The sequence below is a fragment of the Schistocerca serialis genome, chromosome 3, assembly GCF_023864345.2.
Source record: "Schistocerca serialis cubense isolate TAMUIC-IGC-003099 chromosome 3, iqSchSeri2.2, whole genome shotgun sequence".
Taxonomy (NCBI): Eukaryota; Metazoa; Arthropoda; class Insecta; order Orthoptera; family Acrididae; genus Schistocerca; species Schistocerca serialis.
The window spans coordinates 970,101,993-970,246,171 of record NC_064640.1 but is presented as its reverse complement, the minus strand read 5'-3'; positions in this window follow the sequence as shown (position 1 = coordinate 970,246,171).

Sequence of the window (144,179 nt, the reverse complement as noted above, 5' to 3'; positions counted from 1 at the left end):
AACTCGAGAAGCTCACGGCAGGAGTACTGTGAAAGACATTAGGTTGACAGACAATGGCGTATCGCGTCAGGTGAACTGGCTAGAGGAAGCTTGAAAATGTGACTGTGGTAATACGGGGAGCAGCTGACAGGAGTAACTATGACTCTCTTAAGGTAGCCAAATGCCTCGTCAACAGGCGAAATACATCGGATATCTCGAGAAGCTCCCACCAGGAGTACTGTGACAGTCTATAGGTTGACAGAAAATGGCGTATCGCTTCAGGGGAACTGGCTAGTGGAACCTTGAAAATGTGACTGTGGTAAAATGGGGAGCAACTGACAGGAGTACTATGACTCTCTTAAGGTAGCCAAATGCCTCGTCAACAGGCGAAATACATCGGCAAACTCGAGAAGCTCACGGCAGGAGTACTGTGAAAGACATTAGGTTGACAGACAATGGCGTATCGCGTCAGGTGAACTGGCTAGAGGAAGCTTGAAAATGTGACTGTGGTAAAACGGGGAGCAACTGACAGGAGTAACTATGACTCTCTTAAGGTAACCAAATGCCTCGTCAACAGGCGAAATACATCGGCAAACTCGGGAAGCTCACGGCAGGAGTACTGTGAAAGACATTAGGTTGACAGACAATGGCGTATCGCGTCAGGTGAACTGGCTAGAGGAAGCTTGAAAATGTGACTGTGGTAAAACGGGGAGCAACTGACAGGAGTAACTATGACTCTCTTAAGGTAACCAAATGCCTCGTCAACAGGCGAAATACATCGGCAAACTCGGGAAGCTCACGGCAGGAGTACTGTGAAAGACATTAGGTTGACAGACAATGGCGTATCGCGTCAGGTGAACTGGATAGAGGAAGCTTGAAAATGTGACTGTGGTAAAACGGGGAGCAACTGACAGGAATAACTATGACTCTCTTAAGGTAGCCAAATGCCTCGTCAACCGGAGAAATACATCGGCAAACTCGAGAAGCTCCCACCAGGAGTACTGTGAAAGACATTAGGTTGACAGACAATGGCGTATCGCGTCAGGTGAACTGGCTAGAGGAACCTTGAAAATGTGACTGTGGTAAAACGGGGAGCAACTGACAGGAGTAACTATGACTCTCTTAAGGTAGCCAAATGCCTCGTCAACCGGAGAAATACATAGGCAAACTCGAGAAGCTCCCATCAGGAGTGCTGTGAAAGTCTTTAGGTTGACAGATAATGGCGTATCGCTTCAGTGGAACTGGCTAGTGGAACTTTGAAAATGTGACTGTGGTAAAACGGGGAGCAACTGACAGGAGTAACTATGACTCTCTTAAGTTAGCCAAATGCCTCGTCAACAGGCGAAATACATCGGCAATCTCGAGAAGCTCCCACCAGGAGTACTGTGACAGTCTATAGGTTGACAGATAATGGCGTATCGCTTCAGGGGAACTGGCTAGTGAAACCTTGAAAATGTGACTGTGGTAAAACGGGGAGCAACTGACAGGAGTAACTATGACTCTCTTAAGGTAGCCAAATGCCTCGTCAACAGGCGAAATACATCGGCAAACTCGAGAAGCTCACGGCAGGAGTACTGTGAAAGACATTAGGTTGACAGACAATGGCGTATCGCGTCAGGTGAACTGGCTAGAGGAAGCTTGAAAATGTGACTGTGGTAATACGGGGAGCAGCTGACAGGAGTAACTATGACTCTCTTAAGGTAGCCAAATGCCTCGTCAACAGGCGAAATACATCGGCAATCTCGAGAAGCTCCCACCAGGAGTACTGTGACAGTCTATAGGGTGACAGAAAATGGCGTATCGCTTCAGGGGAACTGGCTAGTGGAACCTTGAAAATGTGACTGTGGTAAAATGGGGAGCAACTGACAGGAGTACTATGACTCTCTTAAGGTAGCCAAATGCCTCGTCAACAGGCGAAATACATCGGCAAACTCGAGAAGCTCACGGCAGGAGTACTGTGAAAGACATTAGGTTGACAGACAATGGCGTATCGCGTCAGGTGAACTGGCTAGAGGAAGCTTGAAAATGTGACTGTGGTAAAACGGGGAGCAACTGACAGGAGTAACTATGACTCTCTTAAGGTAACCAAATGCCTCGTCAACAGGCGAAATACATCGGCAAACTCGGGAAGCTCACGGCAGGAGTACTGTGAAAGACATTAGGTTGACAGACAATGGCGTATCGCGTCAGGTGAACTGGCTAGAGGAAGCTTGAAAATGTGACTGTGGTAAAACGGGGAGCAACTGACAGGAGTAACTATGACTCTCTTAAGGTAACCAAATGCCTCGTCAACAGGCGAAATACATCGGCAAAGTCGGGAAGCTCACGGCAGGAGTACTGTGAAAGACATTAGGTTGACAGACAATGGCGTATCGCGGCAGGTGAACTGGATAGAGGAAGCTTGAAAATGTGACTGTGGTAAAACGGGGAGCAACTGACAGGAATAACTATGACTCTCTTAAGGTAGCCAAATGCCTCGTCAACCGGAGAAATACATCGGCAAACTCGAGAAGCTCCCACCAGGAGTACTGTGAAAGACATTAGGTTGACAGACAATGGCGTATCGCGTCAGGTGAACTGGCTAGAGGAACCTTGAAAATGTGACTGTGGTAAAACGGGGAGCAACTGACAGGAGTTACTATGACTCTCTTAAGTTAGCCAAATGCCTCGTCAACAGGCGAAATACATCGGCAATCTCGAGAAGCTCCCACCAGGAGTACTGTGACAGTCTATAGGTTGACAGATAATGGCGTATCGCTTCAGGGGAACTGGCTAGTGAAACCTTGAAAATGTGACTGTGGTAAAACGGGGAGCAACTGACAGGAGTAACTATGACTCTCTTAAGGTAGCCAAATGCCTCGTCAACAGGCGAAATACATCGGCAAACTCGAGAAGCTCACGGCAGGAGTACTGTGAAAGACATTAGGTTGACAGACAATGGCGTATCGCGTCAGGTGAACTGGCTAGAGGAAGCTTGAAAATGTGACTGTGGTAATACGGGGAGCAGCTGACAGGAGTAACTATGACTCTCTTAAGGTAGCCAAATGCCTCGTCAACAGGCGAAATACATCTGCAATCTCGAGAAGCTCCCACCAGGAGTACTGTGACAGTCTATAGGTTGACAGAAAATGGCGTATCGCTTCAGGGGAACTGGCTAGTGGAACCTTGAAAATGTGACTGTGGTAAAATGGGGAGCAACTGACAGGAGTACTATGACTCTCTTAAGGTAGCCAAATGCCTCGTCAACAGGCGAAATACATCGGCAAACTCGAGAAGCTCACGGCAGGAGTACTGTGAAAGACATTAGGTTGACAGACAATGGCGTATCGCGTCAGGTGAACTGGCTAGAGGAAGCTTGAAAATGTGACTGTGGTAAAACGGGGAGCAACTGACAGGAGTAACTATGACTCTCTTAAGGTAACCAAATGCCTCGTCAACAGGCGAAATACATCGGCAAACTCGGGAAGCTCACGGCAGGAGTACTGTGAAAGACATTAGGTTGACAGACAATGGCGTATCGCGTCAGGTGAACTGGCTAGAGGAAGCTTGAAAATGTGACTGTGGTAAAACGGGGAGCAACTGACAGGAGTAACTATGACTCTCTTAAGGTAACCAAATGCCTCGTCAACAGGCGAAATACATCGGCAAACTCGGGAAGCTCACGGCAGGAGTACTGTGAAAGACATTAGGTTGACAGACAATGGCGTATCGCGTCAGGTGAACTGGATAGAGGAAGCTTGAAAATGTGACTGTGGTAAAACGGGGAGCAACTGACAGGAGTAACTATGACTCTCTTAAGGTAGCCAAATGCCTCGTCAACCGGAGAAATACATCGGCAAACTCGAGAAGCTCCCACCAGGAGTACTGTGAAAGACATTAGGTTGACAGACAATGGCGTATCGCGTCAGGTGAACTGGCTAGAGGAAGCTTGAAAATGTGACTGTGGTAATACGGGGAGCAGCTGACAGGAGTAACTATGACTCTCTTAAGGTAGCCAAATGCCTCGTCAACAGGCGAAATACATCGGCAATCTCGAGAAGCTCCCACCAGGAGTACTGTGACAGTCTATAGGTTGACAGAAAATGGCGTATCGCTTCAGGGGAACTGGCTAGTGGAACCTTGAAAATGTGACTGTGGTAAAATGGGGAGCAACTGACAGGAGTACTATGACTCTCTTAAGGTAGCCAAATGCCTCGTCAACAGGCGAAATACATCGGCAAACTCGAGAAGCTCACGGCAGGAGTACTGTGAAAGACATTAGGTTGACAGACAATGGCGTATCGCGTCAGGTGAACTGGCTAGAGGAAGCTTGAAAATGTGACTGTGGTAATACGGGGAGCAGCTGACAGGAGTAACTATGACTCTCTTAAGGTAGCCAAATGCCTCGTCAACAGGCGAAATACATCTGCAATCTCGAGAAGCTCCCACCAGGAGTACTGTGACAGTCTATAGGTTGACAGAAAATGGCGTATCGCTTCAGGGGAACTGGCTAGTGGAACCTTGAAAATGTGACTGTGGTAAAATGGGGAGCAACTGACAGGAGTACTATGACTCTCTTAAGGTAGCCAAATGCCTCGTCAACAGGCGAAATACATCGGCAAACTCGAGAAGCTCACGGCAGGAGTACTGTGAAAGACATTAGGTTGACAGACAATGGCGTATCGCGTCAGGTGAACTGGCTAGAGGAAGCTTGAAAATGTGACTGTGGTAAAACGGGGAGCAACTGACAGGAGTAACTATGACTCTCTTAAGGTAACCAAATGCCTCGTCAACAGGCGAAATACATCGGCAAACTCGGGAAGCTCACGGCAGGAGTACTGTGAAAGACATTAGGTTGACAGACAATGGCGTATCGCGTCAGGTGAACTGGCTAGAGGAAGCTTGAAAATGTGACTGTGGTAAAACGGGGAGCAACTGACAGGAGTAACTATGACTCTCTTAAGGTAACCAAATGCCTCGTCAACAGGCGAAATACATCGGCAAACTCGGGAAGCTCACGGCAGGAGTACTGTGAAAGACATTAGGTTGACAGACAATGGCGTATCGCGTCAGGTGAACTGGATAGAGGAAGCTTGAAAATGTGACTGTGGTAAAACGGGGAGCAACTGACAGGAGTAACTATGACTCTCTTAAGGTAGCCAAATGCCTCGTCAACCGGAGAAATACATCGGCAAACTCGAGAAGCTCCCACCAGGAGTACTGTGAAAGACATTAGGTTGACAGACAATGGCGTATCGCGTCAGGTGAACTGGCTAGAGGAAGCTTGAAAATGTGACTTAGGTAAAACGGGGAGCAACTGATAGGAGTAACTATGACTCTCTTAAGGTAGCCAAATGCCTCGTCAACCGGAGAAATACATCGGCAAACTCGAGAAGCTCCCATCAGGAGTGCTGTGAAAGTCTTTAGGTTGACAGATAATGGCGTATCGCTTCAGTGGAACTGGCTAGTGGAACCTTGAAAATGTGACTGTGGTAAAACGGGGAGCAACTGACAGGAGTAACTATGACTCTCTTAAGGTAGCCAAATGCCTCGTCAACAGGCGAAATACATCGGCAAACTCGAGAAGCTCACGGCAGGAGTACTGTGAAAGACATTAGGTTGACAGACAATGGCGTATCGCGTCAGGTGAACTGGCTAGAGGAAGCTTGAAAATGTGACTGTGGTAATACGGGGAGCAGCTGACAGGAGTAACTATGACTCTCTTAAGGTAGCCAAATGCCTCGTCAACAGGCGAAATACATCTGCAATCTCGAGAAGCTCCCACCAGGAGTACTGTGACAGTCTATAGGTTGACAGAAAATGGCGTATCGCTTCAGGGGAACTGGCTAGTGGAACCTTGAAAATGTGACTGTGGTAAAATGGGGAGCAACTGACAGGAGTACTATGACTCTCTTAAGGTAGCCAAATGCCTCGTCAACAGGCGAAATACATCGGCAAACTCGAGAAGCTCACGGCAGGAGTACTGTGAAAGACATTAGGTTGACAGACAATGGCGTATCGCGTCAGGTGAACTGGCTAGAGGAAGCTTGAAAATGTGACTGTGGTAAAACGGGGAGCAACTGACAGGAGTAACTATGACTCTCTTAAGGTAACCAAATGCCTCGTCAACAGGCGAAATACATCGGCAAACTCGGGAAGCTCACGGCAGGAGTACTGTGAAAGACATTAGGTTGACAGACAATGGCGTATCGCGTCAGGTGAACTGGCTAGAGGAAGCTTGAAAATGTGACTGTGGTAAAACGGGGAGCAACTGACAGGAGTAACTATGACTCTCTTAAGGTAACCAAATGCCTCGTCAACAGGCGAAATACATCGGCAAACTCGGGAAGCTCACGGCAGGAGTACTGTGAAAGACATTAGGTTGACAGACAATGGCGTATCGCGTCAGGTGAACTGGATAGAGGAAGCTTGAAAATGTGACTGTGGTAAAACGGGGAGCAACTGACAGGAGTAACTATGACTCTCTTAAGGTAGCCAAATGCCTCGTCAACCGGAGAAATACATCGGCAAACTCGAGAAGCTCCCACCAGGAGTACTGTGAAAGACATTAGGTTGACAGACAATGGCGTATCGCGTCAGGTGAACTGGCTAGAGGAAGCTTGAAAATGTGACTTAGGTAAAACGGGGAGCAACTGATAGGAGTAACTATGACTCTCTTAAGGTAGCCAAATGCCTCGTCAACCGGAGAAATACATCGGCAAACTCGAGAAGCTCCCACCAGGAGTACTGTGAAAGACATTAGGTTGACAGACAATGGCGTATCGCGTCAGGTGAACTGGCTAGAGGAAGCTTGAAAATGTGACTTAGGTAAAACGGGGAGCAACTGATAGGAGTAACTATGACTCTCTTAAGGTAGCCAAATGCCTCGTCAACCGGAGAAATACATCGGCAAACTCGAGAAGCTCCCACCAGGAGTACTGTGAAAGACATTAGGTTGACAGACAATGGCGTATCGCGTCAGGTGAACTGGATAGAGGAAGCTTGAAAATGTGACTGTAGTAAAACGGGGAGCAACTGACAGGAGTAACTATGACTCTCTTAAGGTAGCCAAATGCCTCGTCAACCGGAGAAATACATCGGCAAACTCGAGAAGCTCCCACCAGGAGTACTGTGAAAGACATTAGGTTGACAGACAATGGCGTATCGCGTCAGGTGAACTGGCTAGAGGAACCTTGAAAATGTGACTGTGGTAAAACGGGGAGCAACTGACAGGAGTAACTATGACTCTCTTAAGGTAGCCAAATGCCTCGTCAACCGGAGAAATACATCGTCAAACTCGAGAAGCTCCCATCAGGAGTGCTGTGAAAGTCTTTAGGTTGACAGATAATGGCGTATCGCTTCAGTGGAACTGGCTAGTGGAACCTTGAAAATGTGACTGTGGTAAAACGGGGAGCAACTGACAGGAGTAACTATGACTCTCTTAAGTTAGCCAAATGCCTCGTCAACAGGCGAAATACATCGGCAATCTCGAGAAGCTCCCACCAGGAGTACTGTGACAGTCTATAGGTTGACAGATAATGGCGTATCGCTTCAGGGGAACTGGCTAGTGAAACCTTGAAAATGTGACTGTGGTAAAACGGGGAGCAACTGACAGAAGTAACTATGACTCTCTTAAGGTAACCAAATGCCTCGTCAACAGGCGAAATACATCGGCAAACTCGGGAAGCTCACGGCAGGAGTACTGTGAAAGACATTAGGTTGACAAACAATGGCGTATCGCGTCAGGTGAACTGGATAGAGGAAGCTTGAAAATGTGACTGTGGTAAAACGGGGAGCATTTGACAGGAGTAACTATGACTCTCTTAAGGTAGCCAAATGCCTCGTCAACCGGAGAAATACATCGGCAAACTCGAGAAGCTCCCACCAGGAGTACTGTGAAAGACATTAGGTTGACAGACAATGGCGTATCGCGTCAGGTGAACTGGCTAGAGGAACCTTGAAAATGTGACTGTGGTAAAACGGGGAGCAACTGACAGGAGTAACTATGACTCTCTTAAGGTAGCCAAATGCCTCGTCAACCGGAGAAATACATCGGCAAACTCGAGAAGCTCCCATCAGGAGTGCCGTGAAAGTCTTTAGGTTGACAGATAATGGCGTATCGCTTCAGTGGAACTGGCTAGTGGAACCTTGAAAATGTGACTGTGGTAAAACGGGGAGCAACTGACAGGAGTAACTATGACTCTCTTAAGTTAGCCAAATGCCTCGTCAACAGGCGAAATACATCGGCAATCTCGAGAAGCTCCCACCAGGAGTACTGTGACAGTCTATAGGTTGACAGATAATGGCGTATCGCTTCAGGGGAACTGGCTAGTGAAACCTTGAAAATGTGACTGTGGTAAAACGGGGAGCAACTGACAGGAGTAACTATGACTCTCTTACGGTAGCCAAATGCCTCGTCAACAGGCGAAATACATCGGCAAACTCGAGAAGCTCACGGCAGGAGTACTGTGAAAGACATTAGGTTGACAGACAATGGCGTATCGCGTCAGGTGAACTGGCTAGAGGAAGCTTGAAAATGTGACTGTGGTAATACGGGGAGCAGCTGACAGGAGTAACTATGACTCTCTTAAGGTAGCCAAATGCCTCGTCAACAGGCGAAATACATCGGATATCTCGAGAAGCTCCCACCAGGAGTACTGTGACAGTCTATAGGTTGACAGAAAATGGCGTATCGCTTCAGGGGAACTGGCTAGTGGAACCTTGAAAATGTGACTGTGGTAAAATGGGGAGCAACTGACAGGAGTACTATGACTCTCTTAAGGTAGCCAAATGCCTCGTCAACAGGCGAAATACATCGGCAAACTCGAGAAGCTCACGGCAGGAGTACTGTGAAAGACATTAGGTTGACAGACAATGGCGTATCGCGTCAGGTGAACTGGCTAGAGGAAGCTTGAAAATGTGACTGTGGTAAAACGGGGAGCAACTGACAGGAGTAACTATGACTCTCTTAAGGTAACCAAATGCCTCGTCAACAGGCGAAATACATCGGCAAACTCGGGAAGCTCACGGCAGGAGTACTGTGAAAGACATTAGGTTGACAGACAATGGCGTATCGCGTCAGGTGAACTGGCTAGAGGAAGCTTGAAAATGTGACTGTGGTAAAACGGGGAGCAACTGACAGGAGTAACTATGACTCTCTTAAGGTAACCAAATGCCTCGTCAACAGGCGAAATACATCGGCAAACTCGGGAAGCTCACGGCAGGAGTACTGTGAAAGACATTAGGTTGACAGACAATGGCGTATCGCGTCAGGTGAACTGGATAGAGGAAGCTTGAAAATGTGACTGTGGTAAAACGGGGAGCAACTGACAGGAATAACTATGACTCTCTTAAGGTAGCCAAATGCCTCGTCAACCGGAGAAATACATCGGCAAACTCGAGAAGCTCCCACCAGGAGTACTGTGAAAGACATTAGGTTGACAGACAATGGCGTATCGCGTCAGGTGAACTGGCTAGAGGAACCTTGAAAATGTGACTGTGGTAAAACGGGGAGCAACTGACAGGAGTAACTATGACTCTCTTAAGGTAGCCAAATGCCTCGTCAACCGGAGAAATACATAGGCAAACTCGAGAAGCTCCCATCAGGAGTGCTGTGAAAGTCTTTAGGTTGACAGATAATGGCGTATCGCTTCAGTGGAACTGGCTAGTGGAACTTTGAAAATGTGACTGTGGTAAAACGGGGAGCAACTGACAGGAGTAACTATGACTCTCTTAAGTTAGCCAAATGCCTCGTCAACAGGCGAAATACATCGGCAATCTCGAGAAGCTCCCACCAGGAGTACTGTGACAGTCTATAGGTTGACAGATAATGGCGTATCGCTTCAGGGGAACTGGCTAGTGAAACCTTGAAAATGTGACTGTGGTAAAACGGGGAGCAACTGACAGGAGTAACTATGACTCTCTTAAGGTAGCCAAATGCCTCGTCAACAGGCGAAATACATCGGCAAACTCGAGAAGCTCACGGCAGGAGTACTGTGAAAGACATTAGGTTGACAGACAATGGCGTATCGCGTCAGGTGAACTGGCTAGAGGAAGCTTGAAAATGTGACTGTGGTAATACGGGGAGCAGCTGACAGGAGTAACTATGACTCTCTTAAGGTAGCCAAATGCCTCGTCAACAGGCGAAATACATCGGCAATCTCGAGAAGCTCCCACCAGGAGTACTGTGACAGTCTATAGGGTGACAGAAAATGGCGTATCGCTTCAGGGGAACTGGCTAGTGGAACCTTGAAAATGTGACTGTGGTAAAATGGGGAGCAACTGACAGGAGTACTATGACTCTCTTAAGGTAGCCAAATGCCTCGTCAACAGGCGAAATACATCGGCAAACTCGAGAAGCTCACGGCAGGAGTACTGTGAAAGACATTAGGTTGACAGACAATGGCGTATCGCGTCAGGTGAACTGGCTAGAGGAAGCTTGAAAATGTGACTGTGGTAAAACGGGGAGCAACTGACAGGAGTAACTATGACTCTCTTAAGGTAACCAAATGCCTCGTCAACAGGCGAAATACATCGGCAAACTCGGGAAGCTCACGGCAGGAGTACTGTGAAAGACATTAGGTTGACAGACAATGGCGTATCGCGTCAGGTGAACTGGCTAGAGGAAGCTTGAAAATGTGACTGTGGTAAAACGGGGAGCAACTGACAGGAGTAACTATGACTCTCTTAAGGTAACCAAATGCCTCGTCAACAGGCGAAATACATCGGCAAAGTCGGGAAGCTCACGGCAGGAGTACTGTGAAAGACATTAGGTTGACAGACAATGGCGTATCGCGGCAGGTGAACTGGATAGAGGAAGCTTGAAAATGTGACTGTGGTAAAACGGGGAGCAACTGACAGGAATAACTATGACTCTCTTAAGGTAGCCAAATGCCTCGTCAACCGGAGAAATACATCGGCAAACTCGAGAAGCTCCCACCAGGAGTACTGTGAAAGACATTAGGTTGACAGACAATGGCGTATCGCGTCAGGTGAACTGGCTAGAGGAACCTTGAAAATGTGACTGTGGTAAAACGGGGAGCAACTGACAGGAGTTACTATGACTCTCTTAAGTTAGCCAAATGCCTCGTCAACAGGCGAAATACATCGGCAATCTCGAGAAGCTCCCACCAGGAGTACTGTGACAGTCTATAGGTTGACAGATAATGGCGTATCGCTTCAGGGGAACTGGCTAGTGAAACCTTGAAAATGTGACTGTGGTAAAACGGGGAGCAACTGACAGGAGTAACTATGACTCTCTTAAGGTAGCCAAATGCCTCGTCAACAGGCGAAATACATCGGCAAACTCGAGAAGCTCACGGCAGGAGTACTGTGAAAGACATTAGGTTGACAGACAATGGCGTATCGCGTCAGGTGAACTGGCTAGAGGAAGCTTGAAAATGTGACTGTGGTAATACGGGGAGCAGCTGACAGGAGTAACTATGACTCTCTTAAGGTAGCCAAATGCCTCGTCAACAGGCGAAATACATCTGCAATCTCGAGAAGCTCCCACCAGGAGTACTGTGACAGTCTATAGGTTGACAGAAAATGGCGTATCGCTTCAGGGGAACTGGCTAGTGGAACCTTGAAAATGTGACTGTGGTAAAATGGGGAGCAACTGACAGGAGTACTATGACTCTCTTAAGGTAGCCAAATGCCTCGTCAACAGGCGAAATACATCGGCAAACTCGAGAAGCTCACGGCAGGAGTACTGTGAAAGACATTAGGTTGACAGACAATGGCGTATCGCGTCAGGTGAACTGGCTAGAGGAAGCTTGAAAATGTGACTGTGGTAAAACGGGGAGCAACTGACAGGAGTAACTATGACTCTCTTAAGGTAACCAAATGCCTCGTCAACAGGCGAAATACATCGGCAAACTCGGGAAGCTCACGGCAGGAGTACTGTGAAAGACATTAGGTTGACAGACAATGGCGTATCGCGTCAGGTGAACTGGCTAGAGGAAGCTTGAAAATGTGACTGTGGTAAAACGGGGAGCAACTGACAGGAGTAACTATGACTCTCTTAAGGTAACCAAATGCCTCGTCAACAGGCGAAATACATCGGCAAACTCGGGAAGCTCACGGCAGGAGTACTGTGAAAGACATTAGGTTGACAGACAATGGCGTATCGCGTCAGGTGAACTGGATAGAGGAAGCTTGAAAATGTGACTGTGGTAAAACGGGGAGCAACTGACAGGAGTAACTATGACTCTCTTAAGGTAGCCAAATGCCTCGTCAACCGGAGAAATACATCGGCAAACTCGAGAAGCTCCCACCAGGAGTACTGTGAAAGACATTAGGTTGACAGACAATGGCGTATCGCGTCAGGTGAACTGGCTAGAGGAAGCTTGAAAATGTGACTGTGGTAATACGGGGAGCAGCTGACAGGAGTAACTATGACTCTCTTAAGGTAGCCAAATGCCTCGTCAACAGGCGAAATACATCGGCAATCTCGAGAAGCTCCCACCAGGAGTACTGTGACAGTCTATAGGTTGACAGAAAATGGCGTATCGCTTCAGGGGAACTGGCTAGTGGAACCTTGAAAATGTGACTGTGGTAAAATGGGGAGCAACTGACAGGAGTACTATGACTCTCTTAAGGTAGCCAAATGCCTCGTCAACAGGCGAAATACATCGGCAAACTCGAGAAGCTCACGGCAGGAGTACTGTGAAAGACATTAGGTTGACAGACAATGGCGTATCGCGTCAGGTGAACTGGCTAGAGGAAGCTTGAAAATGTGACTGTGGTAATACGGGGAGCAGCTGACAGGAGTAACTATGACTCTCTTAAGGTAGCCAAATGCCTCGTCAACAGGCGAAATACATCTGCAATCTCGAGAAGCTCCCACCAGGAGTACTGTGACAGTCTATAGGTTGACAGAAAATGGCGTATCGCTTCAGGGGAACTGGCTAGTGGAACCTTGAAAATGTGACTGTGGTAAAATGGGGAGCAACTGACAGGAGTACTATGACTCTCTTAAGGTAGCCAAATGCCTCGTCAACAGGCGAAATACATCGGCAAACTCGAGAAGCTCACGGCAGGAGTACTGTGAAAGACATTAGGTTGACAGACAATGGCGTATCGCGTCAGGTGAACTGGCTAGAGGAAGCTTGAAAATGTGACTGTGGTAAAACGGGGAGCAACTGACAGGAGTAACTATGACTCTCTTAAGGTAACCAAATGCCTCGTCAACAGGCGAAATACATCGGCAAACTCGGGAAGCTCACGGCAGGAGTACTGTGAAAGACATTAGGTTGACAGACAATGGCGTATCGCGTCAGGTGAACTGGCTAGAGGAAGCTTGAAAATGTGACTGTGGTAAAACGGGGAGCAACTGACAGGAGTAACTATGACTCTCTTAAGGTAACCAAATGCCTCGTCAACAGGCGAAATACATCGGCAAACTCGGGAAGCTCACGGCAGGAGTACTGTGAAAGACATTAGGTTGACAGACAATGGCGTATCGCGTCAGGTGAACTGGATAGAGGAAGCTTGAAAATGTGACTGTGGTAAAACGGGGAGCAACTGACAGGAGTAACTATGACTCTCTTAAGGTAGCCAAATGCCTCGTCAACCGGAGAAATACATCGGCAAACTCGAGAAGCTCCCACCAGGAGTACTGTGAAAGACATTAGGTTGACAGACAATGGCGTATCGCGTCAGGTGAACTGGCTAGAGGAAGCTTGAAAATGTGACTTAGGTAAAACGGGGAGCAACTGATAGGAGTAACTATGACTCTCTTAAGGTAGCCAAATGCCTCGTCAACCGGAGAAATACATCGGCAAACTCGAGAAGCTCCCATCAGGAGTGCTGTGAAAGTCTTTAGGTTGACAGATAATGGCGTATCGCTTCAGTGGAACTGGCTAGTGGAACCTTGAAAATGTGACTGTGGTAAAACGGGGAGCAACTGACAGGAGTAACTATGACTCTCTTAAGGTAGCCAAATGCCTCGTCAACAGGCGAAATACATCGGCAAACTCGAGAAGCTCACGGCAGGAGTACTGTGAAAGACATTAGGTTGACAGACAATGGCGTATCGCGTCAGGTGAACTGGCTAGAGGAAGCTTGAAAATGTGACTGTGGTAATACGGGGAGCAGCTGACAGGAGTAACTATGACTCTCTTAAGGTAGCCAAATGCCTCGTCAACAGGCGAAATACATCTGCAATCTCGAGAAGCTCCCACCAGGAGTACTGTGACAGTCTATAGGTTGACAGAAAATGGCGTATCGCTTCAGGGGAACTGGCTAGTGGAACCTTGAAAATGTGACTGTGGTAAAATGGGGAGCAACTGACAGGAGTACTATGACTCTCTTAAGGTAGCCAAATGCCTCGTCAACAGGCGAAATACATCGGCAAACTCGAGAAGCTCACGGCAGGAGTACTGTGAAAGACATTAGGTTGACAGACAATGGCGTATCGCGTCAGGTGAACTGGCTAGAGGAAGCTTGAAAATGTGACTGTGGTAAAACGGGGAGCAACTGACAGGAGTAACTATGACTCTCTTAAGGTAACCAAATGCCTCGTCAACAGGCGAAATACATCGGCAAACTCGGGAAGCTCACGGCAGGAGTACTGTGAAAGACATTAGGTTGACAGACAATGGCGTATCGCGTCAGGTGAACTGGCTAGAGGAAGCTTGAAAATGTGACTGTGGTAAAACGGGGAGCAACTGACAGGAGTAACTATGACTCTCTTAAGGTAACCAAATGCCTCGTCAACAGGCGAAATACATCGGCAAACTCGGGAAGCTCACGGCAGGAGTACTGTGAAAGACATTAGGTTGACAGACAATGGCGTATCGCGTCAGGTGAACTGGATAGAGGAAGCTTGAAAATGTGACTGTGGTAAAACGGGGAGCAACTGACAGGAGTAACTATGACTCTCTTAAGGTAGCCAAATGCCTCGTCAACCGGAGAAATACATCGGCAAACTCGAGAAGCTCCCACCAGGAGTACTGTGAAAGACATTAGGTTGACAGACAATGGCGTATCGCGTCAGGTGAACTGGCTAGAGGAAGCTTGAAAATGTGACTTAGGTAAAACGGGGAGCAACTGATAGGAGTAACTATGACTCTCTTAAGGTAGCCAAATGCCTCGTCAACCGGAGAAATACATCGGCAAACTCGAGAAGCTCCCATCAGGAGTGCTGTGAAAGTCTTTAGGTTGACAGATAATGGCGTATCGCTTCAGTGGAACTGGCTAGTGGAACCTTGAAAATGTGACTGTGGTAAAACGGGGAGCAACTGACAGGAGTAACTATGACTCTCTTAAGGTAGCCAAATGCCTCGTCAACAGGCGAAATACATCGGCAAACTCGAGAAGCTCACGGCAGGAGTACTGTGAAAGACATTAGGTTGACAGACAATGGCGTATCGCGTCAGGTGAACTGGCTAGAGGAAGCTTGAAAATGTGACTGTGGTAATACGGGGAGCAGCTGACAGGAGTAACTATGACTCTCTTAAGGTAGCCAAATGCCTCGTCAACAGGCGAAATACATCTGCAATCTCGAGAAGCTCCCACCAGGAGTACTGTGACAGTCTATAGGTTGACAGAAAATGGCGTATCGCTTCAGGGGAACTGGCTAGTGGAACCTTGAAAATGTGACTGTGGTAAAATGGGGAGCAACTGACAGGAGTACTATGACTCTCTTAAGGTAGCCAAATGCCTCGTCAACAGGCGAAATACATCGGCAAACTCGAGAAGCTCACGGCAGGAGTACTGTGAAAGACATTAGGTTGACAGACAATGGCGTATCGCGTCAGGTGAACTGGCTAGAGGAAGCTTGAAAATGTGACTGTGGTAAAACGGGGAGCAACTGACAGGAGTAACTATGACTCTCTTAAGGTAACCAAATGCCTCGTCAACAGGCGAAATACATCGGCAAACTCGGGAAGCTCACGGCAGGAGTACTGTGAAAGACATTAGGTTGACAGACAATGGCGTATCGCGTCAGGTGAACTGGCTAGAGGAAGCTTGAAAATGTGACTGTGGTAAAACGGGGAGCAACTGACAGGAGTAACTATGACTCTCTTAAGGTAACCAAATGCCTCGTCAACAGGCGAAATACATCGGCAAACTCGGGAAGCTCACGGCAGGAGTACTGTGAAAGACATTAGGTTGACAGACAATGGCGTATCGCGTCAGGTGAACTGGATAGAGGAAGCTTGAAAATGTGACTGTGGTAAAACGGGGAGCAACTGACAGGAGTAACTATGACTCTCTTAAGGTAGCCAAATGCCTCGTCAACCGGAGAAATACATCGGCAAACTCGAGAAGCTCCCACCAGGAGTACTGTGAAAGACATTAGGTTGACAGACAATGGCGTATCGCGTCAGGTGAACTGGCTAGAGGAAGCTTGAAAATGTGACTTAGGTAAAACGGGGAGCAACTGATAGGAGTAACTATGACTCTCTTAAGGTAGCCAAATGCCTCGTCAACCGGAGAAATACATCGGCAAACTCGAGAAGCTCCCATCAGGAGTGCTGTGAAAGTCTTTAGGTTGACAGATAATGGCGTATCGCTTCAGTGGAACTGGCTAGTGGAACCTTGAAAATGTGACTGTGGTAAAACGGGGAGCAACTGACAGGAGTAACTATGACTCTCTTAAGGTAGCCAAATGCCTCGTCAACAGGCGAAATACATCGGCAAACTCGAGAAGCTCACGGCAGGAGTACTGTGAAAGACATTAGGTTGACAGACAATGGCGTATCGCGTCAGGTGAACTGGCTAGAGGAAGCTTGAAAATGTGACTGTGGTAATACGGGGAGCAGCTGACAGGAGTAACTATGACTCTCTTAAGGTAGCCAAATGCCTCGTCAACAGGCGAAATACATCGGCAATCTCGAGAAGCTCCCACCAGGAGTACTGTGACAGTCTATAGGTTGACAGAAAATGGCGTATCGCTTCAGGGGAACTGGCTAGTGGAACCTTGAAAATGTGACTGTGGTAAAATGGGGAGCAACTGACAGGAGTACTATGACTCTCTTAAGGTAGCCAAATGCCTCGTCAACAGGCGAAATACATCGGCAAACTCGAGAAGCTCACGGCAGGAGTACTGTGAAAGACATTAGGTTGACAGACAATGGCGTATCGCGTCAGGTGAACTGGCTAGAGGAAGCTTGAAAATGTGACTGTGGTAAAACGGGGAGCAACTGACAGGAGTAACTATGACTCTCTTAAGGTAACCAAATGCCTCGTCAACAGGCGAAATACATCGGCAAACTCGGGAAGCTCACGGCAGGAGTACTGTGAAAGACATTAGGTTGACAGACAATGGCGTATCGCGTCAGGTGAACTGGCTAGAGGAAGCTTGAAAATGTGACTGTGGTAAAACGGGGAGCAACTGACAGGAGTAACTATGACTCTCTTAAGGTAACCAAATGCCTCGTCAACAGGCGAAATACATCGGCAAAGTCGGGAAGCTCACGGCAGGAGTACTGTGAAAGACATTAGGTTGACAGACAATGGCGTATCGCGGCAGGTGAACTGGATAGAGGAAGCTTGAAAATGTGACTGTGGTAAAACGGGGAGCAACTGACAGGAATAACTATGACTCTCTTAAGGTAGCCAAATGCCTCGTCAACCGGAGAAATACATCGGCAAACTCGAGAAGCTCCCACCAGGAGTACTGTGAAAGACATTAGGTTGACAGACAATGGCGTATCGCGTCAGGTGAACTGGCTAGAGGAACCTTGAAAATGTGACTGTGGTAAAACGGGGAGCAACTGACAGGAGTTACTATGACTCTCTTAAGTTAGCCAAATGCCTCGTCAACAGGCGAAATACATCGGCAATCTCGAGAAGCTCCCACCAGGAGTACTGTGACAGTCTATAGGTTGACAGATAATGGCGTATCGCTTCAGGGGAACTGGCTAGTGAAACCTTGAAAATGTGACTGTGGTAAAACGGGGAGCAACTGACAGGAGTAACTATGACTCTCTTAAGGTAGCCAAATGCCTCGTCAACAGGCGAAATACATCGGCAAACTCGAGAAGCTCACGGCAGGAGTACTGTGAAAGACATTAGGTTGACAGACAATGGCGTATCGCGTCAGGTGAACTGGCTAGAGGAAGCTTGAAAATGTGACTGTGGTAATACGGGGAGCAGCTGACAGGAGTAACTATGACTCTCTTAAGGTAGCCAAATGCCTCGTCAACAGGCGAAATACATCTGCAATCTCGAGAAGCTCCCACCAGGAGTACTGTGACAGTCTATAGGTTGACAGAAAATGGCGTATCGCTTCAGTGGAACTGGCTAGTGGAACCTTGAAAATGTGACTGTGGTAAAACGGGGAGCAACTGACAGGAGTAACTATGACTCTCTTAAGGTAGCCAAATGCCTCGTCAACAGGCGAAATACATCGGCAAACTCGAGAAGCTCACGGCAGGAGTACTGTGAAAGACATTAGGTTGACAGACAATGGCGTATCGCGTCAGGTGAACTGGCTAGAGGAAGCTTGAAAATGTGACTGTGGTAATACGGGGAGCAGCTGACAGGAGTAACTATGACTCTCTTAAGGTAGCCAAATGCCTCGTCAACAGGCGAAATACATCGGCAATCTCGAGAAGCTCCCACCAGGAGTACTGTGACAGTCTATAGGTTGACAGAAAATGGCGTATCGCTTCAGGGGAACTGGCTAGTGGAACCTTGAAAATGTGACTGTGGTAAAATGGGGAGCAACTGACAGGAGTACTATGACTCTCTTAAGGTAGCCAAATGCCTCGTCAACAGGCGAAATACATCGGCAAACTCGAGAAGCTCACGGCAGGAGTACTGTGAAAGACATTAGGTTGACAGACAATGGCGTATCGCGTCAGGTGAACTGGCTAGAGGAAGCTTGAAAATGTGACTGTGGTAAAACGGGGAGCAACTGACAGGAGTAACTATGACTCTCTTAAGGTAACCAAATGCCTCGTCAACAGGCGAAATACATCGGCAAACTCGGGAAGCTCACGGCAGGAGTACTGTGAAAGACATTAGGTTGACAGACAATGGCGTATCGCGTCAGGTGAACTGGCTAGAGGAAGCTTGAAAATGTGACTGTGGTAAAACGGGGAGCAACTGACAGGAGTAACTATGACTCTCTTAAGGTAACCAAATGCCTCGTCAACAGGCGAAATACATCGGCAAAGTCGGGAAGCTCACGGCAGGAGTACTGTGAAAGACATTAGGTTGACAGACAATGGCGTATCGCGGCAGGTGAACTGGATAGAGGAAGCTTGAAAATGTGACTGTGGTAAAACGGGGAGCAACTGACAGGAATAACTATGACTCTCTTAAGGTAGCCAAATGCCTCGTCAACCGGAGAAATACATCGGCAAACTCGAGAAGCTCCCACCAGGAGTACTGTGAAAGACATTAGGTTGACAGACAATGGCGTATCGCGTCAGGTGAACTGGCTAGAGGAACCTTGAAAATGTGACTGTGGTAAAACGGGGAGCAACTGACAGGAGTTACTATGACTCTCTTAAGTTAGCCAAATGCCTCGTCAACAGGCGAAATACATCGGCAATCTCGAGAAGCTCCCACCAGGAGTACTGTGACAGTCTATAGGTTGACAGATAATGGCGTATCGCTTCAGGGGAACTGGCTAGTGAAACCTTGAAAATGTGACTGTGGTAAAACGGGGAGCAACTGACAGGAGTAACTATGACTCTCTTAAGGTAGCCAAATGCCTCGTCAACAGGCGAAATACATCGGCAAACTCGAGAAGCTCACGGCAGGAGTACTGTGAAAGACATTAGGTTGACAGACAATGGCGTATCGCGTCAGGTGAACTGGCTAGAGGAAGCTTGAAAATGTGACTGTGGTAATACGGGGAGCAGCTGACAGGAGTAACTATGACTCTCTTAAGGTAGCCAAATGCCTCGTCAACAGGCGAAATACATCTGCAATCTCGAGAAGCTCCCACCAGGAGTACTGTGACAGTCTATAGGTTGACAGAAAATGGCGTATCGCTTCAGGGGAACTGGCTAGTGGAACCTTGAAAATGTGACTGTGGTAAAATGGGGAGCAACTGACAGGAGTACTATGACTCTCTTAAGGTAGCCAAATGCCTCGTCAACAGGCGAAATACATCGGCAAACTCGAGAAGCTCACGGCAGGAGTACTGTGAAAGACATTAGGTTGACAGACAATGGCGTATCGCGTCAGGTGAACTGGCTAGAGGAAGCTTGAAAATGTGACTGTGGTAAAACGGGGAGCAACTGACAGGAGTAACTATGACTCTCTTAAGGTAACCAAATGCCTCGTCAACAGGCGAAATACATCGGCAAACTCGGGAAGCTCACGGCAGGAGTACTGTGAAAGACATTAGGTTGACAGACAATGGCGTATCGCGTCAGGTGAACTGGCTAGAGGAAGCTTGAAAATGTGACTGTGGTAAAACGGGGAGCAACTGACAGGAGTAACTATGACTCTCTTAAGGTAACCAAATGCCTCGTCAACAGGCGAAATACATCGGCAAACTCGGGAAGCTCACGGCAGGAGAACTGTGAAAGACATTAGGTTGACAGACAATGGCGTATCGCGTCAGGTGAACTGGATAGAGGAAGCTTGAAAATGTGACTGTGGTAAAACGGGGAGCAACTGACAGGAGTAACTATGACTCTCTTAAGGTAGCCAAATGCCTCGTCAACCGGAGAAATACATCGGCAAACTCGAGAAGCTCCCACCAGGAGTACTGTGAAAGACATTAGGTTGACAGACAATGGCGTATCGCGTCAGGTGAACTGGCTAGAGGAAGCTTGAAAATGTGACTTAGGTAAAACGGGGAGCAACTGATAGGAGTAACTATGACTCTCTTAAGGTAGCCAAATGCCTCGTCAACCGGAGAAATACATCGGCAAACTCGAGAAGCTCCCATCAGGAGTGCTGTGAAAGTCTTTAGGTTGACAGATAATGGCGTATCGCTTCAGTGGAACTGGCTAGTGGAACCTTGAAAATGTGACTGTGGTAAAACGGGGAGCAACTGACAGGAGTAACTATGACTCTCTTAAGGTAGCCAAATGCCTCGTCAACAGGCGAAATACATCGGCAAACTCGAGAAGCTCCCACCAGGAGTACTGTTACAGTCTATAGGTTGACAGATAATGGCGTATCGCTTCAGGGGAACTGGCTAGCGGAACCTTGAAAATGTGACTGTGGTAAAACGGGGAGCAACTGACAGGAGTAACTATGACTCTCTTAAGGTAGCCAAATGCCTCGTCAACAGGCGAAATACATCGGCAAACTCGAAGAAGCTCCCACCAGGAGTACTGTGACAGTCTATAGGTTGACAGATAATGGCGTATCGCTTCAGGGGAACTGGCTAGTGGAACGTTGAAAATGTGACAGTGGTAAAACGGGGAGCAACTGACAGGAGTAACTATGACTCTCTTAAGGTAGCCAAATGCCTCGTCAACAGGCGAAAATCATCGGCAAACTCGAGAAGCTCCTGGCAAGAGTACTGTGAAAGACATTAGGCTGACAGACAATGGCGTATCGCGTCAGGTGAACTGGCTAGAGGAAGCTTGAAAATGTGACTTAGGTAAAACGGGGAGCAACTGACAGGAGTAACTATGACTCTCTTAAGGTAGCCAAATGCCTCGTCAACCGGAGAAATACATCAGCAAACTCGAGAAGCTCCCATCAGGAGTGCTGTGAAAGTCTTTAGGTTGACAGATAATAGCGTATCGCTTCAGGGGAACTGGCTAGCGGAACCTTGAAAATGTGACTGTGGTAAAACGGGGAGCAACTAACAGGGATAACTATGACTCTCTTAAGGTAGCCAAATGCCTCGTCAACCGGAGAAATACATCGGCAAACTCGAGAAGCTCCCATCAGGAGTGCTGTGAAAGTCTTTAGGTTGACAGATAATGGCGTATCGCTTCAGTGGAACTGGCTAGTGGAACCTTGAAAATGTGACTGTGGTAAAACGGGGAGCAACTGACAGGAGTAACTATGACTCTCTTAAGTTAGCCAAATGCCTCGTCAACAGGCGAAATACATCGGCAATCTCGAGAAGCTCCCACCAGGAGTACTGTGACAGTCTATAGGTTGACAGATAATGGCGTATCGCTTCAGGGGAACTGGCTAGTGAAACCTTGAAAATGTGACTGTGGTAAAACGGGGAGCAACTGACAGGAGTAACTATGACTCTCTTAAGGTAGCCAAATGCCTCGTCAACAGGCGAAATACATCGGCAAACTCGAGAAGCTCACGGCAGGAGTACTGTGAAAGACATTAGGTTGACAGACAATGGCGTATCGCGTCAGGTGAACTGGCTAGAGGAAGCTTGAAAATGTGACTGTGGTAATACGGGGAGCAGCTGACAGGAGTAACTATGACTCTCTTAAGGTAGCCAAATGCCTCGTCAACAGGCGAAATACATCGGATATCTCGAGAAGCTCCCACCAGGAGTACTGTGACAGTCTATAGGTTGACAGAAAATGGCGTATCGCTTCAGGGGAACTGGCTAGTGGAACCTTGAAAATGTGACTGTGGTAAAATGGGGAGCAACTGACAGGAGTACTATGACTCTCTTAAGGTAGCCAAATGCCTCGTCAACAGGCGAAATACATCGGCAAACTCGAGAAGCTCACGGCAGGAGTACTGTGAAAGACATTAGGTTGACAGACAATGGCGTATCGCGTCAGGTGAACTGGCTAGAGGAAGCTTGAAAATGTGACTGTGGTAAAACGGGGAGCAACTGACAGGAGTAACTATGACTCTCTTAAGGTAACCAAATGCCTCGTCAACAGGCGAAATACATCGGCAAACTCGGGAAGCTCACGGCAGGAGTACTGTGAAAGACATTAGGTTGACAGACAATGGCGTATCGCGTCAGGTGAACTGGCTAGAGGAAGCTTGAAAATGTGACTGTGGTAAAACGGGGAGCAACTGACAGGAGTAACTATGACTCTCTTAAGGTAACCAAATGCCTCGTCAACAGGCGAAATACATCGGCAAACTCGGGAAGCTCACGGCAGGAGTACTGTGAAAGACATTAGGTTGACAGACAATGGCGTATCGCGTCAGGTGAACTGGATAGAGGAAGCTTGAAAATGTGACTGTGGTAAAACGGGGAGCAACTGACAGGAATAACTATGACTCTCTTAAGGTAGCCAAATGCCTCGTCAACCGGAGAAATACATCGGCAAACTCGAGAAGCTCCCACCAGGAGTACTGTGAAAGACATTAGGTTGACAGACAATGGCGTATCGCGTCAGGTGAACTGGCTAGAGGAACCTTGAAAATGTGACTGTGGTAAAACGGGGAGCAACTGACAGGAGTAACTATGACTCTCTTAAGGTAGCCAAATGCCTCGTCAACCGGAGAAATACATAGGCAAACTCGAGAAGCTCCCATCAGGAGTGCTGTGAAAGTCTTTAGGTTGACAGATAATGGCGTATCGCTTCAGTGGAACTGGCTAGTGGAACTTTGAAAATGTGACTGTGGTAAAACGGGGAGCAACTGACAGGAGTAACTATGACTCTCTTAAGTTAGCCAAATGCCTCGTCAACAGGCGAAATACATCGGCAATCTCGAGAAGCTCCCACCAGGAGTACTGTGACAGTCTATAGGTTGACAGATAATGGCGTATCGCTTCAGGGGAACTGGCTAGTGAAACCTTGAAAATGTGACTGTGGTAAAACGGGGAGCAACTGACAGGAGTAACTATGACTCTCTTAAGGTAGCCAAATGCCTCGTCAACAGGCGAAATACATCGGCAAACTCGAGAAGCTCACGGCAGGAGTACTGTGAAAGACATTAGGTTGACAGACAATGGCGTATCGCGTCAGGTGAACTGGCTAGAGGAAGCTTGAAAATGTGACTGTGGTAATACGGGGAGCAGCTGACAGGAGTAACTATGACTCTCTTAAGGTAGCCAAATGCCTCGTCAACAGGCGAAATACATCGGCAATCTCGAGAAGCTCCCACCAGGAGTACTGTGACAGTCTATAGGTTGACAGAAAATGGCGTATCGCTTCAGGGGAACTGGCTAGTGGAACCTTGAAAATGTGACTGTGGTAAAATGGGGAGCAACTGACAGGAGTACTATGACTCTCTTAAGGTAGCCAAATGCCTCGTCAACAGGCGAAATACATCGGCAAACTCGAGAAGCTCACGGCAGGAGTACTGTGAAAGACATTAGGTTGACAGACAATGGCGTATCGCGTCAGGTGAACTGGCTAGAGGAAGCTTGAAAATGTGACTGTGGTAAAACGGGGAGCAACTGACAGGAGTAACTATGACTCTCTTAAGGTAACCAAATGCCTCGTCAACAGGCGAAATACATCGGCAAACTCGGGAAGCTCACGGCAGGAGTACTGTGAAAGACATTAGGTTGACAGACAATGGCGTATCGCGTCAGGTGAACTGGCTAGAGGAAGCTTGAAAATGTGACTGTGGTAAAACGGGGAGCAACTGACAGGAGTAACTATGACTCTCTTAAGGTAACCAAATGCCTCGTCAACAGGCGAAATACATCGGCAAACTCGGGAAGCTCACGGCAGGAGTACTGTGAAAGACATTAGGTTGACAGACAATGGCGTATCGCGTCAGGTGAACTGGATAGAGGAAGCTTGAAAATGTGACTGTGGTAAAACGGGGAGCAACTGACAGGAGTAACTATGACTCTCTTAAGGTAGCCAAATGCCTCGTCAACCGGAGAAATACATCGGCAAACTCGAGAAGCTCCCACCAGGAGTACTGTGAAAGACATTAGGTTGACAGACAATGGCGTATCGCGTCAGGTGAACTGGCTAGAGGAAGCTTGAAAATGTGACTTAGGTAAAACGGGGAGCAACTGATAGGAGTAACTATGACTCTCTTAAGGTAGCCAAATGCCTCGTCAACCGGAGAAATACATCGGCAAACTCGAGAAGCTCCCATCAGGAGTGCTGTGAAAGTCTTTAGGTTGACAGATAATGGCGTATCGCTTCAGTGGAACTGGCTAGTGGAACCTTGAAAATGTGACTGTGGTAAAACGGGGAGCAACTGACAGGAGTAACTATGACTCTCTTAAGGTAGCCAAATGCCTCGTCAACAGGCGAAATACATCGGCAAACTCGAGAAGCTCCCACCAGGAGTACTGTTACAGTCTATAGGTTGACAGATAATGGCGTATCGCTTCAGGGGAACTGGCTAGCGGAACCTTGAAAATGTGACTGTGGTAAAACGGGGAGCAACTGACAGGAGTAACTATGACTCTCTTAAGGTAGCCAAATGCCTCGTCAACAGGCGAAATACATCGGCAAACTCGAAGAAGCTCCCACCAGGAGTACTGTGACAGTCTATAGGTTGACAGATAATGGCGTATCGCTTCAGGGGAACTGGCTAGTGGAACGTTGAAAATGTGACAGTGGTAAAACGGGGAGCAACTGACAGGAGTAACTATGACTCTCTTAAGGTAGCCAAATGCCTCGTCAACAGGCGAAAATCATCGGCAAACTCGAGAAGCTCCTGGCAAGAGTACTGTGAAAGACATTAGGCTGACAGACAATGGCGTATCGCGTCAGGTGAACTGGCTAGAGGAAGCTTGAAAATGTGACTTAGGTAAAACGGGGAGCAACTGACAGGAGTAACTATGACTCTCTTAAGGTAGCCAAATGCCTCGTCAACCGGAGAAATACATCAGCAAACTCGAGAAGCTCCCATCAGGAGTGCTGTGAAAGTCTTTAGGTTGACAGATAATAGCGTATCGCTTCAGGGGAACTGGCTAGCGGAACCTTGAAAATGTGACTGTGGTAAAACGGGGAGCAACTAACAGGGATAACTATGACTCTCTTAAGGTAGCCAAATGCCTCGTCAACCGGAGAAATACATCGGCAAACTCGAGAAGCTCCCATCAGGAGTGCTGTGAAAGTCTTTAGGTTGACAGATAATGGCGTATCGCTTCAGTGGAACTGGCTAGTGGAACCTTGAAAATGTGACTGTGGTAAAACGGGGAGCAACTGACAGGAGTAACTATGACTCTCTTAAGTTAGCCAAATGCCTCGTCAACAGGCGAAATACATCGGCAATCTCGAGAAGCTCCCACCAGGAGTACTGTGACAGTCTATAGGTTGACAGATAATGGCGTATCGCTTCAGGGGAACTGGCTAGTGAAACCTTGAAAATGTGACTGTGGTAAAACGGGGAGCAACTGACAGGAGTAACTATGACTCTCTTAAGGTAGCCAAATGCCTCGTCAACAGGCGAAATACATCGGCAAACTCGAGAAGCTCACGGCAGGAGTACTGTGAAAGACATTAGGTTGACAGACAATGGCGTATCGCGTCAGGTGAACTGGCTAGAGGAAGCTTGAAAATGTGACTGTGGTAATACGGGGAGCAGCTGACAGGAGTAACTATGACTCTCTTAAGGTAGCCAAATGCCTCGTCAACAGGCGAAATACATCGGATATCTCGAGAAGCTCCCACCAGGAGTACTGTGACAGTCTATAGGTTGACAGAAAATGGCGTATCGCTTCAGGGGAACTGGCTAGTGGAACCTTGAAAATGTGACTGTGGTAAAATGGGGAGCAACTGACAGGAGTACTATGACTCTCTTAAGGTAGCCAAATGCCTCGTCAACAGGCGAAGTACATCGGCAAACTCGAGAAGCTCACGGCAGGAGTACTGTGAAAGACATTAGGTTGACAGACAATGGCGTATCGCGTCAGGTGAACTGGCTAGAGGAAGCTTGAAAATGTGACTGTGGTAAAACGGGGAGCAACTGACAGGAGTAACTATGACTCTCTTAAGGTAACCAAATGCCTCGTCAACAGGCGAAATACATCGGCAAACTCGGGAAGCTCACGGCAGGAGTACTGTGAAAGACATTAGGTTGACAGACAATGGCGTATCGCGTCAGGTGAACTGGCTAGAGGAAGCTTGAAAATGTGACTGTGGTAAAACGGGGAGCAACTGACAGGAGTAACTATGACTCTCTTAAGGTAACCAAATGCCTCGTCAACAGGCGAAATACATCGGCAAACTCGGGAAGCTCACGGCAGGAGTACTGTGAAAGACATTAGGTTGACAGACAATGGCGTATCGCGTCAGGTGAACTGGATAGAGGAAGCTTGAAAATGTGACTGTGGTAAAACGGGGAGCAACTGACAGGAATAACTATGACTCTCTTAAGGTAGCCAAATGCCTCGTCAACCGGAGAAATACATCGGCAAACTCGAGAAGCTCCCACCAGGAGTACTGTGAAAGACATTAGGTTGACAGACAATGGCGTATCGCGTCAGGTGAACTGGCTAGAGGAACCTTGAAAATGTGACTGTGGTAAAACGGGGAGCAACTGACAGGAGTAACTATGACTCTCTTAAGGTAGCCAAATGCCTCGTCAACCGGAGAAATACATAGGCAAACTCGAGAAGCTCCCATCAGGAGTGCTGTGAAAGTCTTTAGGTTGACAGATAATGGCGTATCGCTTCAGTGGAACTGGCTAGTGGAACTTTGAAAATGTGACTGTGGTAAAACGGGGAGCAACTGACAGGAGTAACTATGACTCTCTTAAGTTAGCCAAATGCCTCGTCAACAGGCGAAATACATCGGCAATCTCGAGAAGCTCCCACCAGGAGTACTGTGACAGTCTATAGGTTGACAGATAATGGCGTATCGCTTCAGGGGAACTGGCTAGTGAAACCTTGAAAATGTGACTGTGGTAAAACGGGGAGCAACTGACAGGAGTAACTATGACTCTCTTAAGGTAGCCAAATGCCTCGTCAACAGGCGAAATACATCGGCAAACTCGAGAAGCTCACGGCAGGAGTACTGTGAAAGACATTAGGTTGACAGACAATGGCGTATCGCGTCAGGTGAACTGGCTAGAGGAAGCTTGAAAATGTGACTGTGGTAATACGGGGAGCAGCTGACAGGAGTAACTATGACTCTCTTAAGGTAGCCAAATGCCTCGTCAACAGGCGAAATACATCGGCAATCTCGAGAAGCTCCCACCAGGAGTACTGTGACAGTCTATAGGTTGACAGAAAATGGCGTATCGCTTCAGGGGAACTGGCTAGTGGAACCTTGAAAATGTGACTGTGGTAAAATGGGGAGCAACTGACAGGAGTACTATGACTCTCTTAAGGTAGCCAAATGCCTCGTCAACAGGCGAAATACATCGGCAAACTCGAGAAGCTCACGGCAGGAGTACTGTGAAAGACATTAGGTTGACAGACAATGGCGTATCGCGTCAGGTGAACTGGCTAGAGGAAGCTTGAAAATGTGACTGTGGTAAAACGGGGAGCAACTGACAGGAGTAACTATGACTCTCTTAAGGTAACCAAATGCCTCGTCAACAGGCGAAATACATCGGCAAACTCGGGAAGCTCACGGCAGGAGTACTGTGAAAGACATTAGGTTGACAGACAATGGCGTATCGCGTCAGGTGAACTGGCTAGAGGAAGCTTGAAAATGTGACTGTGGTAAAACGGGGAGCAACTGACAGGAGTAACTATGACTCTCTTAAGGTAACCAAATGCCTCGTCAACAGGCGAAATACATCGGCAAAGTCGGGAAGCTCACGGCAGGAGTACTGTGAAAGACATTAGGTTGACAGACAATGGCGTATCGCGTCAGGTGAACTGGATAGAGGAAGCTTGAAAATGTGACTGTGGTAAAACGGGGAGCAACTGACAGGAATAACTATGACTCTCTTAAGGTAGCCAAATGCCTCGTCAACCGGAGAAATACATCGGCAAACTCGAGAAGCTCCCACCAGGAGTACTGTGAAAGACATTAGGTTGACAGACAATGGCGTATCGCGTCAGGTGAACTGGCTAGAGGAACCTTGAAAATGTGACTGTGGTAAAACGGGGAGCAACTGACAGGAGTTACTATGACTCTCTTAAGTTAGCCAAATGCCTCGTCAACAGGCGAAATACATCGGCAATCTCGAGAAGCTCCCACCAGGAGTACTGTGACAGTCTATAGGTTGACAGATAATGGCGTATCGCTTCAGGGGAACTGGCTAGTGAAACCTTGAAAATGTGACTGTGGTAAAACGGGGAGCAACTGACAGGAGTAACTATGACTCTCTTAAGGTAGCCAAATGCCTCGTCAACAGGCGAAATACATCGGCAAACTCGAGAAGCTCACGGCAGGAGTACTGTGAAAGACATTAGGTTGACAGACAATGGCGTATCGCGTCAGGTGAACTGGCTAGAGGAAGCTTGAAAATGTGACTGTGGTAATACGGGGAGCAGCTGACAGGAGTAACTATGACTCTCTTAAGGTAGCCAAATGCCTCGTCAACAGGCGAAATACATCTGCAATCTCGAGAAGCTCCCACCAGGAGTACTGTGACAGTCTATAGGTTGACAGAAAATGGCGTATCGCTTCAGGGGAACTGGCTAGTGGAACCTTGAAAATGTGACTGTGGTAAAATGGGGAGCAACTGACAGGAGTACTATGACTCTCTTAAGGTAGCCAAATGCCTCGTCAACAGGCGAAATACATCGGCAAACTCGAGAAGCTCACGGCAGGAGTACTGTGAAAGACATTAGGTTGACAGACAATGGCGTATCGCGTCAGGTGAACTGGCTAGAGGAAGCTTGAAAATGTGACTGTGGTAAAACGGGGAGCAACTGACAGGAGTAACTATGACTCTCTTAAGGTAACCAAATGCCTCGTCAACAGGCGAAATACATCGGCAAACTCGGGAAGCTCACGGCAGGAGTACTGTGAAAGACATTAGGTTGACAGACAATGGCGTATCGCGTCAGGTGAACTGGCTAGAGGAAGCTTGAAAATGTGACTGTGGTAAAACGGGGAGCAACTGACAGGAGTAACTATGACTCTCTTAAGGTAACCAAATGCCTCGTCAACAGGCGAAATACATCGGCAAACTCGGGAAGCTCACGGCAGGAGTACTGTGAAAGACATTAGGTTGACAGACAATGGCGTATCGCGTCAGGTGAACTGGATAGAGGAAGCTTGAAAATGTGACTGTGGTAAAACGGGGAGCAACTGACAGGAGTAACTATGACTCTCTTAAGGTAGCCAAATGCCTCGTCAACCGGAGAAATACATCGGCAAACTCGAGAAGCTCCCACCAGGAGTACTGTGAAAGACATTAGGTTGACAGACAATGGCGTATCGCGTCAGGTGAACTGGCTAGAGGAAGCTTGAAAATGTGACTTAGGTAAAACGGGGAGCAACTGATAGGAGTAACTATGACTCTCTTAAGGTAGCCAAATGCCTCGTCAACCGGAGAAATACATCGGCAAACTCGAGAAGCTCCCATCAGGAGTGCTGTGAAAGTCTTTAGGTTGACAGATAATGGCGTATCGCTTCAGTGGAACTGGCTAGTGGAACCTTGAAAATGTGACTGTGGTAAAACGGGGAGCAACTGACAGGAGTAACTATGACTCTCTTAAGGTAGCCAAATGCCTCGTCAACAGGCGAAATACATCGGCAAACTCGAGAAGCTCCCACCAGGAGTACTGTTACAGTCTATCGGTTGACAGATAATGGCGTATCGCTTCAGGGGAACTGGATAGAGGAAGCTTGAAAATGTGACTGTGGTAAAACGGGGAGCAACTGACAGGAATAACTATGACTCTCTTAAGGTAGCCAAATGCCTCGTCAACCGGAGAAATACATCGGCAAACTCGAGAAGCTCCCACCAGGAGTACTGTGAAAGACATTAGGTTGACAGACAATGGCGTATCGCGTCAGGTGAACTGGCTAGAGGAACCTTGAAAATGTGACTGTGGTAAAACGGGGAGCAACTGACAGGAGTAACTATGACTCTCTTAAGGTAGCCAAATGCCTCGTCAACAGGCGAAATACATCGGCAAACTCGGGAAGCTCACGGCAGGAGTACTGTGAAAGACATTAGGTTGACAGACAATGGCGTATCGCGTCAGGTGAACTGGATAGAGGAAGCTTGAAAATGTGACTGTGGTAAAACGGGGAGCAACTGACAGGAATAACTATGACTCTCTTAAGGTAGCCAAATGCCTCGTCAACCGGAGAAATACATCGGCAAACTCGAGAAGCTCCCACCAGGAGTACTGTGAAAGACATTAGGTTGACAGACAATGGCGTATCGCGTCAGGTGAACTGGCTAGAGGAACCTTGAAAATGTGACTGTGGTAAAACGGGGAGCAACTGACAGGAGTAACTATGACTCTCTTAAGGTAGCCAAATGCCTCGTCAACCGGAGAAATACATAGGCAAACTCGAGAAGCTCCCATCAGGAGTGCTGTGAAAGTCTTTAGGTTGACAGATAATGGCGTATCGCTTCAGTGGAACTGGCTAGTGGAACTTTGAAAATGTGACTGTGGTAAAACGGGGAGCAACTGACAGGAGTAACTATGACTCTCTTAAGTTAGCCAAATGCCTCGTCAACAGGCGAAATACATCGGCAATCTCGAGAAGCTCCCACCAGGAGTACTGTGACAGTCTATAGGTTGACAGATAATGGCGTATCGCTTCAGGGGAACTGGCTAGTGAAACCTTGAAAATGTGACTGTGGTAAAACGGGGAGCAACTGACAGGAGTAACTATGACTCTCTTAAGGTAGCCAAATGCCTCGTCAACCGGAGAAATACATAGGCAAACTCGAGAAGCTCCCATCAGGAGTGCTGTGAAAGTCTTTAGGTTGACAGATAATGGCGTATCGCTTCAGTGGAACTGGCTAGTGGAACTTTGAAAATGTGACTGTGGTAAAACGGGGAGCAACTGACAGGAGTAACTATGACTCTCTTAAGTTAGCCAAATGCCTCGTCAACAGGCGAAATACATCGGCAATCTCGAGAAGCTCCCACCAGGAGTACTGTGACAGTCTATAGGTTGACAGATAATGGCGTATCGCTTCAGGGGAACTGGCTAGTGAAACCTTGAAAATGTGACTGTGGTAAAACGGGGAGCAACTGACAGGAGTAACTATGACTCTCTTAAGGTAGCCAAATGCCTCGTCAACAGGCGAAATACATCGGCAAACTCGAGAAGCTCACGGCAGGAGTACTGTGAAAGACATTAGGTTGACAGACAATGGCGTATCGCGTCAGGTGAACTGGCTAGAGGAAGCTTGAAAATGTGACTGTGGTAATACGGGGAGCAGCTGACAGGAGTAACTATGACTCTCTTAAGGTAGCCAAATGCCTCGTCAACAGGCGAAATACATCGGCAATCTCGAGAAGCTCCCACCAGGAGTACTGTGACAGTCTATAGGTTGACAGAAAATGGCGTATCGCTTCAGGGGAACTGGCTAGTGGAACCTTGAAAATGTGACTGTGGTAAAATGGGGAGCAACTGACAGGAGTACTATGACTCTCTTAAGGTAGCCAAATGCCTCGTCAACAGGCGAAATACATCGGCAAACTCGAGAAGCTCACGGCAGGAGTACTGTGAAAGACATTAGGTTGACAGACAATGGCGTATCGCGTCAGGTGAACTGGCTAGAGGAAGCTTGAAAATGTGACTGTGGTAAAACGGGGAGCAACTGACAGGAGTAACTATGACTCTCTTAAGGTAACCAAATGCCTCGTCAACAGGCGAAATACATCGGCAAACTCGGGAAGCTCACGGCAGGAGTACTGTGAAAGACATTAGGTTGACAGACAATGGCGTATCGCGTCAGGTGAACTGGCTAGAGGAAGCTTGAAAATGTGACTGTGGTAAAACGGGGAGCAACTGACAGGAGTAACTATGACTCTCTTAAGGTAACCAAATGCCTCGTCAACAGGCGAAATACATCGGCAAAGTCGGGAAGCTCACGGCAGGAGTACTGTGAAAGACATTAGGTTGACAGACAATGGCGTATCGCGTCAGGTGAACTGGATAGAGGAAGCTTGAAAATGTGACTGTGGTAAAACGGGGAGCAACTGACAGGAATAACTATGACTCTCTTAAGGTAGCCAAATGCCTCGTCAACCGGAGAAATACATCGGCAAACTCGAGAAGCTCCCACCAGGAGTACTGTGAAAGACATTAGGTTGACAGACAATGGCGTATCGCGTCAGGTGAACTGGCTAGAGGAACCTTGAAAATGTGACTGTGGTAAAACGGGGAGCAACTGACAGGAGTTACTATGACTCTCTTAAGTTAGCCAAATGCCTCGTCAACAGGCGAAATACATCGGCAATCTCGAGAAGCTCCCACCAGGAGTACTGTGACAGTCTATAGGTTGACAGATAATGGCGTATCGCTTCAGGGGAACTGGCTAGTGAAACCTTGAAAATGTGACTGTGGTAAAACGGGGAGCAACTGACAGGAGTAACTATGACTCTCTTAAGGTAGCCAAATGCCTCGTCAACAGGCGAAATACATCGGCAAACTCGAGAAGCTCACGGCAGGAGTACTGTGAAAGACATTAGGTTGACAGACAATGGCGTATCGCGTCAGGTGAACTGGCTAGAGGAAGCTTGAAAATGTGACTGTGGTAATACGGGGAGCAGCTGACAGGAGTAACTATGACTCTCTTAAGGTAGCCAAATGCCTCGTCAACAGGCGAAATACATCTGCAATCTCGAGAAGCTCCCACCAGGAGTACTGTGACAGTCTATAGGTTGACAGAAAATGGCGTATCGCTTCAGGGGAACTGGCTAGTGGAACCTTGAAAATGTGACTGTGGTAAAATGGGGAGCAACTGACAGGAGTACTATGACTCTCTTAAGGTAGCCAAATGCCTCGTCAACAGGCGAAATACATCGGCAAACTCGAGAAGCTCACGGCAGGAGTACTGTGAAAGACATTAGGTTGACAGACAATGGCGTATCGCGTCAGGTGAACTGGCTAGAGGAAGCTTGAAAATGTGACTGTGGTAAAACGGGGAGCAACTGACAGGAGTAACTATGACTCTCTTAAGGTAACCAAATGCCTCGTCAACAGGCGAAATACATCGGCAAACTCGGGAAGCTCACGGCAGGAGTACTGTGAAAGACATTAGGTTGACAGACAATGGCGTATCGCGTCAGGTGAACTGGCTAGAGGAAGCTTGAAAATGTGACTGTGGTAAAACGGGGAGCAACTGACAGGAGTAACTATGACTCTCTTAAGGTAACCAAATGCCTCGTCAACAGGCGAAATACATCGGCAAACTCGGGAAGCTCACGGCAGGAGTACTGTGAAAGACATTAGGTTGACAGACAATGGCGTATCGCGTCAGGTGAACTGGATAGAGGAAGCTTGAAAATGTGACTGTGGTAAAACGGGGAGCAACTGACAGGAGTAACTATGACTCTCTTAAGGTAGCCAAATGCCTCGTCAACCGGAGAAATACATCGGCAAACTCGAGAAGCTCCCACCAGGAGTACTGTGAAAGACATTAGGTTGACAGACAATGGCGTATCGCGTCAGGTGAACTGGCTAGAGGAAGCTTGAAAATGTGACTTAGGTAAAACGGGGAGCAACTGATAGGAGTAACTATGACTCTCTTAAGGTAGCCAAATGCCTCGTCAACCGGAGAAATACATCGGCAAACTCGAGAAGCTCCCATCAGGAGTGCTGTGAAAGTCTTTAGGTTGACAGATAATGGCGTATCGCTTCAGTGGAACTGGCTAGTGGAACCTTGAAAATGTGACTGTGGTAAAACGGGGAGCAACTGACAGGAGTAACTATGACTCTCTTAAGGTAGCCAAATGCCTCGTCAACAGGCGAAATACATCGGCAAACTCGAGAAGCTCCCACCAGGAGTACTGTTACAGTCTATCGGTTGACAGATAATGGCGTATCGCTTCAGGGGAACTGGCTAGCGGAACCTTGAAAATGTGACTGTGGTAAAACGGGGAGCAACTGACAGGAGTAACTATGACTCTCTTAAGGTAGCCAAATGCCTCGTCAACAGGCGAAATACATCGGCAAACTCGAAGAAGCTCCCACCAGGAGTACTGTGACAGTCTATAGGTTGACAGATAATGGCGTATCGCTTCAGGGGAACTGGCTAGTGGAACGTTGAAAATGTGACAGTGGTAAAACGGGGAGCAACTGACAGGAGTAACTATGACTCTCTTAAGGTAGCCAAATGCCTCGTCAACAGGCGAAAATCATCGGCAAACTCGAGAAGCTCCTGGCAAGAGTACTGTGAAAGACATTAGGCTGACAGACAATGGCGTATCGCGTCAGGTGAACTGGCTTGAGGAAGCTTGAAAATGTGACTTAGGTAAAACGGGGAGCAACTGACAGGAGTAACTATGACTCTCTTAAGGTAGCCAAATGCCTCGTCAACCGGAGAAATACATCAGCAAACTCGAGAAGCTCCCATCAGGAGTGCTGTGAAAGTCTTTAGGTTGACAGATAATAGCGTATCGCTTCAGGGGAACTGGCTAGCGGAACCTTGAAAATGTGACTGTGGTAAAACGGGGAGCAACTAACAGGGATAACTATGACTCTCTTAAGGTAGCCAAATGCCTCGTCAACCGGAGAAATACATCGGCAAACTCGAGAAGCTCCCATCAGGAGTGCTGTGAAAGTCTTTAGGTTGACAGATAATGGCGTATCGCTTCAGTGGAACTGGCTAGTGGAACCTTGAAAATGTGACTGTGGTAAAACGGGGAGCAACTGACAGGAGTAACTATGACTCTCTTAAGTTAGCCAAATGCCTCGTCAACAGGCGAAATACATCGGCAATCTCGAGAAGCTCCCACCAGGAGTACTGTGACAGTCTATAGGTTGACAGATAATGGCGTATCGCTTCAGGGGAACTGGCTAGTGAAACCTTGAAAATGTGACTGTGGTAAAACGGGGAGCAACTGACAGGAGTAACTATGACTCTCTTAAGGTAGCCAAATGCCTCGTCAACAGGCGAAATACATCGGCAAACTCGAGAAGCTCACGGCAGGAGTACTGTGAAAGACATTAGGTTGACAGACAATGGCGTATCGCGTCAGGTGAACTGGCTAGAGGAAGCTTGAAAATGTGACTGTGGTAATACGGGGAGCAACTGACAGGAGTAACTATGACTCTCTTAAGGTAGCCAAATGCCTCGTCAACAGGCGAAATACATCGGCAATCTCGAGAAGCTCCCACCAGGAGTACTGTGACAGTCTATAGGTTGACAGAAAATGGCGTATCGCTTCAGGGGAACTGGCTAGTGGAACCTTGAAAATGTGACTGTGGTAAAATGGGGAGCAACTGACAGGAGTACTATGACTCTCTTAAGGTAGCCAAATGCCTCGTCAACAGGCGAAATACATCGGCAAACTCGAGAAGCTCACGGCAGGAGTACTGTGAAAGACATTAGGTTGACAGACAATGGCGTATCGCGTCAGGTGAACTGGCTAGAGGAAGCTTGAAAATGTGACTGTGGTAAAACGGGGAGCAACTGACAGGAGTAACTATGACTCTCTTAAGGTAACCAAATGCCTCGTCAACAGGCGAAATACATCGGCAAACTCGGGAAGCTCACGGCAGGAGTACTGTGAAAGACATTAGGTTGACAGACAATGGCGTATCGCGTCAGGTGAACTGGCTAGAGGAAGCTTGAAAATGTGACTGTGGTAAAACGGGGAGCAACTGACAGGAGTAACTATGACTCTCTTAAGGTAACCAAATGCCTCGTCAACAGGCGAAATACATCGGCAAACTCGGGAAGCTCACGGCAGGAGTACTGTGAAAGACATTAGGTTGACAGACAATGGCGTATCGCGTCAGGTGAACTGGATAGAGGAAGCTTGAAAATGTGACTGTGGTAAAACGGGGAGCAACTGACAGGAGTAACTATGACTCTCTTAAGGTAGCCAAATGCCTCGTCAACCGGAGAAATACATCGGCAAACTCGAGAAGCTCCCACCAGGAGTACTGTGAAAGACATTAGGTTGACAGACAATGGCGTATCGCGTCAGGTGAACTGGCTAGAGGAACCTTGAAAATGTGACTGTGGTAAAACGGGGAGCAACTGACAGGAGTAACTATGACTCTCTTAAGGTAGCCAAATGCCTCGTCAACCGGAGAAATACATCGGCAAACTCGAGAAGCTCCCATCAGGAGTGCCGTGAAAGTCTTTAGGTTGACAGATAATGGCGTATCGCTTCAGTGGAACTGGCTAGTGGAACCTTGAAAATGTGACTGTGGTAAAACGGGGAGCAACTGACAGGAGTAACTATGACTCTCTTAAGTTAGCCAAATGCCTCGTCAACCGGAGAAATACATCGGCAATCTCGAGAAGCTCCCACCAGGAGTACTGTGACAGTCTATAGGTTGACAGATAATGGCGTATCGCTTCAGGGGAACTGGCTAGTGAAACCTTGAAAATGTGACTGTGGTAAAACGGGGAGCAACTGACAGGAGTAACTATGACTCTCTTACGGTAGCCAAATGCCTCGTCAACAGGCGAAATACATCGGCAAACTCGAGAAGCTCACGGCAGGAGTACTGTGAAAGACATTAGGTTGACAGACAATGGCGTATCGCGTCAGGTGAACTGGCTAGAGGAAGCTTGAAAATGTGACTGTGGTAATACGGGGAGCAGCTGACAGGAGTAACTATGACTCTCTTAAGGTAGCCAAATGCCTCGTCAACAGGCGAAATACATCTGCAATCTCGAGAAGCTCCCACCAGGAGTACTGTGACAGTCTATAGGTTGACAGAAAATGGCGTATCGCTTCAGGGGAACTGGCTAGTGGAACCTTGAAAATGTGACTGTGGTAAAATGGGGAGCAACTGACAGGAGTACTATGACTCTCTTAAGGTAGCCAAATGCCTCGTCAACAGGCGAAATACATCGGCAAACTCGAGAAGCTCACGGCAGGAGTACTGTGAAAGACATTAGGTTGACAGACAATGGCGTATCGCGTCAGGTGAACTGGCTAGAGGAAGCTTGAAAATGTGACTGTGGTAAAACGGGGAGCAACTGACAGGAGTAACTATGACTCTCTTAAGGTAACCAAATGCCTCGTCAACAGGCGAAATACATCGGCAAACTCGGGAAGCTCACGGCAGGAGTACTGTGAAAGACATTAGGTTGACAGACAATGGCGTATCGCGTCAGGTGAACTGGCTAGAGGAAGCTTGAAAATGTGACTGTGGTAAAACGGGGAGCAACTGACAGGAGTAACTATGACTCTCTTAAGGTAACCAAATGCCTCGTCAACAGGCGAAATACATCGGCAAACTCGGGAAGCTCACGGCAGGAGTACTGTGAAAGACATTAGGTTGACAGACAATGGCGTATCGCGTCAGGTGAACTGGATAGAGGAAGCTTGAAAATGTGACTGTGGTAAAACGGGGAGCAACTGACAGGAACAACTATGACTCTCTTAAGGTAGCCAAATGCCTCGTCAACCGGAGAAATACATCGGCAAACTCGAGAAGCTCCCACCAGGAGTACTGTGAAAGACATTAGGTTGACAGACAATGGCGTATCGCGTCAGGTGAACTGGCTAGAGGAACCTTGAAAATGTGACTGTGGTAAAACGGGGAGCAACTGACAGGAGTAACTATGACTCTCTTAAGGTAGCCAAATGCCTCGTCAACCGGAGAAATACATAGGCAAACTCGAGAAGCTCCCATCAGGAGTGCTGTGAAAGTCTTTAGGTTGACAGATAATGGCGTATCGCCTCAGTGGAACTGGCTAGTGGAACTTTGAAAATGTGACTGTGGTAAAACGGGGAGCAACTGACAGGAGTAACTATGACTCTCTTAAGTTAGCCAAATGCCTCGTCAACAGGCGAAATACTTCGGCAATCTCGAGAAGCTCCCACCAGGAGTACTGTGACAGTCTATAGGTTGACAGATAATGGCGTATCGCTTCAGGGGAACTGGCTAGTGAAACCTTGAAAATGTGACTGTGGTAAAACGGGGAGCAACTGACAGGAGTAACTATGACTCTCTTAAGGTAGCCAAATGCCTCGTCAACAGGCGAAATACATCGGCAAACTCGAGAAGCTCACGGCAGGAGTACTGTGAAAGACATTAGGTTGACAGACAATGGCGTATCGCGTCAGGTGAACTGGCTAGAGGAAGCTTGAAAATGTGACTGTGGTAATACGGGGAGCAGCTGACAGGAGTAACTATGACTCTCTTAAGGTAGCCAAATGCCTCGTCAACAGGCGAAATACATCGGCAATCTCGAGAAGCTCCCACCAGGAGTACTGTGACAGTCTATAGGTTGACAGAAAATGGCGTATCGCTTCAGGGGAACTGGCTAGTGGAACCTTGAAAATGTGACTGTGGTAAAATGGGGAGCAACTGACAGGAGTACTATGACTCTCTTAAGGTAGCCAAATGCCTCGTCAACAGGCGAAATACATCGGCAAACTCGAGAAGCTCACGGCAGGAGTACTGTGAAAGACATTAGGTTGACAGACAATGGCGTATCGCGTCAGGTGAACTGGCTAGAGGAAGCTTGAAAATGTGACTGTGGTAAAACGGGGAGCAACTGACAGGAGTAACTATGACTCTCTTAAGGTAACCAAATGCCTCGTCAACAGGCGAAATACATCGGCAAACTCGGGAAGCTCACGGCAGGAGTACTGTGAAAGACATTAGGTTGACAGACAATGGCGTATCGCGTCAGGTGAACTGGCTAGAGGAAGCTTGAAAATGTGACTGTGGTAAAACGGGGAGCAACTGACAGGAGTAACTATGACTCTCTTAAGGTAACCAAATGCCTCGTCAACAGGCGAAATACATCGGCAAAGTCGGGAAGCTCACGGCAGGAGTACTGTGAAAGACATTAGGTTGACAGACAATGGCGTATCGCGTCAGGTGAACTGGATAGAGGAAGCTTGAAAATGTGACTGTGGTAAAACGGGGAGCAACTGACAGGAATAACTATGACTCTCTTAAGGTAGCCAAATGCCTCGTCAACCGGAGAAATACATCGGCAAACTCGAGAAGCTCCCACCAGGAGTACTGTGAAAGACATTAGGTTGACAGACAATGGCGTATCGCGTCAGGTGAACTGGCTAGAGGAACCTTGAAAATGTGACTGTGGTAAAACGGGGAGCAACTGACAGGAGTTACTATGACTCTCTTAAGTTAGCCAAATGCCTCGTCAACAGGCGAAATACATCGGCAATCTCGAGAAGCTCCCACCAGGAGTACTGTGACAGTCTATAGGTTGACAGATAATGGCGTATCGCTTCAGGGGAACTGGCTAGTGAAACCTTGAAAATGTGACTGTGGTAAAACGGGGAGCAACTGACAGGAGTAACTATGACTCTCTTAAGGTAGCCAAATGCCTCGTCAACAGGCGAAATACATCGGCAAACTCGAGAAGCTCACGGCAGGAGTACTGTGAAAGACATTAGGTTGACAGACAATGGCGTATCGCGTCAGGTGAACTGGCTAGAGGAAGCTTGAAAATGTGACTGTGGTAATACGGGGAGCAGCTGACAGGAGTAACTATGACTCTCTTAAGGTAGCCAAATGCCTCGTCAACAGGCGAAATACATCTGCAATCTCGAGAAGCTCCCACCAGGAGTACTGTGACAGTCTATAGGTTGACAGAAAATGGCGTATCGCTTCAGGGGAACTGGCTAGTGGAACCTTGAAAATGTGACTGTGGTAAAATGGGGAGCAACTGACAGGAGTACTATGACTCTCTTAAGGTAGCCAAATGCCTCGTCAACAGGCGAAATACATCGGCAAACTCGAGAAGCTCACGGCAGGAGTACTGTGAAAGACATTAGGTTGACAGACAATGGCGTATCGCGTCAGGTGAACTGGCTAGAGGAAGCTTGAAAATGTGACTGTGGTAAAACGGGGAGCAACTGACAGGAGTAACTATGACTCTCTTAAGGTAACCAAATGCCTCGTCAACAGGCGAAATACATCGGCAAACTCGGGAAGCTCACGGCAGGAGTACTGTGAAAGACATTAGGTTGACAGACAATGGCGTATCGCGTCAGGTGAACTGGCTAGAGGAAGCTTGAAAATGTGACTGTGGTAAAACGGGGAGCAACTGACAGGAGTAACTATGACTCTCTTAAGGTAACCAAATGCCTCGTCAACAGGCGAAATACATCGGCAAACTCGGGAAGCTCACGGCAGGAGTACTGTGAAAGACATTAGGTTGACAGACAATGGCGTATCGCGTGAGGTGAACTGGATAGAGGAAGCTTGAAAATGTGACTGTGGTAAAACGGGGAGCAACTGACAGGAGTAACTATGACTCTCTTAAGGTAGCCAAATGCCTCGTCAACCGGAGAAATACATCGGCAAACTCGAGAAGCTCCCACCAGGAGTACTGTGAAAGACATTAGGTTGACAGACAATGGCGTATCGCGTCAGGTGAACTGGCTAGAGGAAGCTTGAAAATGTGACTTAGGTAAAACGGGGAGCAACTGATAGGAGTAACTATGACTCTCTTAAGGTAGCCAAATGCCTCGTCAACAGGCGAAATACATCGGCAAACTCGAAGAAGCTCCCACCAGGAGTACTGTGACAGTCTATAGGTTGACAGATAATGGCGTATCGCTTCAGGGGAACTGGCTAGCGGAACCTTGAAAATGTGACTGTGGTAAAACGGGGAGCAACTAACAGGAGTAACTATGACTCTCTTAAGGTAGCCAAATGCCTCGTCAACAGGCGAAATATATCGGCAAACTCGAGAAGCTCCCACCAGGAGTACTGTGACTGTCTATAGGTTGACAGATAATGGCGTATCGCTTCAGGGGAACTGGCTTGTGGAACGTTGAAAATGTGACTGTGGTAAAACGGGGAGCAACTGACAGGAGTAACTATGACTCTCTTAAGGTAGCCAAATGCCTCGTCAACAGGCGAAATACATCGGCAAACTCGAGAAGCTCCCACCAGGAGTACTGTTACAGTCTATAGGTTGACAGATAATGGCGTATCGCTTCAGGGGAACTGGCTAGCGGAACCTTGAAAATGTGACTGTGGTAAAACGGGGAGCAACTGACAGGAGTAACTATGACTCTCTTAAGGTAGCCAAATGCCTCGTCAACAGGCGAAATACATCGGCAAACTCGAAGAAGCTCCCACCAGGAGTACTGTGACAGTCTATAGGTTGACAGATAATGGCGTATCGCTTCAGGGGAACTGGCTAGTGGAACGTTGAAAATGTGACAGTGGTAAAACGGGGAGCAACTGACAGGAGTAACTATGACTCTCTTAAGGTAGCCAAATGCCTCGTCAACAGGCGAAATTCATCGGCAAACTCGAGAAGCTCCTGGCAAGAGTACTGTGAAAGACATTAGGCTGACAGACAATGGCGTATCGCGTCAGGTGAACTGGCTAGAGGAAGCTTGAAAATGTGACTTAGGTAAAACGGGGAGCAACTGACAGGAGTAACTATGACTCTCTTAAGGTAGCCAAATGCCTCGTCAACCGGAGAAATACATCAGCAAACTCGAGAAGCTCCCATCAGGAGTGCTGTGAAAGTCTTTAGGTTGACAGATAATAGCGTATCGCTTCAGGGGAACTGGCTAGCGGAACCTTGAAAATGTGACTGTGGTAAAACGGGGAGCAACTAACAGGGATAACTATGACTCTCTTAAGGTAGCCAAATGCCTCGTCAACAGGCGAAATATATCGGCAAACTCGAGAAGCTCCCACCAGGAGTACTGTGACAGTCTATAGGATGACAGATAATGGCGTATCGCTTCAGGGGAACTGGCTAGTGGAACCTTGAAAATGTGACTGTGGTAAAACGGGGAGCAACTGACGGGAGTAACTATGACTCTCTTAAGGTAGCCAAATGCCTCGTCAACATGCGAAATACATCGGCAAACTCGAAGAAGCTCCCACCAGGAGTACTGTGACAGTCTATAGGTTGACAGATAATGGCGTATCGCTTCAGGGGAACTGGCTAGTGGAACCTTGAAAATGTGACTGTGGTAAAACGGGGAGCAACTGACAGGAGTAACTATGACTCTCTTAAGGTAGCCAAATGCCTCGTCAACAGGCGAAATACATCGGCAAAATCGAGAAGCTCACGGCAGGAGTACTGTGAAAGACATTAGGTTGACAGACAATGGCGTATCGCGTCAGGTGAACTGGCTAGAGGAAGCTTGAAAATGTGACTGTGGTAATACGGGGAGCAGCTGACAGGAGTAACTATGACTCTCTTAAGGTAGCCAAATGCCTCGTCAACAGGCGAAATACATCGGCAATCTCGAGAAGCTCCCACCAGGAGTACTGTGACAGTCTATAGGTTGACAGAAAATGGCGTATCGCTTCAGGGGAACTGGCTAGTGGAACCTTGAAAATGTGACTGTGGTAAAATGGGGAGCAACTGACAGGAGTACTATGACTCTCTTAAGGTAGCCAAATGCCTCGTCAACAGGCGAAATACATCGGCAAACTCGAGAAGCTCACGGCAGGAGTACTGTGAAAGACATTAGGTTGACAGACAATGGCGTATCGCGTCAGGTGAACTGGCTAGAGGAAGCTTGAAAATGTGACTGTGGTAAAACGGGGAGCAACTGACAGGAGTAACTATGACTCTCTTAAGGTAACCAAATGCCTCGTCAACAGGCGAAATACATCGGCAAACTCGGGAAGCTCACGGCAGGAGTACTGTGAAAGACATTAGGTTGACAGACAATGGCGTATCGCGTCAGGTGAACTGGCTAGAGGAAGCTTGAAAATGTGACTGTGGTAAAACGGGGAGCAACTGACAGGAGTAACTATGACTCTCTTAAGGTAACCAAATGCCTCGTCAACAGGCGAAATACATCGGCAAACTCGGGAAGCTCACGGCAGGAGTACTGTGAAAGACATTAGGTTGACAGACAATGGCGTATCGCGTCAGGTGAACTGGATAGAGGAAGCTTGAAAATGTGACTGTGGTAAAACGGGGAGCAACTGACAGGAGTAACTATGACTCTCTTAAGGTAGCCAAATGCCTCGTCAACCGGAGAAATACATCGGCAAACTCGAGAAGCTCCCACCAGGAGTACTGTGAAAGACATTAGGTTGACAGACAATGGCGTATCGCGTCAGGTGAACTGGATAGAGGAAGCTTGAAAATGTGACTGTGGTAAAACGGGGAGCAACTGACAGGAGTAACTATGACTCTCTTAAGGTAGCCAAATGCCTCGTCAACCGGAGAAATACATCGGCAAACTCGAGAAGCTCCCATCAGGAGTGCTGTGAAAGTCTTTAGGTTGACAGATAATGGCGTATCGCTTCAGTGGAACTGGCTAGTGGAACCTTGAAAATGTGACTGTGGTAAAACGGGGAGCAACTGACAGGAGTAACTATGACTCTCTTAAGTTAGCCAAATGCCTCGTCAACAGGCGAAATACATCGGCAATCTCGAGAAGCTCCCACCAGGAGTACTGTGACAGTCTATAGGTTGACAGATAATTGCGTATCGCTTCAGGGGAAATGGCTAGTGAAACCTTGAAAATGTGACTGTGGTAAAACGGGGAGCAACTGACAGGAGTAACTATGACTCTCTTAAGGTAGCCAAATGCCTCGTCAACAGGCGAAATACATCGGCAAACTCGAGAAGCTCCCACCAGGAGTACTGTGAAAGACATTAGGTTGACAGACAATGGCGTATCGCGTCAGCTGAACTGGCTAGAGGAAGCTTGAAAATGTGACTGTGGTAATACGGGGAGCAGCTGACAGGAGTAACTATGACTCTCTTAAGGTAGCCAAATGCCTCGTCAACAGGCGAAATACATCGGCAATCTCGAGAAGCTCCCACCAGGAGTACTGTGACAGTCTATAGGTTGACAGAAAATGGCGTATCGCTTCAGGGGAACTGGCTAGTGGAACCTTGAAAATGTGACTGTGGTAAAATGGGGAGCAACTGACAGGAGTACTATGACTCTCTTAAGGTAGCCAAATGCCTCGTCAACAGGCGAAATACATCGGCAAACTCGAGAAGCTCACGGCAGGAGTACTGTGAAAGACATTAGGTTGACAGACAATGGCGTATCGCGTCAGGTGAACTGGCTAGAGGAAGCTTGAAAATGTGACTGTGGTAAAACGAGGAGCAACTGACAGGAGTAACTATGACTCTCTTAAGGTAACCAAATGCCTCGTCAACAGGCGAAATACATCGGCAAACTCGGGAAGCTCACGGCAGGAGTACTGTGAAAGACATTAGGTTGACAGACAATGGCGTATCGCGTCAGGTGAACTGGCTAGAGGAAGCTTGAAAATGTGACTGTGGTAAAACGGGGAGCAACTGACAGGAGTAACTATGACTCTCTTAAGGTAACCAAATGCCTCGTCAACAGGCGAAATACATCGGCAAACTCGGGAAGCTCACGGCAGGAGTACTGTGAAAGACATTAGGTTGACAGACAATGGCGTATCGCGTCAGGTGAACTGGATAGAGGAAGCTTGAAAATGTGACTGTGGTAAAACGGGGAGCAACTGACAGGAGTAACTATGACTCTCTTAAGGTAGCCAAATGCCTCGTCAACCGGAGAAATACATCGGCAAACTCGAGAAGCTCCCACCAGGAGTACTGTGAAAGACATTAGGTTGACAGACAATGGCGTATCGCGTCAGGTGAACTGGCTAGAGGAAGCTTGAAAATGTGACTTAGGTAAAACGGGGAGCAACTGATAGGAGTAACTATGACTCTCTTAAGGTAGCCAAATGCCTCGTCAACAGGCGAAATACATCGGCAAACTCGAAGAAGCTCCCACCAGGAGTACTGTGACAGTCTATAGGTTGACAGATAATGGCGTATCGCTTCAGGGGAACTGGCTAGCGGAACCTTGAAAATGTGACTGTGGTAAAACGGGGAGCAACTAACAGGAGTAACTATGACTCTCTTAAGGTAGCCAAATGCCTCGTCAACAGGCGAAATATATCGGCAAACTCGAGAAGCTCCCACCAGGAGTACTGTGACAGTCTATAGGTTGACAGATAATGGCGTATCGCTTCAGGGGAACTGGCTTGTGGAACGTTGAAAATGTGACTGTGGTAAAACGGGGAGCAACTGACAGGAGTAACTATGACTCTCTTAAGGTAGCCAAATGCCTCGTCAACAGGCGAAATACATCGGCAAACTCGAGAAGCTACCACCAGGAGTACTGTTACAGTCTATAGGTTGACAGATAATGGCGTATCGCTTCAGGGGAACTGGCTAGCGGAACCTTGAAAATGTGACTGTGGTAAAACGGGGAGCAACTGACAGGAGTAACTATGACTCTCTTAAGGTAGCCAAATGCCTCGTCAACAGGCGAAAGACATCGGCAAACTCGAAGAAGCTCCCACCAGGAGTACTGTGACAGTCTATAGGTTGACAGATAATGGCGTATCGCTTCAGGGGAACTGGCTAGTGGAACGTAGAAAATGTGACAGTGGTAAAACGGGGAGCAACTGACAGGAGTAACTATGACTCTCTTAAGGTAGCCAAATGCCTCGTCAACAGGCGAAATTCATCGGCAAACTCGAGAAGCTCCTGGCAAGAGTACTGTGAAAGACATTAGGCTGACAGACAATGGCGTATCGCGTCAGGTGAACTGGCTAGAGGAAGCTTGAAAATATGACTTAGGTAAAACGGAGAGCAACTGACAGGAGTAACTATGACTCTCTTAAGGTAGCCAAATGCCTCGTCAACCGGAGAAATACATCAGCAAACTCGAGAAGCTCCCATCAGGAGTGCTGTGAAAGTCTTTAGGTTGACAGATAATAGCGTATCGCTTCAGGGGAACTGGCTAGCGGAACCTTGAAAATGTGACTGTGGTAAAACGGGGAGCAACTAACAGGGATAACTATGACTCTCTTAAGGTAGCCAAATGCCTCGTCAACAGGCGAAATATATCGGCAAACTCGAGAAGCTCCCACCAGGAGTACTGTGACAGTCTATAGGTTGACAGATAATGGCGTATCGCTTCAGGGGAACTGGCTAGCGGAACCTTGAAAATGTGACTGTGGTAAAACGGGGAGCAACTAACAGGAGTAACTATGACTCTCTTAAGGTAGCCAAATGCCTCGTCAACAGGCGAAATATATCGGCAAACTCGAGAAGCTCCCACCAGGAGTACTGTGACAGTCTATAGGTTGACAGATAATGGCGTATCGCTTCAGGGGAACTGGCTCGTGGAACGTTGAAAATGTGACTGTGGTAAAACGGGGAGCAACTGACAGGAGTAACTATGACTCTCTTAAGGTAGCCAAATGCCTCGTCAACAGGCGAAATACATCGGCAATCTCGAGAAGCTCCCACCAGGAGTACTGTGACAGTCTATAGGTTGACAGATAATGGCGTATCGCTTCAGGGGAACTGGCTAGCGGAACCTTGAAAATGTGACTGTGGTAAAACGGGGAGCAACTGACAGGAGTAACTATGACTCTCTTAAGGTAGCCAAATGCCTCGTCAACAGGCGAAATACATCGGCAAACTCGAAGAAGCTCCCACCAGGAGTACTGTGACAGTCTATAGGTTGACAGATAATGGCGTATCGCTTCAGGGGAACTGGCTAGTGGAACGTAGAAAATGTGACAGTGGTAAAACGGGGAGCAACTGACAGGAGTAACTATGACTCTCTTAAGGTAGCCAAATGCCTCGTCAACAGGCGAAATTCATCGGCAAACTCGAGAAGCTCCTGGCAAGAGTACTGTGAAAGACATTAGGCTGACAGACAATGGCGTATCGCGTCAGGTGAACTGGCTAGAGGAAGCTTGAAAATGTGACTTAGGTAAAACGGGGAGCAACTGACAGGAGTAACTATGACTCTCTTAAGGTAGCCAAATGCCTCGTCAACCGGAGAAATACATCAGCAAACTCGAGAAGCTCCCATCAGGAGTGCTGTGAAAGTCTTTAGGTTGACAGATAATAGCGTATCGCTTCAGGGGAACTGGCTAGCGGAACCTTGAAAATGTGACTGTGGTAAAACGGGGAGCAACTAACAGGGATAACTATGACTCTCTTAAGGTAGCCAAATGCCTCGTCAACAGGCGAAATATATCGGCAAACTCGAGAAGCTCCCACCAGGAGTACTGTGACAGTCTATAGGTTGACAGATAATGGCGTATCGCTTCAGGGGAACTGGCTAGCGGAACCTTGAAAATGTGACTGTGGTAAAACGGGGAGCAACTAACAGGAGTAACTATGACTCTCTTAAGGTAGCCAAATGCCTCGTCAACAGGCGAAATATATCGGCAAACTCGAGAAGCTCCCACCAGGAGTACTGTGACAGTCTATAGGTTGACAGATAATGGCGTATCGCTTCAGGGGAACTGGCTCGTGGAACGTTGAAAATGTGACTGTGGTAAAACGGGGAGCAACTGACAGGAGTAACTATGACTCTCTTAAGGTAGCCAAATGCCTCGTCAACAGGCGAAATACATCGGCAATCTCGAGAAGCTCCCACCAGGAGTACTGTGACAGTCTATAGGTTGACAGATAATGGCGTATCGCTTCAGGGGAACTGGCTAGTGGAACCTTGAAAATGTGACTGTGGTAAAACGGGGAGCAACTGACAGGAGTAACTATGACTCTCTTAAGGTAGCCAAATACCTCGTCAACCGGAGAAATACATCGGCAAACTCGAGAAGCTCCCATCAGGAGTGCTGTGAAAGTCTTTAGGTTGACAGATAATGGCGTATCGCTTCAGTGGAACTGGCTAGTGGAACCTTGAAAATGTGACTGTGGTAAATTGGGGAGCAACTGACAGGAGTAACTATGACTCTCTTAAGTTAGCCAAATGCCTCGTCAACAGGCGAAATACATCGGCAATCTCGAGAAGCTCCCACCAGGAGTACTGTGACAGTCTATAGGTTGACAGAAAATGGCGTATCGCTTCAGGGGAACTGGCTAGTGGAACCTTGAAAATGTGACTGTGGTAAAATGGGGAGCAACTGACAGGAGTACTATGACTCTCTTAAGGTAGCCAAATGCCTCGTCAACAGGCGAAATACATCGGCAAACTCGAGAAGCTCACGGCAGGAGTACTGTGAAAGACATTAGGTTGACAGACAATGGCGTATCGCGTCAGGTGAACTGGCTAGAGGAAGCTTGAAAATGTGACTGTGGTAAAACGGGGAGCAACTGACAGGAGTAACTATGACTCTCTTAAGGTAACCAAATGCCTCGTCAACAGGCGAAATACATCGGCAAACTCGGGAAGCTCACGGCAGGAGTACTGTGAAAGACATTAGGTTGACAGACAATGGCGTATCGCGTCAGGTGAACTGGCTAGAGGAAGCTTGAAAATGTGACTGTGGTAAAACGGGGAGCAACTGACAGGAGTAACTATGACTCTCTTAAGGTAACCAAATGCCTCGTCAACAGGCGAAATACATCGGCAAACTCGGGAAGCTCACGGCAGGAGTACTGTGAAAGACATTAGGTTGACAGACAATGGCGTATCGCGTCAGGTGAACTGGATAGAGGAAGCTTGAAAATGTGACTGTGGTAAAACGGGGAGCAACTGACAGGAGTAACTATGACTCTCTTAAGGTAGCCAAATGCCTCGTCAACCGGAGAAATACATCGGCAAACTCGAGAAGCTCCCACCAGGAGTACTGTGAAAGACATTAGGTTGACAGACAATGGCGTATCGCGTCAGGTGAACTGGATAGAGGAAGCTTGAAAATGTGACTGTGGTAAAACGGGGAGCAACTGACAGGAGTAACTATGACTCTCTTAAGGTAGCCAAATGCCTCGTCAACTGGAGAAATACATCGGCAAACTCGAGAAGCTCCCACCAGGAGTACTGTGAAAGACATTAGGTTGACAGACAATGGCGGATCGCGTCAGGTGAACTGGCTAGAGGAAGCTTGAAAATGTGACTTAGGTAAAACGGGGAGCAACTGATAGGAGTAACTATGACTCTCTTAAGGTAGCCAAATGCCTCGTCAACCGGAGAAATACATCGGCAAACTCGAGAAGCTCCCATCAGGAGTGCTGTGAAAGTCTTTAGGTTGACAGATAATGGCGTATCGCTTCAGTGGAACTGGCTAGTGGAACCTTGAAAATGTGACTGTGGTAAAACGGGGAGCAACTGACAGGAGTAACTATGACTCTCTTAAGTTAGCCAAATGCCTCGTCAACAGGCGAAATACATCGGCAATCTCGAGAAGCTCCCACCAGGAGTACTGTGACAGTCTATAGGTTGACAGAAAATGGCGTATCGCTTCAGGGGAACTGGCTAGTGGAACCTTGAAAATGTGACTGTGGTAAAATGGGGAACAACTGACAGGAGTACTATGACTCTCTTAAGGTAGCCAAATGCCTCGTCAACAGGCGAAATACATCGGCAAACTCGAGAAGCTCACGGCAGGAGTACTGTGAAAGACATTAGGTTGACAGACAATGGCGTATCGCGTCAGGTGAACTGGCTAGAGGAAGCTTGAAAATGTGACTGTGGTAAAACGGGGAGCAACTGACAGGAGTAACTATGACTCTCTTAAGGTAACCAAATGCCTCGTCAACAGGCGAAATACATCGGCAAACTCGGGAAGCTCACGGCAGGAGTACTGTGAAAGACATTAGGTTGACAGACAATGGCGTATCGCGTCAGGTGAACTGGCTAGAGGAAGCTTGAAAATGTGACTGTGGTAAAACGGGGAGCAACTGACAGGAGTAACTATGACTCTCTTAAGGTAACCAAATGCCTCGTCAACAGGCGAAATACATCGGCAAACTCGGGAAGCTCACGGCAGGAGTACTGTGAAAGACATTAGGTTGACAGACAATGGCGTATCGCGTCAGGTGAACTGGATAGAGGAAGCTTGAAAATGTGACTGTGGTAAAACGGGGAGCAACTGACAGGAGTAACTATGACTCTCTTAAGGTAGCCAAATGCCTCGTCAACCGGAGAAATACATCGGCAAACTCGAGAAGCTCCCACCAGGAGTACTGTGAAAGACATTAGGTTGACAGACAATGGCGTATCGCGTCAGGTGAACTGGCTAGAGGAAGCTTGAAAATGTGACTTAGGTAAAACGGGGAGCAACTGATAGGAGTAACTATGACTCTCTTAAGGTAGCCAAATGCCTCGTCAACAGGCGAAATACATCGGCAAACTCGAAGAAGCTCCCACCAGGAGTACTGTGACAGTCTATAGGTTGACAGATAATGGCGTATCGCTTCAGGGGAACTGGCTAGCGGAACCTTGAAAATGTGACTGTGGTAAAACGGGGAGCAACTAACAGGAGTAACTATGACTCTCTTAAGGTAGCCAAATGCCTCGTCAACAGGCGAAATATATCGGCAAACTCGAGAAGCTCCCACCAGGAGTACTGTGACAGTCTATAGGTTGACAGATAATGGCGTATCGCTTCAGGGGAACTGGCTTGTGGAACGTTGAAAATGTGACTGTGGTAAAACGGGGAGCAACTGACAGGAGTAACTATGACTCTCTTAAGGTAGCCAAATGCCTCTTCAACAGGCGAAATACATCGGCAATCTCGAGAAGCTCCCACCAGGAGTACTGTGACAGTCTATAGGTTGACAGATAATGGCGTATCGCTTCAGGGGAACTGGCTAGTGGAACCTTGAAAATGTGACTGTGGTAAAACGGTGAGCAACTGACAGGAGTAACTATGACTCTCTTAAGGTAGCCAAATGCCTCGTCAACAGGCGAAATACATCGGCAAACTCGAGAAGCTCACGGCAGGAGTACTGTGAAAGACATTAGGTTGACAGACAATGGCGTATCGCGTCAGGTGAACTGGCTAGAGGAAGCTTGAAAATGTGACTGTGGTAATACGGGGAGCAACTGACAGGAGTAACTATGACTCTCTTAAGGTAGCCAAATGCCTCGTCAACAGGCGAAATACATCGGCAATCTCGAGAAGCTCCCACCAGGAGTACTGTGACAGTCTATAGGTTGACAGAAAATGGCGTATCGCTTCAGGGGAACTGGCTAGTGGAACCTTGAAAATGTGACTGTGGTAAAATGGGGAGCAACTGACAGGAGTACTATGACTCTCTTAAGGTAGCCAAATGCCTCGTCAACAGGCGAAATACATCGGCAATCTCGAGAAGCTCCCACCAGGAGTACTGTGACAGTCTATAGGTTGACAGATAATGGCGTATCGCTTCAGGGGAACTGGCTAGTGGAACCTTGAAAATGTGACTGTGGTAAAACGGGGAGCAACTGACAGGAGTAACTATGACTCTCTTAAGGTAGCCAAATGCCTCGTCAACAGGCGAAATACATCGGCAAACTCGAGAAGCTCACGGCAGGAGTACTGTGAAAGACATTAGGTTGACAGACAATGGCGTATCGCGTCAGGTGAACTGGCTAGAGGAAGCTTGAAAATGTGACTGTGGTAATACGGGGAGCAACTGACAGGAGTAACTATGACTCTCTTAAGGTAGCCAAATGCCTCGTCAACAGGCGAAATACATCGGCAATCTCGAGAAGCTCCCACCAGGAGTACTGTGACAGTCTATAGGTTGACAGAAAATGGCGTATCGCTTCAGGGGAACTGGCTAGTGGAACCTTGAAAATGTGACTGTGGTAAAATGGGGAGCAACTGACAGGAGTACTATGACTCTCTTAAGGTAGCCAAATGCCTCGTCAACAGGCGAAATACATCGGCAAACTCGAGAAGCTCACGACAGGAGTACTGTGAAAGACATTAGGTTGACAGACAATGGCGTATCGCGTCAGGTGAACTGGCTAGAGGAAGCTTGAAAATGTGACTGTGGTAAAACGGGGAGCAACTGACAGGAGTAACTATGACTCTCTTAAGGTAACCAAATGCCTCGTCAACAGGCGAAATACATCGGCAAACTCGGGAAGCTCACGGCAGGAGTACTGTGAAAGACATTAGGTTGACAGACAATGGCGTATCGCGTCAGGTGAACTGGATAGAGGAAGCTTGAAAATGTGACTGTGGTAAAACGGGGAGCAACTGACAGGAGTAACTATGACTCTCTTAAGGTAGCCAAATGCCTCGTCAACCGGAGAAATACATCGGCAAACTCGAGAAGCTCCCACCAGGAGTACTGTGAAAGACATTGGGTTGACAGACAATGGCGTATCGCGTCAGGTGAACTGGCTAGAGGAAGCTTGAAAATGTGACTTAGGTAAAACGGGGAGCAACTGATAGGAGTAACTATGACTCTCTTAAGGTAGCCAAATGCCTCGTCAACCGGAGAAATACATCGGCAAACTCGAGAAGCTCCCATCAGGAGTGCTGTGAAAGTCTTTAGGTTGACAGATAATGGCGTATCGCTTCAGTGGAACTGGCTAGTGGAACCTTGAAAATGTGACTGTGGTAAAACGGGGAGCAACTGACAGGAGTAACTATGACTCTCTTAAGGTAGCCAAATGCCTCGTCAACAGGCGAAATACATCGGCAAACTCGAGAAGCTCCCACCAGGAGTACTGTTACAGTCTATAGGTAGACAGATAATGGCGTATCGCTTCAGGGGAACTGGCTAGCGGAACCTTGAAAATGTGACTGTGGTAAAACGGGGAGCAACTGACAGGAGTAACTATGACTCTCTTAAGGTAGCCAAATGCCTCGTCAACAGGCGAAATACATCGGCAAACTCGAAGAAGCTCCCACCAGGAGTACTGTGACAGTCTATAGGTTGACAGATAATGGCGTATCGCTTCAGGGGAACTGGCTAGTGGAACGTTGAAAATGTGACAGTGGTAAAACGGGGAGCAACTGACAGGAGTAACTATGACTCTCTTAAGGTAGCCAAATGCCTCGTCAACCGGAGAAATACATCAGCAAACTCGAGAAGCTCCCATCAGGAGTGCTGTGAAAGTCTTTAGGTTGACAGATAATAGCGTATCGCTTCAGGGGAACTGGCTAGCGGAACCTTGAAAATGTGACTGTGGTAAAACGGGGAGCAACTAACAGGGATAACTATGACTCTCTTAAGGTAGCCAAATGCCTCGTCAACAGGCGAAATATATCGGCAAACTCGAGAAGCTCCCACCAGGAGTACTGTGACAGTCTATAGGTTGACAGATAATGGCGTATCGCTTCAGGGGAACTGGCTAGCGGAACCTTGAAAATGTGACTGTGGTAAAACGGGGAGCAACTAACAGGAGTAACTATGACTCTCTTAAGGTAGCCAAATGCCTCGTCAACAGGCGAAATATATCGGCAAACTCGAGAAGCTCCCACCAGGAGTACTGTGACAGTCTATAGGTTGACAGATAATGGCGTATCGCTTCAGGGGAACTGGCTCGTGGAACGTTGAAAATGTGACTGTGGTAAAACGGGGAGCAACTGACAGGAGTAACTATGACTCTCTTAAGGTAGCCAAATGCCTCGTCAACAGGCGAAATACATCGGCAATCTCGAGAAGCTCCCACCAGGAGTACTGTGACAGTCTATAGGTTGACAGATAATGGCGTATCGCTTCAGGGGAACTGGCTAGTGGAACCTTGAAAATGTGACTGTGGTAAAACGGGGAGCAACTGACAGGAGTAACTATGACTCTCTTAAGGTAGCCAAATACCTCGTCAACCGGAGAAATACATCGGCAAACTCGAGAAGCTCCCATCAGGAGTGCTGTGAAAGTCTTTAGGTTGACAGATAATGGCGTATCGCTTCAGTGGAACTGGCTAGTGGAACCTTGAAAATGTGACTGTGGTAAATTGGGGAGCAACTGACAGGAGTAACTATGACTCTCTTAAGTTAGCCAAATGCCTCGTCAACAGGCGAAATACATCGGCAATCTCGAGAAGCTCCCACCAGGAGTACTGTGACAGTCTATAGGTTGACAGAAAATGGCGTATCGCTTCAGGGGAACTGGCTAGTGGAACCTTGAAAATGTGACTGTGGTAAAATGGGGAGCAACTGACAGGAGTACTATGACTCTCTTAAGGTAGCCAAATGCCTCGTCAACAGGCGAAATACATCGGCAAACTCGAGAAGCTCACGGCAGGAGTACTGTGAAAGACATTAGGTTGACAGACAATGGCGTATCGCGTCAGGTGAACTAGCTAGAGTAAGCTTGAAAATGTGACTGTGGTAAAACGGGGAGCAACTGACAGGAGTAACTATGACTCTCTTAAGGTAGCCAAATGCCTCGTCAACAGGCGAAATTCATCGGCAAACTCGAGAAGCTCCTGGCAAGAGTACTGTGAAAGACATTAGGCTGACAGACAATGGCGTATCGCGTCAGGTGAACTGGCTAGAGGAAGCTTGAAAATGTGACTTAGGTAAAACGGGGAGCAACTGACAGGAGTAACTATGACTCTCTTAAGGTAGCCAAATGCCTCGTCAACCGGAGAAATACATCAGCAAACTCGAGAAGCTCCCATCAGGAGTGCTGTGAAAGTCTTTAGGTTGACAGATAATAGCGTATCGCTTCAGGGGAACTGGCTAGCGGAACCTTGAAAATGTGACTGTGGTAAAACGGGGAGCAACTAACAGGGATAACTATGACTCTCTTAAGGTAGCCAAATGCCTCGTCAACAGGCGAAATATATCGGCAAACTCGAGAAGCTCCCACCAGGAGTACTGTGACAGTCTATAGGTTGACAGATAATGGCGTATCGCTTCAGGGGAACTGGCTAGCGGAACCTTGAAAATGTGACTGTGGTAAAACGGGGAGCAACTAACAGGAGTAACTATGACTCTCTTAAGGTAGCCAAATGCCTCGTCAACAGGCGAAATATATCGGCAAACTCGAGAAGCTCCCACCAGGAGTACTGTGACAGTCTATAGGTTGACAGATAATGGCGTATCGCTTCAGGGGAACTGGCTCGTGGAACGTTGAAAATGTGACTGTGGTAAAACGGGGAGCAACTGACAGGAGTAACTATGACTCTCTTAAGGTAGCCAAATGCCTCGTCAACAGGCGAAATACATCGGCAATCTCGAGAAGCTCCCACCAGGAGTACTGTGACAGTCTATAGGTTGACAGATAATGGCGTATCGCTTCAGGGGAACTGGCTAGTGGAACCTTGAAAATGTGACTGTGGTAAAACGGGGAGCAACTGACAGGAGTAACTATGACTCTCTTAAGGTAGCCAAATACCTCGTCAACCGGAGAAATACATCGGCAAACTCGAGAAGCTCCCATCAGGAGTGCTGTGAAAGTCTTTAGGTTGACAGATAATGGCGTATCGCTTCAGTGGAACTGGCTAGTGGAACCTTGAAAATGTGACTGTGGTAAATTGGGGAGCAACTGACAGGAGTAACTATGACTCTCTTAAGTTAGCCAAATGCCTCGTCAACAGGCGAAATACATCGGCAATCTCGAGAAGCTCCCACCAGGAGTACTGTGACAGTCTATAGGTTGACAGAAAATGGCGTATCGCTTCAGGGGAACTGGCTAGTGGAACCTTGAAAATGTGACTGTGGTAAAATGGGGAGCAACTGACAGGAGTACTATGACTCTCTTAAGGTAGCCAAATGCCTCGTCAACAGGCGAAATACATCGGCAAACTCGAGAAGCTCACGGCAGGAGTACTGTGAAAGACATTAGGTTGACAGACAATGGCGTATCGCGTCAGGTGAACTGGCTAGAGGAAGCTTGAAAATGTGACTGTGGTAAAACGGGGAGCAACTGACAGGAGTAACTATGACTCTCTTAAGGTAACCAAATGCCTCGTCAACAGGCGAAATACATCGGCAAACTCGGGAAGCTCACGGCAGGAGTACTGTGAAAGACATTAGGTTGACAGACAATGGCGTATCGCGTCAGGTGAACTGGCTAGAGGAAGCTTGAAAATGTGACTGTGGTAAAACGGGGAGCAACTGACAGGAGTAACTATGACTCTCTTAAGGTAGCCAAATGCCTCGTCAACAGGCGAAATACATCGGCAAACTCGAAGAAGCTCCCACCAGGAGTACTGTGACAGTCTATAGGTTGACAGATAATGGCGTATCGCTTCAGGGGAACTGGCTAGCGGAACCTTGAAAATGTGACTGTGGTAAAACGGGGAGCAACTGACAGGAGTAACTATGACTCTCTTAAGGTAACCAAATGCCTCGTCAACAGGCGAAATACATCGGCAAACCCGGGAAGCTCACGGCAGGAGTACTGTGAAAGACATTAGGTTGACAGACAATGGCGTATCGCGTCAGGTGAACTGGATAGAGGAAGCTTGAAAATGTGACTGTGGTAAAACGGGGAGCAACTGACAGGAGTAACTATGACTCTCTTAAGGTAGCCAAATGCCTCGTCAACTGGAGAAATACATCGGCAAACTCGAGAAGCTCCCACCAGGAGTACTGTGAAAGACATTAGGTTGACAGACAATGGCGGATCGCGTCAGGTGAACTGGCTAGAGGAAGCTTGAAAATGTGACTTAGGTAAAACGGGGAGCAACTGATAGGAGTAACTATGACTCTCTTAAGGTAGCCAAATGCCTCGTCAACCGGAGAAATACATCGGCAAACTCGAGAAGCTCCCATCAGGAGTGCTGTGAAAGTCTTTAGGTTGACAGATAATGGCGTATCGCTTCAGTGGAACTGGCTAGTGGAACCTTGAAAATGTGACTGTGGTAAAACGGGGAGCAACTGACAGGAGTAACTATGACTCTCTTAAGTTAGCCAAATGCCTCGTCAACAGGCGAAATACATCGGCAATCTCGAGAAGCTCCCACCAGGAGTACTGTGACAGTCTATAGGTTGACAGAAAATGGCGTATCGCTTCAGGGGAACTGGCTAGTGGAACCTTGAAAATGTGACTGTGGTAAAATGGGGAACAACTGACAGGAGTACTATGACTCTCTTAAGGTAGCCAAATGCCTCGTCAACAGGCGAAATACATCGGCAAACTCGAGAAGCTCACGGCAGGAGTACTGTGAAAGACATTAGGTTGACAGACAATGGCGTATCGCGTCAGGTGAACTGGCTAGAGGAAGCTTGAAAATGTGACTGTGGTAAAACGGGGAGCAACTGACAGGAGTAACTATGACTCTCTTAAGGTAACCAAATGCCTCGTCAACAGGCGAAATACATCGGCAAACTCGGGAAGCTCACGGCAGGAGTACTGTGAAAGACATTAGGTTGACAGACAATGGCGTATCGCGTCAGGTGAACTGGCTAGAGGAAGCTTGAAAATGTGACTGTGGTAAAACGGGGAGCAACTGACAGGAGTAACTATGACTCTCTTAAGGTAACCAAATGCCTCGTCAACAGGCGAAATACATCGGCAAACTCGGGAAGCTCACGGCAGGAGTACTGTGAAAGACATTAGGTTGACAGACAATGGCGTATCGCGTCAGGTGAACTGGATAGAGGAAGCTTGAAAATGTGACTGTGGTAAAACGGGGAGCAACTGACAGGAGTAACTATGACTCTCTTAAGGTAGCCAAATGCCTCGTCAACCGGAGAAATACATCGGCAAACTCGAGAAGCTCCCACCAGGAGTACTGTGAAAGACATTAGGTTGACAGACAATGGCGTATCGCGTCAGGTGAACTGGCTAGAGGAAGCTTGAAAATGTGACTTAGGTAAAACGGGGAGCAACTGATAGGAGTAACTATGACTCTCTTAAGGTAGCCAAATGCCTCGTCAACAGGCGAAATACATCGGCAAACTCGAAGAAGCTCCCACCAGGAGTACTGTGACAGTCTATAGGTTGACAGATAATGGCGTATCGCTTCAGGGGAACTGGCTAGCGGAACCTTGAAAATGTGACTGTGGTAAAACGGGGAGCAACTAACAGGAGTAACTATGACTCTCTTAAGGTAGCCAAATGCCTCGTCAACAGGCGAAATATATCGGCAAACTCGAGAAGCTCCCACCAGGAGTACTGTGACAGTCTATAGGTTGACAGATAATGGCGTATCGCTTCAGGGGAACTGGCTTGTGGAACGTTGAAAATGTGACTGTGGTAAAACGGGGAGCAACTGACAGGAGTAACTATGACTCTCTTAAGGTAGCCAAATGCCTCTTCAACAGGCGAAATACATCGGCAATCTCGAGAAGCTCCCACCAGGAGTACTGTGACAGTCTATAGGTTGACAGATAATGGCGTATCGCTTCAGGGGAACTGGCTAGTGGAACCTTGAAAATGTGACTGTGGTAAAACGGTGAGCAACTGACAGGAGTAACTATGACTCTCTTAAGGTAGCCAAATGCCTCGTCAACAGGCGAAATACATCGGCAAACTCGAGAAGCTCACGGCAGGAGTACTGTGAAAGACATTAGGTTGACAGACAATGGCGTATCGCGTCAGGTGAACTGGCTAGAGGAAGCTTGAAAATGTGACTGTGGTAATACGGGGAGCAACTGACAGGAGTAACTATGACTCTCTTAAGGTAGCCAAATGCCTCGTCAACAGGCGAAATACATCGGCAATCTCGAGAAGCTCCCACCAGGAGTACTGTGACAGTCTATAGGTTGACAGAAAATGGCGTATCGCTTCAGGGGAACTGGCTAGTGGAACCTTGAAAATGTGACTGTGGTAAAATGGGGAGCAACTGACAGGAGTACTATGACTCTCTTAAGGTAGCCAAATGCCTCGTCAACAGGCGAAATACATCGGCAAACTCGAGAAGCTCACGACAGGAGTACTGTGAAAGACATTAGGTTGACAGACAATGGCGTATCGCGTCAGGTGAACTGGCTAGAGGAAGCTTGAAAATGTGACTGTGGTAAAACGGGGAGCAACTGACAGGAGTAACTATGACTCTCTTAAGGTAACCAAATGCCTCGTCAACAGGCGAAATACATCGGCAAACTCGGGAAGCTCACGGCAGGAGTACTGTGAAAGACATTAGGTTGACAGACAATGGCGTATCGCGTCAGGTGAACTGGATAGAGGAAGCTTGAAAATGTGACTGTGGTAAAACGGGGAGCAACTGACAGGAGTAACTATGACTCTCTTAAGGTAGCCAAATGCCTCGTCAACCGGAGAAATACATCGGCAAACTCGAGAAGCTCCCACCAGGAGTACTGTGAAAGACATTGGGTTGACAGACAATGGCGTATCGCGTCAGGTGAACTGGCTAGAGGAAGCTTGAAAATGTGACTTAGGTAAAACGGGGAGCAACTGATAGGAGTAACTATGACTCTCTTAAGGTAGCCAAATGCCTCGTCAACCGGAGAAATACATCGGCAAACTCGAGAAGCTCCCATCAGGAGTGCTGTGAAAGTCTTTAGGTTGACAGATAATGGCGTATCGCTTCAGTGGAACTGGCTAGTGGAACCTTGAAAATGTGACTGTGGTAAAACGGGGAGCAACTGACAGGAGTAACTATGACTCTCTTAAGGTAGCCAAATGCCTCGTCAACAGGCGAAATACATCGGCAAACTCGAGAAGCTCCCACCAGGAGTACTGTTACAGTCTATAGGTAGACAGATAATGGCGTATCGCTTCAGGGGAAGGCTAGCGGAACCTTGAAAATGTGACTATGGTAAAACGGGGAGCAACTGACAGGAGTAACTATGACTCTCTTAAGGTAGCCAAATGCCTCGTCAACAGGCGAAATACATCGGCAAACTCGAAGAAGCTCCCACCAGGAGTACTGTGACAGTCTATAGGTTGACAGATAATGGCGTATCGCTTCAGGGGAACTGGCTAGTGGAACGTTGAAAATGTGACAGTGGTAAAACGGGGAGCAACTGACAGGAGTAACTATGACTCTCTTAAGGTAGCCAAATGCCTCGTCAACAGGCGAAATTCATCGGCAAACTCGAGAAGCTCCTGGCAAGAGTACTGTGAAAGACATTAGGCTGACAGACAATGGCGTATCGCGTCAGGTGAACTGGCTAGAGGAAGCTTGAAAATGTGACTTAGGTAAAACGGGGAGCAACTGACAGGAGTAACTATGACTTAAGGTAGCCAAATGCCTCGTCAACCGGAGAAATACATCAGCAAACTCGAGAAGCTCCCATCAGGAGTGCTGTGAAAGTCTTTAGGTTGACAGATAATAGCGTATCGCTTCAGGGGAACTGGCTAGCGGAACCTTGAAAATGTGACTGTGGTAAAACGGGGAGCAACTAACAGGGATAACTATGACTCTCTTAAGGTAGGCAAATGCCTCGTCAACAGGCGAAATATATCGGCAAACTCGAGAAGCTCCCACCAGGAGTACTGTGACAGTCTATAGGATGACAGATAATGGCGTATCGCTTCAGGGGAACTGGCTAGTGGAACCTTGAAAATGTGACTGTGGTAAAACGGGGAGCAACTGACGGGAGTAACTATGACTCTCTTAAGGTAGCCAAATGCCTCGTCAACAGGCGAAATACATCGGCAAACTCGAAGAAGCTCCCACCAGGAGTACTGTGACAGTCTATAGGTTGACAGATAATGGCGTATCGCTTCAGGGGAACTGGCTAGCGGAACCTTGAAAATGTGACTGTGGTAAAACGGGGAGCAACTAACAGGAGTAACTATGACTCTCTTAAGGTAGCCAAATGCCTCGTCAACAGGCGAAATATATCGGCAAACTCGAGAAGCTCCCACCAGGAGTACTGTGACAGTCTATAGGTTGACAGATAATGGCGTATCGCTTCAGGGGAACTGGCTCGTGGAACGTTGAAAATGTGACTGTGGTAAAACGGGGAGCAACTGACAGGAGTAACTATGACTCTCTTAAGGTAGCCAAATGCCTCGTCAACAGGCGAAATACATCGGCAATCTCGAGAAGCTCCCACCAGGAGTACTGTGACAGTCTATAGGTTGACAGATAATGGCGTATCGCTTCAGGGGAACTGGCTAGTGGAACCTTGAAAATGTGACTGTGGTAAAACGGGGAGCAACTGACAGGAGTAACTATGACTCTCTTAAGGTAGCCAAATGCCTCGTCAACCGGAGAAATACATCGGCAAACTCGAGAAGCTCCCATCAGGAGTGCTGTGAAAGTCTTTAGGTTGACAGATAATGGCGTATCGCTTCAGTGGAACTGGCTAGTGGAACCTTGAAAATGTGACTGTGGTAAAACGGGGAGCAACTGACAGGAGTAACTATGACTCTCTTAAGTTAGCCAAATGCCTCGTCAACAGGCGAAATACATCGGCAATCTCGAGAAGCTCCCACCAGGAGTACTGTGACAGTCTATAGGTTGACAGATAATGGCGTATCGCTTCAGGGGAACTGGCTAGTGAAACCTTGAAAATGTGACTGTGGTAAAACGGGGAGCAACTGACAGGAGTAACTATGACTCTCTTAAGGTAGCCAAATGCCTCGTCAACAGGCGAAATACATCGGCAAACTCGAGAAGCTCACGGCAGGAGTACTGTGAAAGACATTAGGTTGACAGACAATGGCGTATCGCGTCAGGTGAACTGGCTAGAGGAAGCTTGAAAATGTGACTGTGGTAATACGGGGAGCAACTGACAGGAGTAACTATGACTCTCTTAAGGTAGCCAAATGCCTCGTCAACAGGCAAAATACATCGGCAATCTCGAGAAGCTCCCACCAGGAGTACTGTGACAGTCTATAGGTTGACAGAAAATGGCGTATCGCTTCAGGGGAACTGGCTAGTGGAACCTTGAAAATGTGACTGTGGTAAAATGGGGAGCAACTGACAGGAGTACTATGACTCTCTTAAGGTAGCCAAATGCCTCGTCAACAGGCGAAATACATCGGCAAACTCGAGAAGCTCACGGCAGGAGTACTGTGAAAGACATTAGGTTGACAGACAATGGCGTATCGCGTCAGGTGAACTGGCTAGAGGAAGCTTGAAAATGTGACTGTGGTAAAACGGGGAGCAACTGACAGGAGTAACTATGACTCTCTTAAGGTAACCAAATGCCTCGTCAACAGGCGAAATACATCGGCAAACTCGGGAAGCTCTCGGCAGGAGTACTGTGAAAGACATTAGGTTGACAGACAATGGCGTATCGCGTCAGGTGAACTGGATAGAGGAAGCTTGAAAATGTGACTGTGGTAAAACGGGGAGCAACTGACAGGAGTAACTATGACTCTCTTAAGGTAGCCAAATGCCTCGTCAACAGGCGAAATACATCGGCAATCTCGAGAAGCTCCCACCAGGAGTACTGTGACAGTCTATAGGTTGACAGATAATGGCGTATCGCTTCAGGGGAACTGGCTTGTGGAACGTTGAAAATGTGACTGTGGTAAAACGGGGAGCAACTGACAGGAGTAACTATGACTCTCTTAAGGTAGCCAAATGCCTCGTCAACAGGCGAAATACATCGGCAATCTCGAGAAGCTCCCACCAGGAGTACTGTGACAGTCTATAGGTTGACAGATAATGGCGTATCGCTTCAGGGGAACTGGCTAGTGGAACCTTGAAAATGTGACTGTGGTAAAACGGGGAGCAACTGACAGGAGTAACTATGACTCTCTTAAGGTAGCCAAATGCCTCGTCAACCGGAGAAATACATCGGCAAACTCGAGAAGCTCCCATCAGGAGTGCTGTGAAAGTCTTTAGGTTGACAGATAATGGCGTATCGCTTCAGTGGAACTGGCTAGTGGAACCTTGAAAATGTGACTGTGGTAAAACGGGGAGCAACTGACAGGAGTAACTATGACTCTCTTAAGTTAGCCAAATGCCTCGTCAACAGGCGAAATACATCGGCAATCTCGAGAAGCTCCCACCAGGAGTACTGTGACAGTCTATAGGTTGACAGATAATGGCGTATCGCTTCAGGGGAACTGGCTAGTGAAACCTTGAAAATGTGACTGTGGTAAAACGGGGAGCAACTGACAGGAGTAACTATGACTCTCTTAAGGTAGCCAAATGCCTCGTCAACAGGCGAAATACATCGGCAAACTCGAGAAGCTCACGGCAGGAGTACTGTGAAAGACATTAGGTTGACAGACAATGGCGTATCGCGTCAGGTGAACTGGCTAGAGGAAGCTTGAAAATGTGACTGTGGTAATACGGGGAGCAACTGACAGGAGTAACTATGACTCTCTTAAGGTAGCCAAATGCCTCGTCAACAGGCGAAATACATCGGCAATCTCGAGAAGCTCCCACCAGGAGTACTGTGAAAGTCTATAGGTTGACAGAAAATGGCGTATCGCTTCAGGGGAACTGGCTAGTGGAACCTTGAAAATGTGACTGTGGTAAAATGGGGAGCAACTGACAGGAGTACTATGACTCTCTTAAGGTAGCCAAATGCCTCGTCAACAGGCGAAATACATCGGCAAACTCGAGAAGCTCACGACAGGAGTACTGTGAAAGACATTAGGTTGACAGACAATGGCGTATCGCGTCACGTGAACTGGCTAGAGGAAGCTTGAAAATGTGACTGTGGTAAAACGGGGAGCAACTGACAGGAGTAACTATGACTCTCTTAAGGTAACCAAATGCCTCGTCAACAGGCGAAATACATCGGCAAACTCGGGAAGCTCACGGCAGGAGTACTGTGAAAGACATTAGGTTGACAGACAATGGCGTATCGCGTCAGGTGAACTGGATAGAGGAAGCTTGAAAATGTGACTGTGGTAAAACGGGGAGCAACTGACAGGAGTAACTATGACTCTCTTAAGGTAGCCAAATGCCTCGTCAACCGGAGAAATACATCGGCAAACTCGAGAAGCTCCCACCAGGAGTACTGTGAAAGACATTAGGTTGACAGACAATGGCGTATCGCGTCAGGTGAACTGGCTAGAGGAAGCTTGAAAATGTGACTTAGGTAAAACGGGGAGCAACTGATAGGAGTAACTATGACTCTCTTAAGGTAGCCAAATGCCTCGTCAACCGGAGAAATACATCGGCAAACTCGAGAAGCTCCCATCAGGAGTGCTGTGAAAGTCTTTAGGTTGACAGATAATGGCGTATCGCTTCAGTGGAACTGGCTAGTGGAACCTTGAAAATGTGACTGTGGTAAAACGGGGAGCAACTAACAGGAGTAACTATGACTCTCTTAAGGTAGCCAAATGCCTCGTCAACAGGCGAAATACATCGGCAAACTCGAAGAAGCTCCCACCAGGAGTACTGTGACAGTCTATAGGTTGACAGATAATGGCGTATCGCTTCAGGGGAACTGGCTAGTGGAACGTTGAAAATGTGACAGTGGTAAAACGGGGAGCAACTGACAGGAGTAACTATGACTCTCTTAAGGTAGCCAAATGCCTCGTCAACAGGCGAAATTCATCGGCAAACTCGAGAAGCTCCTGGCAAGAGTACTGTGAAAGACATTAGGCTGACAGACAATGGCGTATCGCGTCAGGTGAACTGGCTAGAGGAAGCTTGAAAATGTGACTTAGGTAAAACGGGGAGCAACTGACAGGAGTAACTATGACTTAAGGTAGCCAAATGCCTCGTCAACCGGAGAAATACATCAGCAAACTCGAGAAGCTCCCATCAGGAGTGCTGTGAAAGTCTTTAGGTTGACAGATAATAGCGTATCGCTTCAGGGGAACTGGCTAGCGGAACCTTGAAAATGTGACTGTGGTAAAACGGGGAGCAACTAACAGGGATAACTATGACTCTCTTAAGGTAGGCAAATGCCTCGTCAACAGGCGAAATATATCGGCAAACTCGAGAAGCTCCCACCAGGAGTACTGTGACAGTCTATAGGTTGACAGATAATGGCGTATCGCTTCAGGGGAACTGGCTAGTGAAACCTTGAAAATGTGACTGTGGTAAAACGGGGAGCAACTGACAGGAGTAACTATGACTCTCTTAAGGTAGCCAAATGCCTCGTCAACAGGCGAAATACATCGGCAAACTCGAGAAGCTCACGGCAGGAGTACTGTGAAAGACATTAGGTTGACAGATAATGGCGTATCGCTTCAGGGGAACTGGCTAGTGAAACCTTGAAAATGTGACTGTGGTAAAACGGGGAGCAACTGACAGGAGTAACTATGACTCTCTTAAAGTAGCCAAATGCCTCGTCAACAGGCGAAATACATCGGCAAACTCGAGAAGCTCACGGCAGGAGTACTGTGAAAGACATTAGGTTGACAGACAATGGCGTATCGCGTCAGGTGAACTGGCTAGAGGAAGCTTGAAAATGTGACTGTGGTAATACGGGGAGCAACTGACAGGAGTAACTATGACTCTCTTAAGGTAGCCAAATGCCTCGTCAACAGGCGAAATACATCGGCAATCTCGAGAAGCTCCCACCAGGAGTACTGTGACAGTCTATAGGTTGACAGAAAATGGCGTATCGCTTCAGGGGAACTGGCTAGTGGAACCTTGAAAATGTGACTGTGGTAAAATGGGGAGCAACTGACAGGAGTACTATGACTCTCTTAAGGTAGCCAAATGCCTCGTCAACAGGCGAAATACATCGGCAAACTCGAGAAGCTCACGACAGGAGTACTGTGAAAGACATTAGGTTGACAGACAATGGCGTATCGCGTCAGGTGAACTGGCTAGAGGAAGCTTGAAAATGTGACTGTGGTAAAACGGGGAGCAACTGACAGGAGTAACTATGACTCTCTTAAGGTAACCAAATGCCTCGTCAACAGGCGAAATACATCGGCAAACTCGGGAAGCTCACGGCAGGAGTACTGTGAAAGACATTAGGTTGACAGACAATGGCGTATCGCGTCAGGTGAACTGGATAGAGGAAGCTTGAAAATGTGACTGTGGTAAAACGGGGAGCAACTAACAGGAGTAACTATGACTCTCTTAAGGTAGCCAAATGCCTCGTCAACAGGCGAAATATATCGGCAAACTCGAGAAGCTCCCACCAGGAGTACTGTGACAGTCTATAGGTTGACAGATAATGGCGTATCGCTTCAGGGGAACTGGCTCGTGGAACGTTGAAAATGTGACTGTGGTAAAACGGGGAGCAACTGACAGGAGTAACTATGACTCTCTTGAGGTAGCCAAATGCCTCGTCAACAGGCGAAATACATCGGCAATCTCGAGAAGCTCCCACCAGGAGTACTGTGACAGTCTATAGGTTGACAGATAATGGCGTATCGCTTCAGGGGAACTGGCTAGTGGAACCTTGAAAATGTGACTGTGGTAAAACGGGGAGCAACTGACAGGAGTAACTATGACTCTCTTAAGGTAGCCAAATGCCTCGTCAACCGGAGAAATACATCGGCAAACTCGAGAAGCTCCCATCAGGAGTGCTGTGAAAGTCTTTAGGTTGACAGATAATGGCGTATCGCTTCAGTGGAACTGGCTAGTGGAACCTTGAAAATGTGACTGTGGTAAAACGGGGAGCAACTGACAGAAGTAACTATGACTCTCTTAAGTTAGCCAAATGCCTCGTCAACAGGCGAAATACATCGGCAATCTCGAGAAGCTCCCACCAGGAGTACTGTGACAGTCTATAGGTTGACAGATAATGGCGTATCGCTTCAGGGGAACTGGCTAGTGAAACCTTGAAAATGTGACTGTGGTAAAACGGGGAGCAACTGACAGGAGTAACTATGACTCTCTTAAGGTAGCCAAATGCCTCGTCAACAGGCGAAATACATCGGCAAACTCGAGAAGCTCACGGCAGGAGTACTGTGAAAGACATTAGGTTGACAGACAATGGCGTATCGCGTCAGGTGAACTGGCTAGAGGAAGCTTGAAAATGTGACTGTGGTAATACGGGGAGCAACTGACAGGAGTAACTATGACTCTCTTAAGGTAGCCAAATGCCTCGTCAACAGGCAAAATACATCGGCAATCTCGACAAGCTCCCACCAGGAGTACTGTGACAGTCTATAGGTTGACAGAAAATGGCGTATCGCTTCAGGGGAACTGGCTAGTGGAACCTTGAAAATGTGACTGTGGTAAAATGGGGAGCAACTGACAGGAGTACTATGACTCTCTTAAGGTAGCCAAATGCCTCGTCAACAGGCGAAATACATCGGCAAACTCGAGAAGCTCACGGCAGGAGTACTGTGAAAGACATTAGGTTGACAGACAATGGCGTATCGCGTCAGGTGAACTGGCTAGAGGAAGCTTGAAAATGTGACTGTGGTAAAACGGGGAGCAACTGACAGGAGTAACTATGACTCTCTTAAGGTAACCAAATGCCAGGTCAACAGGCGAAATACATCGGCAAACTCGGGAAGCTCTCGGCAGGAGTACTGTGAAAGACATTAGGTTGACAGACAATGGCGTATCGCGTCAGGTGAACTGGATAGAGGAAGCTTGAAAATGTGACTGTGGTAAAACGGGGAGCAACTGACAGGAGTAACTATGACTCTCTTAAGGTAGCCAAATGCCTCGTCAACAGGCGAAATACATCGGCAATCTCGAGAAGCTCACGGCAGGAGTACTGTGACAGTCTATAGGTTGACAGATAATGGCGTATCGCTTCAGGGGAACTGGCTTGTGGAACGTTGAAAATGTGACTGTGGTAAAACGGGGAGCAACTGACAGGAGTAACTATGACTCTCTTAAGGTAGCCAAATGCCTCGTCAACAGGCGAAATACATCGGCAATCTCGAGAAGCTCCCACCAGGAGTACTGTGACAGTCTATAGGTTGACAGATAATGGCGTATCGCTTCAGGGGAACTGGCTAGTGGAACCTTGAAAATGTGACTGTGGTAAAACGGGGAGCAACTGACAGGAGTAACTATGACTCTCTTAAGGTAGCCAAATGCCTCGTCAACCGGAGAAATACATCGGCAAACTCGAGAAGCTCCCATCAGGAGTGCTGTGAAAGTCTTTAGGTTGACAGATAATGGCGTATCGCTTCAGTGGAACTGGCTAGTGGAACCTTGAAAATGTGACTGTGGTAAAACGGGGAGCAACTGACAGGAGTAACTATGACTCTCTTAAGTTAGCCAAATGCCTCGTCAACAGGCGAAATACATCGGCAATCTCGAGAAGCTCCCACCAGGAGTACTGTGACAGTCTATAGGTTGACAGATAATGGCGTATCGCTTCAGGGGAACTGGCTAGTGAAACCTTGAAAATGTGACTGTGGTAAAACGGGGAGCAACTGACAGGAGTAACTATGACTCTCTTAAGGTAGCCAAATGCCTCGTCAACAGGCGAAATACATCGGCAAACTCGAGAAGCTCACGGCAGGAGTACTGTGAAAGACATTAGGTTGACAGACAATGGCGTATCGCGTCAGGTGAACTGGCTAGAGGAAGCTTGAAAATGTGACTGTGTTAATACGGGGAGCAACTGACAGGAGTAACTATGACTCTCTTAAGGTAGCCAAATGCCTCGTCAACAGGCGAAATACATCGGCAATCTCGAGAAGCTCCCACCAGGAGTACTGTGACAGTCTATAGGTTGACAGAAAATGGCGTATCGCTTCAGGGGAACTGGCTAGTGGAACCTTGAAAATGTGACTGTGGTAAAATGGGGAGCAACTGACAGGAGTACTATGACTCTCTTAAGGTAGCCAAATGCCTCGTCAACAGGCGAAATACATCGGCAAACTCGAGAAGCTCACGACAGGAGTACTGTGAAAGACATTAGGTTGACAGACAATGGCGTATCGCGTCAGGTGAACTGGCTAGAGGAAGCTTGAAAATGTGACTGTGGTAAAACGGGGAGCAACTGACAGGAGTAACTATGACTCTCTTAAGGTAACCAAATGCCTCGTCAACAGGCGAAATACATCGGCAAACTCGGGAAGCTCACGGCAGGAGTACTGTGAAAGACATTAGGTTGACAGACAATGGCGTATCGCGTCAGGTGAACTGGATAGAGGAAGCTTGAAAATGTGACTGTGGTAAAACGGGGAGCAACTGACAGGAGTAACTATGACTCTCTTAAGGTAGCCAAATGCCTCGTCAACCGGAGAAATACATCGGCAAACTCGAGAAGCTCCCACCAGGAGTACTGTGAAAGACATTAGGTTGACAGACAATGGCGTATCGCGTCAGGTGAACTGGCTAGAGGAAGCTTGAAAATGTGACTTAGGTAAAACGGGGAGCAACTGATAGGAGTAACTATGACTCTCATAAGGTAGCCAAATGCCTCGTCAACCGGAGAAATACATCGGCAAACTCGAGAAGCTCCCATCAGGAGTGCTGTGAAAGTCTTTAGGTTGACAGATAATGGCGTATCGCTTCAGTGGAACTGGCTAGTGGAACCTTGAAAATGTGACTGTGGTAAAACGGGGAGCAACTAACAGGAGTAACTATGACTCTCTTAAGGTAGCCAAATGCCTCGTCAACAGGCGAAATACATCGGCAAACTCGAAGAAGCTCCCACCAGGAGTACTGTGACAGTCTATAGGTTGACAGATAATGGCGTATCGCTTCAGGGGAACTGGCTAGTGGAACGTTGAAAATGTGACAGTGGTAAAACGGGGAGCAACTGACAGGAGTAACTATGACTCTCTTAAGGTAGCCAAATGCCTCGTCAACAGGCGAAATTCATCGGCAAACTCGAGAAGCTCCTGGCAAGAGTACTGTGAAAGACATTAGGCTGACAGACAATGGCGTATCGCGTCAGGTGAACTGGCTAGAGGAAGCTTGAAAATGTGACTTAGGTAAAACGGGGAGCAACTGACAGGAGTAACTATGACTTAAGGTAGCCAAATGCCTCGTCAACCGGAGAAATACATCAGCAAACTCGAGAAGCTCCCATCAGGAGTGCTGTGAAAGTCTTTAGGTTGACAGATAATAGCGTATCGCTTCAGGGGAACTGGATAGCGGAACCTTGAAAATGTGACTGTGGTAAAACGGGGAGCAACTAACAGGGATAACTATGACTCTCTTAAGGTAGGCAAATGCCTCGTCAACAGGCGAAATATATCGGCAAACTCGAGAAGCTCCCACCAGGAGTACTGTGACAGTCTATAGGTTGACAGATAATGGCGTATCGCTTCAGGGGAACTGGCTAGTGAAACCTTGAAAATGTGACTGTGGTAAAACGGGGAGCAACTGACAGGAGTAACTATGACTCTCTTAAGGTAGCCAAATGCCTCGTCAACAGGCGAAATACATCGGCAAACTCGAGAAGCTCACGGCAGGAGTACTGTGAAAGACATTAGGTTGACAGATAATGGCGTATCGCTTCAGGGGAACTGGCTAGTGAAACCTTGAAAATGTGACTGTGGTAAAACGGGGAGCAACTGACAGGAGTAACTATGACTCTCTTAAGGTAGCCAAATGCCTCGTCAACAGGCGAAATACATCGGCAAACTCGAGAAGCTCACGGCAGGAGTACTGTGAAAGACATTAGGTTGACAGACAATGGCGTATCGCGTCAGGTGAACTGGCTAGAGGAAGCTTGAAAATGTGACTGTGGTAATACGGGGAGCAACTGACAGGAGTAACTATGACTCTCTTAAGGTAGCCAAATGCCTCGTCAACAGGCGAAATACATCGGCAATCTCGAGAAGCTCCCACCAGGAGTACTGTGACAGTCTATAGGTTGACAGAAAATGGCGTATCGCTTCAGGGGAACTGGCTAGTGGAACCTTGAAAATGTGACTGTGGTAAAATGGGGAGCAACTGACAGGAGTACTAAGACTCTCTTAAGGTAGCCAAATGCCTCGTCAACAGGCGAAATACATCGGCAAACTCGAGAAGCTCACGACAGGAGTACTGTGAAAGACATTAGGTTGACAGACAATGGCGTATCGCGTCAGGTGAACTGGCTAGAGGAAGCTTGAAAATGTGACTGTGGTAAAACGGGGAGCAACTGACAGGAGTAACTATGACTCTCTTAAGGTAACCAAATGCCTCGTCAACAGGCGAAATACATCGGCAAACTCGGGAAGCTCACGGCAGGAGTACTGTGAAAGACATTAGGTTGACAGACAATGGCGTATCGCGTCAGGTGAACTGGATAGAGGAAGCTTGAAAATGTGACTGTGGTAAAACGGGGAGCAACTGACAGGAGTAACTATGACTCTCTTAAGGTAGCCAAATGCCTCGTCAACCGGAGAAATACATCGGCAAACTCGAGAAGCTCCCACCAGGAGTACTGTGAAAGACATTAGGTTGACAGACAATGGCGTATCGCGTCAGGTGAACTGGCTAGAGGAAGCTTGAAAATGTGACTTAGGTAAAACGGGGAGCAACTGATAGGAGTAACTATGACTCTCTTAAGGTAGCCAAATGCCTCGTCAACCGGAGAAATACATCGGCAAACTCGAGAAGCTCCCATCAGGAGTGCTGTGAAAGTCTTTAGGTTGACAGATAATGGCGTATCGCTTCAGTGGAACTGGCTAGTGGAACCTTGAAAATGTGACTGTGGTAAAACGGGGAGCAACTAACAGGAGTAACTATGACTCTCTTAAGGTAGCCAAATGCCTCGTCAACAGGCGAAATACATCGGCAAACTCGAAGAAGCTCCCACCAGGAGTACTGTGACAGTCTATAGGTTGACAGATAATGGCGTATCGCTTCAGGGGAACTGGCTAGTGGAACGTTGAAAATGTGACAGTGGTAAAACGGGGAGCAACTGACAGGAGTAACTATGACTCTCTTAAGGTAGCCAAATGCCTCGTCAACAGGCGAAATTCATCGGCAAACTCGAGAAGCTCCTGGCAAGAGTACTGTGAAAGACATTAGGCTGACAGACAATGGCGTATCGCGTCAGGTGAACTGGCTAGAGGAAGCTTGAAAATGTGACTTAGGTAAAACGGGGAGCAACTGACAGGAGTAACTATGACTTAAGGTAGCCAAATGCCTCGTCAACCGGAGAAATACATCAGCAAACTCAAGAAGCTCCCATCAGGAGTGCTGTGAAAGTCTTTAGGTTGACAGATAATAGCGTATCGCTTCAGGGGAACTGGCTAGCGGAACCTTGAAAATGTGACTGTGGTAAAACGGGGAGCAACTAACAGGGATAACTATGACTCTCTTAAGGTAGCCAAATGCCTCGTCAACAGGCGAAATACATCGGCAAACTCGAGAAGCTCACGGCAGGAGTACTGTGAAAGATATTAGGTTGACAGATAATGGCGTATCGCTTCAGGGGAACTGGCTAGTGAATCCTTGAAAATGTGACTGTGGTAAAACGGGGAGCAACTGACAGGAGTAACTATGACTCTCTTAAGGTAGCCAAATGCCTCGTCAACAGGCGAAATACATCGGCAAACTCGAGAAGCTCACGGCAGGAGTACTGTGAAAGACATTAGGTTGACAGACAATGGCGTATCGCGTCAGGTGAACTGGCTAGAGGAAGCTTGAAAATGTGACTGTGGTAATACGGGGAGCAACTGACAGGAGTAACTATGACTCTCTTAAGGTAGCCAAATGCCTCGTCAACAGGCGAAATACATCGGCAATCTCGAGAAGCTCCCACCAGGAGTACTGTGACAGTCTATAGGTTGACAGAAAATGGCGTATCGCTTCAGGGGAACTGGCTAGTGGAACCTTGAAAATGTGACTGTGGTAAAATGGGGAGCAACTGACAGGAGTACTATGACTCTCTTAAGGTAGCCAAATGCCTCGTCAACAGGCGAAATACATCGGCAAACTCGAGAAGCTCACGACAGGAGTACTGTGAAAGACATTAGGTTGACAGACAATGGCGTATCGCGTCAGGTGAACTGGCTAGAGGAAGCTTGAAAATGTGACTGTGGTAAAACGGGGAGCAACTGACAGGAGTAACTATGACTCTCTTAAGGTAGCCAAATGCCTCGTCAACCGGAGAAATACATCGGCAAACTCGAGAAGCTCCCACCAGGAGTACTGTGAAAGACATTAGGTTGACAGACAATGGCGTATCGCGTCAGGTGAACTGGCTAGAGGAAGCTTGAAAATGTGACTTAGGTAAAACGGGGAGCAACTGATAGGAGTAACTATGACTCTCTTAAGGTAGCCAAATGCCTCGTCAACCGGAGAAATACAACGGCAAACTCGAGAAGCTCCCATCAGGAGTGCTGTGAAAGTCTTTAGGTTGACAGATAATGGCGTATCGCTTCAGTGGAACTGGCTAGTGGAACCTTGAAAATGTGACTGTGGTAAAACGGGGAGCAACTAACAGGAGTAACTATGACTCTCTTAAGGTAGCCAAATGCCTCGTCAACAGGCGAAATACATCGGCAAACTCGAAGAAGCTCCCACCAGGAGTACTGTGACAGTCTATAGGTTGACAGATAATGGCGTATCGCTTCAGGGGAACTGGCTAGTGGAACGTTGAAAATGTGACAGTGGTAAAACGGGGAGCAACTGACAGGAGTAACTATGACTCTCTTAAGGTAGCCAAATGCCTCGTCAACAGGCGAAATTCATCGGCAAACTCGAGAAGCTCCTGGCAAGAGTACTGTGAAAGACATTAGGCTGACAGACAATGGCGTATCGCGTCAGGTGAACTGGCTAGAGGAAGCTTGAAAATGTGACTTAGGTAAAACGGGGAGCAACTGACAGGAGTAACTATGACTTAAGGTAGCCAAATGCCTCGTCAACAGGCGAAATACATCGGCAAACTCGAAGAAGCTCCCACCAGGAGTACTGTGACAGTCTATAGGTTGACAGATAATGGCGTATCGCTTCAGGGGAACTGGCTAGCGGAACCTTGAAAATGTGACTGTGGTAAAACGGGGAGCAACTAACAGGAGTAACTATGACTCTCTTAAGGTAGCCAAATGCCTCGTCAACAGGCGAAATATATCGGCAAACTCGAGAAGCTCCCACCAGGAGTACTGTGACAGTCTATAGGTTGACAGATAATGGCGTATCGCTTCAGGGGAACTGGCTCGTGGAACGTTGAAAATGTGACTGTGGTAAAACGGGGAGCAACTGACAGGAGTAACTATGACTCTCTTAAGGTAGCCAAATGCCTCGTCAACAGGCGAAATACATCGGCAATCTCGAGAAGCTCCCACCAGGAGTACTGTGACAGTCTATAGGTTGACAGATAATGGCGTATCGCTTCAGGGGAACTGGCTAGTGGAACCTTGAAAATGTGACTGTGGTAAAACGGGGAGCAACTGACAGGAGTAACTATGACTCTCTTAAGGTAGCCAAATGCCTCGTCAACAGGCGAAATACATCGGCAATCTCGAGAAGCTCCCACCAGGAGTACTGTGACAGTCTATAGGTTGACAGAAAATGGCGTATCGCTTCAGGGGAACTGGCTAGTGGAACCTTGAAAATGTGACTGTGGTAAAATGGGGAGCAACTGACAGGAGTACTATGACTCTCTTAAGGTAGCCAAATGCATCGTCAACAGGCGAAATACATCGGCAAACTCGAGAAGCTCACGACAGGAGTACTGTGAAAGACATTAGGTTGACAGACAATGGCGTATCGCGTCAGGTGAACTGGCTAGAGGAAGCTTGAAAATGTGACTGTGGTAAAACGGGGAGCAACTGACAGGAGTAACTATGACTCTCTTAAGGTAGCCAAATGCCTCGTCAACCGGAGAAATACATCGGCAAACTCGAGAAGCTCCCATCAGGAGTGCTGTGAAAGTCTTTAGGTTGACAGATAATGGCGTATCGCTTCAGTGGAACTGGCTAGTGGAACCTTGAAAATGTGACTGTGGTAAAACGGGGAGCAACTAACAGGAGTAACTATGACTCTCTTAAGGTAGCCAAATGCCTCGTCAACAGGCGAAATACATCGGCAAACTCGAAGAAGCTCCCACCAGGAGTACTGTGACAGTCTATAGGTTGACAGATAATGGCGTATCGCTTCAGGGGAACTGGCTAGTGGAACGTTGAAAATGTGACAGTGGTAAAACGGGGAGCAACTGACAGGAGTAACTATGACTCTCTTAAGGTAGCCAAATGCCTCGTCAACAGGCGAAATTCATCGGCAAACTCGAGAAGCTCCTGGCAAGAGTACTGTGAAAGACATTAGGCTGACAGACAATGGCGTATCGCGTCAGGTGAACTGGCTAGAGGAAGCTTGAAAATGTGACTTAGGTAAAACGGGGAGCAACTGACAGGAGTAACTATGACTTAAGGTAGCCAAATGCCTCGTCAACCGGAGAAATACATCAGCAAACTCGAGAAGCTCCCATCAGGAGTGCTGTGAAAGTCTTTAGGTTGACAGATAATAGCGTATCGCTTCAGGGGAACTGGCTAGCGGAACCTTGAAAATGTGACTGTGGTAAAACGGGGAGCAACTAACAGGGATAACTATGACTCTCTTAAGGTAGGCAAATGCCTCGTCAACAGGCGAAATATATCGGCAAACTCGAGAAGCTCCCACCAGGAGTACTGTGACAGTCTATAGGATGACAGATAATGGCGTATCGCTTCAGGGGAACTGGCTAGTGGAACCTTGAAAATGTGACTGTGGTAAAACGGGGAGCAACTGACAGGAGTAACTATGACTCTCTTAAGGTAGCCAAATGCCTCGTCAACAGGCGAAATACATCGGCAATCTCGAGAAGCTCCCACCAGGAGTACTGTGACAGTCTATAGGTTGACAGAAAATGGCGTATCGCTTCAGGGGAACTGGCTAGTGGAACCTTGAAAATGTGACTGTGGTAAAATGGGGAGCAACTGACAGGAGTACTATGACTCTCTTAAGGTAGCCAAATGCCTCGTCAACAGGCGAAATACATCGGCAAACTCGAGAAGCTCACGACAGGAGTACTGTGAAAGACATTAGGTTGACAGACAATGGCGTATCGCGTCAGGTGAACTGGCTAGAGGAAGCTTGAAAATGTGACTGTGGTAAAACGGGGAGCAACTGACAGGAGTAACTATGACTCTCTTAAGGTAGCCAAATGCCTCGTCAACCGGAGAAATACATCGGCAAACTCGAGAAGCTCCCATCAGGAGTGCTGTGAAAGTCTTTAGGTTGACAGATAATGGCGTATCGCTTCAGTGGAACTGGCTAGTGGAACCTTGAAAATGTGACTGTGGTAAAACGGGGAGCAACTAACAGGAGTAACTATGACTCTCTTAAGGTAGCCAAATGCCTCGCCAACAGGCGAAATACATCGGCAAACTCGAAGAAGCTCCCACCAGGAGTACTGTGACAGTCTATAGGTTGACAGATAATGGCGTATCGCTTCAGGGGAACTGGCTAGTGGAACGTTGAAAATGTGACAGTGGTAAAACGGGGAGCAACTGACAGGAGTAACTATGACTCTCTTAAGGTAGCCAAATGCCTCGTCAACAGGCGAAGTTCATCGGCAAACTCGAGAAGCTCCTGGCAAGAGTACTGTGAAAGACATTAGGCTGACAGACAATGGCGTATCGCGTCAGGTGAACTGGCTAGAGGAAGCTTGAAAATGTGACTTAGGTAAAACGGGGAGCAACTGACAGGAGTAACTATGACTTAAGGTAGCCAAATGCCTCGTCAACCGGAGAAATACATCAGCAAACTCGAGAAGCTCCCATCAGGAGTGCTGTGAAAGTCTTTAGGTTGACAGATAATAGCGTATCGCTTCAGGGGAACTGGCTAGCGGAACCTTGAAAATGTGACTGTGGTAAAACGGGGAGCAACTAACAGGGATAACTATGACTCTCTTAAGGTAGGCAAATGCCTCGTCAACAGGCGAAATATATCGGCAAACTCGAGAAGCTCCCACCAGGAGTACTGTGACAGTCTATAGGATGACAGATAATGGCGTATCGCTTCAGGGGAACTGGCTAGTGGAACCTTGAAAATGTGACTGTGGTAAAACGGGGAGCAACTGACGGGAGTAACTATGACTCTCTTAAGGTAGCCAAATGCCTCGTCAACAGGCGAAATACATCGGCAAACTCGAAGAAGCTCCCACCAGGAGTACTGTGACAGTCTATAGGTTGACAGATAATGGCGTATCGCTTCAGGGGAACTGGCTAGCGGAACCTTGAAAATGTGACTGTGGTAAAACGGGGAGCAACTAACAGGAGTAACTATGACTCTCTTAAGGTAGCCAAATGCCTCGTCAACAGGCGAAATATATCGGCAAACTCGAGAAGCTCCCACCAGGAGTACTGTGACAGTCTATAGGTTGACAGATAATGGCGTATCGCTTCAGGGGAACTGGCTCGTGGAACGTTGAAAATGTGACTGTGGTAAAACGGGGAGCAACTGACAGGAGTAACTATGACTCTCTTAAGGTAGCCAAATGCCTCGTCAACAGGCGAAATACATCGGCAATCTCGAGAAGCTCCCACCAGGAGTACTGTGACAGTCTATAGGTTGACAGATAATGGCGTATCGCTTCAGGGGAACTGGCTAGTGGAACCTTGAAAATGTGACTGTGGTAAAACGGGGAACAACTGACAGGAGTAACTATGACTCTCTTAAGGTAGCCAAATGCCTCGTCAACAGGCGAAATACATCGGCAATCTCGAGAAGCTCCCACCAGGAGTACTGTGACAGTCTATAGGTTGACAGAAAATGGCGTATCGCTTCAGGGGAACTGGCTAGTGGAACCTTGAAAATGTGACTGTGGTAAAATGGGGAGCAACTGACAGGAGTACTATGACCCTCTTAAGGTAGCCAAATGCCTCGTCAACAGGCGAAATACATCGGCAAACTCGAGAAGCTCACGACAGGAGTACTGTGAAAGACATTAGGTTGACAGACAATGGCGTATCGCGTCAGGTGAACTGGCTAGAGGAAGCTTGAAAATGTGACTGTGGTAAAACGGGGAGCAACTGACAGGAGTAACTATGACTCTCTTAAGGTAACCAAATGCCTCGTCAACAGGCGAAATACATCGGCAAACTCGGGAAGCTCACGGCAGGAGTACTGTGAAAGACATTAGGTTGACAGACAATGGCGTATCGCGTCAGGTGAACTGGATAGAGGAAGCTTGAAAATGTGACTGTGGTAAAACGGGGAGCAACTGACAGGAGTAACTATGACTCTCTTAAGGTAGCCAAATGCCTCGTCAACCGGAGAAATACATCGGCAAACTCGAGAAGCTCCCACCAGGAGTACTGTGAAAGACATTAGCTTGACAGACAATGGCGTATCGCGTCAGGTGAACCGGCTAGAGGAAGCTTGAAAATGTGACTTAGGTAAAACGGGGAGCAACTGATAGGAGTAACTATGACTCTCTTAAGGTAGCCAAATGCCTCGTCAACCGGAGAAATACATCGGCAAACTCGAGAAGCTCCCATCAGGAGTGCTGTGAAAGTCTTTAGGTTGACAGATAATGGCGTATCGCTTCAGTGGAACTGGCTAGTGGAACCTTGAAAATGTGACTGTGGTAAAACGGGGAGCAACTGACAGGAGTAACTATGACTCTCTTAAGGTAGCCAAATGCCTCGTCAACAGGCGAAATACATCGGCAAACTCGAGAAGCTCCCACCAGGAGTACTGTTACAGTCTATAGGTAGACAGATAATGGCGTATCGCTTCAGGGGAACTGGCTAGCGGAACCTTGAAAATGTGACTGTGGTAAAACGGGGAGCAACTGACAGGAGTAACTATGACTCTCTTAAGGTAGCCAAATGCCTCGTCAACAGGCGAAATACATCGGCAAACTCGAAGAAGCTCCCACCAGGAGTACTGTGACAGTCTATAGGTTGACAGATAATGGCGTATCGCTTCAGGGGAACTGGCTAGTGGAACGTTGAAAATGTGACAGTGGTAAAACGGGGAGCAACTGACAGGAGTAACTATGACTCTCTTAAGGTAGCCAAATGCCTCGTCAACAGGCGAAATTCATCGGCAAACTCGAGAAGCTCCTGGCAAGAGTACTGTGAAAGACATTAGGCTGACAGACAATGGCGTATCGCGTCAGGTGAACTGGCTAGAGGAAGCTTGAAAATGTGACTTAGGTAAAACGGGGAGCAACTGACAGGAGTAACTATGACTTAAGGTAGCCAAATGCCTCGTCAACCGGAGAAATACATCAGCAAACTCGAGAAGCTCCCATCAGGAGTGCTGTGAAAGTCTTTAGGTTGACAGATAATAGCGTATCGCTTCAGGGGAACTGGCTAGCGGAACCATGAAAATGTGACTGTGGTAAAACGGGGAGCAACTAACAGGGATAACTATGACTCTCTTAAGGTAGGCAAATGCCTCGTCAACAGGCGAAATATATCGGCAAACTCGAGAAGCTCCCACCAGGAGTACTGTGACAGTCTATAGGATGACAGATAATGGCGTATCGCTTCAGGGGAACTGGCTAGTGGAACCTTGAAAATGTGACTGTGGTAAAACGGGGAGCAACTGACGGGAGTAACTATGACTCTCTTAAGGTAGCCAAATGCCTCGTCAACAGGCGAAATACATCGGCAAACTCGAAGAAGCTCCCACCAGGAGTACTGTGACAGTCTATAGGTTGACAGATAATGGCGTATCGCTTCAGGGGAACTGGCTAGCGGAACCTTGAAAATGTGACTGTGGTAAAACGGGGAGCAACTAACAGGAGTAACTATGACTCTCTTAAGGTAGCCAAATGCCTCGTCAACAGGCGAAATATATCGGCAAACTCGAGAAGCTCCCACCAGGAGTACTGTGACAGTCTATAGGATGACAGATAATGGCGTATCGCTTCAGGGGAACTGGCTCGTGAAACGTTGAAAATGTGACTGTGGTAAAACGGGGAGCAACTGACAGGAGTAACTATGACTCTCTTAAGGTAGCCAAATGCCTCGTCAACAGGCGAAATACATCGGCAATCTCGAGAAGCTCCCACCAGGAGTACTGTGACAGTCTATAGGTTGACAGATAATGGCGTATCGCTTCAGGGGAACTGGCTAGTGGAACCTTGAAAATGTGACTGTGGTAAAACGGGGAGCAACTGACAGGAGTAACTATGACTCTCTTAAGGTAGCCAAATGACTCGTCAACCGGAGAAATACATCGGCAAACTCGAGAAGCTCCCATCAGGAGTGCTGTGAAAGTCTTTAGGTTGACAGATAATGGCGTATCGCTTCAGTGGAACTGGCTAGTGGAACCTTGAAAATGTGACTGTGGTAAAACGGGGAGCAACTGACAGGAGTAACTATGACTCTCTTAAGTTAGCCAAATGCCTCGTCAACAGGCGAAATACATCGGCAATCTCGAGAAGCTCCCACCAGGAGTACTGTGACAGTCTATAGGTTGACAGATAATGGCGTATCGCTTCAGGGGAACTGGCTAGTGAAACCTTGAAAATGTGACTGTGGTAAAACGGGGAGCAACTGACAGGAGTAACTATGACTCTCTTAAGGTAGCCAAATGCCTCGTCAACAGGCGAAATACATCGGCAATCTCGAGAAGCTCCCACCAGGAGTACTGTGACAGTCTATAGGTTGACAGAAAATGGCGTATCGCTTCAGGGGAACTGGCTAGTGGAACCTTGAAAATGTGACTGTGGTAAAATGGGGAGCAACTGACAGGAGTACTATGACTCTCTTAAGGTAGCCAAATGCCTCGTCAACAGGCGAAATACATCGGCAAACTCGAGAAGCTCACGACAGGAGTACTGTGAAAGACATTAGGTTGACAGACAATGGCGTATCGCGTCAGGTGAACTGGCTAGAGGAAGCTTGAAAATGTGACTGTGGTAAAACGGGGAGCAACTGACAGGAGTAACTATGACTCTCTTAAGGTAACCAAATGCCTCGTCAACAGGCGAAATACATCGGCAAACTCGGGAAGCTCACGGCAGGAGTACTGTGAAAGACATTAGGTTGACAGACAATGGCGTATCGCGTCAGGTGAACTGGATAGAGGAAGCTTGAAAATGTGACTGTGGTAAAACGGGGAGCAACTGACAGGAGTAACTATGACTCTCTTAAGGTAGCCAAATGCCTCGTCAACCGGAGAAATACATCGGCAAACTCGAGAAGCTCCCACCAGGAGTACTGTGAAAGACATTAGGTTGACAGACAATGGCGTATCGCGTCAGGTGAACTGGCTAGAGGAAGCTTGAAAATGTGACTGTGGTAAAACGGGGAGCAACTGACAGGAGTAACTATGACTCTCTTAAGGTAACCAAATGCCTCGTCAACAGGCGAAATACATCGGCAAACTCGGGAAGCTCACGGCAGGAGTACTGTGAAAGACATTAGGTTGACAGACAATGGCGTATCGCGTCAGGTGAACTGGATAGAGGAACCTTGAAAATGTGACTGTGGTAAAACGGGGAGCAACTGACAGGAGTAACTATGACTCTCTTAAGGTAGCCAAATGCCTCGTCAACAGGCGAAATACATCGGCAAACTCGAAGAAGCTCCCACCAGGAGTACTGTGACAGTCTATAGGTTGACAGATAATGGCGTATCGCTTCAGGGGAACTGGCTAGTGGAACGTTGAAAATGTGACAGTGGTAAAACGGGGAGCAACTGACAGGAGTAACTATGACTCTCTTAAGGTAGCCAAATGCCTCGTCAACAGGCGAAATTCATCGGCAAACTCGAGAAGCTCCTGGCAAGAGTACTGTGAAAGACATTAGGCTGACAGACAATGGCGTATCGCGTCAGGTGAACTGGCTAGAGGAAGCTTGAAAATGTGACTTAGGTAAAACGGGGAGCAACTGACAGGAGTAACTATGACTTAAGGTAGCCAAATGCCTCGTCAACCGGAGAAATACATCAGCAAACTCGAGAAGCTCCCATCAGGAGTGCTGTGAAAGTCTTTAGGTTGACAGATAATAGCGTATCGCTTCAGGGGAACTGGCTAGCGGAACCATGAAAATGTGACTGTGGTAAAACGGGGAGCAACTAACAGGGATAACTATGACTCTCTTAAGGTAGGCAAATGCCTCGTCAACAGGCGAAATATATCGGCAAACTCGAGAAGCTCCCACCAGGAGTACTGTGACAGTCTATAGGATGACAGATAATGGCGTATCGCTTCAGGGGAACTGGCTAGTGGAACCTTGAAAATGTGACTGTGGTAAAACGGGGAGCAACTGACGGGAGTAACTATGACTCTCTTAAGGTAGCCAAATGCCTCGTCAACAGGCGAAATACATCGGCAAACTCGAAGAAGCTCCCACCAGGAGTACTGTGACAGTCTATAGGTTGACAGATAATGGCGTATCGCTTCAGGGGAACTGGCTAGCGGAACCTTGAAAATGTGACTGTGGTAAAACGGGGAGCAACTAACAGGAGTAACTATGACTCTCTTAAGGTAGCCAAATGCCTCGTCAACAGGCGAAATATATCGGCAAACTCGAGAAGCTCCCACCAGGAGTACTGTGACAGTCTATAGGATGACAGATAATGGCGTATCGCTTCAGGGGAACTGGCTCGTGAAACGTTGAAAATGTGACTGTGGTAAAACGGGGAGCAACTGACAGGAGTAACTATGACTCTCTTAAGGTAGCCAAATGCCTCGTCAACAGGCGAAATACATCGGCAATCTCGAGAAGCTCCCACCAGGAGTACTGTGACAGTCTATAGGTTGACAGATAATGGCGTATCGCTTCAGGGGAACTGGCTAGTGGAACCTTGAAAATGTGACTGTGGTAAAACGGGGAGCAACTGACAGGAGTAACTATGACTCTCTTAAGGTAGCCAAATGACTCGTCAACCGGAGAAATACATCGGCAAACTCGAGAAGCTCCCATCAGGAGTGCTGTGAAAGTCTTTAGGTTGACAGATAATGGCGTATCGCTTCAGTGGAACTGGCTAGTGGAACCTTGAAAATGTGACTGTGGTAAAACGGGGAGCAACTGACAGGAGTAACTATGACTCTCTTAAGTTAGCCAAATGCCTCGTCAACAGGCGAAATACATCGGCAATCTCGAGAAGCTCCCACCAGGAGTACTGTGACAGTCTATAGGTTGACAGATAATGGCGTATCGCTTCAGGGGAACTGGCTAGTGAAACCTTGAAAATGTGACTGTGGTAAAACGGGGAGCAACTGACAGGAGTAACTATGACTCTCTTAAGGTAGCCAAATGCCTCGTCAACAGGCGAAATACATCGGCAATCTCGAGAAGCTCCCACCAGGAGTACTGTGACAGTCTATAGGTTGACAGAAAATGGCGTATCGCTTCAGGGGAACTGGCTAGTGGAACCTTGAAAATGTGACTGTGGTAAAATGGGGAGCAACTGACAGGAGTACTATGACTCTCTTAAGGTAGCCAAATGCCTCGTCAACAGGCGAAATACATCGGCAAACTCGAGAAGCTCACGACAGGAGTACTGTGAAAGACATTAGGTTGACAGACAATGGCGTATCGCGTCAGGTGAACTGGCTAGAGGAAGCTTGAAAATGTGACTGTGGTAAAACGGGGAGCAACTGACAGGAGTAACTATGACTCTCTTAAGGTAACCAAATGCCTCGTCAACAGGCGAAATACATCGGCAAACTCGGGAAGCTCACGGCAGGAGTACTGTGAAAGACATTAGGTTGACAGACAATGGCGTATCGCGTCAGGTGAACTGGATAGAGGAAGCTTGAAAATGTGACTGTGGTAAAACGGGGAGCAACTGACAGGAGTAACTATGACTCTCTTAAGGTAGCCAAATGCCTCGTCAACCGGAGAAATACATCGGCAAACTCGAGAAGCTCCCACCAGGAGTACTGTGAAAGACATTAGGTTGACAGACAATGGCGTATCGCGTCAGGTGAACTGGCTAGAGGAAGCTTGAAAATGTGACTTAGGTAAAACGGGGAGCAACTGATAGGAGTAACTATGACTCTCTTAAGGTAGCCAAATGCCTCGTCAACCGGAGAAATACATCGGCAAACTCGAGAAGCTCCCATCAGGAGTGCTGTGAAAGTCTTTAGGTTGACAGATAATGGCGTATCGCTTCAGTGGAACTGGCTAGTGGAACCTTGAAAATGTGACTGTGGTAAAACGGGGAGCAACTGACAGGTGTAACTATGACTCTCTTAAGGTAGCCAAATGCCTCGTGAACAGGCGAAATACATCGGCAAACTCGAGAAGCTCCCACCAGGAGTACTGTTACAGTCTATAGGTAGACAGATAATGGCGTATCGCTTCAGGGGAACTGGCTAGCGGAACCTTGAAAATGTGACTGTGGTAAAACGGGGAGCAACTGACAGGAGTAACTATGACTCTCTTAAGGTAGCCAAATGCCTCGTCAACAGGCGAAATACATCGGCAAACTCGAAGAAGCTCCCACCAGGAGTACTGTGACAGTCTATAGGTTGACAGATAATGGCGTATCGCTTCAGGGGAACTGGCTAGTGGAACGTTGAAAATGTGACAGTGGTAAAACGGGGAGCAACTGACAGGAGTAACTATGACTCTCTTAAGGTAGCCAAATGCCTCGTCAACAGGCGAAATTCATCGGCAAACTCGAGAAGCTCCTGGCAAGAGTACTGTGAAAGACATTAGGCTGACAGACAATGGCGTATCGCGTCAGGTGAACTGGCTAGAGGAAGCTTGAAAATGTGACTTAGGTAAAACGGGGAGCAACTGACAGGAGTAACTATGACTTAAGGTAGCCAAATGCCTCGTCAACCGGAGAAATACATCAGCAAACTCGAGAAGCTCCCATCAGGAGTGCTGTGAAAGTCTTTAGGTTGACAGATAATAGCGTATCGCTTCAGGGGAACTGGCTAGCGGAACCATGAAAATGTGACTGTGGTAAAACGGGGAGCAACTAACAGGGATAACTATGACTCTCTTAAGGTAGGCAAATGCCTCGTCAACAGGCGAAATATATCGGCAAACTCGAGAAGCTCCCACCAGGAGTACTGTGACAGTCTATAGGATGACAGATAATGGCGTATCGCTTCAGGGGAACTGGCTAGTGGAACCTTGAAAATGTGACTGTGGTAAAACGGGGAGCAACTGACGGGAGTAACTATGACTCTCTTAAGGTAGCCAAATGCCTCGTCAACAGGCGAAATACATCGGCAAACTCGAAGAAGCTCCCACCAGGAGTACTGTGACAGTCTATAGGTTGACAGATAATGGCGTATCGCTTCAGGGGAACTGGCTAGCGGAACCTTGAAAATGTGACTGTGGTAAAACGGGGAGCAACTAACAGGAGTAACTATGACTCTCTTAAGGTAGCCAAATGCCTCGTCAACAGGCGAAATATATCGGCAAACTCGAGAAGCTCCCACCAGGAGTACTGTGACAGTCTATAGGTTGACAGATAATGGCGTATCGCTTCAGGGGAACTGGCTCGTGAAACGTTGAAAATGTGACTGTGGTAAAACGGGGAGCAACTGACAGGAGTAACTATGACTCTCTTAAGGTAGCCAAATGCCTCGTCAACAGGCGAAATACATCGGCAATCTCGAGAAGCTCCCACCAGGAGTACTGTGACAGTCTATAGGTTGACAGATAATGGCGTATCGCTTCAGGGGAACTGGCTAGTGGAACCTTGAAAATGTGACTGTGGTAAAACGGGGAGCAACTGACAGGAGTAACTATGACTCTCTTAAGGTAGCCAAATGACTCGTCAACCGGAGAAATACATCGGCAAACTCGAGAAGCTCCCATCAGGAGTGCTGTGAAAGTCTTTAGGTTGACAGATAATGGCGTATCGCTTCAGTGGAACTGGCTAGTGGAACCTTGAAAATGTGACTGTGGTAAAACGGGGAGCAACTGACAGGAGTAACTATGACTCTCTTAAGTTAGCCAAATGCCTCGTCAACAGGCGAAATACATCGGCAATCTCGAGAAGCTCCCACCAGGAGTACTGTGACAGTCTATAGGTTGACAGATAATGGCGTATTGCTTCAGGGGAACTGGCTAGTGAAACCTTGAAAATGTGACTGTGGTAAAACGGGGAGCAACTGACAGGAGTAACTATGACTCTCTTAAGGTAGCCAAATGCCTCGTCAACAGGCGAAATACATCGGCAATCTCGAGAAGCTCCCACCAGGAGTACTGTGACAGTCTATAGGTTGACAGAAAATGGCGTATCGCTTCAGGGGAACTGGCTAGTGGAACCTTGAAAATGTGACTGTGGTAAAATGGGGAGCAACTGACAGGAGTACTATGACTCTCTTAAGGTAGCCAAATGCCTCGTCAACAGGCGAAATACATCGGCAAACTCGAGAAGCTCACGACAGGAGTACTGTGAAAGACATTAGGTTGACAGACAATGGCGTATCGCGTCAGGTGAACTGGCTAGAGGAAGCTTGAAAATGTGACTGTGGTAAAACGGGGAGCAACTGACAGGAGTAACTATGACTCTCTTAAGGTAACCAAATGCCTCGTCAACAGGCGAAATACATCGGCAAACTCGGGAAGCTCACGGCAGGAGTACTGTGAAAGACATTAGGTTGACAGACAATGGCGTATCGCGTCAGGTGAACTGGATAGAGGAAGCTTGAAAATGTGACTGTGGTAAAACGGGGAGCAACTGACAGGAGTAACTATGACTCTCTTAAGGTAGCCAAATGCCTCGTCAACCGGAGAAATACATCGGCAAACTCGAGAAGCTCCCACCAGGAGTACTGTGAAAGACATTAGGTTGACAGACAATGGCGTATCGCGTCAGGTGAACTGGCTAGAGGAAGCTTGTAAATGTGACTTAGGTAAAACGGGGAGCAACTGATAGGAGTAACTATGACTCTCTTAAGGTAGCCAAATGCCTCGTCAACCGGAGAAATACATCGGCAAACTCGAGAAGCTCCCATCAGGAGTGCTGTGAAAGTCTTTAGGTTGACAGATAATGGCGTATCGCTTCAGTGGAACTGGCTAGTGGAACCTTGAAAATGTGACTGTGGTAAAACGGGGAGCAACTGACAGGAGTAACTATGACTCTCTTAAGGTAGCCAAATGCCTCGTCAACAGGCGAAATACATCGGCAAACTCGAGAAGCTCCCACCAGGAGTACTGTTACAGTCTATAGGTAGACAGATAATGGCGTATCGCTTCAGGGGAACTGGCTAGCGGAACCTTGAAAATGTGACTGTGGTAAAACGGGGAGCAACTGACAGGAGTAACTATGACTCTCTTAAGGTAGCCAAATGCCTCGTCAACAGGCGAAATACATCGGCAAACTCGAAGAAGCTCCCACCAGGAGTACTGTGACAGTCTATAGGTTGACAGATAATGGCGTATCGCTTCAGGGGAACTGGCTATTGGAACGTTGAAAATGTGACAGTGGTAAAACGGGGAGCAACTGACAGGAGTAACTATGACTCTCTTAAGGTAGCCAAATGCCTCGTCAACAGGCGAAATTCATCGGCAAACTCGAGAAGCTCCTGGCAAGAGTACTGTGAAAGACATTAGGCTGACAGACAATGGCGTATCGCGTCAGGTGAACTGGCTAGAGGAAGCTTGAAAATGTGACTTAGGTAAAACGGGGAGCAACTGACAGGAGTAACTATGACTTAAGGTAGCCAAATGCCTCGTCAACCGGAGAAATACATCAGCAAACTCGAGAAGCTCCCATCAGGAGTGCTGTGAAAGTCTTTAGGTTGACAGATAATAGCGTATCGCTTCAGGGGAACTGGCTAGCGGAACCATGAAAATGTGACTGTGGTAAAACGGGGAGCAACTAACAGGGATAACTATGACTCTCTTAAGGTAGGCAAATGCCTCGTCAACAGGCGAAATATATCGGCAAACTCGAGAAGCTCCCACCAGGAGTACTGTGACAGTCTATAGGATGACAGATAATGGCGTATCGCTTCAGGGGAACTGGCTAGTGGAACCTTGAAAATGTGACTGTGGTAAAACGGGGAGCAACTGACGGGAGTAACTATGACTCTCTTAAGGTAGCCAAATGCCTCGTCAACAGGCGAAATACATCGGCAAACTCGAAGAAGCTCCCACCAGGAGTACTGTGACAGTCTATAGGTTGACAGATAATGGCGTATCGCTTCAGGGGAACTGGCTAGCGGAACCTTGAAAATGTGACTGTGGTAAAACGGGGAGCAACTAACAGGAGTAACTATGACTCTCTTAAGGTAGCCAAATGCCTCGTCAACAGGCGAAATATATCGGCAAACTCGAGAAGCTCCCACCAGGAGTACTGTGACAGTCTATAGGTTGACAGATAATGGCGTATCGCTTCAGGGGAACTGGCTCGTGAAACGTTGAAAATGTGACTGTGGTAAAACGGGGAGCAACTGCCAGGAGTAACTATGACTCTCTTAAGGTAGCCAAATGCCTCGTCAACAGGCGAAATACATCGGCAATCTCGAGAAGCTCCCACCAGGAGTACTGTGACAGTCTATAGGTTGACAGATAATGGCGTATCGCTTCAGGGGAACTGGCTAGTGGAACCTTGAAAATGTGACTGTGGTAAAACGGGGAGCAACTGACAGGAGTAACTATGACTCTCTTAAGGTAGCCAAATGACTCGTCAACCGGAGAAATACATCGGCAAACTCGAGAAGCTCCCATCAGGAGTGCTGTGAAAGTCTTTAGGTTGACAGATAATGGCGTATCGCTTCAGTGGAACTGGCTAGTGGAACCTTGAAAATGTGACTGTGGTAAAACGGGGAGCAACTGACAGGAGTAACTATGACTCTCTTAAGTTAGCCAAATGCCTCGTCAACAGGCGAAATACATCGGCAATCTCGAGAAGCTCCCACCAGGAGTACTGTGACAGTCTATAGGTTGACAGATAATGGCGTATCGCTTCAGGGGAACTGGCTAGTGAAACCTTGAAAATGTGACTGTGGTAAAACGGGGAGCAACTGACAGGAGTAACTATGACTCTCTTAAGGTAGCCAAATGCCTCGTCAACAGGCGAAATACATCGGCAATCTCGAGAAGCTCCCACCAGGAGTACTGTGACAGTCTATAGGTTGACAGAAAATGGCGTATCGCTTCAGGGGAACTGGCTAGTGGAACCTTGAAAATGTGACTGTGGTAAAATGGGGAGCAACTGACAGGAGTACTATGACTCTCTTAAGGTAGCCAAATGCCTCGTCAACAGGCGAAATACATCGGCAAACTCGAGAAGCTCACGACAGGAGTACTGTGAAAGACATTAGGTTGACAGACAATGGCGTATCGCGTCAGGTGAACTGGCTAGAGGAAGCTTGAAAATGTGACTGTGGTAAAACGGGGAGCAACTGACAGGAGTAACTATGACTCTCTTAAGGTAACCAAATGCCTCGTCAACAGGCGAAATACATCGGCAAACTCGGGAAGCTCACGGCAGGAGTACTGTGAAAGACATTAGGTTGACAGACAATGGCGTATCGCGTCAGGTGAACTGGATAGAGGAAGCTTGAAAATGTGACTGTGGTAAAACGGGGAGCAACTGACAGGAGTAACTATGACTCTCTTAAGGTAGCCAAATGCCTCGTCAACCGGAGAAATACATCGGCAAACTCGAGAAGCTCCCACCAGGAGTACTGTGAAAGACATTAGGTTGACAGACAATGGCGTATCGCGTCAGGTGAACTGGCTAGAGGAAGCTTGAAAATGTGACTTAGGTAAAACGGGGAGCAACTGATAGGAGTAACTATGACTCTCTTAAGGTAGCCAAATGCCTCGTCAACCGGAGAAATACATCGGCAAACTCGAGAAGCTCCCATCAGGAGTGCTGTGAAAGTCTTTAGGTTGACAGATAATGGCGTATCGCTTCAGTGGAACTGGCTAGTGGAACCTTGAAAATGTGACTGTGGTAAAACGGGGAGCAACTGACAGGAGTAACTATGACTCTCTTAAGGTAGCCAAATGCCTCGTCAACAGGCGAAATACATCGGCAAACTCGAGAAGCTCCCACCAGGAGTACTGTTACAGTCTATAGGTAGACAGATAATGGCGTATCGCTTCAGGGGAACTGGCTAGCGGAACCTTGAAAATGTGACTGTGGTAAAACGGGGAGCAACTGACAGGAGTAACTATGACTCTCTTAAGGTAGCCAAATGCCTCGTCAACAGGCGAAATACATCGGCAAACTCGAAGAAGCTCCCACCAGGAGTACTGTGACAGTCTATAGGTTGACAGATAATGGCGTATCGCTTCAGGGGAACTGGCTAGTGGAACGTTGAAAATGTGACAGTGGTAAAACGGGGAGCAACTGACAGGAGTAACTATGACTCTCTTAAGGTAGCCAAATGCCTCGTCAACAGGCGAAATTCATCGGCAAACTCGAGAAGCTCCTGGCAAGAGTACTGTGAAAGACATTAGGCTGACAGACAATGGCGTATCGCGTCAGGTGAACTGGCTAGAGGAAGCTTGAAAATGTGACTTAGGTAAAACGGGGAGCAACTGACAGGAGTAACTATGACTTAAGGTAGCCAAATGCCTCGTCAACCGGAGAAATACATCAGCAAACTCGAGAAGCTCCCATCAGGAGTGCTGTGAAAGTCTTTAGGTTGACAGATAATAGCGTATCGCTTCAGGGGAACTGGCTAGCGGAACCTTGAAAATGTGACTGTGGTAAAACGGGGAGCAACTAACAGGGATAACTATGACTCTCTTAAGGTAGGCAAATGCCTCGTCAACAGGCGAAATATATCGGCAAACTCGAGAAGCTCCCACCAGGAGTACTGTGACAGTCTATAGGATGACAGATAATGGCGTATCGCTTCAGGGGAACTGGCTAGTGGAACCTTGAAAATGTGACTGTGGTAAAACGGGGAGCAACTGACGGGAGTAACTATGACTCTCTTAAGGTAGCCAAATGCCTCGTCAACAGGCGAAATACATCGGCAAACTCGAAGAAGCTCCCACCAGGAGTACTGTGACAGTCTATAGGTTGACAGATAATGGCGTATCGCTTCAGGGGAACTGGCTAGCGGAACCTTGAAAATGTGACTGTGGTAAAACGGGGAGCAACTAACAGGAGTAACTATGACTCTCTTAAGGTAGCCAAATGCCTCGTCAACAGGCGAAATATATCGGCAAACTCGAGAAGCTCCCACCAGGAGTACTGTGACAGTCTATAGGTTGACAGATAATGGCGTATCGCTTCAGGGGAACTGGCTCGTGAAACGTTGAAAATGTGACTGTGGTAAAACGGGGAGCAACTGACAGGAGTAACTATGACTCTCTTAAGGTAGCCAAATGCCTCGTCAACAGGCGAAATACATCGGCAATCTCGAGAAGCTCCCACCAGGAGTACTGTGACAGTCTATAGGTTGACAGATAATGGCGTATCGCTTCAGGGGAACTGGCTAGTGGAACCTTGAAAATGTGACTGTGGTAAAACGGGGAGCAACTGACAGGAGTAACTATGACTCTCTTAAGGTAGCCAAATGCCTCGTCAACCGGAGAAATACATCGGCAAACTCGAGAAGCTCCCATCAGGAGTGCTGTGAAAGTCTTTAGGTTGACAGATAATGGCGTATCGCTTCAGTGGAACTGGCTAGTGGAACCTTGAAAATGTGACTGTGGTAAAACGGGGAGCAACTGACAGGAGTAACTATGACTCTCTTAAGTTAGCCAAATGCCTCGTCAACAGGCGAAATACATCGGCAATCTCGAGAAGCTCCCACCAGGAGTACTGTGACAGTCTATAGGTTGACAGATAATGGCGTATCGCTTCAGGGGAACTGGCTAGTGAAACCTTGAAAATGTGACTGTGGTAAAACGGGGAGCAACTGACAGGAGTAACTATGACTCTCTTAAGGTAGCCAAATGCCTCGTCAACAGGCGAAATACATCGGCAAACTCGAGAAGCTCACGGCAGGAGTACTGTGAAAGACATTAGGTTGACAGACAATGGCGTATCGCGTCAGGTGAACTGGCTAGAGGAAGCTTGAAAATGTGACTGTGGTAATACGGGGAGCAACTGACAGGAGTAACTATGACTCTCTTAAGGTAGCCAAATGCCTCGTCAACAGGCAAAATACATCGGCAATCTCGAGAAGCTCCCACCAGGAGTACTGTGACAGTCTATAGGTTGACAGAAAATGGCGTATCGCTTCAGGGGAACTGGCTAGAGGAACCTTGAAAATGTGACTGTGGTAAAATGGGGAGCAACTGACAGGAGTACTATGACTCTCTTAAGGTAGCCAAATGCCTCGTCAACAGGCGAAATACATCGGCAAACTCGAGAAGCTCACGGCAGGAGTACTGTGAAAGACATTAGGTTGACAGACAATGGCGTATCGCGTCAGGTGAACTGGCTAGAGGAAGCTTGAAAATGTGACTTAGGTAAAACGGGGAGCAACTGATAGGAGTAACTATGACTCTCTTAAGGTAGCCAAATGCCTCGTCAACCGGAGAAATACATCGGCAAACTCGAGAAGCTCCCATCAGGAGTGCTGTGAAAGTCTTTAGGTTGACAGATAATGGCGTATCGCTTCAGTGGAACTGGCTAGTGGAACCTTGAAAATGTGACTGTGGTAAAACGGGGAGCAACTGACAGGAGTAACTATGACTCTCTTAAGGTAGCCAAATGCCTCGTCAACAGGCGAAATACATCGGCAAACTCGAGAAGCTCCCACCAGGAGTACTGTTACAGTCTATAGGTAGACAGATAATGGCGTATCGCTTCAGGGGAACTGGCTAGCGGAACCTTGAAAATGTGACTGTGGTAAAACGGGGAGCAACTGACAGGAGTAACTATGACTCTCTTAAGGTAGCCAAATGCCTCGTCAACAGGCGAAATACATCGGCAAACTCGTAGAAGCTCCCACCAGGAGTACTGTGACAGTCTATAGGTTGACAGATAATGGCGTATCGCTTCAGGGGAACTGGCTAGTGGAACGTTGAAAATGTGACAGTGGTAAAACGGGGAGCAACTGACAGGAGTAACTATGACTCTCTTAAGGTAGCCAAATGCCTCGTCAACAGGCGAAATTCATCGGCAAACTCGAGAAGCTCCTGGCAAGAGTACTGTGAAAGACATTAGGCTGACAGACAATGGCGTATCGCGTCAGGTGAACTGGCTAGAGGAAGCTTGAAAATGTGACTTAGGTAAAACGGGGAGCAACTGACAGGAGTAACTATGACTTAAGGTAGCCAAATGCCTCGTCAACCGGAGAAATACATCAGCAAACTCGAGAAGCTCCCATCAGGAGTGCTGTGAAAGTCTTTAGGTTGACAGATAATAGCGTATCGCTTCAGGGGAACTGGCTAGCGGAACCTTGAAAATGTGACTGTGGTAAAACGGGGAGCAACTAACAGGGATAAGTATGACTCTCTTAAGGTAGGCAAATGCCTCGTCAACAGGCGAAATATATCGGCAAACTCGAGAAGCTCCCACCAGGAGTACTGTGACAGTCTATAGGATGACAGATAATGGCGTATCGCTTCAGGGGAACTGGCTAGTGGAACCTTGAAAATGTGACTGTGGTAAAACGGGGAGCAACTGACGGGAGTAACTATGACTCTCTTAAGGTAGCCAAATGCCTCGTCAACAGGCGAAATACATCGGCAATCTCGAGAAGCTCCCACCAGGAGTACTGTGACAGTCTATAGGTTGACAGATAATGGCGTATCGCTTCAGGGGAACTGGCTAGCGGAACCTTGAAAATGTGACTGTGGTAAAACGGGGAGCAACTAACAGGAGTAACTATGACTCTCTTAAGGTAGCCAAATGCCTCGTCAACAGGCGAAATATATCGGCAAACTCGAGAAGCTCCCACCAGGAGTACTGTGACAGTCTATAGGTTGACAGATAATGGCGTATCGCTTCAGGGGAACTGGCTCGTGAAACGTTGAAAATGTGACTGTGGTAAAACGGGGAGCAACTGACAGGAGTAACTATGACTCTCTTAAGGTAGCCAAATGCCTCGTCAACAGGCGAAATACATCGGCAATCTCGAGAAGCTCCCACCAGGAGTACTGTGACAGTCTATAGGTTGACAGATAATGGCGTATCGCTTCAGGGGAACTGGCTAGTGGAACCTTGAAAATGTGACTGTGGTAAAACGGGGAGCAACTGACAGGAGTAACTATGACTCTCTTAAGGTAGCCAAATGCCTCGTCAACCGGAGAAATACATCGGCAAACTCGAGAAGCTCCCATCAGGAGTGCTGTGAAAGTCTTTAGGTTGACAGATAATGGCGTATCGCTTCAGTGGAACTGGCTAGTGGAACCTTGAAAATGTGACTGTGGTAAAACGGGGAGCAACTGACAGGAGTAACTATGACTCTCTTAAGTTAGCCAAATGCCTCGTCAACAGGCGAAATACATCGGCAATCTCGAGAAGCTCCCACCAGGAGTACTGTGACAGTCTATAGGTTGACAGATAATGGCGTATCGCTTCAGGGGAACTGGCTAGTGAAACCTTGAAAATGTGACTGTGGTAAAACGGGGAGCAACTGACAGGAGTAACTATGACTCTCTTAAGGTAGCCAAATGCCTCGTCAACAGGCGAAATACATCGGCAAACTCGAGAAGCTCACGGCAGGAGTACTGTGAAAGACATTAGGTTGACAGACAATGGCGTATCGCGTCAGGTGAACTGGCTAGAGGAAGCTTGAAAATGTGACTGTGGTAATACGGGGAGCAACTGACAGGAGTAACTATGACTCTCTTAAGGTAGCCAAATGCCTCGTCAACAGGCAAAATACATCGGCAATCTCGAGAAGCTCCCACCAGGAGTACTGTGACAGTCTATAGGTTGACAGAAAATGGCGTATCGCTTCAGGGGAACTGGCTAGAGGAACCTTGAAAATGTGACTGTGGTAAAATGGGGAGCAACTGACAGGAGTACTATGACTCTCTTAAGGTAGCCAAATGCCTCGTCAACAGGCGAAATACATCGGCAAACTCGAGAAGCTCACGGCAGGAGTACTGTGAAAGACATTAGGTTGACAGACAATGGCGTATCGCGTCAGGTGAACTGGCTAGAGGAAGCTTGAAAATGTGACTGTGGTAAAACGGGGAGCAACTGACAGGAGTAACTATGACTCTCTTAAGGTAACCAAATGCCTCGTCAACAGGCGAAATACATCGGCAAACTCGGGAAGCTCACGGCAGGAGTACTGTGAAAGACATTAGGTTGACAGACAATGGCGTATCGCGTCAGGTGAACTGGATAGAGGAAGCTTGAAAATGTGACTGTGGTAAAACGGGGAGCAACTGACAGGAGTAACTATGACTCTCTTAAGGTAGCCAAATGCCTCGTCAACAGGCGAAATACATCGGCAATCTCGAGAAGCTCCCACCAGGAGTACTGTGACAGTCTATAGGTTGACAGATAATGGCGTATCGCTTCAGGGGAACTGGCTTGTGGAACGTTGAAAATGTGACTGTGGTAAAACGGGGAGCAACTGACAGGAGTAACTATGACTCTCTTAAGGTAGCCAAATGCCTCGTCAACAGGCGAAATACATCGGCAATCTCGAGAAGCTCCCACCAGGAGTACTGTGACAGTCTATAGGTTGACAGATAATGGCGTATCGCTTCAGGGGAACTGGCTAGTGGAACATTGAAAATGTGACTGTGGTAAAACGGGGAGCAACTGACAGGAGTAACTATGACTCTCTTAAGGTAGCCAAATGCCTCGTCAACCGGAGAAATACATCGGCAAACTCGAGAAGCTCCCATCAGGAGTGCTGTGAAAGTCTTTAGGTTGACAGATAATGGCGTATCGCTTCAGTGGATCTGGCTAGTGGAACCTTGAAAATGTGACTGTGGTAAAACGGGGAGCAACTGACAGGAGTAACTATGACTCTCTTAAGTTAGCCAAATGCCTCGTCAACAGGCGAAATACATCGGCAATCTCGAGAAGCTCCCACCAGGAGTACTGTGACAGTCTATAGGTTGACAGATAATGGCGTATCGCTTCAGGGGAACTGGCTAGTGAAACCTTGAAAATGTGACTGTGGTAAAACGGGGAGCAACTGACAGGAGTAACTATGACTCTCTTAAGGTAGCCAAATGCCTCGTCAACAGGCGAAATACATCGGCAAACTCGAGATGCTCACGGCAGGAGTACTGTGAAAGACATTAGGTTGACAGACAATGGCGTATCGCGTCAGGTGAACTGGCTAGAGGAAGCTTGAAAATGTGACTGTGGTAATACGGGGAGCAACTGACAGGAGTAACTATGACTCTCTTAAGGTAGCCAAATGCCTCGTCAACAGGCGAAATACATCGGCAATCTCGAGAAGCTCCCACCAGGAGTACTGTGACAGTCTATAGGTTGACAGAAAATGGCGTATCGCTCAGGGGAACTGGCTAGTGGAACCTTGAAAATGTGACTGTGGTAAAATGGGGAGCAACTGACAGGAGTACTATGACTCTCTTAAGGTAGCCAAATGCCTCGTCAACAGGCGAAATACATCGGCAAACTCGAGAAGCTCACGACAGGAGTACTGTGAAAGACATTAGGTTGACAGACAATGGCGTATCGCGTCAGGTGAACTGGCTAGAGGAAGCTTGAAAATGTGACTGTGGTAAAACGGGGAGCAACTGACAGGAGTAACTATGACTCTCTTAAGGTAACCAAATGCCTCGTCAACAGGCGAAATACATCGGCAAACTCGGGAAGCTCACGGCAGGAGTACTGTGAAAGACATTAGGTAGACAGACAATGGCGTATCGCGTCAGGTGAACTGGATAGAGGAAGCTTGAAAATGTGACTGTGGTAAAACGGGGAGCAACTGACAGGAGTAACTATGACTCTCTTAAGGTAGCCAAATGCCTCGTCAACAGGCGAAATACATCGGCAATCTCGAGAAGCTCCCACCAGGAGTACTGTGACAGTCTATAGGTTGACAGATAATGGCGTATCGCTTCAGGGGAACTGGCTAGTGAAACCTTGAAAATGTGACTGTGGTAAAACGGGGAGCAACTGACAGGAGTAACTATGACTCTCTTAAGGTAGCCAAATGCCTCGTCAACAGGCGAAATACATCGGCAAACTCGAGAAGCTCACGGCAGGAGTACTGTGAAAGACATTAGGTTGACAGACAATGGCGTATCGCGTCAGGTGAACTGGCTAGAGGAAGCTTGAAAATGTGACTGTGGTAATACGGGGAGCAACTGACAGGAGTAACTATGACTCTCTTAAGGTAGCCAAATGCCTCGTCAACAGGCAAAATACATCGGCAATCTCGAGAAGCTCCCACCAGGAGTACTGTGACAGTCTATAGGTTGACAGAAAATGGCGTATCGCTTCAGGGGAACTGGCTAGAGGAACCTTGAAAATGTGACTGTGGTAAAATGGGGAGCAACTGACAGGAGTACTATGACTCTCTTAAGGTAGCCAAATGCCTCGTCAACAGGCGAAATACATCGGCAAACTCGAGAAGCTCACGGCAGGAGTACTGTGAAAGACATTAGGTTGACAGACAATGGCGTATCGCGTCAGGTGAACTGGCTAGAGGAAGCTTGAAAATGTGACTGTGGTAAAACGGGGAGCAACTGACAGGAGTAACTATGACTCTCTTAAGGTAACCAAATGCCTCGTCAACAGGCGAAATACATCGGCAAACTCGGGAAGCTCACGGCAGGAGTACTGTGAAAGACATTAGGTTGACAGACAATGGCGTATCGCGTCAGGTGAACTGGATAGAGGAAGCTTGAAAATGTGACTGTGGTAAAACGGGGAGCAACTGACAGGAGTAACTATGACTCTCTTAAGGTAGCCAAATGCCTCGTCAACAGGCGAAATACATCGGCAATCTCGAGAAGCTCCCACCAGGAGTACTGTGACAGTCTATAGGTTGACAGATAATGGCGTATCGCTTCAGGGGAACTGGCTTGTGGAACGTTGAAAATGTGACTGTGGTAAAACGGGGAGCAACTGACAGGAGTAACTATGACTCTCTTAAGGTAGCCAAATGCCTCGTCAACAGGCGAAATACATCGGCAATCTCGAGAAGCTCCCACCAGGAGTACTGTGACAGTCTATAGGTTGACAGATAATGGCGTATCGCTTCAGGGGAACTGGCTAGTGGAACATTGAAAATGTGACTGTGGTAAAACGGGGAGTAACTGACAGGAGTAACTATGACTCTCTTAAGGTAGCCAAATGCCTCGTCAACCGGAGAAATACATCGGCAAACTCGAGAAGCTCCCATCAGGAGTGCTGTGAAAGTCTTTAGGTTGACAGATAATGGCGTATCGCTTCAGTGGAACTGGCTAGTGGAACCTTGAAAATGTGACTGTGGTAAAACGGGGAGCAACTGACAGGAGTAACTATGACTCTCTTAAGTTAGCCAAATGCCTCGTCAACAGGCGAAATACATCGGCAATCTCGAGAAGCTCCCACCAGGAGTACTGTGACAGTCTATAGGTTGACAGATAATGGCGTATCGCTTCAGGGGAACTGGCTAGTGAAACCTTGAAAATGTGACTGTGGTAAAACGGGGAGCAACTGACAGGAGTAACTATGACTCTCTTAAGGTAGCCAAATGCCTCGTCAACAGGCGAAATACATCGGCAAACTCGAGAAGCTCACGGCAGGAGTACTGTGAAAGACATTAGGTTGACAGACAATGGCGTATCGCGTCAGGTGAACTGGCTAGAGGAAGCTTGAAAATGTGACTGTGGTAATACGGGGAGCAACTGACAGGAGTAACTATGACTCTCTTAAGGTAGCCAAATGCCTCGTCAACAGGCGAAATACATCGGCAATCTCGAGAAGCTCCCACCAGGAGTACTGTGACAGTCTATAGGTTGACAGAAAATGGCGTATCGCTTCAGGGGAACTGGCTAGTGGAACCTTGAAAATGTGACTGTGGTAAAATGGGGAGCAACTGACAGGAGTACTATGACTCTCTTAAGGTAGCCAAATGCCTCGTCAACAGGCGAAATACATCGGCAAACTCGAGAAGCTCACGACAGGAGTACTGTGAAAGACATTAGGTTGACAGACAATGGCGTATCGCGTCAGGTGAACTGGCTAGAGGAAGCTTGAAAATGTGACTGTGGTAAAACGGGGAGCAACTGACAGGAGTAACTATGACTCTCTTAAGGTAACCAAATGCCTCGTCAACAGGCGAAATACATCGGCAAACTCGGGAAGCTCACGGCAGGAGTACTGTGAAAGACATTAGGTTGACAGACAATGGCGTATCGCGTCAGGTGAACTGGATAGAGGAAGCTTGAAAATGTGACTGTGGTAAAACGGGGAGCAACTGACAGGAGTAACTATGACTCTCTTAAGGTAGCCAAATGCCTCGTCAACCGGAGAAATACATCGGCAAACTCGAGAAGCTCCCACCAGGAGTACTGTGAAAGACATTAGGTTGACAGACAATGGCGTATCGCGTCAGGTGAACTGGCTAGAGGAAGCTTGAAAATGTGACTTAGGTAAAACGGGGAGCAACTGATAGGAGTAACTATGACTCTCTTAAGGTAGCCAAATGCCTCGTCAACCGGAGAAATACATCGGCAAACTCGAGAAGCTCCCATCAGGAGTGCTGTGAAAGTCTTTAGGTTGACAGATAATGGCGTATCGCTTCAGTGGAACTGGCTAGTGGAACCTTGAAAATGTGACTGTGGTAAAACGGGGAGCAACTAACAGGAGTAACTATGACTCTCTTAAGGTAGCCAAATGCCTCGTCAACAGGCGAAATATATCGGCAAACTCGAGAAGCTCCCACCAGGAGTACTGTGACAGTCTATAGGTTGACAGATAATGGCGTATCGCTTCAGGGGAACTGGCTCGTGAAACGTTGAAAATGTGACTGTGGTAAAACGGGGAGCAACTGACAGGAGTAACTATGACTCTCTTAAGGTAGCCAAATGCCTCGTCAACAGGCGAAATACATCGGCAATCTCGAGAAGCTCCCACCAGGAGTACTGTGACAGTCTATAGGTTGACAGATAATGGCGTATCGCTTCAGGGGAACTGGCTAGTGGAACCTTGAAAATGTGACTGTGGTAAAACGGGGAGCAACTGACAGGAGTAACTATGACTCTCTTAAGGTAGCCAAATGCCTCGTCAACCGGAGAAATACATCGGCAAACTCGAGAAGCTCCCATCAGGAGTGCTGTGAAAGTCTTTAGGTTGACAGATAATGGCGTATCGCTTCAGTGGAACTGGCTAGTGGAACCTTGAAAATGTGACTGTGGTAAAACGGGGAGCAACTGACAGGAGTAACTATGACTCTCTTAAGTTAGCCAAATGCCTCGTCAACAGGCGAAATACATCGGCAATCTCGAGAAGCTCCCACCAGGAGTACTGTGACAGTCTATAGGTTGACAGATAATGGCGTATCGCTTCAGGGGAACTGGCTAGTGAAACCTTGAAAATGTGACTGTGGTAAAACGGGGAGCGACTGACAGGAGTAACTATGACTCTCTTAAGGTAGCCAAATGCCTCGTCAACAGGCGAAATACATCGGCAAACTCGAGAAGCTCACGGCAGGAGTACTGTGAAAGACATTAGGTTGACAGACAATGGCGTATCGCGTCAGGTGAACTGGCTAGAGGAAGCTTGAAAATGTGACTGTGGTAATACGGGGAGCAACTGACAGGAGTAACTATGACTCTCTTAAGGTAGCCAAATGCCTCGTCAACAGGCAAAATACATCGGCAATCTCGAGAAGCTCCCACCAGGAGTACTGTGACAGTCTATAGGTTGACAGAAAATGGCGTATCGCTTCAGGGGAACTGGCTAGAGGAACCTTGAAAATGTGACTGTGGTAAAATGGGGAGCAACTGACAGGAGTACTATGACTCTCTTAAGGTAGCCAAATGCCTCGTCAACAGGCGAAATACATCGGCAAACTCGAGAAGCTCACGGCAGGAGTACTGTGAAAGACATTAGGTTGACAGACAATGGCGTATCGCGTCAGGTGAACTGGCTAGAGGAAGCTTGAAAATGTGACTGTGGTAAAACGGGGAGCAACTGACAGGAGTAACTATGACTCTCTTAAGGTAACCAAATGCCTCGTCAACAGGCGAAATACATCGGCAAACTCGGGAAGCTCACGGCAGGAGTACTGTGAAAGACATTAGGTTGACAGACAATGGCGTATCGCGTCAGGTGAACTGGATAGAGGAAGCTTGAAAATGTGACTGTGGTAAAACGGGGAGCAACTGACAGGAGTAACTATGACTCTCTTAAGGTAGCCAAATGCCACGTCAACAGGCGAAATACATCGGCAATCTCGAGAAGCTCCCACCAGGAGTACTGTGACAGTCTATAGGTTGACAGATAATGGCGTATCGCTTCAGGGGAACTGGCTAGTGAAACCTTGAAAATGTGACTGTGGTAAAACGGGGAGCAACTGACAGGAGTAACTATGACTCTCTTAAGGTAGCCAAATGCCTCGTCAACAGGCGAAATACATCGGCAAACTCGAGAAGCTCACGGCAGGAGTACTGTGAAAGACATTAGGTTGACAGACAATGGCGTATCGCGTCAGGTGAACTGGCTAGAGGAAGCTTGAAAATGTGACTGTGGTAATACGGGGAGCAACTGACAGGAGTAACTATGACTCTCTTAAGGTAGCCAAATGCCTCGTCAACAGGCGAAATACATCGGCAATCTCGAGAAGCTCCCACCAGGAGTACTGTGACAGTCTATAGGTTGACAGAAAATGGCGTATCGCTTCAGGGGAACTGGCTAGTGGAACCTTGAAAATGTGACTGTGGTAAAATGGGGAGCAACTGACAGGAGTACTATGACTCTCTTAAGGTAGCCAAATGCCTCGTCAACAGGCGAAATACATCGGCAAACTCGAGAAGCTCACGACAGGAGTACTGTGAAAGACATTAGGTTGACAGACAATGGCGTATCGCGTCAGGTGAACTGGCTAGAGGAAGCTTGAAAATGTGACTGTGGTAAAACGGGGAGCAACTGACAGGAGTAACTATGACTCTCTTAAGGTAACCAAATGCCTCGTCAACAGGCGAAATACATCGGCAAACTCGGGAAGCTCACGGCAGGAGTACTATGAAAGACATTAGGTTGACAGACAATGGCGTATCGCGTCAGGTGAACTGGATAGAGGAAGCTTGAAAATGTGACTGTGGTAAAACGGGGAGCAACTGACAGGAGTAACTATGACTCTCTTAAGGTAGCCAAATGCCTCGTCAACCGGAGAAATACATCGGCAAACTCGAGAAGCTCCCACCAGGAGTACTGTGAAAGACATTAGGTTGACAGACAATGGCGTATCGCGTCAGGTGAACTGGCTAGAGGAAGCTTGAAAATGTGACTTAGGTAAAACGGGGAGCAACTGATAGGAGTAACTATGACTCTCTTAAGGTAGCCAAATGCCTCGTCAACCGGAGAAATACATCGGCAAACTCGAGAAGCTCCCATCAGGAGTGCTGTGAAAGTCTTTAGGTTGACAGATAATGGCGTATCGCTTCAGTGGAACTGGCTAGTGGAACCTTGAAAATGTGACTGTGGTAAAACGGGGAGCAACTAACAGGAGTAACTATGACTCTCTTAAGGTAGCCAAATGCCTCGTCAACAGGCGAAATATATCGGCAAACTCGAGAAGCTCCCACCAGGAGTACTGTGACAGTCTATAGGTTGACAGATAATGGCGTATCGCTTCAGGGGAACTGGCTCGTGAAACGTTGAAAATGTGACTGTGGTAAAACGGGGAGCAACTGACAGGAGTAACTATGACTCTCTTAAGGTAGCCAAATGCCTCGTCAACAGGCGAAATACATCGGCAATCTCGAGAAGCTCCCACCAGGAGTACTGTGACAGTCTATAGGTTGACAGATAATGGCGTATCGCTTCAGGGGAACTGGCTAGTGGAACCTTGAAAATGTGACTGTGGTAAAACGGGGAGCAACTGACAGGAGTAACTATGACTCTCTTAAGGTAGCCAAATGCCTCGTCAACAGGCGAAATACATCGGCAAACTCGAGAAGCTCACGGCAGGAGTACTGTGAAAGACATTAGGTTGACAGACAATGGCGTATCGCGTCAGGTGAACTGGCTAGAGGAAGCTTGAAAATGTGACTGTGGTAATACGGGGAGCAACTGACAGGAGTAACTATGACTCTCTTAAGGTAGCCAAATGCCTCGTCAACAGGCAAAATACATCGGCAATCTCGAGAAGCTCCCACCAGGAGTACTGTGACAGTCTATAGGTTGACAGAAAATGGCGTATCGCTTCAGGGGAACTGGCTAGAGGAACCTTGAAAATGTGACTGTGGTAAAATGGGGAGCAACTGACAGGAGTACTATGACTCTCTTAAGGTAGCCAAATGTCTCGTCAACAGGCGAAATACATCGGCAAACTCGAGAAGCTCACGGCAGGAGTACTGTGAAAGACATTAGGTTGACAGACAATGTCGTATCGCGTCAGGTGAACTGGCTAGAGGAAGCTTGAAAATGTGACTGTGGTAAAACGGGGAGCAACTGACAGGAGTAACTATGACTCTCTTAAGGTAACCAAATGCCTCGTCAACAGGCGAAATACATCGGCAAACTCGGGAAGCTCACGGCAGGAGTACTGTGAATGACATTAGGTTGACAGACAATGGCGTATCGCGTCAGGTGAACTGGATAGAGGAAGCTTGAAAATGTGACTGTGGTAAAACGGGGAGCAACTGACAGGAGTAACTATGACTCTCTTAAGGTAGCCAAATGCCTCGTCAACAGGCGAAATACATCGGCAATCTCGAGAAGCTCCCACCAGGAGTACTGTGACAGTCTATAGGTTGACAGATAATGGCGTATCGCTTCAGGGGAACTGGCTTGTGGAACGTTGAAAATGTGACTGTGGTAAAACGGGGAGCAACTGACAGGAGTAACTATGACTCTCTTAAGGTAGCCAAATGCCTCGTCAACAGGCGAAATACATCGGCAATCTCGAGAAGCTCCCACCAGGAGTACTGTGACAGTCTATAGGTTGACAGATAATGGCGTATCGCTTCAGGGGAACTGGCTAGTGGAACATTGAAAATGTGACTGTGGTAAAACGGGGAGCAACTGACAGGAGTAACTATGACTCTCTTAAGGTAGCCAAATGCCTCGTCAACCGGAGAAATACATCGGCAAACTCGAGAAGCTCCCATCAGGAGTGCTGTGAAAGTCTTTAGGTTGACAGATAATGGCGTATCGCTTCAGTGGAACTGGCTAGTGGAACCTTGAAAATGTGACTGTGGTAAAACGGGGAGCAACTGACAGGAGTAACTATGACTCTCTTAAGGTAGCCAAATGCCTCGTCAACAGGCGAAATACATCGGCAATCTCGAGAAGCTCCCACCAGGAGTACTGTGACAGTCTATAGGTTGACAGATAATGGCGTATCGCTTCAGGGGAACTGGCTAGTGGAACCTTGAAAATGTGACTGTGGTAAAACGGGGAGCAACTGACAGGAGTAACTATGACTCTCTTAAGGTAGCCAATTGCCTCGTCAACAGGCGAAATACATCGGCAAACTCGAGAAGCTCACGGCAGGAGTACTGTGAAAGACATTAGGTTGACAGACAATGGCGTATCGCGTCAGGTGAACTGGCTAGAGGAAGCTTGAAAATGTGACTGTGGTAATACGGGGAGCAACTGACAGGAGTAACTATGACTCTCTTAAGGTAGCCAAATGCCTCGTCAACAGGCAAAATACATCGGCAATCTCGAGAAGCTCCCACCAGGAGTACTGTGACAGTCTATAGGTTGACAGAAAATGGCGTATCGCTTCAGGGGAACTGGCTAGAGGAACCTTGAAAATGTGACTGTGGTAAAATGGGGAGCAACTGACAGGAGTACTATGACTCTCTTAAGGTAGCCAAATGTCTCGTCAACAGGCGAAATACATCGGCAAACTCGAGAAGCTCACGGCAGGAGTACTGTGAAAGACATTAGGTTGACAGACAATGTCGTATCGCGTCAGGTGAACTGGCTAGAGGAAGCTTGAAAATGTGACTGTGGTAAAACGGGGAGCAACTGACAGGAGTAACTATGACTCTCTTAAGGTAACCAAATGCCTCGTCAACAGGCGAAATACATCGGCAAACTCGGGAAGCTCACGGCAGGAGTACTGTGAAAGACATTAGGTTGACAGACAATGGCGTATCGCGTCAGGTGAACTGGATAGAGGAAGCTTGAAAATGTGACTGTGGTAAAACGGGGAGCAACTGACAGGAGTAACTATGACTCTCTTAAGGTAGCCAAATGCCTCGTCAACAGGCGAAATACATCGGCAATCTCGAGAAGCTCCCACCAGGAGTACTGTGACAGTCTATAGGTTGACAGATAATGGCGTATCGCTTCAGGGGAACTGGCTTGTGGAACGTTGAAAATGTGACTGTGGTAAAACGGGGAGCAACTGACAGGAGTAACTATGACTCTCTTAAGGTAGCCAAATGCCTCGTCAACAGGCGAAATACATCGGCAATCTCGAGAAGCTCCCACCAGGAGTACTGTGACAGTCTATAGGTTGACAGATAATGGCGTATCGCTTCAGGGGAACTGGCTAGTGGAACATTGAAAATGTGACTGTGGTAAAACGGGGAGCAACTGACAGGAGTAACTATGACTCTCTTAAGGTAGCCAAATGCCTCGTCAACCGGAGAAATACATCGGCAAACTCGAGAAGCCCCCATCAGGAGTGCTGTGAAAGTCTTTAGGTTGACAGATAATGGCGTATCGCTTCAGTGGAACTGGCTAGTGGAACCTTGAAAATGTGACTGTGGTAAAACGGGGAGCAACTGACAGGAGTAACTATGACTCTCTTAAGTTAGCCAAATGCCTCGTCAACAGGCGAAATACATCGGCAATCTCGAGAAGCTCCCACCAGGAGTACTGTGACAGTCTATAGGTTGACAGATAATGGCGTATCGCTTCAGGGGAACTGGCTAGTGAAACCTTGAAAATGTGACTGTGGTAAAACGGGGAGCAACTGACAGGAGTAACTATGACTCTCTTAAGGTAGCCAAATGCCTCGTCAACAGGCGAAATACATCGGCAAACTCGAGAAGCTCACGGCAGGAGTACTGTGAAAGACATTAGGTTGACAGACAATGGCGTATCGCGTCAGGTGAACTGGCTAGAGGAAGCTTGAAAATGTGACTGTGGTAATACGGGGAGCAACTGACAGGAGTAACTATGACTCTCTTAAGGTAGCCAAATGCCTCGTCAACAGGCGAAATACATCGGCAATCTCGAGAAGCTCCCACCAGGAGTACTGTGACAGTCTATAGGTTGACAGAAAATGGCGTATCGCTTCAGGGGAACTGGCTAGTGGAACCTTGAAAATGTGACTGTGGTAAAATGGGGAGCAACTGACAGGAGTACTATGACTCTCTTAAGGTAGCCAAATGCCTCGTCAACAGGCGAAATACATCGGCAAACTCGAGAAGCTCACGACAGGAGTACTGTGAAAGACATTAGGTTGACAGACAATGGCGTATCGCGTCAGGTGAACTGGCTAGAGGAAGCTTGAAAATGTGACTGTGGTAAAACGGGGAGCAACTGACAGGAGTAACTATGACTCTCTTAAGGTAACCAAATGCCTCGTCAACAGGCGAAATACATCGGCAAACTCGGGAAGCTCACGGCAGGAGTACTGTGAAAGACATTAGGTTGACAGACAATGGCGTATCGCGTCAGGTGAACTGGATAGAGGAAGCTTGAAAATGTGACTGTGGTAAAACGGGGAGCAACTGACAGGAGTAACTATGACTCTCTTAAGGTAGCCAAATGCCTCGTCAACCGGAGAAATACATCGGCAAACTCGAGAAGCTCCCACCAGGAGTACTGTGAAAGACATTAGGTTGACAGACAATGGCGTATCGCGTCAGGTGAACTGGCTAGAGGAAGCTTGAAAATGTGACTTAGGTAAAACGGGGAGCAACTGATAGGAGTAACTATGACTCTCTTAAGGTAGCCAAATGCCTCGTCAACCGGAGAAATACATCGGCAAACTCGAGAAGCTCCCATCAGGAGTGCTGTGAAAGTCTTTAGGTTGACAGATAATGGCGTATCGCTTCAGTGGAACTGGCTAGTGGAACCTTGAAAATGTGACTGTGGTAAAACGGGGAGCAACTAACAGGAGTAACTATGACTCTCTTAAGAAAGCCAAATGCCTCGTCAACAGGCGAAATACATCGGCAAACTCGAAGAAGCTCCCACCAGGAGTACTGTGACAGTCTATAGGTTGACAGATAATGGCGTATCGCTTCAGGGGAACTGGCTAGTGGAACGTTGAAAATGTGACAGTGGTAAAACGGGGAGCAACTGACAGGAGTAACTATGACTCTCTTAAGGTAGCCAAATGCCTCGTCAACAGGCGAAATTCATCGGCAAACTCGAGAAGCTCCTGGCAAGAGTACTGTGAAAGACATTAGGCTGACAGACAATGGCGTATCGCGTCAGGTGAACTGGCTAGAGGAAGCTTGAAAATGTGACTTAGGTAAAACGGGGAGCAACTGACAGGAGTAACTATGACTTAAGGTAGCCAAATGCCTCGTCAACCGGAGAAATACATCAGCAAACTCGAGAAGCTCCCATCAGGAGTGCTGTGAAAGTCTTTAGGTTGACAGATATTAGCGTATCGCTTCAGGGGAACTGGCTAGCGGAACCTTGAAAATGTGACTGTGGTAAAACGGGGAGCAACTAACAGGGATAACTATGACTCTCTTAAGGTAGGCAAATGCCTCGTCAACAGGCGAAATATATCGGCAAACTCGAGAAGCTCCCACCAGGAGTACTGTGACAGTCTATAGGATGACAGATAATGGCGTATCGCTTCAGGGGAACTGGCTAGTGGAACCTTGAAAATGTGACTGTGGTAAAACGGGGAGCAACTGACGGGAGTAACTATGACTCTCTTAAGGTAGCCAAATGCCTCGTCAACCGGCGAAATACATCGGCAAACTCGAAGAAGCTCCCACGAGGAGTACTGTGACAGTCTATAGGTTGACAGATAATGGCGTATCGCTTCAGGGGAACTGGCTAGCGGAACCTTGAAAATGTGACTGTGGTAAAACGGGGAGCAACTAACAGGAGTAACTATGACTCTCTTAAGGTAGCCAAATGCCTCGTCAACAGGCGAAATATATCGGCAAACTCGAGAAGCTCCCACCAGGAGTACTGTGACAGTCTATAGGTTGACAGATAATGGCGTATCGCTTCAGGGGAACTGGCTCGTGGAACGTTGAAAATGTGACTGTGGTAAAACGGGGAGCAACTGACAGGAGTAACTATGACTCTCTTAAGGTAGCCAAATGCCTCGTCAACAGGCGAAATACATCGGCAATCTCGAGAAGCTCCCACCAGGAGTACTGTGACAGTCTATAGGTTGACAGATAATGGCGTATCGCTTCAGGGGAACTGGCTAGTGGAACCTTGAAAATGTGACTGTGGTAAAACGGGGAGCAACTGACAGGAGTAACTATGACTCTCTTAAGGTAGCCAAATGCCTCGTCAACAGGCGAAATACATCGGCAATCTCGAGAAGCTCCCACCAGGAGTACTGTGACAGTCTATAGGTTGACAGAAAATGGCGTATCGCTTCAGGGGAACTGGCTAGTGGAACCTTGAAAATGTGACTGTGGTAAAATGGGGAGCAACTGACAGGAGTAACTATGACTCTCTTAAGGTAGCCAAATGCCTCGTCAACAGGCGAAATACATCGGCAAACTCGAGAAGCTCACGACAGGAGTACTGTGAAAGACATTAGGTTGACAGACAATGGCGTATCGCGTCAGGTGAACTGGCTAGAGGAAGCTTGAAAATGTGACTGTGGTAAAACGGGGAGCAACTGACAGGAGTAACTATGACTCTCTTAAGGTAACCAAATGCCTCGTCAACAGGCGAAATACATCGGCAAACTCGGGAAGCTCACGGCAGGAGTACTGTGAAAGACATTAGGTTGACAGACAATGGCGTATCGCGTCAGGTGAACTGGATAGAGGAAGCTTGAAAATGTGACTGTGATAAAACGGGGAGCAACTGACAGGAGTAACTATGACTCTCTTAAGGTAGCCAAATGCCTCGTCAACCGGAGAAATACATCGGCAAACTCGAGAAGCTCCCACCAGGAGTACTGTGAAAGACAATAGGTTGACAGACAATGGCGTATCGCGTCAGGTGAACTGGCTAGAGGAAGCTTGAAAATGTGACTTAGGTAAAACGGGGAGCAACTGATAGGAGTAACTAAGACTCTCTTAAGGTAGCCAAATGCCTCGTCAACCGGAGAAATACATCGGCAAACTCGAGAAGCTCCCATCAGGAGTGCTGTGAAAGTCTTTAGGTTGACAGATAATGGCGTATCGCTTCAGTGGAACTGGCTAGTGGAACCTCGAAAATGTGACTGTGGTAAAACGGGGAGCAACTGACAGGAGTAACTATGACTCTCTTAAGGTAGCCAAATGCCTCGTCAACAGGCGAAATACATCGGCAAACTCGAGAAGCTCCCACCAGGAGTACTGTTACAGTCTATAGGTAGACAGATAATGGCGTATCGCTTCAGGGGAACTGGCTAGCAGAACCTTGAAAATGTGACTGTGGTAAAACGGGGAGCAACTGACAGGAGTAACTATGACTCTCTTAAGGTAGCCAAATGCCTCGTCAACAGGCGAAATACATCGGCAAACTCGAAGAAGCTCCCACCAGGAGTACTGTGACAGTCTATAGGTTGACAGATAATGGCGTATCGCTTCAGGGGAACTGGCTAGTGGAACGTTGAAAATGTGACAGTGGTAAAACGGGGAGCAACTGACAGGAGTAACTATGACTCTCTTAAGGTAGCCAAATGCCTCGTCAACAGGCGAAATTCATCGGCAAACTCGAGAAGCTCCTGGCAAGAGTACTGTGAAAGACATTAGGCTGACAGACAATGGCGTATTGCGTCAGGTGAACTGGCTAGAGGAAGCTTGAAAATGTGACTTAGGTAAAACGGGGAGCAACCGACAGGAGTAACTATGACTTAAGGTAGCCAAATGCCTCGTCAACCGGAGAAATACATCAGCAAACTCGAGAAGCTCCCATCAGGAGTGCTGTGAAAGTCTTTAGGTTGACAGATAATAGCGTATCGCTTCAGGGGAACTGGCTAGCGGAACCTTGAAAATGTGACTGTGGTAAAACGGGGAGCAACTAACAGGGATAACTATGACTCTCTTAAGGTAGGCAAATGCCTCGTCAACAGGCGAAATATATCGGCAAACTCGAGAAGCTCCCACCAGGAGTACTGTGACAGTCTATAGGATGACAGATAATGGCGTATCGCTTCAGGGGAACTGGCTAGTGGAACCTTGAAAATGTGACTGTGGTAAAACGGGGAGCAACTGACGGGAGTAACTATGACTCTCTTAAGGTAGCCAAATGCCTCGTCAACAGGCGAAATACATCGGCAAACTCGAAGAAGCTCCCACCAGGAGTACTGTGACAGTCTATAGGTTGACAGATAATGGCGTATCGCTTCAGGGGAACTGGCTAGCGGAACCTTGAAAATGTGACTGTGGTAAAACGGGGAGCAACTAACAGGAGTAACTATGACTCTCTTAAGGTAGCCAAATGCCTCGTCAACAGGCGAAATATATCGGCAAACTCGAGAAGCTCCCACCAGGAGTACTGTGACAGTCTATAGGTTGACAGATAATGGCGTATCGCTTCAGGGGAACTGGCTCGTGGAACGTTGAAAATGTGACTGTGGTAAAACGGGGAGCAACTGACAGGAGTAACTATGACTCTCTTAAGGTAGCCAAATGCCTCGTCAACAGGCGAAATACATCGGCAATCTCGAGAAGCTCCCACCAGGAGTACTGTGACAGTCTATAGGTTGACAGATAATGGCGTATCGCTTCAGGGGAACTGGCTAGTGGAACCTTGAAAATGTGACTGTGGTAAAACGGGGAGCAACTGACAGGAGTAACTATGACTCTCTTAAGGTAGCCAAATGCCTCGTCAACCGGAGAAATACATCGGCAAACTCGAGAAGCTCCCATCAGGAGTGCTGTGAAAGTCTTTAGGTTGACAGATAATGGCGTATCGCTTCAGTGGAACTGGCTAGTGGAACCTTGAAAATGTGACTGTGGTAAAACGGGGAGCAACTGACAGGAGTAACTATGACTCTCTTAAGTTAGCCAAATGCCTCGTCAACAGGCGAAATACATCGGCAATCTCGAGAAGCTCCCACCAGGAGTACTGTGACAGTCTATAGGTTGACAGATAATGGCGTATCGCTTCAGGGGAACTGGCTAGTGAAACCTTGAAAATGTGACTGTGGTAAAACGGGGAGCAACTGACAGGAGTAACTATGACTCTCTTAAGGTAGCCAAATGCCTCGTCAACAGGCGAAATACATCGGCAAACTCGAGAAGCTCACGGCAGGAGTACTGTGAAAGACATTAGGTTGACAGACAATGGCGTATCGCGTCAGGTGAACTGGCTAGAGGAAGCTTGAAAATGTGACTGTGGTAATACGGGGAGCAACTGACAGGAGTAACTATGACTCTCTTAAGGTAGCCAAATGCCTCGTCAACAGGCAAAATACATCGGCAATTTCGAGAAGCTCCCACCAGGAGTACTGTGACAGTCTATAGGTTGACAGAAAATGGCGTATCGCTTCAGGGGAACTGGCTAGTGGAACCTTGAAAATGTGACTGTGGTAAAATGGGGAGCAACTGACAGGAGTACTATGACTCTCTTAAGGTAGCCAAATGCCTCGTCAACAGGCGAAATACATCGGCAAACTCGAGAAGCTCACGGCAGGAGTACTGTGAAAGACATTAGGTTGACAGACAATGGCGTATCGCGTCAGGTGAACTGGCTAGAGGAAGCTTGAAAATGTGACTGTGGTAAAACGGGGAGCAACTGACAGGAGTAACTATGACTCTCTTAAGGTAACCAAATGCCTCGTCAACAGGCGAAATACATCGGCAAACTCGGGAAGCTCACGGCAGGAGTACTGTGAAAGACATTAGGTTGACAGACAATGGCGTATCGCGTCAGGTGAACTGGATAGAGGAAGCTTGAAAATGTGACTGTGGTAAAACGGGGAGCAACTGACAGGAGTAACTACGACTCTCTTAAGGTAGCCAAATGCCTCGTCAACAGGCGAAATACATCGGCAATCTCGAGAAGCTCCCACCAGGAGTACTGTGACAGTCTATAGGTTGACAGATAATGGCGTATCGCTTCAGGGGAACTGGCTTGTGGAACGTTGAAAATGTGACTGTGGTAAAACGGGGAGCAACTGACAGGAGTAACTATGACTCTCTTAAGGTAGCCAAATGCCTCGTCAACAGGCGAAATACATCGGCAATCTCGAGAAGCTCCCACCAGGAGTACTGTGACAGTCTATAGGTTGACAGATAATGGCGTATCGCTTCAGGGGAACTGGCTAGTGGAACCTTGAAAATGTGACTGTGGTAAAACGGGGAGCAACTGACAGGAGTAACTATGACTCTCTTAAGGTAGCCAAATGCCTCGTCAACAGGCGAAATACATCGGCAATCTCGAGATGCTCCCACCAGGAGTACTGTGACAGTCTATAGGTTGACAGAAAATGGCGTATCGCTTCAGGGGAACTGGCTAGTGGAACCTTGAAAATGTGACTGTGGTAAAATGGGGAGCAACTGACAGGAGTAACTATGACTCTCTTAAGGTAGCCAAATGCCTCGTCAACAGGCGAAATACATCGGCAAACTCGAGAAGCTCACGACAGGAGTACTGTGAAAGACATTAGGTTGACAGACAATGGCGTATCGCGTCAGGTGAACTGGCTAGAGGAAGCTTGAAAATGTGACTGTGGTAAAACGGGGAGCAACTGACAGGAGTAACTATGACTCTCTTAAGGTAACCAAATGCCTCGTCAACAGGCGAAATACATCGGCAAACTCGGGAAGCTCACGGCAGGAGTACTGTGAAAGACATTAGGTTGACAGACAATGGCGTATCGCGTCAGGTGAACTGGATAGAGGAAGCTTGAAAATGTGACTGTGATAAAACGGGGAGCAACTGACAGGAGTAACTATGACTCTCTTAAGGTAGCCAAATGCCTCGTCAACCGGAGAAATACATCGGCAAACTCGAGAAGCTCCCACCAGGAGTACTGTGAAAGACAATAGGTTGACAGACAATGGCGTATCGCGTCAGGTGAACTGGCTAGAGGAAGCTTGAAAATGTGACTTAGGTAAAACGGGGAGCAACTGATAGGAGTAACTAAGACTCTCTTAAGGTAGCCAAATGCCTCGTCAACCGGAGAAATACATCGGCAAACTCGAGAAGCTCCCATCAGGAGTGCTGTGAAAGTCTTTAGGTTGACAGATAATGGCGTATCGCTTCAGTGGAACTGGCTAGTGGAACCTCGAAAATGTGACTGTGGTAAAACGGGGAGCAACTGACAGGAGTAACTATGACTCTCTTAAGGTAGCCAAATGCCTCGTCAACAGGCGAAATACATCGGCAAACTCGAGAAGCTCCCACCAGGAGTACTGTTACAGTCTATAGGTAGACAGATAATGGCGTATCGCTTCAGGGGAACTGGCTAGCAGAACCTTGAAAATGTGACTGTGGTAAAACGGGGAGCAACTGACAGGAGTAACTATGACTCTCTTAAGGTAGCCAAATGCCTCGTCAACAGGCGAAATACATCGGCAAACTCGAAGAAGCTCCCACCAGGAGTACTGTGACAGTCTATAGGTTGACAGATAATGGCGTATCGCTTCAGGGGAACTGGCTAGTGGAACGTTGAAAATGTGACAGTGGTAAAACGGGGAGCAACTGACAGGAGTAACTATGACTCTCTTAAGGTAGCCAAATGCCTCGTCAACAGGCGAAATTCATCGGCAAACTCGAGAAGCTCCTGGCAAGAGTACTGTGAAAGACATTAGGCTGACAGACAATGGCGTATTGCGTCAGGTGAACTGGCTAGAGGAAGCTTGAAAATGTGACTTAGGTAAAACGGGGAGCAACCGACAGGAGTAACTATGACTTAAGGTAGCCAAATGCCTCGTCAACCGGAGAAATACATCAGCAAACTCGAGAAGCTCCCATCAGGAGTGCTGTGAAAGTCTTAAGGTTGACAGATAATAGCGTATCGCTTCAGGGGAACTGGCCAGCGGAACCTTGAAAATGTGACTGTGGTAAAACGGGGAGCAACTAACAGGGATAACTATGACTCTCTTAAGGTAGGCAAATGCCTCGTCAACAGGCGAAATATATCGGCAAACTCGAGAAGCTCCCACCAGGAGTACTGTGACAGTCTATAGGATGACAGATAATGGCGTATCGCTTCAGGGGAACTGGCTAGTGGAACCTTGAAAATGTGACTGTGGTAAAACGGGGAGCAACTGACGGGAGTAACTATGACTCTCTTAAGGTAGCCAAATGCCTCGTCAACAGGCGAAATACATCGGCAAACTCGAAGAAGCTCCCACCAGGAGTACTGTGACAGTCTATAGGTTGACAGATAATGGCGTATCGCTTCAGGGGAACTGGCTAGCGGAACCTTGAAAATGTGACTGTGGTAAAACGGGGAGCAACTAACAGGAGTAACTATGACTCTCTTAAGGTAGCCAAATGCCTCGTCAACAGGCGAAATATATCGGCAAACTCGAGAAGCTCCCACCAGGAGTACTGTGACAGTCTATAGGTTGACAGATAATGGCGTATCGCTTCAGGGGAACTGGCTCGTGGAACGTTGAAAATGTGACTGTGGTAAAACGGGGAGCAACTGACAGGAGTAACTATGACTCTCTTAAGGTAGCCAAATGCCTCGTCAACAGGCGAAATACATCGGCAATCTCGAGAAGCTCCCACCAGGAGTACTGTGACAGTCTATAGGTTGACAGATAATGGCGTATCGCTTCAGGGGAACTGGCTAGTGGAACCTTGAAAATGTGACTGTGGTAAAACGGGGAGCAACTGACAGGAGTAACTATGACTCTCTTAAGGTAGCCAAATGCCTCGTCAACCGGAGAAATACATCGGCAAACTCGAGAAGCTCCCATCAGGAGTGCTGTGAAAGTCTTTAGGTTGACAGATAATGGCGTATCGCTTCAGTGGAACTGGCTAGTGGAACCTTGAAAATGTGACTGTGGTAAAACGGGGAGCAACTGACAGGAGTAACTATGACTCTCTTAAGTTAGCCAAATGCCTCGTCAACAGGCGAAATACATCGGCAATCTCGAGAAGCTCCCACCAGGAGTACTGTGACAGTCTATAGGTTGACAGATAATGGCGTATCGCTTCAGGGGAACTGGCTAGTGAAACCTTGAAAATGTGACTGTGGTAAAACGGGGAGCAACTGACAGGAGTAACTATGACTCTCTTAAGGTAGCCAAATGCCTCGTCAACAGGCGAAATACATCGGCAAACTCGAGAAGCTCACGGCAGGAGTACTGTGAAAGACATTAGGTTGACAGACAATGGCGTATCGCGTCAGGTGAACTGGCTAGAGGAAGCTTGAAAATGTGACTGTGGTAATACGGGGAGCAACTGACAGGAGTAACTATGACTCTCTTAAGGTAGCCAAATGCCTCGTCAACAGGCAAAATACATCGGCAATTTCGAGAAGCTCCCACCAGGAGTACTGTGACAGTCTATAGGTTGACAGAAAATGGCGTATCGCTTCAGGGGAACTGGCTAGTGGAACCTTGAAAATGTGACTGTGGTAAAATGGGGAGCAACTGACAGGAGTACTATGACTCTCTTAAGGTAGCCAAATGCCTCGTCAACAGGCGAAATACATCGGCAAACTCGAGAAGCTCACGGCAGGAGTACTGTGAAAGACATTAGGTTGACAGACAATGGCGTATCGCGTCAGGTGAACTGGCTAGAGGAAGCTTGAAAATGTGACTGTGGTAAAACGGGGAGCAACTGACAGGAGTAACTATGACTCTCTTAAGGTAACCAAATGCCTCGTCAACAGGCGAAATACATCGGCAAACTCGGGAAGCTCACGGCAGGAGTACTGTGAAAGACATTAGGTTGACAGACAATGGCGTATCGCGTCAGGTGAACTGGATAGAGGAAGCTTGAAAATGTGACTGTGGTAAAACGGGGAGCAACTGACAGGAGTAACTACGACTCTCTTAAGGTAGCCAAATGCCTCGTCAACAGGCGAAATACATCGGCAATCTCGAGAAGCTCCCACCAGGAGTACTGTGACAGTCTATAGGTTGACAGATAATGGCGTATCGCTTCAGGGGAACTGGCTTGTGGAACGTTGAAAATGTGACTGTGGTAAAACGGGGAGCAACTGACAGGAGTAACTATGACTCTCTTAAGGTAGCCAAATGCCTCGTCAACAGGCGAAATACATCGGCAATCTCGAGAAGCTCCCACCAGGAGTACTGTGACAGTCTATAGGTTGACAGATAATGGCGTATCGCTTCAGGGGAACTGGCTAGTGGAACCTTGAAAATGTGACTGTGGTAAAACGGGGAGCAACTGACAGGAGTAACTATGACTCTCTTAAGGTAGCCAAATGCCTCGTCAACCGGAGAAATACATCGGCAAACTCGAGAAGCTCCCATCAGGAGTGCTGTGAAAGTCTTTAGGTTGACAGATAATGGCGTATCGCTTCAGTGGAACTGGCTAGTGGAACCTTGAAAATGTGACTGTGGTAGAACGGGGAGCAACTGACAGGAGTAACTATGACTCTCTTAAGTTAGCCAAATGCCTCGTCAACAGGCGAAATACATCGGCAATCTCGAGAAGCTCCCACCAGGAGTACTGTGACAGTCTATAGGTTGACAGAAAATGGCGTATCGCTTCAGGGGAACTGGCTAGTGGAACCTTGAAAATGTGACTGTGGTAAAATGGGGAGCAACTGACAGGAGTACTATGACTCTCTTAAGGTAGCCAAATGCCTCGTCAACAGGCGAAATACATCGGCAAACTCGAGAAGCTCACGACAGGAGTACTGTGAAAGACATTAGGTTGACAGACAATGGCGTATCGCGTCAGGTGAACTGGCTAGAGGACGCTTGAAAATGTGACTGTGGTAAAACGGGGAGCAACTGACAGGAGTAACTATGACTCTCTTAAGGTAACCAAATGCCTCGTCAACAGGCGAAATACATCGGCAAACTCGGGAAGCTCACGGCAGGAGTACTGTGAAAGACATTAGGTTGACAGACAATGGCGTATCGCGTCAGGTGAACTGGATAGAGGAAGCTTGAAAATGTGACTGTGGTAAAACGGGGAGCAACTGACAGGAGTAACTATGACTCTCTTAAGGTAGCCAAATGCCTCGTCAACCGGAGAAATACATCGGCAAACTCGAGAAGCTCCCACCAGGAGTACTGTGAAAGACATTAGGTTGACAGACAATGGCGTATCGCGTCAGGTGAACTGGCTAGAGGAAGCTTGAAAATGTGACTTAGGTAAAACGGGGAGCAACTGATAGGAGTAACTATGACTCTCTTAAGGTAGCCAAATGCCTCGTCAACCGGAGAAATACATCGGCAAACTCGAGAAGCTCCCATCAGGAGTGCTGTGAAAGTCTTTAGGTTGACAGATAATGGCGTATCGCTTCAGTGGAACTGGCTAGTGGAACCTTGAAAATGTGACTGTGGTAAAACGGGGAGCAACTAACAGGAGTAACTATGACTCTCTTAAGGTAGCCAAATGCCTCGTCAACAGGCGAAATACATCGGCAAACTCGAAGAAGCTCCCACCAGGAGTACTGTGACAGTCTATAGGTTGACAGATAATGGCGTATCGCTTCAGGGGAACTGGCTAGTGGAACGTTGAAAATGTGACAGTGGTAAAACGGGGAGCAACTGACAGGAGTAACTATGACTCTCTTAAGGTAGCCAAATGCCTCGTCAACAGGCGAAATTCATCGGCAAACTCGAGAAGCTCCTGGCAAGAGTACTGTGAAAGACATTAGGCTGACAGACAATGGCGTATCGCGTCAGGTGAACTGGCTAGAGGAAGCTTGAAAATGTGACTTAAGTAAAACGGGGAGCAACTGACAGGAGTAACTATGACTTAAGGTAGCCAAATGCCTCGTCAACCGGAGAAATACATCAGCAAACTCGAGAAGCTCCCATCAGGAGTGCTGTGAAAGTCTTTAGGTTGACAGATAATAGCGTATCGCTTCAGGGGAACTGGCTAGCGGAACCTTGAAAATGTGACTGTGGTAAAACGGGGAGCAACTAACAGGGATAACTATGACTCTCTTAAGGTAGGCAAATGCCTCGTCAACAGGCGAAATATATCGGCAAACTCGAGAAGCTCCCACCAGGAGTACTGTGACAGTCTATAGGATGACAGATAATGGCGTATCGCTTCAGGGGAACTGGCTAGTGGAACCTTGAAAATGTGACTGTGGTAAAACGGGGAGCAACTGACGGGAGTAACTATGACTCTCTTAAGGTAGCCAAATGCCTCGTCAACAGGCGAAATACATCGGCAAACTCGAAGAAGCTCCCACCAGGAGTACTGTGACAGTCTATAGGTTGACAGATAATGGCGTATCGCTTCAGGGGAACTGGCTAGTGGAACCTTGAAAATGTGACTGTGGTAAAACGGGGAGCAACTAACAGGAGTAACTATGACTCTCTTAAGGTAGCCAAATGCCTCGTCAACAGGCGAAATATATCGGCAAACTCGAGAAGCTCCCACAAGGAGTACTGTGACAGACTATAGGTTGACAGATAATGGCGTATCGCTTCAGGGGAACTGGCTCGTGGAACGTTGAAAATGTGACTGTGGTAAAACGGGGAGCAACTGACAGGAGTAACTATGACTCTCTTAAGGTAGCCAAATGCCTCGTCAACAGGCGAAATACATCGGCAATCTCGAGAAGCTCCCACCAGGAGTACTGTGACAGTCTATAGGTTGACAGATAATGGCGTATCGCTTCAGGTGAACTGGCTAGTGGAACCTTGAAAATGTGACTGTGGTAAAACGGGGAGCAACAGACAGGAGTAACTATGACTCTCTTAAGGTAGCCAAATGCCTCGTCAACCGGAGAAATACATCGGCAAACTCGAGAAGCTCCCATCAGGAGTGCTGTGAAAGTCTTTAGGTTGACAGATAATGGCATATCGCTTCAGTGGAACTGGCTAGTGGAACCTTGAAAATGTGACTGTGGTAAAACGGGGAGCAACTGACAGGAGTAACTATGACTCTCTTAAGTTAGCCAAATGCCTCGTCAACAGGCGAAATACATCGGCAATCTCGAGAAGCTCCCACCAGGAGTACTGTGACAGTCTATAGGTTGACAGATAATGGCGTATCGCTTCAGGGGAACTGGCTAGTGAAACCTTGAAAATGTGACAGTGGTAAAACGGGGAGCAACTGACAGGAGTAACTATGACTCTCTTAAGGTAACCAAATGCCTCGTCAACAGGCGAAATACATCGGCAAACTCGGGAAGCTCACGGCAGGAGTACTGTGAAAGACATTAGGTTGACAGACAATGGCGTATCGCGTCAGGTGAACTGGCTAGAGGAAGCTTGAAAATGTGACTGTGGTAAAACGGGGAGCAACTGACAGGAGTAACTATGACTCTCTTAAGGTAACCAAATGCCTCGTCAACAGGCGAAATACATCGGCAAACTCGGGAAGCTCACGGCAGGAGTACTGTGAAAGACATTAGGTTGACAGACAATGGCGTATCGCGTCAGGTGAACTGGATAGAGGAAGCTTGAAAATGTGACTGTGGTAAAACGGGGAGCAACTGACAGGAGTAACTATGACTCTCTTAAGGTAGCCAAATGCCTCGTCAACCGGAGAAATACATCGGCAAACTCGAGAAGCTCCCACCAGGAGTACTGTGAAAGACATTAGGTTGACAGACAATGGCGTATCGCGTCAGGTGAACTGGCTAGAGGAAGCTTGAAAATGATGACTGTGGTAAAACGGGGAGCAACTGACAGGAGTAACTATGACTCTCTTAAGGTAACCAAATGCCTCGTCAACAGGCGAAATACATCGGCAAACTCGGGAAGCTCACGGCAGGAGTACTGTGAAAGACATTAGGTTGACAGACAATGGCGTATCGCGTCAGGTGAACTGGATAGAGGAAGCTTGAAAATGTGACTGTGGTAAAACGGGGAGCAACTGACAGGAGTAACTATGACTCTCTTAAGGTAGCCAAATGCCTCGTCAACAGGCGAAATATATCGGCAAACTCGAGAAGCTCCCACAAGGAGTACTGTGACAGTCTATAGGTTGACAGATAATGGCGTATCGCTTCAGGGGAACTGGCTAGTGAAACCTTGAAAATGTGACAGTGGTAAAACGGGGAGCAACTGACAGGAGTAACTATGACTCTCTTAAGGTAACCAAATGCCTCGTCAACAGGCGAAATACATCGGCAAACTCGGGAAGCTCACGGCAGGAGTACTGTGAAAGACATTAGGTTGACAGACAATGGCGTATCGCGTCAGGTGAACTGGCTAGAGGAAGCTTGAAAATGTGACTGTGGTAAAACGGGGAGCAACTGACAGGAGTAACTATGACTCTCTTAAGGTAGCCAAATGCCTCGTCAACCGGAGAAATACATCGGCAAACTCGAGAAGCTCCCATCAGGAGTGCTGTGAAAGTCTTTAGGTTGACAGATAATGGCGTATCGCTTCAGTGGAACTGGCTAGTGGAACCTTGAAAATGTGACTGTGGTAAAACGGGGAGCAACTGACAGGAGTAACTATGACTCTCTTAAGTTAGCCAAATGCCTCGTCAACAGGCGAAATACATCGGCAATCTCGAGAAGCTCCCACCAGGAGTACTGTGACAGTCTATAGGTTGACAGATAATGGCGTATCGCTTCAGGGGAACTGGCTAGTGAAACCTTGAAAATGTGACAGTGGTAAAACGGGGAGCAACTGACAGGAGTAACTATGACTCTCTTAAGGTAACCAAATGCCTCGTCAACAGGCGAAATACATCGGCAAACTCGGGAAGCTCACGGCAGGAGTACTGTGAAAGACATTAGGTTGACAGACAATGGCGTATCGCGTCAGGTGAACTGGCTAGAGGAAGCTTGAAAATGTGACTGTGGTAAAACGGGGAGCAACTGACAGGAGTAACTATGACTCTCTTAAGGTAACCAAATGCCTCGTCAACAGGCGAAATACATCGGCAAACTCGGGAAGCTCACGGCAGGAGTACTGTGAAAGACATTAGGTTGACAGACAATGGCGTATCGCGTCAGGTGAACTGGATAGAGGAAGCTTGAAAATGTGACTGTGGTAAAACGGGGAGCAACTGACAGGAGTAACTATGACTCTCTTAAGGTAGCCAAATGCCTCGTCAACCGGAGAAATACATCGGCAAACTCGAGAAGCTCCCACCAGGAGTACTGTGAAAGACATTAGGTTGACAGACAATGGCGTATCGCGTCAGGTGAACTGGCTAGAGGAAGCTTGAAAATGATGACTGTGGTAAAACGGGGAGCAACTGACAGGAGTAACTATGACTCTCTTAAGGTAACCAAATGCCTCGTCAACAGGCGAAATACATCGGCAAACTCGGGAAGCTCACGGCAGGAGTACTGTGAAAGACATTAGGTTGACAGACAATGGCGTATCGCGTCAGGTGAACTGGATAGAGGAAGCTTGAAAATGTGACTGTGGTAAAACGGGGAGCAACTGACAGGAGTAACTATGACTCTCTTAAGGTAGCCAAATGCCTCGTCAACAGGCGAAATATATCGGCAAACTCGAGAAGCTCCCACAAGGAGTACTGTGACAGTCTATAGGTTGACAGATAATGGCGTATCGCTTCAGGGGAACTGGCTCGTGGAACGTTGAAAATGTGACTGTGGTAAAACGGGGAGCAACTGACAGGAGTAACTATGACTCTCTTAAGGTAGCCAAATGCCTCGTCAACAGGCGAAATACATCGGCAATCTCGAGAAGCTCCCACCAGGAGTACTGTGACAGTCTATAGGTTGACAGATAATGGCGTATCGCTTCAGGGGAACTGGCTAGTGGAACCTTGAAAATGTGACTGTGGTAAAACGGGGAGCAACTGACAGGAGTAACTATGACTCTCTTAAGGTAGCCAAATGCCTCGTCAACCGGAGAAATACATCGGCAAACTCGAGAAGCTCCCATCAGGAGTGCTGTGAAAGTCTTTAGGTTGACAGATAATGGCGTATCGCTTCAGTGGAACTGGCTAGTGGAACCTTGAAAATGTGACTGTGGTAAAACGGGGAGCAACTGACAGGAGTAACTATGACTCTCTTAAGTTAGCCAAATGCCTCGTCAACAGGCGAAATACATCGGCAATCTCGAGAAGCTCCCACCAGGAGTACTGTGACAGTCTATAGGTTAACAGATAATGGCGTATCGCTTCAGGGGAACTGGCTAGTGAAACCTTGAAAATGTGACTGTGGTAAAACGGGGAGCAACTGACAGGAGTAACTATGACTCTCTTAAGGTAACCAAATGCCTCGTCAACAGGTGAAATACATCGGCAAACTCGGGAAGCTCACGGCAGGAGTACTGTGAAAGACATTAGGTTGACAGACAATGGCGTATCGCGTCAGGTGAACTGGCTAGAGGAAGCTTGAAAATGTGACTGTGGTAAAACGGGGAGCAACTGACAGGAGTAACTATGACTCTCTTAAGGTAACCAAATGCCTCGTCAACAGGCGAAATACATCGGCAAACTCGGGAAGCTCACGGCAGGAGTACTGTGAAAGACATTAGGTTGACAGACAATGGCGTATCGCGTCAGGTGAACTGGATAGAGGAAGCTTGAAAATGTGACTGTGGTAAAACGGGGAGCAACTGACAGGAGTAACTATGACTCTCTTAAGGTAGCCAAATGCCTCGTCAACCGGAGAAATACATCGGCAAACTCGAGAAGCTCCCACCAGGAGTACTGTGAAAGACATTAGGTTGACAGACAATGGCGTATCGCGTCAGGTGAACTGGCTAGAGGAAGCTTGAAAATGATGACTGTGGTAAAACGGGGAGCAACTGACAGGAGTAACTATGACTCTCTTAAGGTAACCAAATGCCTCGTCAACAGGCGAAATACATCGGCAAACTCGGGAAGCTCACGGCAGGAGTACTGTGAAAGACATTAGGTTGACAGACAATGGCGTATCGCGTCAGGTGAACTGGATAGAGGAAGCTTGAAAATGTGACTGTGGTAAAACGGGGAGCAACTGACAGGAGTAACTATGACTCTCTTAAGGTAGCCAAATGCCTCGTCAACAGGCGAAATACATCGGCAAACTCGAGAAGCTCCCACCAGGAGTACTGTGACAGTCTATAGGATGACAGATAATGGCGTATCGCTTCAGGGGAACTGGCTAGTGGAACCTTGAAAATGTGACTGTGGTAAAACGGGGAGCAACTGACGGGAGTAACTATGACTCTCTTAAGGTAGCCAAATGCCTCGTCAACAGGCGAAATACATCGGCAAACTCGAAGAAGCTCCCACCAGGAGTACTGTGACAGTCTATAGGTTGACAGATAATGGCGTATCGCTTCAGGGGAACTGGCTAGTGGAACCTTGAAAATGTGACTGTGGTAAAACGGGGAGCAACTAACAGGAGTAACTATGACTCTCTTAAGGTAGCCAAATGCCTCGTCAACAGGCGAAATATATCGGCAAACTCGAGAAGCTCCCACAAGGAGTACTGTGACAGACTATAGGTTGACAGATAATGGCGTATCGCTTCAGGGGAACTGGCTCGTGGAACGTTGAAAATGTGACTGTGGTAAAACGGGGAGCAACTGACAGGAGTAACTATGACTCTCTTAAGGTAGCCAAATGCCTCGTCAACAGGCGAAATACATCGGCAATCTCGAGAAGCTCCCACCAGGAGTACTGTGACAGTCTATAGGTTGACAGATAATGGCGTATCGCTTCAGGTGAACTGGCTAGTGGAACCTTGAAAATGTGACTGTGGTAAAACGGGGAGCAACAGACAGGAGTAACTATGACTCTCTTAAGGTAGCCAAATGCCTCGTCAACCGGAGAAATACATCGGCAAACTCGAGAAGCTCCCATCAGGAGTGCTGTGAAAGTCTTTAGGTTGACAGATAATGGCGTATCGCTTCAGTGGAACTGGCTAGTGGAACCTTGAAAATGTGACTGTGGTAAAACGGGGAGCAACTAACAGGAGTAACTATGACTCTCTTAAGGTAGCCAAATGCCTCGTCAACAGGCGAAATACATCGGCAAACTCGAAGAAGCTCCCACCAGGAGTACTGTGACAGTCTATAGGTTGACAGATAATGGCGTATCGCTTCAGGGGAACTGGCTAGTGGAACGTTGAAAATGTGACAGTGGTAAAACGGGGAGCAACTGACAGGAGTAACTATGACTCTCTTAAGGTAGCCAAATGCCTCGTCAACAGGCGAAATTCATCGGCAAACTCGAGAAGCTCCTGGCAAGAGTACTGTGAAAGACATTAGGCTGACAGACAATGGCGTATCGCGTCAGGTGAACTGGCTAGAGGAAGCTTGAAAATGTGACTTAAGTAAAACGGGGAGCAACTGACAGGAGTAACTATGACTTAAGGTAGCCAAATGCCTCGTCAACCGGAGAAATACATCAGCAAACTCGAGAAGCTCCCATCAGGAGTGCTGTGAAAGTCTTTAGGTTGACAGATAATAGCGTATCGCTTCAGGGGAACTGGCTAGCGGAACCTTGAAAATGTGACTGTGGTAAAACGGGGAGCAACTAACAGGGATAACTATGACTCTCTTAAGGTAGGCAAATGCCTCGTCAACAGGCGAAATATATCGGCAAACTCGAGAAGCTCCCACCAGGAGTACTGTGACAGTCTATAGGATGACAGATAATGGCGTATCGCTTCAGGGGAACTGGCTAGTGGAACCTTGAAAATGTGACTGTGGTAAAACGGGGAGCAACTGACGGGAGTAACTATGACTCTCTTAAGGTAGCCAAATGCCTCGTCAACAGGCGAAATACATCGGCAAACTCGAAGAAGCTCCCACCAGGAGTACTGTGACAGTCTATAGGTTGACAGATAATGGCGTATCGCTTCAGGGGAACTGGCTAGTGGAACCTTGAAAATGTGACTGTGGTAAAACGGGGAGCAACTAACAGGAGTAACTATGACTCTCTTAAGGTAGCCAAATGCCTCGTCAACAGGCGAAATATATCGGCAAACTCGAGAAGCTCCCACAAGGAGTACTGTGACAGACTATAGGTTGACAGATAATGGCGTATCGCTTCAGGGGAACTGGCTCGTGGAACGTTGAAAATGTGACTGTGGTAAAACGGGGAGCAACTGACAGGAGTAACTATGACTCTCTTAAGGTAGCCAAATGCCTCGTCAACAGGCGAAATACATCGGCAATCTCGAGAAGCTCCCACCAGGAGTACTGTGACAGTCTATAGGTTGACAGATAATGGCGTATCGCTTCAGGTGAACTGGCTAGTGGAACCTTGAAAATGTGACTGTGGTAAAACGGGGAGCAACAGACAGGAGTAACTATGACTCTCTTAAGGTAGCCAAATGCCTCGTCAACCGGAGAAATACATCGGCAAACTCGAGAAGCTCCCATCAGGAGTGCTGTGAAAGTCTTTAGGTTGACAGATAATGGCATATCGCTTCAGTGGAACTGGCTAGTGGAACCTTGAAAATGTGACTGTGGTAAAACGGGGAGCAACTGACAGGAGTAACTATGACTCTCTTAAGTTAGCCAAATGCCTCGTCAACAGGCGAAATACATCGGCAATCTCGAGAAGCTCCCACCAGGAGTACTGTGACAGTCTATAGGTTGACAGATAATGGCGTATCGCTTCAGGGGAACTGGCTAGTGAAACCTTGAAAATGTGACAGTGGTAAAACGGGGAGCAACTGACAGGAGTAACTATGACTCTCTTAAGGTAACCAAATGCCTCGTCAACAGGCGAAATACATCGGCAAACTCGGGAAGCTCACGGCAGGAGTACTGTGAAAGACATTAGGTTGACAGACAATGGCGTATCGCGTCAGGTGAACTGGCTAGAGGAAGCTTGAAAATGTGACTGTGGTAAAACGGGGAGCAACTGACAGGAGTAACTATGACTCTCTTAAGGTAACCAAATGCCTCGTCAACAGGCGAAATACATCGGCAAACTCGGGAAGCTCACGGCAGGAGTACTGTGAAAGACATTAGGTTGACAGACAATGGCGTATCGCGTCAGGTGAACTGGATAGAGGAAGCTTGAAAATGTGACTGTGGTAAAACGGGGAGCAACTGACAGGAGTAACTATGACTCTCTTAAGGTAGCCAAATGCCTCGTCAACCGGAGAAATACATCGGCAAACTCGAGAAGCTCCCACCAGGAGTACTGTGAAAGACATTAGGTTGACAGACAATGGCGTATCGCGTCAGGTGAACTGGCTAGAGGAAGCTTGAAAATGATGACTGTGGTAAAACGGGGAGCAACTGACAGGAGTAACTATGACTCTCTTAAGGTAACCAAATGCCTCGTCAACAGGCGAAATACATCGGCAAACTCGGGAAGCTCACGGCAGGAGTACTGTGAAAGACATTAGGTTGACAGACAATGGCGTATCGCGTCAGGTGAACTGGATAGAGGAAGCTTGAAAATGTGACTGTGGTAAAACGGGGAGCAACTGACAGGAGTAACTATGACTCTCTTAAGGTAGCCAAATGCCTCGTCAACAGGCGAAATATATCGGCAAACTCGAGAAGCTCCCACAAGGAGTACTGTGACAGTCTATAGGTTGACAGATAATGGCGTATCGCTTCAGGGGAACTGGCTAGTGAAACCTTGAAAATGTGACAGTGGTAAAACGGGGAGCAACTGACAGGAGTAACTATGACTCTCTTAAGGTAACCAAATGCCTCGTCAACAGGCGAAATACATCGGCAAACTCGGGAAGCTCACGGCAGGAGTACTGTGAAAGACATTAGGTTGACAGACAATGGCGTATCGCGTCAGGTGAACTGGCTAGAGGAAGCTTGAAAATGTGACTGTGGTAAAACGGGGAGCAACTGACAGGAGTAACTATGACTCTCTTAAGGTAGCCAAATGCCTCGTCAACCGGAGAAATACATCGGCAAACTCGAGAAGCTCCCATCAGGAGTGCTGTGAAAGTCTTTAGGTTGACAGATAATGGCGTATCGCTTCAGTGGAACTGGCTAGTGGAACCTTGAAAATGTGACTGTGGTAAAACGGGGAGCAACTGACAGGAGTAACTATGACTCTCTTAAGTTAGCCAAATGCCTCGTCAACAGGCGAAATACATCGGCAATCTCGAGAAGCTCCCACCAGGAGTACTGTGACAGTCTATAGGTTGACAGATAATGGCGTATCGCTTCAGGGGAACTGGCTAGTGAAACCTTGAAAATGTGACAGTGGTAAAACGGGGAGCAACTGACAGGAGTAACTATGACTCTCTTAAGGTAACCAAATGCCTCGTCAACAGGCGAAATACATCGGCAAACTCGGGAAGCTCACGGCAGGAGTACTGTGAAAGACATTAGGTTGACAGACAATGGCGTATCGCGTCAGGTGAACTGGCTAGAGGAAGCTTGAAAATGTGACTGTGGTAAAACGGGGAGCAACTGACAGGAGTAACTATGACTCTCTTAAGGTAACCAAATGCCTCGTCAACAGGCGAAATACATCGGCAAACTCGGGAAGCTCACGGCAGGAGTACTGTGAAAGACATTAGGTTGACAGACAATGGCGTATCGCGTCAGGTGAACTGGATAGAGGAAGCTTGAAAATGTGACTGTGGTAAAACGGGGAGCAACTGACAGGAGTAACTATGACTCTCTTAAGGTAGCCAAATGCCTCGTCAACCGGAGAAATACATCGGCAAACTCGAGAAGCTCCCACCAGGAGTACTGTGAAAGACATTAGGTTGACAGACAATGGCGTATCGCGTCAGGTGAACTGGCTAGAGGAAGCTTGAAAATGATGACTGTGGTAAAACGGGGAGCAACTGACAGGAGTAACTATGACTCTCTTAAGGTAACCAAATGCCTCGTCAACAGGCGAAATACATCGGCAAACTCGGGAAGCTCACGGCAGGAGTACTGTGAAAGACATTAGGTTGACAGACAATGGCGTATCGCGTCAGGTGAACTGGATAGAGGAAGCTTGAAAATGTGACTGTGGTAAAACGGGGAGCAACTGACAGGAGTAACTATGACTCTCTTAAGGTAGCCAAATGCCTCGTCAACAGGCGAAATATATCGGCAAACTCGAGAAGCTCCCACAAGGAGTACTGTGACAGTCTATAGGTTGACAGATAATGGCGTATCGCTTCAGGGGAACTGGCTCGTGGAACGTTGAAAATGTGACTGTGGTAAAACGGGGAGCAACTGACAGGAGTAACTATGACTCTCTTAAGGTAGCCAAATGCCTCGTCAACAGGCGAAATACATCGGCAATCTCGAGAAGCTCCCACCAGGAGTACTGTGACAGTCTATAGGTTGACAGATAATGGCGTATCGCTTCAGGGGAACTGGCTAGTGGAACCTTGAAAATGTGACTGTGGTAAAACGGGGAGCAACTGACAGGAGTAACTATGACTCTCTTAAGGTAGCCAAATGCCTCGTCAACCGGAGAAATACATCGGCAAACTCGAGAAGCTCCCATCAGGAGTGCTGTGAAAGTCTTTAGGTTGACAGATAATGGCGTATCGCTTCAGTGGAACTGGCTAGTGGAACCTTGAAAATGTGACTGTGGTAAAACGGGGAGCAACTGACAGGAGTAACTATGACTCTCTTAAGTTAGCCAAATGCCTCGTCAACAGGCGAAATACATCGGCAATCTCGAGAAGCTCCCACCAGGAGTACTGTGACAGTCTATAGGTTAACAGATAATGGCGTATCGCTTCAGGGGAACTGGCTAGTGAAACCTTGAAAATGTGACTGTGGTAAAACGGGGAGCAACTGACAGGAGTAACTATGACTCTCTTAAGGTAACCAAATGCCTCGTCAACAGGTGAAATACATCGGCAAACTCGGGAAGCTCACGGCAGGAGTACTGTGAAAGACATTAGGTTGACAGACAATGGCGTATCGCGTCAGGTGAACTGGCTAGAGGAAGCTTGAAAATGTGACTGTGGTAAAACGGGGAGCAACTGACAGGAGTAACTATGACTCTCTTAAGGTAACCAAATGCCTCGTCAACAGGCGAAATACATCGGCAAACTCGGGAAGCTCACGGCAGGAGTACTGTGAAAGACATTAGGTTGACAGACAATGGCGTATCGCGTCAGGTGAACTGGATAGAGGAAGCTTGAAAATGTGACTGTGGTAAAACGGGGAGCAACTGACAGGAGTAACTATGACTCTCTTAAGGTAGCCAAATGCCTCGTCAACCGGAGAAATACATCGGCAAACTCGAGAAGCTCCCACCAGGAGTACTGTGAAAGACATTAGGTTGACAGACAATGGCGTATCGCGTCAGGTGAACTGGCTAGAGGAAGCTTGAAAATGATGACTGTGGTAAAACGGGGAGCAACTGACAGGAGTAACTATGACTCTCTTAAGGTAACCAAATGCCTCGTCAACAGGCGAAATACATCGGCAAACTCGGGAAGCTCACGGCAGGAGTACTGTGAAAGACATTAGGTTGACAGACAATGGCGTATCGCGTCAGGTGAACTGGATAGAGGAAGCTTGAAAATGTGACTGTGGTAAAACGGGGAGCAACTGACAGGAGTAACTATGACTCTCTTAAGGTAGCCAAATGCCTCGTCAACAGGCGAAATACATCGGCAAACTCGAGAAGCTCCCACCAGGAGTACTGTGACAGTCTATAGGATGACAGATAATGGCGTATCGCTTCAGGGGAACTGGCTAGTGGAACCTTGAAAATGTGACTGTGGTAAAACGGGGAGCAACTGACGGGAGTAACTATGACTCTCTTAAGGTAGCCAAATGCCTCGTCAACAGGCGAAATACATCGGCAAACTCGAAGAAGCTCCCACCAGGAGTACTGTGACAGTCTATAGGTTGACAGATAATGGCGTATCGCTTCAGGGGAACTGGCTAGTGGAACCTTGAAAATGTGACTGTGGTAAAACGGGGAGCAACTAACAGGAGTAACTATGACTCTCTTAAGGTAGCCAAATGCCTCGTCAACAGGCGAAATATATCGGCAAACTCGAGAAGCTCCCACAAGGAGTACTGTGACAGACTATAGGTTGACAGATAATGGCGTATCGCTTCAGGGGAACTGGCTCGTGGAACGTTGAAAATGTGACTGTGGTAAAACGGGGAGCAACTGACAGGAGTAACTATGACTCTCTTAAGGTAGCCAAATGCCTCGTCAACAGGCGAAATACATCGGCAATCTCGAGAAGCTCCCACCAGGAGTACTGTGACAGTCTATAGGTTGACAGATAATGGCGTATCGCTTCAGGTGAACTGGCTAGTGGAACCTTGAAAATGTGACTGTGGTAAAACGGGGAGCAACAGACAGGAGTAACTATGACTCTCTTAAGGTAGCCAAATGCCTCGTCAACCGGAGAAATACATCGGCAAACTCGAGAAGCTCCCATCAGGAGTGCTGTGAAAGTCTTTAGGTTGACAGATAATGGCGTATCGCTTCAGTGGAACTGGCTAGTGGAACCTTGAAAATGTGACTGTGGTAAAACGGGGAGCAACTGACAGGAGTAACTATGACTCTCTTAAGTTAGCCAAATGCCTCGTCAACAGGCGAAATACATCGGCAATCTCGAGAAGCTCCCACCAGGAGTACTGTGACAGTCTATAGGTTGACAGATAATGGCGTATCGCTTCAGGGGAACTGGCTAGTGAAACCTTGAAAATGTGACAGTGGTAAAACGGGGAGCAACTGACAGGAGTAACTATGACTCTCTTAAGGTAACCAAATGCCTCGTCAACAGGCGAAATACATCGGCAAACTCGGGAAGCTCACGGCAGGAGTACTGTGAAAGACATTAGGTTGACAGACAATGGCGTATCGCGTCAGGTGAACTGGCTAGAGGAAGCTTGAAAATGTGACTGTGGTAAAACGGGGAGCAACTGACAGGAGTAACTATGACTCTCTTAAGGTAACCAAATGCCTCGTCAACAGGCGAAATACATCGGCAAACTCGGGAAGCTCACGGCAGGAGTACTGTGAAAGACATTAGGTTGACAGACAATGGCGTATCGCGTCAGGTGAACTGGATAGAGGAAGCTTGAAAATGTGACTGTGGTAAAACGGGGAGCAACTGACAGGAGTAACTATGACTCTCTTAAGGTAGCCAAATGCCTCGTCAACCGGAGAAATACATCGGCAAACTCGAGAAGCTCCCACCAGGAGTACTGTGAAAGACATTAGGTTGACAGACAATGGCGTATCGCGTCAGGTGAACTGGCTAGAGGAAGCTTGAAAATGATGACTGTGGTAAAACGGGGAGCAACTGACAGGAGTAACTATGACTCTCTTAAGGTAACCAAATGCCTCGTCAACAGGCGAAATACATCGGCAAACTCGGGAAGCTCACGGCAGGAGTACTGTGAAAGACATTAGGTTGACAGACAATGGCGTATCGCGTCAGGTGAACTGGATAGAGGAAGCTTGAAAATGTGACTGTGGTAAAACGGGGAGCAACTGACAGGAGTAACTATGACTCTCTTAAGGTAGCCAAATGCCTCGTCAACAGGCGAAATATATCGGCAAACTCGAGAAGCTCCCACAAGGAGTACTGTGACAGTCTATAGGTTGACAGATAATGGCGTATCGCTTCAGGGGAACTGGCTAGTGAAACCTTGAAAATGTGACAGTGGTAAAACGGGGAGCAACTGACAGGAGTAACTATGACTCTCTTAAGGTAACCAAATGCCTCGTCAACAGGCGAAATACATCGGCAAACTCGGGAAGCTCACGGCAGGAGTACTGTGAAAGACATTAGGTTGACAGACAATGGCGTATCGCGTCAGGTGAACTGGCTAGAGGAAGCTTGAAAATGTGACTGTGGTAAAACGGGGAGCAACAGACAGGAGTAACTATGACTCTCTTAAGGTAGCCAAATGCCTCGTCAACCGGAGAAATACATCGGCAAACTCGAGAAGCTCCCATCAGGAGTGCTGTGAAAGTCTTTAGGTTGACAGATAATGGCGTATCGCTTCAGTGGAACTGGCTAGTGGAACCTTGAAAATGTGACTGTGGTAAAACGGGGAGCAACTAACAGGAGTAACTATGACTCTCTTAAGGTAGCCAAATGCCTCGTCAACAGGCGAAATACATCGGCAAACTCGAAGAAGCTCCCACCAGGAGTACTGTGACAGTCTATAGGTTGACAGATAATGGCGTATCGCTTCAGGGGAACTGGCTAGTGGAACGTTGAAAATGTGACAGTGGTAAAACGGGGAGCAACTGACAGGAGTAACTATGACTCTCTTAAGGTAGCCAAATGCCTCGTCAACAGGCGAAATTCATCGGCAAACTCGAGAAGCTCCTGGCAAGAGTACTGTGAAAGACATTAGGCTGACAGACAATGGCGTATCGCGTCAGGTGAACTGGCTAGAGGAAGCTTGAAAATGTGACTTAAGTAAAACGGGGAGCAACTGACAGGAGTAACTATGACTTAAGGTAGCCAAATGCCTCGTCAACCGGAGAAATACATCAGCAAACTCGAGAAGCTCCCATCAGGAGTGCTGTGAAAGTCTTTAGGTTGACAGATAATAGCGTATCGCTTCAGGGGAACTGGCTAGCGGAACCTTGAAAATGTGACTGTGGTAAAACGGGGAGCAACTAACAGGGATAACTATGACTCTCTTAAGGTAGGCAAATGCCTCGTCAACAGGCGAAATATATCGGCAAACTCGAGAAGCTCCCACCAGGAGTACTGTGACAGTCTATAGGATGACAGATAATGGCGTATCGCTTCAGGGGAACTGGCTAGTGGAACCTTGAAAATGTGACTGTGGTAAAACGGGGAGCAACTGACGGGAGTAACTATGACTCTCTTAAGGTAGCCAAATGCCTCGTCAACAGGCGAAATACATCGGCAAACTCGAAGAAGCTCCCACCAGGAGTACTGTGACAGTCTATAGGTTGACAGATAATGGCGTATCGCTTCAGGGGAACTGGCTAGTGGAACCTTGAAAATGTGACTGTGGTAAAACGGGGAGCAACTAACAGGAGTAACTATGACTCTCTTAAGGTAGCCAAATGCCTCGTCAACAGGCGAAATATATCGGCAAACTCGAGAAGCTCCCACAAGGAGTACTGTGACAGACTATAGGTTGACAGATAATGGCGTATCGCTTCAGGGGAACTGGCTCGTGGAACGTTGAAAATGTGACTGTGGTAAAACGGGGAGCAACTGACAGGAGTAACTATGACTCTCTTAAGGTAGCCAAATGCCTCGTCAACAGGCGAAATACATCGGCAATCTCGAGAAGCTCCCACCAGGAGTACTGTGACAGTCTATAGGTTGACAGATAATGGCGTATCGCTTCAGGTGAACTGGCTAGTGGAACCTTGAAAATGTGACTGTGGTAAAACGGGGAGCAACAGACAGGAGTAACTATGACTCTCTTAAGGTAGCCAAATGCCTCGTCAACCGGAGAAATACATCGGCAAACTCGAGAAGCTCCCATCAGGAGTGCTGTGAAAGTCTTTAGGTTGACAGATAATGGCATATCGCTTCAGTGGAACTGGCTAGTGGAACCTTGAAAATGTGACTGTGGTAAAACGGGGAGCAACTGACAGGAGTAACTATGACTCTCTTAAGTTAGCCAAATGCCTCGTCAACAGGCGAAATACATCGGCAATCTCGAGAAGCTCCCACCAGGAGTACTGTGACAGTCTATAGGTTGACAGATAATGGCGTATCGCTTCAGGGGAACTGGCTAGTGAAACCTTGAAAATGTGACAGTGGTAAAACGGGGAGCAACTGACAGGAGTAACTATGACTCTCTTAAGGTAACCAAATGCCTCGTCAACAGGCGAAATACATCGGCAAACTCGGGAAGCTCACGGCAGGAGTACTGTGAAAGACATTAGGTTGACAGACAATGGCGTATCGCGTCAGGTGAACTGGCTAGAGGAAGCTTGAAAATGTGACTGTGGTAAAACGGGGAGCAACTGACAGGAGTAACTATGACTCTCTTAAGGTAACCAAATGCCTCGTCAACAGGCGAAATACATCGGCAAACTCGGGAAGCTCACGGCAGGAGTACTGTGAAAGACATTAGGTTGACAGACAATGGCGTATCGCGTCAGGTGAACTGGATAGAGGAAGCTTGAAAATGTGACTGTGGTAAAACGGGGAGCAACTGACAGGAGTAACTATGACTCTCTTAAGGTAGCCAAATGCCTCGTCAACCGGAGAAATACATCGGCAAACTCGAGAAGCTCCCACCAGGAGTACTGTGAAAGACATTAGGTTGACAGACAATGGCGTATCGCGTCAGGTGAACTGGCTAGAGGAAGCTTGAAAATGATGACTGTGGTAAAACGGGGAGCAACTGACAGGAGTAACTATGACTCTCTTAAGGTAACCAAATGCCTCGTCAACAGGCGAAATACATCGGCAAACTCGGGAAGCTCACGGCAGGAGTACTGTGAAAGACATTAGGTTGACAGACAATGGCGTATCGCGTCAGGTGAACTGGATAGAGGAAGCTTGAAAATGTGACTGTGGTAAAACGGGGAGCAACTGACAGGAGTAACTATGACTCTCTTAAGGTAGCCAAATGCCTCGTCAACAGGCGAAATATATCGGCAAACTCGAGAAGCTCCCACAAGGAGTACTGTGACAGTCTATAGGTTGACAGATAATGGCGTATCGCTTCAGGGGAACTGGCTAGTGAAACCTTGAAAATGTGACAGTGGTAAAACGGGGAGCAACTGACAGGAGTAACTATGACTCTCTTAAGGTAACCAAATGCCTCGTCAACAGGCGAAATACATCGGCAAACTCGGGAAGCTCACGGCAGGAGTACTGTGAAAGACATTAGGTTGACAGACAATGGCGTATCGCGTCAGGTGAACTGGCTAGAGGAAGCTTGAAAATGTGACTGTGGTAAAACGGGGAGCAACTGACAGGAGTAACTATGACTCTCTTAAGGTAGCCAAATGCCTCGTCAACCGGAGAAATACATCGGCAAACTCGAGAAGCTCCCATCAGGAGTGCTGTGAAAGTCTTTAGGTTGACAGATAATGGCGTATCGCTTCAGTGGAACTGGCTAGTGGAACCTTGAAAATGTGACTGTGGTAAAACGGGGAGCAACTGACAGGAGTAACTATGACTCTCTTAAGTTAGCCAAATGCCTCGTCAACAGGCGAAATACATCGGCAATCTCGAGAAGCTCCCACCAGGAGTACTGTGACAGTCTATAGGTTGACAGATAATGGCGTATCGCTTCAGGGGAACTGGCTAGTGAAACCTTGAAAATGTGACAGTGGTAAAACGGGGAGCAACTGACAGGAGTAACTATGACTCTCTTAAGGTAACCAAATGCCTCGTCAACAGGCGAAATACATCGGCAAACTCGGGAAGCTCACGGCAGGAGTACTGTGAAAGACATTAGGTTGACAGACAATGGCGTATCGCGTCAGGTGAACTGGCTAGAGGAAGCTTGAAAATGTGACTGTGGTAAAACGGGGAGCAACTGACAGGAGTAACTATGACTCTCTTAAGGTAACCAAATGCCTCGTCAACAGGCGAAATACATCGGCAAACTCGGGAAGCTCACGGCAGGAGTACTGTGAAAGACATTAGGTTGACAGACAATGGCGTATCGCGTCAGGTGAACTGGATAGAGGAAGCTTGAAAATGTGACTGTGGTAAAACGGGGAGCAACTGACAGGAGTAACTATGACTCTCTTAAGGTAGCCAAATGCCTCGTCAACCGGAGAAATACATCGGCAAACTCGAGAAGCTCCCACCAGGAGTACTGTGAAAGACATTAGGTTGACAGACAATGGCGTATCGCGTCAGGTGAACTGGCTAGAGGAAGCTTGAAAATGATGACTGTGGTAAAACGGGGAGCAACTGACAGGAGTAACTATGACTCTCTTAAGGTAACCAAATGCCTCGTCAACAGGCGAAATACATCGGCAAACTCGGGAAGCTCACGGCAGGAGTACTGTGAAAGACATTAGGTTGACAGACAATGGCGTATCGCGTCAGGTGAACTGGATAGAGGAAGCTTGAAAATGTGACTGTGGTAAAACGGGGAGCAACTGACAGGAGTAACTATGACTCTCTTAAGGTAGCCAAATGCCTCGTCAACAGGCGAAATATATCGGCAAACTCGAGAAGCTCCCACAAGGAGTACTGTGACAGTCTATAGGTTGACAGATAATGGCGTATCGCTTCAGGGGAACTGGCTCGTGGAACGTTGAAAATGTGACTGTGGTAAAACGGGGAGCAACTGACAGGAGTAACTATGACTCTCTTAAGGTAGCCAAATGCCTCGTCAACAGGCGAAATACATCGGCAATCTCGAGAAGCTCCCACCAGGAGTACTGTGACAGTCTATAGGTTGACAGATAATGGCGTATCGCTTCAGGGGAACTGGCTAGTGGAACCTTGAAAATGTGACTGTGGTAAAACGGGGAGCAACTGACAGGAGTAACTATGACTCTCTTAAGGTAGCCAAATGCCTCGTCAACCGGAGAAATACATCGGCAAACTCGAGAAGCTCCCATCAGGAGTGCTGTGAAAGTCTTTAGGTTGACAGATAATGGCGTATCGCTTCAGTGGAACTGGCTAGTGGAACCTTGAAAATGTGACTGTGGTAAAACGGGGAGCAACTGACAGGAGTAACTATGACTCTCTTAAGTTAGCCAAATGCCTCGTCAACAGGCGAAATACATCGGCAATCTCGAGAAGCTCCCACCAGGAGTACTGTGACAGTCTATAGGTTAACAGATAATGGCGTATCGCTTCAGGGGAACTGGCTAGTGAAACCTTGAAAATGTGACTGTGGTAAAACGGGGAGCAACTGACAGGAGTAACTATGACTCTCTTAAGGTAACCAAATGCCTCGTCAACAGGTGAAATACATCGGCAAACTCGGGAAGCTCACGGCAGGAGTACTGTGAAAGACATTAGGTTGACAGACAATGGCGTATCGCGTCAGGTGAACTGGCTAGAGGAAGCTTGAAAATGTGACTGTGGTAAAACGGGGAGCAACTGACAGGAGTAACTATGACTCTCTTAAGGTAACCAAATGCCTCGTCAACAGGCGAAATACATCGGCAAACTCGGGAAGCTCACGGCAGGAGTACTGTGAAAGACATTAGGTTGACAGACAATGGCGTATCGCGTCAGGTGAACTGGATAGAGGAAGCTTGAAAATGTGACTGTGGTAAAACGGGGAGCAACTGACAGGAGTAACTATGACTCTCTTAAGGTAGCCAAATGCCTCGTCAACCGGAGAAATACATCGGCAAACTCGAGAAGCTCCCACCAGGAGTACTGTGAAAGACATTAGGTTGACAGACAATGGCGTATCGCGTCAGGTGAACTGGCTAGAGGAAGCTTGAAAATGATGACTGTGGTAAAACGGGGAGCAACTGACAGGAGTAACTATGACTCTCTTAAGGTAACCAAATGCCTCGTCAACAGGCGAAATACATCGGCAAACTCGGGAAGCTCACGGCAGGAGTACTGTGAAAGACATTAGGTTGACAGACAATGGCGTATCGCGTCAGGTGAACTGGATAGAGGAAGCTTGAAAATGTGACTGTGGTAAAACGGGGAGCAACTGACAGGAGTAACTATGACTCTCTTAAGGTAGCCAAATGCCTCGTCAACAGGCGAAATACATCGGCAAACTCGAGAAGCTCCCACCAGGAGTACTGTGACAGTCTATAGGATGACAGATAATGGCGTATCGCTTCAGGGGAACTGGCTAGTGGAACCTTGAAAATGTGACTGTGGTAAAACGGGGAGCAACTGACGGGAGTAACTATGACTCTCTTAAGGTAGCCAAATGCCTCGTCAACAGGCGAAATACATCGGCAAACTCGAAGAAGCTCCCACCAGGAGTACTGTGACAGTCTATAGGTTGACAGATAATGGCGTATCGCTTCAGGGGAACTGGCTAGTGGAACCTTGAAAATGTGACTGTGGTAAAACGGGGAGCAACTAACAGGAGTAACTATGACTCTCTTAAGGTAGCCAAATGCCTCGTCAACAGGCGAAATATATCGGCAAACTCGAGAAGCTCCCACAAGGAGTACTGTGACAGACTATAGGTTGACAGATAATGGCGTATCGCTTCAGGGGAACTGGCTCGTGGAACGTTGAAAATGTGACTGTGGTAAAACGGGGAGCAACTGACAGGAGTAACTATGACTCTCTTAAGGTAGCCAAATGCCTCGTCAACAGGCGAAATACATCGGCAATCTCGAGAAGCTCCCACCAGGAGTACTGTGACAGTCTATAGGTTGACAGATAATGGCGTATCGCTTCAGGTGAACTGGCTAGTGGAACCTTGAAAATGTGACTGTGGTAAAACGGGGAGCAACAGACAGGAGTAACTATGACTCTCTTAAGGTAGCCAAATGCCTCGTCAACCGGAGAAATACATCGGCAAACTCGAGAAGCTCCCATCAGGAGTGCTGTGAAAGTCTTTAGGTTGACAGATAATGGCGTATCGCTTCAGTGGAACTGGCTAGTGGAACCTTGAAAATGTGACTGTGGTAAAACGGGGAGCAACTGACAGGAGTAACTATGACTCTCTTAAGTTAGCCAAATGCCTCGTCAACAGGCGAAATACATCGGCAATCTCGAGAAGCTCCCACCAGGAGTACTGTGACAGTCTATAGGTTGACAGATAATGGCGTATCGCTTCAGGGGAACTGGCTAGTGAAACCTTGAAAATGTGACAGTGGTAAAACGGGGAGCAACTGACAGGAGTAACTATGACTCTCTTAAGGTAACCAAATGCCTCGTCAACAGGCGAAATACATCGGCAAACTCGGGAAGCTCACGGCAGGAGTACTGTGAAAGACATTAGGTTGACAGACAATGGCGTATCGCGTCAGGTGAACTGGCTAGAGGAAGCTTGAAAATGTGACTGTGGTAAAACGGGGAGCAACTGACAGGAGTAACTATGACTCTCTTAAGGTAACCAAATGCCTCGTCAACAGGCGAAATACATCGGCAAACTCGGGAAGCTCACGGCAGGAGTACTGTGAAAGACATTAGGTTGACAGACAATGGCGTATCGCGTCAGGTGAACTGGATAGAGGAAGCTTGAAAATGTGACTGTGGTAAAACGGGGAGCAACTGACAGGAGTAACTATGACTCTCTTAAGGTAGCCAAATGCCTCGTCAACCGGAGAAATACATCGGCAAACTCGAGAAGCTCCCACCAGGAGTACTGTGAAAGACATTAGGTTGACAGACAATGGCGTATCGCGTCAGGTGAACTGGCTAGAGGAAGCTTGAAAATGATGACTGTGGTAAAACGGGGAGCAACTGACAGGAGTAACTATGACTCTCTTAAGGTAACCAAATGCCTCGTCAACAGGCGAAATACATCGGCAAACTCGGGAAGCTCACGGCAGGAGTACTGTGAAAGACATTAGGTTGACAGACAATGGCGTATCGCGTCAGGTGAACTGGATAGAGGAAGCTTGAAAATGTGACTGTGGTAAAACGGGGAGCAACTGACAGGAGTAACTATGACTCTCTTAAGGTAGCCAAATGCCTCGTCAACAGGCGAAATATATCGGCAAACTCGAGAAGCTCCCACAAGGAGTACTGTGACAGTCTATAGGTTGACAGATAATGGCGTATCGCTTCAGGGGAACTGGCTAGTGAAACCTTGAAAATGTGACAGTGGTAAAACGGGGAGCAACTGACAGGAGTAACTATGACTCTCTTAAGGTAACCAAATGCCTCGTCAACAGGCGAAATACATCGGCAAACTCGGGAAGCTCACGGCAGGAGTACTGTGAAAGACATTAGGTTGACAGACAATGGCGTATCGCGTCAGGTGAACTGGCTAGAGGAAGCTTGAAAATGTGACTGTGGTAAAACGGGGAGCAACTGACAGGAGTAACTATGACTCTCTTAAGGTAGCCAAATGCCTCGTCAACCGGAGAAATACATCGGCAAACTCGAGAAGCTCCCATCAGGAGTGCTGTGAAAGTCTTTAGGTTGACAGATAATGGCGTATCGCTTCAGTGGAACTGGCTAGTGGAACCTTGAAAATGTGACTGTGGTAAAACGGGGAGCAACTGACAGGAGTAACTATGACTCTCTTAAGTTAGCCAAATGCCTCGTCAACAGGCGAAATACATCGGCAATCTCGAGAAGCTCCCACCAGGAGTACTGTGACAGTCTATAGGTTGACAGATAATGGCGTATCGCTTCAGGGGAACTGGCTAGTGAAACCTTGAAAATGTGACAGTGGTAAAACGGGGAGCAACTGACAGGAGTAACTATGACTCTCTTAAGGTAACCAAATGCCTCGTCAACAGGCGAAATACATCGGCAAACTCGGGAAGCTCACGGCAGGAGTACTGTGAAAGACATTAGGTTGACAGACAATGGCGTATCGCGTCAGGTGAACTGGCTAGAGGAAGCTTGAAAATGTGACTGTGGTAAAACGGGGAGCAACTGACAGGAGTAACTATGACTCTCTTAAGGTAACCAAATGCCTCGTCAACAGGCGAAATACATCGGCAAACTCGGGAAGCTCACGGCAGGAGTACTGTGAAAGACATTAGGTTGACAGACAATGGCGTATCGCGTCAGGTGAACTGGATAGAGGAAGCTTGAAAATGTGACTGTGGTAAAACGGGGAGCAACTGACAGGAGTAACTATGACTCTCTTAAGGTAGCCAAATGCCTCGTCAACCGGAGAAATACATCGGCAAACTCGAGAAGCTCCCACCAGGAGTACTGTGAAAGACATTAGGTTGACAGACAATGGCGTATCGCGTCAGGTGAACTGGCTAGAGGAAGCTTGAAAATGATGACTGTGGTAAAACGGGGAGCAACTGACAGGAGTAACTATGACTCTCTTAAGGTAACCAAATGCCTCGTCAACAGGCGAAATACATCGGCAAACTCGGGAAGCTCACGGCAGGAGTACTGTGAAAGACATTAGGTTGACAGACAATGGCGTATCGCGTCAGGTGAACTGGATAGAGGAAGCTTGAAAATGTGACTGTGGTAAAACGGGGAGCAACTGACAGGAGTAACTATGACTCTCTTAAGGTAGCCAAATGCCTCGTCAACAGGCGAAATATATCGGCAAACTCGAGAAGCTCCCACAAGGAGTACTGTGACAGTCTATAGGTTGACAGATAATGGCGTATCGCTTCAGGGGAACTGGCTCGTGGAACGTTGAAAATGTGACTGTGGTAAAACGGGGAGCAACTGACAGGAGTAACTATGACTCTCTTAAGGTAGCCAAATGCCTCGTCAACAGGCGAAATACATCGGCAATCTCGAGAAGCTCCCACCAGGAGTACTGTGACAGTCTATAGGTTGACAGATAATGGCGTATCGCTTCAGGGGAACTGGCTAGTGGAACCTTGAAAATGTGACTGTGGTAAAACGGGGAGCAACTGACAGGAGTAACTATGACTCTCTTAAGGTAGCCAAATGCCTCGTCAACCGGAGAAATACATCGGCAAACTCGAGAAGCTCCCATCAGGAGTGCTGTGAAAGTCTTTAGGTTGACAGATAATGGCGTATCGCTTCAGTGGAACTGGCTAGTGGAACCTTGAAAATGTGACTGTGGTAAAACGGGGAGCAACTGACAGGAGTAACTATGACTCTCTTAAGTTAGCCAAATGCCTCGTCAACAGGCGAAATACATCGGCAATCTCGAGAAGCTCCCACCAGGAGTACTGTGACAGTCTATAGGTTAACAGATAATGGCGTATCGCTTCAGGGGAACTGGCTAGTGAAACCTTGAAAATGTGACTGTGGTAAAACGGGGAGCAACTGACAGGAGTAACTATGACTCTCTTAAGGTAACCAAATGCCTCGTCAACAGGCGAAATACATCGGCAAACTCGGGAAGCTCACGGCAGGAGTACTGTGAAAGACATTAGGTTGACAGACAATGGCGTATCGCGTCAGGTGAACTGGCTAGAGGAAGCTTGAAAATGTGACTGTGGTAAAACGGGGAGCAACTGACAGGAGTAACTATGACTCTCTTAAGGTAACCAAATGCCTCGTCAACAGGCGAAATACATCGGCAAACTCGGGAAGCTCACGGCAGGAGTACTGTGAAAGACATTAGGTTGACAGACAATGGCGTATCGCGTCAGGTGAACTGGATAGAGGAAGCTTGAAAATGTGACTGTGGTAAAACGGGGAGCAACTGACAGGAGTAACTATGACTCTCTTAAGGTAGCCAAATGCCTCGTCAACCGGAGAAATACATCGGCAAACTCGAGAAGCTCCCACCAGGAGTACTGTGAAAGACATTAGGTTGACAGACAATGGCGTATCGCGTCAGGTGAACTGGCTAGAGGAAGCTTGAAAATGATGACTGTGGTAAAACGGGGAGCAACTGACAGGAGTAACTATGACTCTCTTAAGGTAACCAAATGCCTCGTCAACAGGCGAAATACATCGGCAAACTCGGGAAGCTCACGGCAGGAGTACTGTGAAAGACATTAGGTTGACAGACAATGGCGTATCGCGTCAGGTGAACTGGATAGAGGAAGCTTGAAAATGTGACTGTGGTAAAACGGGGAGCAACTGACAGGAGTAACTATGACTCTCTTAAGGTAGCCAAATGCCTCGTCAACAGGCGAAATACATCGGCAATCTCGAGAAGCTCCCACCAGGAGTACTGTGACAGTCTATAGGTTGACAGATAATGGCGTATCGCTTCAGGGGAACTGGCTTGTGGAACGTTGAAAATGTGACTGTGGTAAAACGGGGAGCAACTGACAGGAGTAACTATGACTCTCTTAAGGTAGCCAAATGCCTCGTCAACAGGCGAAATACATCGGCAATCTCGAGAAGCTCCCACCAGGAGTACTGTGACAGTCTATAGGTTGACAGATAATGGCGTATCGCTTCAGGGGAACTGGCTAGTGGAACCTTGAAAATGTGACTGTGGTAAAACGGGGAGCAACTGACAGGAGTAACTATGACTCTCTTAAGGTAGCCAAATGCCTCGTCAACCGGAGAAATACATCGGCAAACTCGAGAAGCTCCCATCAGGAGTGCTGTGAAAGTCTTTAGGTTGACAGATAATGGCGTATCGCTTCAGTGGAACTGGCTAGTGGAACCTTGAAAATGTGACTGTGGTAAAACGGGGAGCAACTGACAGGAGTAACTATGACTCTCTTAAGTTAGCCAAATGCCGCGTCAACAGGCGAAATACATCGGCAATCTCGAGAAGCTCCCACCAGGAGTACTGTGACAGTCTATAGGTTGACAGATAATGGCGTATCGCTTCAGGGGAACTGGCTAGTGAAACCTTGAAAATGTGACTGTGGTAAAACGGGGAGCAACTGACAGGAGTAACTATGACTCTCTTAAGGTAGCCAAATGCCTCGTCAACAGGCGAAATACATCGGCAAACTCGAGAAGCTCACGGCAGGAGTACTGTGAAAGACATTAGGTTGACAGACAATGGCGTATCGCGTCAGGTGAACTGGCTAGAGGAAGCTTGAAAATGTGACTGTGGTAATACGGGGAGCAACTGACAGGAGTAACTATGACTCTCTTAAGGTAGCCAAATGCCTCGTCAACAGGCGAAATACATCGGCAATCTCGAGAAGCTCCCACCAGGAGTACTGTGACAGTCTATAGGTTGACAGAAAATGGCGTATCGCTTCAGGGGAACTGGCTAGTGGAACCTTGAAAATGTGACTGTGGTAAAATGGGGAGCCACTGACAGGAGTACTATGACTCTCTTAAGGTAGCCAAATGCCTCGTCAACAGGCGAAATACATCGGCAAACTCGAGAAGCTCACGACAGGAGTACTGTGAAAGACATTAGGTTGACAGACAATGGCGTATCGCGTCAGGTGAACTGGCTAGAGGAAGCTTGAAAATGTGACTGTGGTAAAACGGGGAGCAACTGACAGGAGTAACTATGACTCTCTTAAGGTAACCAAATGCCTCGTCAACAGGCGAAATACATCGGCAAACTCGGGAAGCTCACGGCAGGAGTACTGTGAAAGACATTAGGTTGACAGACAATGGCGTATCGCGTCAGGTAAACTGGATAGAGGAAGCTTGAAAATGTGACTGTGGTAAAACGGGGAGCAACTGACAGGAGTAACTATGACTCTCTTAAGGTAGCCAAATGCCTCGTCAACCGGAGAAATACATCGGCAAACTCGAGAAGCTCCCACCAGGAGTACTGTGAAAGACATTAGGTTGACAGACAATG